At 39.3% G+C, this 144,179-nt stretch overlaps 3 protein-coding genes and 2 long non-coding RNA genes across 39 annotated transcripts in view; 2 read left to right on the top strand and 3 right to left on the bottom strand.

Moving 5' to 3' along the window:
• Positions 1-517: 517 nt before the first annotated feature.
• Positions 518-16,767, bottom strand: LOC138921386 (uncharacterized). The gene is made up of 3 exons (XR_011433921.1): positions 16,557-16,767; positions 15,826-15,884; positions 518-642 (listed from the first exon to the last, which is right to left on the bottom strand). It is a non-coding gene; the product is annotated as an uncharacterized lncRNA (long non-coding RNA).
• Positions 16,768-18,818: 2,051 nt separating this feature from the next.
• VIM (vimentin) lies at positions 18,819-26,786 on the bottom strand. The gene is given in 9 exon segments (NM_001243145.1): positions 18,819-19,180; positions 20,000-20,085; positions 20,669-20,712; positions 21,184-21,404; positions 21,966-22,091; positions 22,611-22,772; positions 22,860-22,955; positions 25,379-25,439; positions 26,079-26,786. Coding segments are annotated over 9 exon segments (1,401 nt in total). The 5' UTR covers positions 26,642-26,786; the 3' UTR covers positions 18,819-19,138.
• Positions 26,787-28,178: 1,392 nt separating this feature from the next.
• TRDMT1 (tRNA aspartic acid methyltransferase 1) lies at positions 28,179-104,700 on the top strand. Of its 34 annotated transcripts, none has more exons than XR_011433895.1 (13): positions 41,180-41,351; positions 69,596-69,722; positions 72,468-72,577; positions 86,810-86,886; positions 89,160-89,231; positions 89,825-89,890; positions 90,682-90,751; positions 91,835-91,918; positions 93,227-93,570; positions 95,893-95,950; positions 97,329-97,458; positions 97,988-98,314; positions 103,924-104,700. XR_011433895.1 is itself a non-coding variant. In XM_070254935.1 (13 exons), exons 1-12 carry the CDS (start codon positions 41,331-41,333, stop codon positions 98,286-98,288), a joined length of 1,269 nt encoding a protein of 422 aa, XP_070111036.1. In that variant the 5' UTR covers positions 41,180-41,330; the 3' UTR covers positions 98,289-98,314; positions 103,924-104,700. The 34 variants fall into 34 exon arrangements, 19 of the variants coding, with proteins under 19 accessions (XP_070111037.1, XP_070111036.1, XP_070111038.1 ...); XM_070254935.1 differs by having other exon boundaries at positions 98,179-98,314; XR_011433904.1 differs by lacking the exon at positions 41,180-41,351 and adding an exon at positions 51,543-51,673.
• On the bottom strand, positions 51,192-53,730 carry LOC138921379 (uncharacterized). The gene is made up of 2 exons (XR_011433912.1): positions 53,597-53,730; positions 51,192-52,306 (listed from the first exon to the last, which is right to left on the bottom strand). It is a non-coding gene; the product is annotated as an uncharacterized lncRNA (long non-coding RNA).
• Positions 104,701-124,399: 19,699 nt separating the features above from the next.
• Positions 124,400-144,179, top strand: part of CUBN (cubilin) — a 256,261-nt gene continuing 236,481 nt past the window's right edge. Inside the window, exons 1-10 of one of the 2 annotated variants that reach the window (XM_023632206.2) lie at positions 124,446-124,712; positions 125,110-125,239; positions 126,145-126,240; positions 126,800-126,838; positions 129,593-129,694; positions 130,577-130,680; positions 137,268-137,394; positions 138,347-138,509; positions 141,634-141,765; positions 142,638-142,733. In XM_023632206.2, the coding sequence (XP_023487974.2) occupies positions 124,603-124,712; positions 125,110-125,239; positions 126,145-126,240; positions 126,800-126,838; positions 129,593-129,694; positions 130,577-130,680; positions 137,268-137,394; positions 138,347-138,509; positions 141,634-141,765; positions 142,638-142,733 (1,099 nt within the window). In that variant the 5' untranslated portion in view covers positions 124,446-124,602. Of the gene's footprint in view, positions 124,713-125,109; positions 125,240-126,144; positions 126,241-126,799; positions 126,839-129,592; positions 129,695-130,576; positions 130,681-137,267; positions 137,395-138,346; positions 138,510-141,633; positions 141,766-142,637; positions 142,734-144,179 lie in introns of both variants that reach the window. The other variant, XM_070254934.1, reaches the window with a different exon arrangement.

Below are 144,179 nucleotides of genomic sequence, written 5' to 3' on the forward strand. Positions count from 1 at the left end.
TGATTCACAGAGAATGAAGTCACATTTAAATTAAAAATTTTAAAAGAAGGGTAACTACTTTTCAATTCCCTACCTTACCTTTCTTGCTGTCTCATTTACATTGCACAATTAGGAACTATGATTTGAATTGTGTTCATTCAGCTCATCATAAGAATGTTGGCAGTAGCTTTAGCAAAGAAGAAAATGCAAAGGGGATGCTAGTCTCTTGTATGGCTAGTCATGGTCTTAGTGGCAAGTGACAGAATTCGACTATGGTTATCTTAAACATAAAGGGAATGTATTGGAATTACAGGAGAGTTGGAGGACCAGACTTGGAAAACAGCCAAGAAACACAGAAGCGTGGGGGAACTAGACAGTAGGAACCATAGAAGAGGTCATACCATAGTCTAGTCCACAATCATCAATGATGGGGCCATGACTATGAACTCTATCCTTCTGTAGCCTAGTCCACAATCATCAATGATGGGGCCATGACTATGAGCTCTGGCCATCCCTCTGTAGCCTAGTCCACAATCATCAATGGTGAGGTGGTGACCTGAAGTCCAAGGAGAGTCTTGGCTCCCTGACTGCTTCATGGTAGAGAGAGGAATGATCTGGTCATGTAGTCTTCAGTAGAAAGATTTCCATAGTTTGGGATATTTCCTGAAAGAGAGGATAGGGTGCTATTAGGAGGGTAGTTTGGATGTTGGACAACCCCTTGGATGGCATATGTCCCCAACATTCAAGGACAAGCTGATCTAAAATGGAGAATATAATATAGTCTTACACTTCATCTTATCTCTTTCCACCCATATGGCTACTTAAAATGAAAAGAAGAATCTTGGATATTATCAAGTTCAAAGTCTTCGTTTGCCAGTTAAAGTGAGACTCTGAGAGGTTGTGTCTTGCCCAACGTCACCTCCAGAAGGGAACAGCGTCAGGACTTGAACCCACGTCTTCTGAGCCCACAAACAGTGCCCTTATCAGTCGGTCATGCTGATCAAGTCACAGTCACCCACTGTTAGGCTGCAATTTTAGTCGTGAATACATGGAGCATTTTCTCTGGCTCACCTAAATAGTACTCTTTGCTCTACAAAGCTCATAAATTCCCAGAGAGTGAGGACACCTGAGTTTTGTTTTTTGTCAACTCCATGGTCTTAAACAAGTTATTTAATCTTTCTAAACCTCTATTCCTTTATCTGTAAACAATGCAAATATATGCATCCTTCCTATTTTATGGCATTGTTGTATAAAATAATTGTGATAATACATAACAGAAATATTCTGTATACTTTAAAAACTTGCATGCAAGTAAAAATATTTTAAAATACAATTAAAGCGATTGTATTGACTGGTTACAATAATAATAATTTTTAAAATCCTGATTCACAGTTACCCTGTGACCTAGAGATAGGGCCATAATTCTTGTCTCTGTTTTGTAGTTTACTAGGCCAAGGATATTAATTGATTTGCCTCAAATGCCATGTGTCTAGTTAGAAAAGTCAGAAAAATGAGGAATTTTAGAACCCAAGCCTCCTGACTCAGACTATAGTCTTTTTCCCATTGATATTAATATTGCTGCACCAAATTGGTGTTCTCTTGCCCGATGCACATAAAAAGCCAATTAATTGTGGCATCAGCTTTTAAGAAAAGAAACTAGCTTTATTTTGTGAGATTGATCTGTAAGGAGACAGGGCATATGCCTTCAGAGCTGTCTCCCCAATCCAGGGCTTGGGGCACAATTTATGGGATGCAGGGCAGGGTCATCTGAAGTGTGGAGACAGATGATTGGTGGGAAGGAGAATGAAGTAACTGATGACCTGCACAATTGTAGTCAAGCTTCACGCCTCTTCACAGGCCGCATGTTCACAAAATGGCAGCGTTAGCATGATCTGACGGTGGAGTTTTTACCTGTTGATGTCAAAAAGTCACTTATTGAGCGTTTGCGCTGGCCCACTTGATGGGTTGGTGGTCTACACTGTCCTGAACTGGACAAGGGGTCTCAGTTCCTGAAAAAAATCACTCTTAGTTATTTTGTTGATAAGATGGGGTCAGTTGGACTGGTCCTGGAGGGCCTGCAGTTACATTAATAGCAACTGAGTTTGAGGGCTTATTGTGTATCAGCTCAACTAATATTTGTAATCCTCAAACCCCCCGAGTAAGTTATAATTTCCCTATTGAGCAGATGGACCCTTGGGCCCAGAGATATTATATAACTTTGCCCGAAATTATCCAGCTGGTGGTGGAACTAGAATTTAAACCTGCATCTTGCTTCCTCCAAAACCTCATTCTGTGATGTCCCACTGCCTGCTCCAACCACATCCCGCCCCAGAGTCGCAGCACTGTATTTAAGAAATGAGGGAAGTGACAGCTGTGCTATTTTGTCATGAAAACAATAATAATGCTATAATTTATTGAGAGTATTTGTGCTACGGTCTTATCTGTCTTACCTTGTTTAACTTTCGCAATATACTCTGAGGACTCTAAGGCCTAGTCAAGTTAAGGAACTTGCCCGAAACCTTGCAGATGGCAGGTTGCAAAGGCAGGATGCAAACTCACTTGCAAATCCAGCCCATGACCTTAATTGCTCACTGTAGCAGATTCTGCAGAAAGCCTAGAGTTATAACCAAACAAATTATCTGCTGAGCTTTAATGCACCAAACCGCTCTTACGAGGGTAATTTTGATTCAGAACCCAAACGCCTTCTCTCTCTTAGGAGGAGTAGAATCCATAAATTGGAAAGGCATGAAAATGAAGTTTTCAATTTTGCTACATCAATTTTTCTACATCAGCCAAGTTCATTTGCCCCTGGAGCTTTCTTATGCACTCTTCATCCATGTATTGGAATGACAAGTTTTCAGAACTGTTTTCTCTCATTTAAAAAGTTCCCTCAGAGAGGAAGGCAGGGCATAGAGGCCATCTCAACACTCTTGACCACCAGAGGGCGCTGGACCCCATAGATCCGTGCTACTCAGCGTGGTTTGGGACAAACCGCCCCATCACCTGGGAGCTTTCTAGAAATTCAGTGCCTCGGGCCCCGCCCCGATTGACTAAGAACCTTTGTTTTAACAAGACTCCCTGGTGACTCGTGTGCAAATTAAAGTTTGAGAAGCGCTCTCCTAAATCGTAACTTGGTCAGCCAAGAACCAATTGGTCCCAGAATGTTTCCTGTCCTTTAAATAGGATAATAACTCCATTTTTGAGTATTTAATGTAAGCAAGGCATTTTGTATTAATTGCCTCTAATTGGCATTCAGAGTAGGTGTTTTTAGGCCTCTTTTTCAGCTGACAAAACTGAGATTTAGAGAGATTAAGTAATTTGGTAGAAATTACAAAACCAAACGGGGCTTTCTGGATTTGAAGACAGATCTATCTTCTGACTAAGCTGTGTTAATTCCAGTTGTTCTCTCCGCTTTATGAAGTACTGTTTTTTAGGAGGTGTGTTTTAGGGTCCTAAAGAGTTAGAAAAGAATTTGGTTCATTTTCCTCCCGCCTTCTCTGTGCTTCTTGTTCGCTGAATGTTTCACACGTAAGGATTCAGTGAACGGTTATCTATCTGTAGTTAAAAAGAGTATAATAAATAGGAAAACTCCGAAATAGTCTTAAAGGTTATCGTAAATTCATTTTTTACTTAGAATAGTTCTGAGTTGTATCCATTGGATTTTAATCCCTCCAATTCCTAAACAGCTCAACTTGGCTCTTGGCAAAGCCCTGTAACTCTAGACCCACCAGTAGATGTCAGTATTTCTTTGAACACCACATGGCCTCAGGTTTTTGCCCTACCATTCTCTGTCAGTTGTCTTTGAAGAATGGGACGTGGTTTCTTCCACATTTTCACTTGGTTGGAGAACTCTTCTGAGAAAAATATCTTCAAGAGTTTAACGACCCAAAAGCAATTTTCTCTCTCTCTCTTTCTCTCTCTGACACACACACATTTTTTATGAGAAAGATTCAAATAAAGGATTTTCTCCCAAGGAGATCTTTCTGTGCAGAGGTTGAGAAAAGACATTTAAAGATACTAAAGCCAGATTTCATCAAGCCTTCTGGACGGTAAATAAAGCCGACCCAGCTCTCCAGGAGTGAAGCAACTACCGCCATGTTCAACACCAATCCAAAAAGAAGTGTCCTTGGAAGAAAGTGACTCAGAAGTCAGCAGGACAGACATCTTGCCTTGAGAACTTTTATCAGAGTTAGCTTGGGTAGGACTGTAGCTTCCTAGCAAGGCTTTATTTATTTCTCAAATTATGTTTTATATGCAAATATTTTCTGGGACCCGTTTCAGTGCTTTATTAAATGCATAAGAAGGTGAATAATTCATCAGGTTAACGGAAGACTAGAATTTAAGTTGACGTGCATTTGATTTTAGATGCTGGTGTCTGATTTGTGGGGCTTTTTCTTGCTCCTGCCAGCAGTGGATGTGCTAATAACAATTAGACTCTTCCCAGCTGAGTGCCTTTTCTTGTTTGCTTTCCAGAATGATTCTGTTCCTTTTTTTTTTTTACCTTTGAGATTAACCACCTAAAATCATTTGACAGGTATCTGAAGAGACTAACTTCCCTGACAAGGGAGGTTATTAGTAGCTTCTCAGTGAGGAAAAACATCCTGAGAAGGATTAAATAAGAGAAATACTTTCTGCATCATTAGCTGCTAGACAGGTTAAAATACCAGAAAAATATACCGTTGCGTTCAATTTGGCACTAGGTAATGACTTAATGGTTCTCTAGATTTCCGCTACTCTGTGTGGAACATTTAAGCTTTTCTGAGGCCCGATTAGCAAACAGTTTTTCTTCACTTTGCAAAAGAGGATGCAATCAGTCGTTATTTGGAAAACTTAGAAGTGCTTTGGGGTCATTCAAGAAGCCTGTTCTGTAATTTAGCAATTATGTAGGTTGATGGTGAGAGTCATTCTGTTCAAGAAGTTTGGAAAAGGAGCTGGTTTAGTATCTCTCAGAACTCATCTTTTACATGCTAGGTTTGGGGGGCTCTTGTGGTTGTTGTGGTTAGTATCCTATAGTGGTTGAGAACATATGCTTTGAATTTGGATTCAAATCCCATCTTCATAATTTACTAGCTGGTTGACTTTGTCAATATTACTCAACTTCTATAAACCTCAACTTGCTTATCTGAAAAGGGGTATTATAATGCTTGATTTATAGGATTATTGCGAGGTAGCCATCATGTAACTAGAAAAATATCTTTTCTCCATCCCATTCCCTATCCCAGGGACTAGTTTTCGATATGTGTGGGGGAGGCTAGCCTGCCTAAGATTTGATGTACTCATTCAATAATCATATGTTAAGCACATACTATGTGTCAGGCATGTGTGTGCTGAACAGTGAAGATATGGCAGTGAGCAAGACAAAGAAAGTCCCACCTGTTATGGAATTTACATTCAAATAGGGGACACAGAAAAATGATCAAGAAACACACAAATATATAATAACATTATAGACAGTAATAAGAGAAAGTGTTGGAGAAAAATAAGGTAGAGTAAAAGAAGAGAAAATAAAGACGAAAGTTAAAGAAAGTCTCTTTGAAGAGGTGAGATTAAAGGAACATGATCATTTAAAAACTTTAGCAAGGCATTCATGTAGCTAAAGAGAGGCTATCAGGAGATGGATGGATATCAAGGGATGAATGGATAAAGAAGATGTGGTATATTTATACAATGGAATATTACTCAGCCACAAAAAGATGAAATTGTTCCATTTGTGACAACATGGATAGACCTTAAGGGTATTATGTTAAGTGAAACAAGTCAGATGGAGAAAGACAATTACCACATGACTTCACTCATATGTGGAAGATAAACAAACAAACATATAAATATGGAGAACAGATTGGTGATTACCAGAGGGTGGGGGAGAACAAAAGGGGTAAAGGGACACATATGTACGGTGACAGATGGAAACTAGACTTTTGGTGGTGAACATGACGTGGTCTACACAGAAGTCAAAATACAATGATGTACACCTGAAAATTTATATAATGTTACAAACCAATATGACCCCAATAAAATTTTTTAAAAAAATGAAATGGTTGGGTAAGTAATGGATTTCTCTTCTCAAACACAGATAGAGCCAGGGCAGAGTCTGTAAAACAAGAGAATGGAAAAGGGGCAGACACCGCTCTGTCTACTAATGTAATATTTTCTCCTTACTGAAGGGCCAGAGGGATCTTTGCAGATTACGCCTCGTCTAAGGAAATATTCCTCTTTGATCAGAATTATTGTGTGGTCCTAGGAGAGGCAGCCATGGAGGTTCAGCACTCCCTTCAAGAGAACCTACTGGGGAACGTAGCTGATTGACAGTCTCAAACTGTCACACCTTGGAATCCACCTGGTATTCATTCTCAACCAATGCCACCCCTAGGCTGTTCCCAGCCAAAGACTGAGCATGGTGTGCGTGCTAGAACAGGACCATTTGCCAGATGCAAGATTGCTCTAATGGGCAACTTTTGTTCAAGACTCCCCATTGGTCCAGCCAAGACCTTTCTTAGAGCAGCACTGTAATCTGAGACTCTTCCTAACCAATTCTTCCTTCCTGCTCTCCTTTCACAGATGTCAGACCTGCATCGGGGTCTAAAGGTTCTCTCTCCCTACTTCTTCTCCAGTCCCTCTACCCTTCACAGGCATTTCACCCAATAAATTTTTGTATGTCTAATCCTGTCTTGGCTTCTACTTCTTGGAAGATCTGAACAGACAGAGTTAGGACCAGGAGTGATCAGAGAAAACCAGTGGTGAGATGAGGTCAGTAGCCCAGGGCTGATGGTAAGTGAGGCAGACACAGGGCTGGGCTTGTTAACAGGCCTAAGGATGGGGCCTCATGGGAGTCCTTCATCATCAGAAGCCAGGGAGCTACAATTACCACAATAACTGGCAAGGCTGGAAGAGCAATCAAAGGGTTTCACTCACAGAAAGTGGTGGAGATTGTTAATAGAACCTGGATTTTTTAGGGGCAAAAGAGACTGTCAGCCTACAAGGGTGCTTCTTGGCTGCTACAAGGCAAGAATGGAGGAGCTAAGGGCTGATGGCAATCACTTAATAAAAAAGGTTTCACCTCTTGCTCAGTTCTCAGACTTGAGCCAATTTTCAGATCTAGAACACAATGACTTGAGAGGTGGCTGGGGCCCTGGGAGAAAGCACCCTGAAATGTTGCAGCAATAATTTCTATAATTATTCCCAAGTCCTTCCTCCAAAGGGACCTGCAGTCATTTACTTGAGTGATTGAATGCTGGGGAAAAAGGAATAACCAAATAACCTTTTGAGGGCTTTCGGACACCAGTGTGAATTGACAATGGTATCCAGAGACATGAAGCAGTACAATGGCCCCCTGCTGGCGTGGAGGATTACGGGACCCAGGAAACATAAAGAGTCCTAGATAAAGTCCGGTTCACAGTGGATCCACTGGGTCCACAGACTCACCCACTGGCCATTTTCCCAGACCCTGACTGTATAATTGAAATGGACATACTTGACAGCTGGAGAATCCCCACGTTGGGACCATAGCCTTCGAGGTAAGAGCCATCTTCGGGAAGGACAAGTGGAAGTCTCTAAAGCTACCCCTCTCTGCCCTCCAAGCGAAGCCAGCAAATCATGAACAACATCACATCCCAGGGGTTTGGAAAAGATGAATGCCACCATTCAAAACCAAAAGAATGCAAGGATGGTGGTCTCTATCATAGCTCCACTCAATTTACCAGTCTGAGCGTTGTAGAAATTGGCCGGATCCAGGAAAATGACTGTGGACTACTGCAAGCTAAGCCAAGTCGTTGTTCCAATCTCAGGTGCTGTGCTGGGCGTGGCATTATTGCTAGAGCAGATTAAGGACACCTCAGATAAATGGTGTGCAGCCGTTGATTTGGCAAATGTACGTTGGGGGGTGGTTTTCTATTTTTATCAGAAACAGTTTGCATTCGTGTAGAATGGGCAGGAACATTTACTTACAGTTTTCCTCGAGGCTTCTATTAACTCTCCCACCCTCAGTCACAGTGAGATCCAAAGAGATCTAGATATCCCACAGACCATCCCATCCATCCACTCCATCGATGCCACCATGCTGATTGAGGAGGGCAAGGAAGAGGTAGCTAGTACACTGGAGGCCTGGCCTCGAAGCATGTGCTCCAGAGGGTGGGAGATAAACCCTGTGAGTCAGGGACCTGCCACCTCGGTAAAGTATTAGGGGTCCAGTGGTCAGGGGCGTGCCTGGATCTTCCCTCCAAAGTGAAAAGCAATGACTGCGTCTTGCATCCTTTTCCCTGAAGAAGAGAGCACCACACCTGTTAGACCTCTTTGAGTTATGGAAGCCTCATATTCCACACAGAAATGCTATTCTGGTCCATACACCAGGTAACACACAAGGCTGCCTACATCGTTGAGCCCCGGGACAGAAAAGGCTCTGCAGCAGGTCCAGACGGTGGTACAAGAGCCCTGATGCTTTGGCCATAAAATCCAGCCAGCTCTATAGTGCTGGAGGTGTTTGTGGTGAGCAGAGATGCAGGGTGTAGTTTATGGAAAACCCTAGTGGGAGAAATACTACACAGACCCCTGGTTCTAAAGGAAGGCCATGTCGTCTGCAATGGAGAATTATATGTCTTTCTAGGAACAGCTCTCTTTATGGGCCCTATTAAAAACAGAAATGGTGGGGCCAGCCAGGTGGCACAGCGGTTAAGTGCGCATCTTCCACTTGTGCCTGGAGTCGGCCACTTCAGATCCAGGGTGCAGACATGGCACCACTTGGCAAGCCATGCTGTGGTAGGCATCCCACATATAAAGTAGAGGAAGATGGGCACGGATGTGAGCTCAGAGCCAGTCTTCCTCAGCAAAAAGAGGAGGATTGGCAGCAGGTGTTAGCTCAGGGCTAATATTCCTCAAAAAAAAAACCAAAAAACCGGAAGTGGTACATCCAGAATGGACCCTGAGCAAGACCAGAGAGCACAGGCAAGCTGCAGGAGCAGACAGCCCAGATACTAGGTCACTGTCCATGGTTGCATTAGCACCCCTTCCCCAGCTGACGCTTGTGGTCATATGGGGGAGAGGTTCCATAAAAGCAGCAAAAATTTGCACTTGGGTTATAGATGGGTTGACTCAGTTTGTGGTTATAAGCTGAAATGCCTGGTGGCTTTACTGCAGCCATGGTCAGAGGTGGCCTTGAAAGAAAGTAGGGAGGGAAAAAAATCTTCCTGATGAGCAGGGTTCCAAGTGGTGCACTTGGCACAGAAGGAGACGTAGCCCGGGGTGAGACTATATAGAGATTCCTGGGCTGAGACCAATAGCTCAGCTGGCTGGCAAAGAGCCTGGAAAGAAAAGCACTGGACTATTAGACACAAGGAGTGCTGGAGTAGAGGCATATGGACGGGCATATGGGAGAGGCTCAAAGTGTGAGGATTTTTGTATCACATATTAATGCTCATCAGAAAGCTTCCTACCACAGAACAGACGTGGAACAACCAAGTAGACAAAATGAGTGAGCCAATTGACATTAGCCAGACATTGTTACTGATCTCCCTGGAACTGGAACAATGAGCATATGAATAGAGTGGCCATGGTGACAGACTCAGAGTCTACCGACTGGCCCAGTGGAATGGACTTCTACTTCCCAAGGGCATTCTCGCTACTGCTGACTCTGATTACTACGTTCAGAAAGCCTGCCCACTGCTGGGCCATGTTATAGCTTTGGGGGTCTTCTGCCCTTAAATTGCCTGTCTTTCTCCCCTGTGGGCAGCTGGTTGATGATACACTTCATCTTCTCAAGCTCTGGCCTACAGACAGTAGGCCATCCTTAGCAGGAGCATATTCACAATATATTTTCAGAACACACAAAAAAACAGTATTTGAAACTCAACTTTGTGTCATCCTGGTGGGCTCAAATAGTATGAATTCAAACGTTATTTACAGAGATCTATGAAAAAGAAGGTCTATTAGCCAAATTACGTGAATGAAGAGTTTCTTTGGACCAGGCCACCTCATAGTTTTTCTGATCAATTGCTTTTGGTCCCATCAAAAATCCCACTTGTTGTTGATTTTAGTGAAAACCATAAAATCTCATCACTACAGTAGTGTCAAGGGGGCTTTGTAGTCAAGCCAAGAAATATCATTACCCGATGGTACTGAAAGCCAAGCATAGGTCTGAGTATATCAAATCCTTGAATGGAACAGACTGGAACTTCATGGATGACATTCTGTTTCAGCTTTGCTCTGACAGATTGAAGCAAAAGAATTCAAACAGTAATTCCTGGGCTTGAAAGGTGACTACTCCAACAGCCAGAAGGATTTGCTGAAGCAGAAGACAATTGGAACAAAAATTGCCTGTTTCTGTCAAAGCCCATAGGGAGAAACATTTTGAAATGTATTCCACCTGGAACAGATTGCATTGTTTCATAGGTAGTTCATCCTGTCTACCACCTGGGGACAGCTTCAACCTAGCCATCTTTTCTTCTCACAGTAAACCAGTTTATGATCAGTGAATCACAGAGGGGAAGAGAGTTTTTCTGGAGGTGGTGGTGAGAACATTCAATTATCTGACTATATCCAGAACCCTACGCATGTTAGATTATACCAATGTAGTTTATATTATCTATATTTAATTGGAATTGAAAGATGGGACTTTTTGTGGGGGGGAGAAATAGGCAATAAATGGGAAGGAAAAGGCTTTTGAGATTGTCAAACATAAAGTAGGCTTCCTAGAGTTCACTTTAGACTGTATATTTGTATAAAATTAATTTTGTTCGTAGATGGTGAACAATTAGGTACGGAATTTGTGCATTGCCAAAGAAATCTTTGGCAAGTCGTAGGGGACATTAAAACACTCCAGTCATCATCTCTTTTCCTCAAGGAGGCACACATTGCTTCAAGTTCAGGAAGAAAACGGCTAGAAGGAGAATATTTCGTCCATATTACAGAAAGCCTTCAGAAAAAACTTGGGTATAAAATGGTGGCATTTTTCCTTTAAGGGTCCTTCTCAAAATGATTTTCCAATTAATATATGTTAGAACAATGCTCGCTGGATCATAAAGCAAATTTCCATATACTTGGTGTTATTGACTGAATGACTGTGTCCCTCAAAATTCATATGTTGAAAGCCGTAACCCCCAATGTGATGGTATTTGGAGAGGCCTGTGGTATTGTGGGGCCTCTGGAGGTAATTAGGGTTAGACCAGGTCACGAGAGTGGGTCCTCATGATGGAATTAGTGTCTTTCTCAGAAGATACCGGAGAGCTAGTGCCCTCTCTGCCATGTGAAGACACAGCAAGGTGGCTGCCTGCAAACCAGGAAGTGGGCCCTCGCCAGACACCACATCTGCCAGCACTTTGATCTTGGACCTCCCAACCTCCAGAACTGTGAGAAATAAACATTTGTTGTTTAAGCCACCCAGTCTATGGTGTTTTGCTATAGCAGCCTGAACAGACTAAGATACATGGGTTTATTTTGGGGTACACTGTTATATTCTCTCTCTCTCTTTTGTTTTTGAGGAAGATTAGCCCTGAGCTAACTGCTGCCAATCCTCCTCTTTTTGCTGAGGAAGACTGGCCCTGAGCTAACATCCGTGCCCATCTTCCTCTACTTTATATGTGGGATGCCCATCACAGCTTGGCTTGCCAAGTGGTGCCATGTCCTCACCCAGAATCTGTACCGGTGAACCCTGGGCCGCTGAAGAGGAATGTAGGCACTTAACTGCTATGCCACCAGGCGGGCCCCTGTTATATTCTCTTCATGTCTATCTCTATACCAATACTACACTATTACATTTTCCTATAGTCCTATCTGGTAAGACGTGTCTTCCTATCTTGATGTTTATTTCATCTTATCTCAAGAGTGTCTTTTCTCTTCTTGGCCTTTTGCTTTTCTTTGTACATAATTTGTCTGTAGATAGTTTTGAGTTTTTCAAACAAGAAACAATACCATTTGCAGTTAATGACAGTTTGTCTCTTCTTTCTTTTCCTATGCCTTTTCGTTCTTTATTTTTTCCTATAGCACAATGTTGGGTAGGAGCGGGGATAGTGGGCATCCTTGTTCTTCTTGAACTTAAAGGGAATAGTTATATTATTTCACTATTATTTTTTATGTTTACTCTTGGTTTCTTATAGCTACCTCATATCAAGTTGAGAAAGGTCCTTTATAGACCTATTTTCCTAAAAGTTTTTACAATGATTAGATGTTGAATTTTATGGAATATTTTTTCTGTATCAAGCTGATGACATAGTTTTCTCCTTTAATGTTAAAATATTATGTTCATCAATTTCTATATTAAAATAATCTTGTATTCCCGAGTTATACTTGACATTTATTATTTTTTATATATTTATAATACGTACATATGTTTTAAATGTATTGCTAGATTTGTGTAGTGGCAAGGAAAATATATCACTTACATCTCCTGTTTCAAGGAGCGTAATTGACTGACAGCCACAGCTCCCATCCCTCTGGATTCACCACCCAATTTGGGTCAAAGACACACTTCCCCTAGGCTGCTCCCAAGCCAGTGGCTGAACATGGTGAAGATAATAGTACTGACCCATTCCAGTGGGACATGGGACTCCTCTAACAGGTGACCGACTCAAGGAACCCCGTTGGCTTTGCCTACATCTTCTTCAGTCTACAGTGCAATCTGAGGCTACTCTTTCTATTACATACTTCTCTCTCTCCTGTCACTGGTGTCAGACCTATATTGCAGCCAAAAGGCCCACCTGTCTACTCCTGTGTCTTCCCATTTATCCTTTACAATAAAGCTCTTGTACATCTAAATCCACCTTTTGCTTTCCAAAGAACTTTAGCCAACACAACTTGGTTTGCTGATATTTTGTTAGGATATTTACATCTATATCCATGAATAAGGTGACCTGCAATTTTCATCTCCTATTGGTATTTGTCTAGTTTTGGGATTAAGGTTATGCCATCTTCACATAATGAATTAGAAAATATTTCCTCATTTTTATGATTTGGAAGTATTTGTGATGATTTGGAATTTGTACATTAAGTATTTGGTACAGCTCAACTGTTAGGATATCTGTTTTTGATATTTTCTTTTAACAAAGACTATTCAGCTTTTCTTTATCTTCTTGAGTCAGTTTTGATTGAGACTTGCAATTTCAGCCTTGACAGAGTAGCTTGTATCTATGGCAGATTATATTTTCCAAAGATGGCCACAACATTGTCTCTCATCTCACTCGCTCTTTTGTAATGTGACCTGGCCACTCCCAACATGGAGAGGCGGAGTCTATTTCCCCACCTCTGAATTTGGGTGGCCTCTGTGACTTATTTGACTTACAGGGTTATAGTGGAAATTGTGTGATTTACAGACATAGCCCTTATCGAACCTGGACATTTTGGCTTCCTGCCTCTTAGCAGTGAGTCACATTGTAAGAAGGAAACCATCCTGAGACGACGCTGTGAGATGCCGAAGCCCTGGATTATGAGACAATATGTAGAAAGTGAAAGAAGCCAAGGAACTCCGAGGCAAGAGGCATAAGAATGAAGAAGCTGTTTTGTATGTCCTGTCCAGGAGAGCCTTCAGATGACCCCACCTGCCTGCAATTGCATGAAAGATCCTAAGTAAACTCTCTCCTGCTGAGTCTGGTCAATGCACAGAACTATGAATCGTTATTCTAAGCCACTAAGTTTTGCAGCTGTACATTTCATCATGGTAATAACTGAATACCTCTCCACTCCATGGAAACACACAGAACTCTTTGAATGTTTTTTTGAGAGCAACCAACACAGTCCAGAATTGAAATTGAGGGCTCTACTCCTGGAGAGAAGGAAAGTATCTAAGATAAAATCCACATTCACCTGGTTTTTCCCACGCGGGTAATTTCCAGATGAGGGTGAGGGTGCAAACAGAAAATGATATTGTTACTGGGCCAAGTGGACAGCAATTTATTCAAATTGTTGGCTGTCTCTTAAGTTGTGTATGTTCAAGATGAGACCCCAAAAAACCCATCAGAAAACAGCAGCAGAGCAGCTAAAAACTGAACAGAAGCTAAAAACTTTGCAGAGAACCAGCACCTGCATAGTTCTGGAGAGACAGAGGCTAGAGTTTAAATTCTGCCACAGTGGAAGGGCTTTGATAAATGTACCCAGGCTAGAGCTGAGACCCAGAAATGTCCCACATTAGGGCTCAGGGAGGCACTTGAGAAGTAACTACCAGTACCGAGACAACGAAGTTAAATTAGACCAGGCCTAAAAAGGCTAAAATTACTCCTTAACAGGATCAAAGAGATCCACTGGTACTCATTTCCTGGTAAAAAGAAAACTTTTCTTCCTCTTTAGAGGATGAAAACATTGTCCAGAGCTTCAACAAGTACTCACTTAAAATGTTCAGCAGCCAGTATGAAATTATGAGGTGTACTAAAAATAGGACCAAATAATCAAAAACCAAAAGGAAGTAGACAATATAAACAAATTCACATGTGACTCATACCCTGACATTGGCAGACAAAGACCTTTAGATAAATATTTTTAAAAAATTAAATAATATAGGGGCTGGCCCCGTGGCCCAGTGGTTAAGCTCGCGCGCTCCGCTGCAGGCGGCCCAGGGTTTCGTTGGTTCGAATCCTGGGCGCGGACATGGCGCTGCTCATCAAACCATGCTGAGGCAGTGTCCCACATGCCACAACTAGAAGGACCCACAACAAAGAATATACAACTATGTACCAGGGGGCTCTGGGGAGAAAAAGGAAAAAAAAATTAAATATAATAAGAATATGATCAAGAAACCAAAGGAGAAGATAGGAAAATTTTCATATTCTGGAGAGACAGGGGACCACACTGAGCTATGATCAGCATTAGGATTGGAATCCAGTGTGCACTCCAAGGTTAGAACTTGACCCTTCCACTCGTTGGTTCTTGGTGAGGAGAACTGAATTGAAAGGAAGTGATTGGTACAGCTGCTTTGCAACACTTTTGAAGTAAAATACATCCAATGCCCTGTATACAACATTCCCTATTTGTCTTAGTCAATTCGGGCTGCTAGAACAGACTACCACAGATCCGGGGGCTTAAACAACAGAAATCTGTTTCTCACAGTTCTGGAGGCTGGCAAGTCCAAGATCAAGGTGCCAGCAGATCCAGTGCCTGGTAAGAGCCTTCTTCCTGGTTTGCAGATTTGCAGACAACTCTCATCTCATTGCATCCTCACATGGCAGAAAGCAGAGCGGAGGGAAAGCAAGCTCTCTTGTGTCTTTGTATAAGGGCACTAATCCCATTCACAAGGGCTCCACCTTATGAATTACCCCCCAAATTTAATTAATTAAGCACGTCCCAAAGGCCCCACCTTCTGATACTATCACAGTGAGGGTTAAGATTTCAACACATGAATTTCGGTGGGACACCAACATTCAGTCTCTAGCACCCTTCTTCCCCGCTAGCCTGGTAAACTGTGAAGTCGGTAAGGGAGCAGACTTTGTGGTCGTACAGCTGGCCTCGAGCACAGGGCCTGATACACACAGGGAACTTGAACTTTCTAAGAGAGCATAGCTTTATCCTGGTCTTCTTGGACTGAGGAAAATCCTCATCTGAGGGCAACCTGTTAAGTTCTGCTGACTCTTCTTTTCTTTTTTTTTTTGAGGAAGATTAGCCCTGAGCTAACTACTGCCAGTCCTCCTCTTTTTGCGGAGGAAGACTGGCCCTGAGCTCACATCCGTGCCCATCTTCCTCTACTTTCTATGTGGGACACCTACCACAGCATGGCGTGCCAAGCGGTGCCATGTCCGCACCCGGGATCCGAACCGGCGAACCCTGGGCCGCTGAGAAGCAGAACGTGCGAACTTAACCGCTGCGCCACTGGGCCTCGTCTAGGGCCTTCCACGGCTATCTGCTCACCTCCCACAGTGCCCCAAAAGAAATACTTACCTCATATGATAGCTGCTTGTAGAAAGTCTCCACAGGATTTATTTCAAACTGTTCTCATCCTAGAAAGGGGATTTTAAAAAATGGAGACCTTAGACAGTCACAGATGGCCACAAATCTTTAAGCAGTGTATTAACCATCAATGACTTTGCAAACTTACGGCTTTTTGAAAATCTCTATCGCAGACCTATTGCGAGTACCGACAAGGAAAGTGTCCTCCAAATGTTGAACTGTGAGCCTGTTATGGGCTGAATTGTGTCCCTTCCCCCATTCAATACTCATATATTGAAGTCCTAGCCCCCAGGACTTCAGAATGTGACTGCATTGGGATTGATAGGGTTTTCAAAGAGCTAACTAAGGTAAAATGAGGTCATGCGGGTGGTCCCTAATCCAATATAACCAGTTTCCTTATAAGAAGAGATTATATAAGAGAGAGAGAGAAACCTCAGAAGAAACCAACCCTGCCAACACCTTGACCTTAGACTTCAGCCTCCAGAACTGTGAGGCAATAAATTTCTGTTTTTGAGCCCCTCAGATTGCGGCATTTTGTTACGGCGGCCCTAGAAGATTAATAGAAACCCTTTATTTAGCTGAAGTCTGACAGGTTGGATAGACAGCCTTCTCTCAGGCATAGCATCTGCTTTATCCTTGTTTTCTTCAGGAAAACAGGAGTGGAAGCTGGTGTCTTCCCACCGACCCCTGGCCCCCTGCCCAGTCACCGCACCCACACTTACTCCCTTCCTCTCCCAACCTCAGACAGGAGGTTTCCTGTTCCTAGGCCTTTGTCAGAGGCTGGTCGTGGAAGGTGGAGCCTCCATCGGGCATGCTCGACCTAAATCAGACATGGGTCTCATTCACCAGCCACCTTTTCCATCTGCCTCTACTGTGAGAAAACTTAGCAGGACTTAACTTTCACATTATTTCCATGGAGTTCTCAGTCCCCTTGGTAACTTTTTTCAGACTTACACATTATGTGACATGAAGTGTGACATCACTTCCTCCTCCTGGTCCTTTTTTATCTCCTTTCATGTTGGATTGATATTATACATGAAAGAACCAAGCATTAATCTTTGCTTCACCATAGGTGGTGAGAACATAGTTTCTTTTTATTAGTTTTTTGAAGTGGAAGATAAGGAAAATGCTAATGATATAATTAAAGATAAAAATAAAAAAGACTTAAAGAGATTTGAATTCCCATGAGGTGAGCCCCTGGGAGCCTTTTCATGAAAGGCTAATTTCTGACAGTCACTGATAAGGGAGGCCAGCTCATCTTTTCCATTTCAGGGAGGTGATTTTTACAAAGAGCTGTAAGGGATTTTCAAGGACGGGGAGCCCACTAGTCTCAAGGTATATGAACAGAACTCCTTGTCATCCTGGAAAAAAACCACAGCTTGTTTTGTTTTGTTTTTAATAATCAAGAGTCCTACGCTTGAAGAAAAGTGCCATGGGGCTGGTGTCTGCCCTGGATGATCCTCATCAGCCAGAGGTAGGGTAGAAATGGAAGAGGAGACAGGGCTTAGGAGACTGAGAGAACACAGTGAGAATGGCTAAAGGACAGAAAACAAAACGAAAAATCAAATGGAAAAAGTTTCCTAAGGGTGCAAAGACCTGGATGTTTACTCTGATAATGCTGATTATGCCATTTAACATGTCAGTTGTTCAAACACTCAAGGTATCTCAGGACGAATACCCTTTCCTCTAAGATTATGCTAAGGGTAGGATGACCAGACATGACCTATGGTCCAAGCTGGTACAATCATGGTACACTATGAAAGAGGGCACTATTAACACGTAAGCATAAATCAAGACTGCCCTAGGCAAACTAGGATGTAAAGTCACCCTAGGGAGGGGTCCCTTCCACAGCCAATCCCTTCTTTACTCATGCAGTGCCCACAGTAACAAAAACGATGACCATCACAGCTAAGGTGACAGCTAAGGTCTCTTCACATGGTGCCTGGCACTTAGGTTGGCTTTGCGTGGACTATCTTACTATTCCCTTCAGCAACTTGAGAGAGAGGTGGATGTAAACACCTAAAAATGACTACAAATGCCCAGGACACCATTCCTGGAGAGGGGTAATGTAATCCAAGAAACTGGGACTCAGAGATGTCCAGGAATTTCCTCAAAGGTTTTCCTCCAGAACACACACACTACCAACAGTGACAACTCTCTTGCCTCCAGGCAATGCCCTCACTCTTCTATTTATCTAATCTCCATCTGTCCTCCTAAGGCTTTCTTGTGCTGCATGGCCTATGGGAAGCTTTCCATGACTGCACCGCTTCACTCATTGCTCCAGGCCTTGCAACCTAATTGCACTTGCATTTAGCATCATTTCACCCTGTGATTCACGGGAATTAATCTCATCTCCCAGAACAAAAAGTAGGGATTTTTCTTTGTGTCTAATATCATTCCCCCAGACACAAAGGTCTTTAAAAACATCTATAGCTATCACATATAGATATATACATACATAAACACAAGATAGTTTCATACGTTGAAACTTGATGAACTTGTCCCATTTCTCTGCATCTTGCTAATAGAAGATGCAGCCCCTCCTCTTGGCCATTGCCCTCTGCTTTAACTCCCAAGGTGGAATTTGTGCTACTCATATGCTGCACACACCAAAAAAACAGCTTTCATTTAGTCGAAGTTTTTAATTTTAGGAAGTCCATTTGTTAAAATTGAAATCACACATGGACGTGGACCCAGCTGAACTCATTTTATGAAAAGACTTATGATCTTTTTTGTACAAGTTATTATATATCACCTATTTGTAAACTCAAAAACTAACCTAATTGAAAAGAAGTGAAGTCTAGCTAAAATGACCAAGTTAAGAGCCATACCTCAAGCATAAACGAGTTGAATTTATCAAGTTAACCTAAACTTGATTTTTGTGGCAGATTAACCAATAGGACCAAAAAATATTTAACTAAAACATACATTCCCATAAAATTCAGACAATCATTTCGTTAGGATCAAATAAATAAGACACCAAAGAGTTTTCCAAAGATTTATTGAAGCAGAAACAAGTTGGTCAGATCCTTTTTGGAAAAAAAGCAGTTTTAATGGTATTCAAAAATACTTTTTAAAAAGTATTCTAGCACAAGGCTTCTTCGTAAACTAGATTATGTTGTAAACTTTTTTCTAAATCTTTTAGGAGTGTTGGTTCTTAAGGACTAGAGCTTATTCCTAATTCCAAATCTATCTTGCGCTCCTGAAAAACTGCAGAAAGGCACTTGAAAGCTGTTTCTTAAAGATATGGATTTCTTTTTTACTCTTGCTGGTAATATATTGCTGCACCAAGTGTGTGCAATTTTCACTCAAGATCATCATGATGCTGAGAAGTTTCGTTGATAACCTGTTAAAAAAATAAAACTCTAATCAAACACAATACTACATGCTAAAGATTAAATTACCCTATCAAGCATGACTAAGAAAAATCCTACTAAATATATTGTTTCCATTGGTTCTGAGTGGAAAGGGTTACAGCTAGGAAGGACATATGTATGTATGTAAGATGCTTTTCACTTATAGGCAAAATAAATATCCAATGTTATGACTCGAAAAAATAAAACTTTTTAAGAACTGTGTTTCTCAAGGATGCTTGACTAATCCTATGCAGAAAAGTCTAAAAGAAATTAAGACATATTAAAATGCACAATAAGTACATTTTAAGCTTATGTGCAAGGAAAGATTACAATAAATTTTGACCTTTTCTTTCCTGGCATAGAGAGGTAATGAGAAACTAATTGAACACACAGCATGTCCTTGTACCACGTAAAAGGGCCTAGGAGGGTTGGGTGATAGTCATTAGGGAAGGCCATATGTCAGGATCAAAGCATTCCTAATACTGAGGTAAACAAATGAAGCAGTTCATGAAGCCAGTCTAGGAAGTAACCTAAGGAAGCGGTACTCCCATTTTAAATTAAAGGGCATAGAAAAATCACTAATTTTCAACGTAGAAAGATTGTTCTCTGACCTTCACATGCAGAAGCCAAATAATTATTTGGCTGTGTGTAGTGCTGTGTGTGTGAAGGGGATTATTCTCTTTTTAGTAGTCACGAGTGAAGCCGAAACCTCCCAAATTAGCTAGGTGTATCTGAGATACAGACTCACGGATTTAACAGGACATCAGTGTCTGCCTGAGATTACTCCAGTTTGATTCAAAGATACCAACCTGTCCATCTCTAGTTTCAACCGTCTTAATCAGAAGGGTCCTTTTCGAGTGAGTGTCAACCAGAGGGAGTGATTCCAGATTGGTTTCTGAATAAAGAAACAGGCCCAAAGTGAGTAAAAATGAAATTCTAAAGGGTATCCACTATCTTAAAACCCAGTGCCTGACCCCACTGTAGCATCAGAAGGAGATGGGCTATACTTCATGTAGACTCCAAAGGAGGAACTGAGATGGAGTTTAAATTTAACTGGAAGCACAGATTGCAAGACACTACTTGACAGTGCTTGGTCTGAAAATTATGGAGGTTTTCTAGAATTTTCTCTTGTATGGCATTTCTCAGGTATCATAAAAAAAAAAAAAAATAGTGCTTTGGGGACAGCCCAGTGGCATGGTGGTTAAGTTAGCATGCTCTGCTTCAGCAGCCTGGGGTTTGTGGGTTTGGATCCTGCGTGCAGACCTATGCAGTGGTGGCGTCCCACACACAAAACAGAGGAAGACTGGCACAGATGTTAGCTCAGCAACAATCTTCCTCAAGCAAAAAGAGGAAGATTGGCAACAGATGTTAGCTCAGGGCCAATCTTCCTCCCCTCTGCCCCTCAAATTAGTGCTTTATCATAAACAGAATGGTTACAAGCTGCTGACATTTTTCATAAAGGGCAATCAAACACTTACCCCTCAGGTTCAGGGAAGAAAAGTTTGGAAGAGGCAGAGAAATCCTATAAAAAGATGAAGAAAAACAGTAAAATTTTTGGAAGACAGCTCGAACAACAAGGCATGAATTTATTCGCTCTTTTTTTCATCAAATAAGAAAATTAATTCTTGTAATTTATAAGTGTGAGATTTGCTTCAGAAGCATTTATCTAAGATTCGTCTCATTCGTACATTTAAACTACTTTACTCCAAGCATTGTCTCTGCAGGGGTGTGAACTGGAGGCATGAAAGAGTGCGAAGAGAGCTGACTTTCACAGAGTTGTGTGTTCAAATCCCAGCTCTGCGATCAATTAACTCTGACTGGAGCAAGCTACTAAATCTCTCTGAACTTATGGTTCCTTATCTATAAAAAGCAGTAAAGAGCTACCTTGAAGAAATGTTCTAAAGATGAAATGAGATAACGTATGTAAAGTGAGGGGCATAATATGTAGCAAGTGGCAGCTATTAATTCACGCACACAAGTCCTTGTTCCATACCTGCTCTCCTCGCCTTCCAGCAGCTTCCTATAGGTGGCAATCTCAATGTCAAGAGCCATCTTAACATTGAGCAGGTCTTGGTATTCCCGAAGGTGACGCGCCATTTCTTCCTTCATGTTCTGAATCTCATCCTGCAGGCGGCCAATAGTGTCTTGGTAGTTAGCAGCTTCAACAGCAAAGTTCTCTTCCATTTCACGCATCTGGCGTTCCAGAGACTCATTCTGCAGGAGGTGAGAAAGGCTTCCAATGTTATTTTCCAGAAAAACCCAGCTACTCCCAGAACCACTTACAGACCATTTGCAATCTTTTCCCTTGGTGGCAAATGGCCAACCCTCCAATTTTAGATGGAGAATACAAGCACCAAGTCCTTCTTCTTAGAAGCAACAACATATGTAAGCTTAAAACTTCAGATCTCAAAGTGCTTTTTCAACCTGTCTTAAGAATTCATTTTCTTTGGATTAAAACACAAATTTTGGGGCCAGCCCCAAAGGTCTAGAGGGTAAAGTTTGGCACACTCTGCTTCAGCGAGTGTTCAGTTTCCAGGTGCAGAACCACACCACTTGTCTGTCAATGGCTACGCTGTGGTGGTGGCCCACATGAAAAAAAAAGAAGATTGGCAACAGATGTTAGCTCAGGGCAAATCTTCCTCAACATAAATACATAAATAAATAAGAAGAAATTTTTCTTGATTTGAAGTTTTGTTCATATATCACCATTAGCTTAGTCAATTGAATGGATCCAAGTTGGTTCTCTTCCCTCTTTTATTGCAGTGTCATACTCACAGTTCCTTTAAGGGCATCCACTTCGCAGGTGAGGGACTGCACCTGTCTCCGGTACTCATTTGACTCCTGCTTCGCCTGACGCAGGGCATCATTGTTCCGGTTAGCAGCCTCAGAGAGGTCGGCAAACTGTCAGGAAGAAACGAGAAATGTAGATCACTCCAGTGGCTTGTTCACAAATCCCCCAAGAATCTACCTTACCTGGACACATGAGAAAGCTTAAAGATGGCAAACAAACAAATAAACAAGTATGAGATGACACAAACCAAATTTTATATTGTATGTTCAAATCTCCATGTCTTCCAGAACGTGTCTCAATTTCTGTTTTGAAAACCAGAGAAAGAGCAGTAGAATGCTGACGCTGGTATTTTCAAGCAGAAATTCTCTCTCTATCACCCTCATTTAAAAGTGTGGAGGTCAAGGGCATGATGTTGGGGTGGGCTTTGAAGCAGGGGAAAGAGGGTAGTGGAAAGGGAGTTTGCTATAATAGGGGAGGGGGCGTGAGTGGTGTGGAGGCTGCAGCAAAAAAAAAAAACTTGAACAAGAAGTTAAAGCCAGCTTTTCGACTGGAGCTAAACGGTATTTAAGAATCACATTTGCAGAACAAAATGCTTTTCTTTTGTTCTGGCCAGTGACTTGTTTCCCTACCTTGGACTTGTACCATTCCTCGGCCTCCTGAAGGTTCTTGGCAGCCACGCTTTCATACTGCTGACGAACGTCCCGCAGGGCAGCCGTGAGGTCAGGCTTGGAAACATCCACATCAATTTGGACATGCTGTTCCTGAATCTGAGCCTGCAGCTCCTGGATTTCCTGAAGAAAGAACAGTCAGAAGGTCAGCCACGCCAAGTATGGGAGCAGCTTCACCCACATTCATTCACGAAAAGTGGCTCCACTTACCTCTTCGTGCAGTTTCTTCAAAAAGGCAATCTCTTCTTGCAAGGATTCCACTTTACGCTCAAGGTCAAGACGTGCCAAAGAAGCATTGTCAACATCCTGTTTTGAAAAGAGAAAAGGTATGACGTGGAGGAGGATGCTAAAGTCAAGGGCTTCTCTCATTTACTCATTTTAAGTTAACCATATGGGCTAAGTCCCTGTACTATACAAGGGTATTGACAAATTTTATGACGTTTGAATAAGTTTGTAAATCACCCACTGCTATCACATACTAAGCTTTCTTCTCTTCACTAAGAAATCTGAGTTGTGACTCCTACATTGTAGTCCAGGTGGCTAATAGACCATTTCAAAATAAGTAAACGTACACCAGCATGGTAAACCACACTAAATCAATTATCATTGAACCTACGTTATACCAGTGAAGTTTTTTATTATTTTTTTAAATCTAGAAAATCTGTGTTCCAGCATTTTTAAGGTTTCTTTTTTTCTGGAACGTCATGGAATGAAGTGATTATGAGAGTTGACAAGATTTCACAACTCCATGTACACACGAGTACATGGAGAAAAGAAATTCAGCCTTCAGAAGTTGTACAGTATAGCTAAGCTCTTTTTTTCTCTACTCAGATCTTTTGAAATTTATCCTTAAGGATCCAAAGCAAGTGTGTAGTCATCTGGCATGCAGGTGACAGATTTATACTCCAATTCAGGATATGCTCTAGCAAAGATGCAATTCAGGCAAACAAGGAAAAGAAATGTAATTCTGAACTGTATTTGTTTTGCTTTCTCTCGTAGGTTTTTCTCCTGAAACTCCAGTCTTATTATGAAAGGGTGTGTCCATCCTATTTACTTAGCACTGTGTCAATTCAGTTAGTTACTCAGGTAGTTTCAGAATGACTTGGTCAAATGCATATAAGGAAACTTTATGTCGAATTCTTCCTGCTCTGGCACAGGTTGTGTGTTCCCATCATTTGTAAACTGCTACATCACAAAGATTTTATTTCCCCTCGAGAGAACGTCCTGAGGATTTTTATACCTCTTATCTTGGAAGCAATTAAATTGGACTACAGTTTATAGCCTTTCCGTCTTAAAATGGTGAGACACTTCTACCACCTTCATGGAAAAGCGAATGAGGAATGGGTGATAAAAAGATCAGGCTTGGGGGAAAAAACTCATTTTTGCTTGTTCTTAAGCCCTTAAAAGGATATAAAAGATAACTGACTAGCCTCTATAAAAATGTTCAATGTGACATTCTACTTCATTGAAGAGAACCAGGGATCTTACCTAATCTCTAAGGTAGAGATCTTTTATACTAATATTTTTTTATATTAACTCACTCCTACAAGAAACACTACAGATATGATGATCATAAATGCCCAATGACTAAAATGAACCACACAGCGCTGTGTTTAAATTAATTTGGCAAATGTATTTCTGCTTCAAAATGTTATTCTAGACTAAAATCTGAGAGTGGTTTCATGGTCAATCTCAGTAAGTGTTCAGGAGACTAAAAGTGTGCTGAGAACTCATCCCGCTTTTGAATTCCAATTTCAAGTTAAAAATCCTTAAGTCTATCTAACTTTGGAGCAAAAAATCCCTTTAATTAAAATTCCATTCTTCAGGGTTAGGGTTATTCTTTCTTTATCGGGAGAGTGCTAAAGGATACAAGAACCCAATGGAGAAAGGCCTTACCAAATGTGAGGTATGATTGTAGCTTTAAGAACTTTTCACATCACATACTTCACAAGTCCGGGCCAGATATTAGATAACGGATGTTAGCAAATACTTGTGTCCAATTAGAACTGTGCTTACATCATTACATATTCAATAAGAATGTAGCCTGTTGCAAAGCTTCTCTGGGAACACAAAGACTCCTATTATTTCTGTCCAGAGCCACCACACTTGCCAGAATGTCTGTATCTACATTCCATAGTGAAGCCCGTAGAAACCATTAATATCGTTCAGCCAAGGGGACAGATGGCTCCTTTTCACCCTTATTAGATCACAAAATAGTTGTTCACAGCGGAACTTCCATCTAACTTTAACGCCACAGTGGAACTTGCAGAGAAAAAAGGAAACTTGCTGGCTTCATTCCATTTAAACTAAGTTTCTGATCCGCCAACGCGTTTGATATTTTAAACTACAGCGCGTAATTGCGCTTTTTGCGGCCTTGTAAAAGTTAGCCAACTTGACTGTGGCAAACCGCAATCTCCATCAAGCTGTAACTGTTGGGAATCAGAAGGTCAACGTGTTGCAAAAAGGAAAAGGGAAAAAATATTTCTTTGGAAAAAATCTTGAAACAAAGTAAAAGGTTAAAAGGACTTTTTGTTCCAAGGGACGGCTTAAATCATTCAAGGGTTTTTATCCCGAGAAGCTCCAATCTGTAGTCTTTCTGCCACTAGGGGGCTTTGCGCACAGACGTGAAGTTTTGCACTATTTCGATGTAGGTTAAGTAACTTTTAGAATTGCCCTTGGGTCGGTGGGGTGGGGTCCGGTGGCCGCGCGTGGGAAGAGAATCTACAAACCTGTCTGAAGGATTGCAGGGTGCTCTCGGCTTCCTCTCTCTGAACCATCTCCTCCTGCAACCTGAAACATCGCACATTAACCAAACGGGAACTGTAAAACCGCCAAGGGCGGGGCGGCCCCACCCAACCACCACCCCGCCGCACCGCCGGACCAGAGTCGCTGCGCCACGTCCACGGGCAGCCAGTGACCGCGGCTTTTAGGACTGCTGCCCTCGGCAAGTTTTCGCGGGACCTCGGCCCTAGCGTGGAAAAGCAATCACGGTCGCCACAGTGACCTGCAAGGCGAACGCCGGCCCCCGCCCCCGAGGAGCCTCTGCAAGCCCTTTGTCTCGCTTCCTGCGCAGCCATCCTCTCCTCCCGCCCCATGGCTGGCAGCCCGCCAGACGGGGCCAGGAAACTTTCTAAAAGTTTAGGGAATTCGCGCTCATCGTTTCCAAGGACCTCTGACTACAGGCAAAGTAGCAGTTTTAAGAAATCTGCAACTTGAAAGGGAGCGTTCTTGGGCAATGCAGGGGGAGGGGAAATGCTAACTCGAGGTCTAGGTTCAGGGCGGGGCTGAGCCGCTGCAGCCACAGCCTCGTCCCCCGTTGTCCCCGAGGCAGCTGCCGCCCCGACACATCCCCAGGGGCGTGGCAGCTCCTCGCGGTGGCCCTGTTCTCCTCTCCCTTCCTCCCGCAGCCCCTCGTGGGCGCCCCCTTACTTCTCCCGGAGCCGCATGATGTCCTCCGCCAGGTTGTCGCGCTCCACCTCGACACGGGCCTTGTCGTTGGTGAGCTGGTCCACCTGCCGGCGCAGCTCTCGCATCTCCTCCTCGTAGAGGTCCCCCAGGCGCGACTTGCCCTGGCCCTTGAGCTGCTCGAGCTCGGCCAGCAGGATCTTGTTCTGCTGCTCCAGGAAGCGCACCTTGTCGATGTAGTTGGCGAAGCGGTCATTCAGCTCCTGCAGCTCCACCTTCTCGTTGGTGCGGGTGTTCTTGAACTCGGTGTTGATGGCGTCGGCCAGCGAGAAGTCCACCGAGTCCTGCAGCAGCCGCACGCCGGGCACACTGCTCCGCAGGCGCACGGCCGAGGAGCGCGTGGCGTACACGCCGCTCGGGGACGAGGAGTAGAGGGTGCGGCTGGAGCTGGGGCGCAGCGCGCTGCCCAGGCTGTAGGTGCGGGTGGACGTGGTCACGTAGCTCCGGCTGGAGCTCGGCCGACTCGCGGTGCCGGGGCCGCCGAACATCCTGCGGTAGGAGGACGAGGACACGGACCTGGTGGACATGGCTGCAGAGGGTGGCGGTGGGCTGGGCGGCTGCGGTGGTGCCAACTGGCTCCGGGAGGAGAGGCGAGCGAGGGCGCGGTGGGTGTGGGCGGTGGGAGCGCTGCTGCGTCTCTGGCGCGGGGACCCCGGAGCGAGAGTGGCAGAGGACGAGACCCCGCCGAGGGCGCAGTTTTTATAACCCGGGTAGGAAAGAGGGTCTCCTCCCACTGCCATCCCAGCCGCGGAGCGCGCCAGCCAATGGGGACCGGGCGAGAAGCGGGAAGGGTGGGCGGGGGGTTGGGGCAGGGGCCCCCTCGAGCTTTCCTCCTCCCCGCTTCTCCGTTGCTTGGGGCTGGGCACGGTCCCATTACTTCTTGGCTGGGCTGGGACTTAAGGGACTTTTCTGGTGATGGCCTGAGCTCTGCTTCTCTCTGGGTGCTAAAAAAGGCGGGGTCGCGAGGTGGTTGGGGAGCCCGCCCGGGACTGAACCAGAGGGGTCCTGGGCAGCGCGCCAAAGAGGCGTGGGAGGAGAGGCGCGGGTGGGAGGGGCGCGAGACCGCAGGGCTGTGGTCGGCCGGGAATGGGTGGGTGGGGAGACCCGCGGGCAAAGGAGCAGGAAGAGGGGGGAGTCAGGGATCCAGCCGATCGGAAGGCGCGGAGAAAGAAACAAAGAGCGCCTGAGGCTGGAGTGCGAGGTGGGGGCGCGCACAGCCCAGGACAGCCTCGCGCACCGGCCGCTTGGAAAAGGGGACCGCCCCGCTCCGCATCTCTCTTCATCCTCTTCTTTTGGGGGTTCCCGTTCAGGGACTTAACGGGCTCGGTCCGGCTTTGGACCGCGCGAGCTGCAAGGCAGCGGCCGAGGAAAGCCCCGGGAAGAGGGGTGGGGTCGCTGAGTCACAGGCACTGAGTCTCTGCGCCCTTCTGTCCGTCGAGATTGAGGGATCCTAGCGGATCGGGAAAACCGTTAGACGAGATTGACTGAAGTCTCCGCGGGCCCCGCGCACGCTACTTTTTGTCAGTTTTACCCAACTTTGAGTGAGGGCGCAGCTTTCTAGTGTGCGGTTTGCCTAGGGGGAGACTAGAGCCCTCCTAAGTTCTTAAGAACTCGCCAAAGTCTGACTTTCCTCCAGTGTGCGGACTTCTCGTTAGCAAGAAACTTCTGCGGACCCTCGATAGCCGCCCAGCATGGGTCTCTGGCATCATGAATGCACTCGGGGAAGGTTTTTTTTTTTTGCAAAATTTCCTTCCACCCTCCTCTCCGGTCTCCTCTCAGCCTCTCCCCTCCCCCAGTGAAACCACACCCGTCTTTTAGCACGATCTGAAAGTTCTGGGTGAAAGAGGAAACTCAGCGTTCGTAGTTTCAAAATCAACCTAAGGGATCACTGGTTTTTCTGCTGTAGTGGAAATCATTAAAGCTATAATCTGCGCCAATTATAGAATTAATTAGATGTTGCTTTAAAACCCGAATTTGATTAATGAAAGGCAATTATATAACTCAAACGACACAGTGTTTGTAGGAAATAGATTTACGTGTTCATTTTAGTTCAGCGAGGGACCCTGCAGGATTCTGGTGAGTTATCTGGAAAATGTCACAGGTCCTCTTGGCCTGCTTTTCAGAAGAATTCGTGCAGTCGGTCTTGGAGTGAGGGAAGTCAAGCCGTCTACAGAGCAGAGAACGTTTGGCCTAAGGCACCAAGGCAGTGTTCAGATTCCACCACCAAGACCTTTCTAGGTAAATCACTCAACTCAAGGGTTTTTGTTGCAATTTTAGTAATAAGCCGAGCGGAGTGGTTACCCTCAAAGGGGCATGATGGGAGCCAAGGCAAGCCAGTCTTTTTGGGATTAAGTAGCAATTTAAGAATCACAGGGGTTTTTTTTTTTTTTTTTTTTTTGAGTATTTAGAAGATTTAGGGAGTACTGAAAGGATTAACTCCAAACTCACCTTTGTAAAAATAAAAGCATCTTGATTCTATAGTGAAAAGATAGGGGGAAAAAAGTAAGATCTGGGTTTTGGGTGGGTTTTTTTTTTTGGAAGTAGGGTGTTGGAGGTTACTTAGCATTTAAGAAAAATAGTTTAGAACCAAATGAAGGGTTTCTTCTAGCTTCTTTGTACAAGCCTCTGGTAGGCAATATTTTGTTTACCTCATTTCAGTTAGTTCTGGCAAATGGCGCTGCCGAGGTTGAGCTGCAGGAACTTTTGCTGACCTGCTCACCTACTGTGGGTTCCTTTTATTCTCTGCCCCTGGGAGGCAGTGGGTCACTCACGAGAAGCATTCCTGGGGTGTGGCACCCTGGCCGACTCCCTCGTGCTCCATGTTAGTTACCGTCTTAATCTCTGAGAACCCTTTATTCAAGCCACTGCTCAGCAAATGTCACCATTGTGAGTTTGCCTGGAACCCTTAGGATGAGAAAAAGCCATCTCTCTATGGGGGAAGAGAGGGTGGACCTTTCTCCCGCCTAAAATGCTGATCCCAGGGCAATGCCGTGGTGCTGTCAGGGGATGCTTGCTGACTGACTCACTGCGGAAAATGAGGACACGGCTCTGGTGCGGTGTGGCAGTGTGCCTTGTTGGTGATCACAGCAGATTCCTCAGGGCTATGGTGACTTCCCCTGGGAAGGACTCTGGCACTCCTCATCATCTCAGGGGTATCCCTTCTGCTTTCTAGCCTGTCCGCAATCTGTATTCCCAGGACTGTGTGATGTTCACTTGCTGTCTGAGTTAGCTCAGGCTGCTCTGACAAAATACCATACACTGGGTGACTTAAGCAACAAACGTTTATTTCTCACCGTTCTGGAGGCAGGCAGTCCAAGATCAAGGCGCCAGCCAGTTCAGTGTCTGATGAGGTGTCCTGCTTCCTGGTTTGCAGATGGCCACCTTCTTGCTGTGTCCTCACATGGCAGAGAGAGCTCAGGCTCTGGTGTCTTCCTTTTCTTCTAAGAACACCAATCCCCTCGTGGGGGCCCCACCTTCATGACCTCATCTAAACCTAATCACCTCCCAAAGGCCCCACCTCCAATTCTCATGACATTGGAGAGTAGGGCTCCCACATATGGAGTTAGGGGAGGGGCAGGGCACAGTCTGCCATAGCACTTGCCATATAGCACGCGCGCGCGCGCACACACACACAGTATCAAGTGTGTCCTTCCTATTAGAAATCGCCGTAGCTTGGGGTGGACTGTTGAGTGTAGAGAAGTGAAGGTTACAAAAACACTCCTATTCATTCATGTAGAATGCATGAGACTAGGAAAGAAATAATTTCATTCTGAGATAAATTATGTACTACCTAGCACAGTGCCTCAACCAATGGGTGATAGTCATCAATGATGGAAATCAATGGGTGATAGTCATCAATGACGGAAGTCAGTGTGTCTGAACTAACATCCTTGACTATGATAACTAACCCTGCTATGTTTGCACCCCATCCTCTTAGTTAGCTTTTGGAACTAAACAGTACATAGACATTGGTTTTTGTATTTATTTTTTGATTGCTGTGAAAACCTATCTCAGGAGTATATTTAAATGCTATGAAGCTGCTTCAAACACAGTGTGATGCAATTTGTGTATAACTAAGGACACAGTGATACCATTTGTAGGCCAGGCGTAAACATTACCAAATCTAAAGTCCTCACAGTGATGTTGGAATTTGCAAGCTGTGGTGATGTCAGTGGAATTGGACAATTTGAGCTGACGGACCAGCCAGCCGTGCAGAGAGGAGCTTAGTGGCCTGTGGAGGGTTTAGGGAAGCTGTCTGGCAGAAGGCCATGCCGAGAGGACAGCTTCTAGCTGGATCGCCTGGATGGAATGTTAGAAATGAGCAGGTGGATAAAGTGAGATGGTGAAAAGCTTAGCAAAATCTAAAAGCCGTGGTAATAAAGATAATAATGATCAATAATATAAGAAGTGCTTCCATCTTTGTGCTTACTTGTTGACAGGCACTTTGCATGCATTTAATTTAACTTAATGCTCTCCTGGCATCCCGCAAGATACATTTGATCATCTATTTTACAGACAAGGCGTCTAAGCTGCAGGCTAACAAGCTGCTCATGGTCATATAACTAGTGGTGGAGGGAGGAAGGGGGCAAGTATTTGAATTGAGGCCTTTCTGACTCCAAATGCAGTTCTCTTTTCTCTTTGCCTTGGTGATGGCATTTTACTTGCTACTAACCAATTCAATTCACAAATACTATTTAGGTACCTACTGTGTTTCAGGAGCTGAAGAGAGAGAATAATTATCAGATTGTGTTGTGAAGGAGCAGATTCCTAGAGGAGTTTGTGGATAAATTAGAATATCATGTTTTATGTTATTCAAATGATGTCACGGTGATTCATAACAGGGAAGAAGGGAGTTTGGTTTCCACCTGTACCGTAAATCCTTACTTTGTGAGTTAAACATTTTCACCTAGATTCCTTTCTCTCTCTTCAGAAGCATCATATCCAAAATTGGACTAAAAACCCACTAACCACAGCAGCTTCCCATCCAAACTTCCCTATCTGTTCAAGGCAACATAGCAAATTAACAAGACTGGAAATGTCCATCATCTTTGCACTTCCTTACCCTTGACCACTCAGATCCCCTCACCCAGATCCAGATCTAACTGGATCATATCCCGTTCCGTTGCTTCTTGTATCCACTCCTCTGTTATGTTGCTCTCACTCACATCCAAGCCATTTTACACCTCCTCCCTGCAATACGGTAATTGGCTTCCCTTCTTCCAGACTCTCCTTACTCCCACCAATGTGTCTGTCTTTGAGCTGAAACCTCATTTTCTTAATAACTGCATTCTTAAGACTCCCTGAGGATCCAAAGTAGGTCACTCATTCCCTCATTAGAATGTAGCCTCCACGAAGGCAGGGGTTTCTCTCTCTTTTACTCACTATCCTGTCTCCAGTGCCTACAGAGAAGCCTGGACGTGTGTTGAATGTGTGAATTAATGCATGGGTAGCTCATAGAGGCAGAGAGGGAGGGAAGTAAGGAAGAAGGAAGGAGGGAAGGAAGAAGGGAAGGGAAGAAAGGAAGGAAGACGAGAAAGAGGAGACTAATACTTACTAGTGCTTTCTACATCCATGCATTGTGCCAGTTGCTTTACACATGACTGCCTTTAATCTTTATAGGGTATTATGATCCACAATTTTGACTCACTCGCTCACAATGTACTTATGGGATTTTACTGTGTTCCAGGCACTCTGCTAGACAGTGGGAAAGTGAATAGGCAGGTATAATCCATACACTCCTGGACTACAGAGTCGAGTCCACGTGTATGTATGTGTGGAGCAGAGAGACAATGCTCAAATAAAGGAACAAACAAAATAATTAAGTTTGTGATAAAGATGATAACGGAAGCAGAAATTTTGCCTCAGAAGAGATTGAGCCTCATAGCTCAACTGTGGCCTTTGAAGCCATGCTGCATATGCCCATCCATCCTCAGTTTCCACTGCTGCCCACCAGACACCAATTTCAGTGGGGCCCTAAGCTCCTCTCTGTTCCAAGAACACACCGCATTTTCCCCACCCTCAGGTCTTTCCTTCTATTCCATTCAGCACACAGGTGTCCTCATTCCCTTCACTGGCTGCAGTGCTTTTTAGTATATTCAGGTAAATAAAAAACTTTTCCTGCCTCTGTGCAGCTGCTCCCCTTGTAAAAGGGTTAGAAAGCACATAGAGAGCTGTAGGACGTGGCAGAACGTGGTGCGTGAGTGCTCTGATGGAGGTGTGCGTAAGATACTAAAGAGTTTAGATGGAGAAATGATCAGATGCATTTGGTGGAGATCAGAAATGGTATTTAGAAGAGGTGGGATTTGAGGAACGAGTATGATTTTTACAGTTTATCATGGTAGAGAAAGGATGTTCAAAACTGATGAAAGAGTGTAAGCAAAAATTACATAGATGACAGAGTTCTGGACACACGTAGGGGATAGCGAGACTCCCAGTGTGGCTGGATTATGGAGCGGTTGTGGGGGAGGAGAATTGAAAGCTAATATGGGACCATGCGTTGGAGGACTAAATGCCAGGGAGAGGAGTATATAATTAATGTAGTGGGCAGTGGGAATTCACTGCGATTTTGACCAAGAGAAAGACGTGCCGCACAAAGAGAGTGAGCATCTTTCCCCCGTCCATCAGTTTCACACCATCCCCCCAAGTTCTGATGTGGACAGCTCGATGCACAGCCACACACACTTTTCTCTCGCTCGTAACTGTGTTTTAGGATTGTTCTGGCATGTTGTGGGGGATGGACTGGGGAGACCAATTTGAGGGCTGTTTGCAGTCGATCAGGTGTAGGGTAAAAAGACCCTGACCTTGACCTTGGAGGGTATAGTGAGAATGAAGAGGGGTAATTGTTAGAGACTGTGCAGCTAGAGGACAAGCAAGTCGGGGGCTCTAAGCTTTTAGATAGAGTAACTAAGAGAATGGATGCGTTATAGACAGAAAAAATATTTAGGTGGGAAGCTAATCTGAGATGAAAGATAATCCATTCAGATCCCCTTAGTTGGAAGTATCTTCCCTTCTCTGCTCTTTACAAAGTAAAACCTCCTGATGAAGGTGAGTAGAAGCTGGATCTGCAGTTTTACCTCTTAGCACTTCTCGTCTGCTCACGTGAGTTGATGTTGATTGCTTATATTGTTCCTTATCTGATTTGAATGTGTTGGTCTGGTTTCCACAGTTTGTATAAAATCAGGGACTTCTGTGATATCCTCTAAACCAGTTTTTTTAAAGTTCAGAGAAAAAGAAGCTTAAAGACAAACTCCTAGAAATCTCTTTGAATCTTTTGGGGAGGAAGAAAGCAGATTATAGCTTCCCATAGAACTATATATAATTTATAATTTCGTCAAAGTCTAGTGTACGGTGTACGACTAAGGAAAGAGAAGGTGGTAAGTATGTAGGAGGGACAAAAGATGCTAATTAACATAAGGAGGGAAAACCTGGTGTGAAAAAAAAATTCAAGTCGATATTAGACAAAGACATAAGGCTAAATTCTCAGATTTGGTTCACTTGATCCAAAAAAACAAAACAAAACCAGCCCAGTTATAAAAACCAGACCTTATTTGAAGGAGACCTAAATGATGCTGTCACAGTTTAGATATTGGCCGAGGGAGGCTACCACAAGAAAATAAGCAGTTATTTGCCCCGTGGCCTATAGTGTTGTTTTTACCATTTTTTAAGATAGAGATGAAGGGCATGCTGCTACTAGACAAGTTGCCATGTGTTTTGGCTTCCTGGGAATTTACTCTGCTCTTTGGAGGAGGTTATCTAGTTCCCGAGTGGTAGAAGTTTTTTTCAGGAGATATTCAGGTAATGGGTCTAATGATAATAACTGTTTTTTTTTTTTTTTTTGAGGAAAATTAGCCCTGAGCTAACATCTGCTGCCAATTCTCCTCTTTTTGCTGAGGAAGACTGGCCCTGAGCTAACATCTGTGCCCATCGTCCTCCACTTTATATGTGGGACGCCTGCCACAGCATGGCTGGACAAGTGGTGCCATATCTGCACCTGGGATGCCAGCCGGCGAACCCTGGGCCACCGAGAAGCGGAACGTGCGAACTTACCTGCTGCCCCACTGGGCTGGCCCAATAATAAGTGTTTTATAGCGCAGTTTTCTTTTAAAAAACTGAATAAATTAAAAAAATAATTTCTGGTTTGCCCTTATGGTAACCTGTGAAGTTGGAAAGGGAATATTGATGATCTAAATAGCCGTAATCTCCTTCCCGTGTATTTGGGAAAAATAAAAGAACTCCATCCCACTGATCTCAAAACCCATCAACGAATTGCCCAATCTTTCCAAAAATTTGGAGATGATTTGCTGTGACATATCACATTCATTTAGCCATTGAAAAGATTTTCTTCAGAATCTTGAATATTCATTTTACTTTTGAATATGTTTGATAAACTCAGAGTTTAAAATATACGCCATCAAACTTCGCTCTGTGTGTGTGCTGACAAAGATCAGTATGATTTGTAGAAGTTAGAAGTGAATATCAAAAGACAAAGTAGTAGGAAAAAAATAAATGCATCCATTAAAGTAACCCTAAATGAAGGCACGTGGAAACTGGAAGGAAATATAAGATGGTATAATGGTAAAATTATGCAAGGCAAAGGATTAAGAAAACGCATTAAAATGACAAGAAATAAGGAAAGAAAAGACCATTCTGAGTTAACTGTGGTAGAATGAAAGTATTGGAAGCTCTGTTCCTAATTCTGCTGCAGTCGTTTCTAAAATATTGAGTAATATTATATTTCTAATTAGCTCCATGCTAGAAGTATGCCTCCTAACGTGACTCACATGGATGTGTGGGATGACTACAAAAAATATTCTGGAACTTGAGCTTAATATAGATTAAATACATTTTCTTCCTACCATAAATTATGAAAAATTGTTCTGATACAATATTGTAATTTATTCCTCTGTCATCTCTAGAACGTCAGGGGGTTACACATGTGTGAACAGAAACAGTGCAGAGATTTTTGCACGTCTAGATCAGGGTTTTTCTTTTGCTGACTCTGCACTGGTGTTCACAATCCTTGATTAGTGAACTCCAAACAATGATAATGATAACCAGGCATAACGTTGATGTCATTACTAGGGTTGGAGCCTGGCTGGGACAGGAATGCTAATGGTAATCATAATGATAGCTTGCATACATTGAGTGCCTACTATTTGCCAACTGTTAACTTATTTACCATGTGTTAACTTATTTAATCCTCACATAGTCTTGTTAGACATATGAAGAAACTGAGGCCCAGAGAAGTTAAGTAATTTACTAAGCTCATACAGCCAGGGAGTGGCAGACCTACGATTTGAATGCAGGACTTCTGGCTCCAGGCCCCACGCTCTCAACTTCACTGTACTTTGCTATCTCACAGGTTGTGGTATTTGTGTATTACTGTTGGTGACATCCCCAAGTCTTCTTTGGCATTCTTATCATGGTGCCCATCTATCTCTTTCTTTGGGCTTTTTTTTTCCTGTTCTGATGCAGCAAGAGCACCCCTCTGATTCCGAGAATATGGTGCCCTTAATGAATCACCGAGATGTCTCTAGACATTTCCAGGGGTTTTCTGTAGAGATTTTATTTCTTAATTCTGACTCAACGCACCAGCATGATTTGATAGTTATGGCTTATGACTCCTGCATACAATTAAATGAATAAAAATCCTTAACCACATTTGCTAGTGGAAGAGAAATAAGCTGACCGCATTTTTGGAAGACATTCCCCCTATAAGTAAGAACAACTTCTACTCACTCTCTACTAGTTTGAATTTTAGGGAGATTTATTAACATTTAGGTTACTAACATTGTACAGTCCAAGAATGATGGGGCAGTTGTGTGAAATGAGGGGAGATTCAGTGAATTATACCACAACCAGGATTCTCAAAGCCAAACGAAAGCAACATTACTGATAAAACATATTTGCTTACTACCCAGTTTAAAAACTTTCTTTAGCAATACTAATCTCCTTGCTTTTGCATATCAGAGTTTTCTAAGTAATGGTCATCAACACCTGCTCCATTTTAAAATAGAGCATCCTTAAAATACTTCGTGTGTACAAGAGCAAGAACAACAAATAAGTGTCAAGGTCCCATTGTAGATCCAGGAAAAAAGAATGCATGAAAGTGTTAAAAAGCCTGATGAAATCCTAACTCGGTAGCCGCACAATTACTTGATACAGTGGATTACTCTGAAGAGAACCAGTGACCTTCTTCGGGCAATGCGTTTTCAGTCCTACTGTGTGCCAGGCTGTCTGATGGGTGCTCAGGACCCCAAAATGAATAAAGCAGCTTCCGTGCACTCAGAGGGCACCTAAAGGACTTCTCTCTTCTCTGTTAAATCATTTTATCTCTAAGTCTTGCAAAATTGGGCAGCCACATTGAGATCTAGTTTCATAATGCCCCCAGTAAAGTCGAAATGCCTTGGTGAAATAACGTCGGCTTTTACTCTCAAATCCATGGAAATGTGAAGTTAACTGTTTTGTTCTCCTTGATAAAATATAGCATAATAACTAGTTGCTGGGTTACTACAGAAAACACAGGCCCCAAACTGCAGCCAGGAAGAGCAGTTAGCAATTAAGGAAAGGAAATGACTAGTGGGTTTGAAACCCAACACACTGCCCATGTATTTCTTAGCATATAAGGCATCTAGGTTACTTAGGCAACTTTTATCACTAAGGAAGTAGTTTTGGTGACTCATGCTCATACAGAATGACTTCTTTCAAAATCTGTGTTTTCAGTGACCTTACCATTATGCTTCTGTTTTCCTTTTTTCTTTGCCCTGAGACAGAAAAAACTACATTTGGATGGCATAGGTTTATTATTTAGTAGCATCTTATTCAGTGGCTGGCTCATATTTTGAAATTTAATGGACTTGTAGTGATCAGAGTAAAAGGTCAAGTGGTTCCTGCAATATATTACTATCTTTTTTTTCCTTTCTTTTTTTTTTTGGTGAAGAAGATTGGCCCTGAGCCAACATCTGTGCCAATCTTCCTCTATTTTATCTGGGATGCTGCCACAGTATGGCTTGACGAACAGTGCTAGTTCCACACCCAGAATCCAAACCTGCGACCCCTGGGCTGCCAAAGCGGAGCACGCAAACTTAACCACTATGCCACTGGGCTGGCCCCAGTATATTGCTATCTAAGAACTAACAGCTTATCTTCTCAGCAGAAATGTTGTATCTTATAATAACAACATTTCTTGTCCACTATTTTTTGTTATTTAATGCGACAGTGCTATTTACAATACTAGTCACACTTTTGATAAATAAACTAGAATACTGAAGTACTTTATGCCAAAACATAAAATGCCTTAGTCTTCTCCAAAGAAATGAAAAATGGAATTAAAGAAATGGTAATTGCAAAAATAAGGGAACTCGAGGGGAATTCCTTTCCAGCTTCTCTCTTCAGATTTTCCATCTACCTGCTTGACGTTCCAGCAATATTTGCTTGGCAATTGATATTTTTTTTCTGTATTAAAAAATAGCAGGAGTTGTAGAAAAAATTAGTTAATTCCAAGAGTTATAGGTCAATAATGTTTTTTGAGAACTATATGGAAGAACTCACAATGACAGATAAAACTGGAAGCCAAGTGTCTGAGCTGGCCTCTGGGGTTAGGACAGGAGCTCTAGGTTTTTCTGGTATCCTCAGTGGTGCCAACTTTTAGTGTGGCCAGCCTAGGGTTCACCTGAATCGTTATTATATCTTTTGTCCTAACTCCAGAAACAGTGCCGTAAGTCTCAAAATTTAGACAGTGTTGCTTTAGCTGTTGGCATTTTGCTTTCAATTTAGTCCTTTTCTGTTTTCAATTTTGTGGCTGGAAAAGCTTGAAAAAGACCATGAGTCATGACAACCGTTTCTCTTTCCTCCAGATAGAAGCCTTCCATGTGAGGCCAAGGCACAGAGCACCATTTGTGTGATTCATGAGGCTTAGCAGCTGAACGCTTTTCTGTGGGGACCCTTTAAGGGAAGACATGGGAGAAGGACTCGTCCAGTGGTTCGCAAAGCGTGGTACCCAGACCAGCAGCATCATCTTGGGAATTTGATAGAAATACCAACTCTCAGTCCCCACCCCAGACTGACTGAATCAGAAGTTCCGGGGGTAGGGACCAGCAATCTGTGTTTTAATAAGACTTCCAGATGATTCTGAGGAATGCTAAAGTCTGAGAACCACTGTGCTAGTGAACTGGTAGTATTTGGACTGTGGGGAATGTGAAAAATATACGAGCTGGAGAGTGGAGACGTTTATGAGTCTTTGCTTTTGAGGAGATGAAGAATAGATGGAAAAGAATACTTTAAGTTTTGGAATTCAAAAAATATATATAAAAAGCCCGGAATTTAATTAGCAGGGCTAATTGCTTACGTGAACCTTGGCTTTCTCAGAGAGGGGAGATCCAGATGACTAGGTTACTGTGAAATATATTGGCATGACTCTGAAATTCTAGAATAACCTCTCTAGTGAGAAAAGGCATGCCTTTCCATATTAGGACATAAATTCAAGTCAAGTTTGTAAAATCCTATAAGATTCTCATATTCCATTGACTTGGCCAACTCATTTGCCTTTTGAGGCCCCAGTTTCTACATCTGAAAACCATATGCATTATTACCTCCTACGAATTATCTCATCAGAATGAAGTGAGGGATTCAGTACATGTAAGAGGATTCATGAGGCATTTTGCTTACTGAAAAATGCGACATGTAATGATCAATATAAATATGGATGGTAAAGAGGAGTTTAGAAGTTGATACGAAATTGGTTGATATTTCAACTTCCCTTTGATTTGTGCCCCCTTTAGTCCTGGCTCTGTCGTGTATTTGTTTTGGAGGTTAAATAAATCACAATTTTTTTTAAAGCTTTTAATCTTAGTTTCCTCATCAAAAATATGGTATTGAAGATACCTACTCACAGAAAATTGTTGTGAGGATAAAATTAGATTAATATATGAAAATGCAGTTTTTAATGGTCAAACCTTACAAATTTTAGATATTGTTGTGATTATTGTTATTTTAGTTCTGGATTGACGAAGCCTTGTGATTATTGACATAATGATGTCATCCGGGAGTTTGGAATAAGTGTGTATGTCAGCAGATTTTATGATTACAAACAATAGCTATGTTTACTTCTCTACTAATGCTCCTTCAGTGGAATGTTTCCACTTTCTCATGAAATGGGGGAGATCCATATATGTTTTATTAAAGAAAGCAAGCCTGATTTTTTTATCCTTTGAACTGAGAGACCACATTTCATTCATTCTTTTGGAGAAAGATGACAGACTCTGCAGTCAGGCTACCTGGGTAAATTTCCAGATCCTCTACTTACTAATGGTACAACCATAGGCAAGCCTCAGTTTACTCATCTGTAAAATGGGGGTGATAATAATACCGGTTGTATGAAGAGGAAATGAGAGAGGTAGTATATAAAATACCTCACAGAGTGCCTGGCACAGGGTAAGCACTCAATAATGCGGGTGGTAATTGTTGTTATTATTATTAAACTATAGTGTGATAAGGGGGAAAAAAGCATGTGTCTGAAAGGCAAGGGCAGGAGAGAAGAAGAAGACAAGGGCAACTTCTAAAATGGTCTGGTCATTTTGCAAATGAAAATTCAAGCAGTTCCCATGACTTTTCTGGTCACTCTTGTTAAAATGAGACAATTCGCTGATTGCTTCTAATTGAGAAAATTAATCAAAGTGATTTATAATCTGCAGGTCCCTGTAATCATCAAAATTTCAATCCTGCTTTAAAGTTATGTTTCTTCCCTCTCCCAGCTTAAGTATGCTGGAGGCAAGGAGCCGGAGGAAATGGAAGTGCTGCATTTCTCTTTCTCTCTCTCTACTAAGTGTTTCTCCTCTTGCTTCCCCATCTTCCTAACTAAGGTTTCTTGCGGCTCCTGGGGTAGAGGTCATGGAGAAGAGGTGAGGAAGGTAAGAAAGTTCTTCCTTGGCTAGTACTGTTGAGGATCTAGAGTTTTCACCTTTCCATTTGGCGTGTGTTTAAAATTAGCCCTTTTTCTATCAGGTGCTTCTTTGGAAACTTCTCAGTGTTGGGAGTGTTTCTCAAAGCTCCCTTGACAAGCAGAAGTGTATCTTTATTTCGGCCTCCACAGCCCACAGAAGTTGCTCCAAAGTGCACTCTTGCTTCTTTTTGCTATGGTACCTTCTCTCTAGCCGGTGATCCTTGAGCAGGATCTAAGGCAGCCAGCTCTGTCTTGCATGCCTCAGATCTGGTCCAAGGGAAATCCTTTATCTTCTAAAACTCAGAGGATAATGAGCGTACAATTTAAAAATCCCTGGGTGGTCCTTTGAAGCTCTTTGCTTTAGGCAAATAGCCCCCATAGACCTCCGGGGGAGAAAGGTCAGTCCGCAGAGCGTGCTGGCAACTTTCTCCAAAAACCTTCATCCTCAATAAGCTCCAACTCTTTCTACCTTCAATGTGAGTAAGTGATTGTAAGAGTTATGTAACTCTTTCTGGAACCCTTCCCTTGAAAATGTTGTCTCATCCTGTTGTATTTCACTTTACAATGTGGTGTCTAGTGTTCGGTACTTTAGTCAAAACTTGCACTTGAACTCCTTTTAAAGATAAAAGGGGAGAGGTTCACCTTGGGGATGCTCTGACTTCACAAACGTTCACCCCAAAGTTGCTGGTGCTGCGGAGGAGCAGATGGTTTCTACATCACGTGTTGTTATTGGGACTCTCATGGGCGCCTACTCTAGTCACAAAGTAAATCTTTAAATGGGAGGGAGTGGTTTTAAATATTTATTAATCTTTTTTTGATGGGCAGCTTTTTTTTTTTTTTTTAAGCAACTGACATATCATTTGGGACTGATTTATGCTATTGTTTTGGGAACTGAGATGTGTTTAAAAATAGTGTTTACATGAAGTTAAAAAACTGATCAGTTGTAAGATAATCCTAGATTCCTATGTGTACTAAAATAAACTAGTCTTGACACAAGTTAAATAAAATATATTATGTATTGTGTGTAAATTATTATTTCTTTGCATTTCAGTCATAACTGTTTTTCTTTTGCTGAGGAACATTAGACCTGTTGCCAAGCTTTCTCTTTTTTTTTTGCTTGAGGAAGATTAGCCCTGAGCTAACATCAGTGCCAGTCTTCTTCCACTTTATATTTGGGACACCAGCCCAGCATGGCTGACCAGTGGTGTAGGTCTGCACCCAGGATCTGAACCCACGAACCCAGGCTGCCAAAGCAGAGCACGCTGAATGTAACCACTATGCCACAGGGCCGGCCCCAGGTATAACTTTTTTTTTAATGTGAAAACTAACACATAGACATATGTGTACAGATATACGCAACTCTGAGCTCATGCCAAAGATGTCTGTGACTGCCTTGTGATAGTTTTGGAGGAGGGTATCTAAGAATAATATGAATATAGACTTTTAATTGGAATGTCATGTAAGCCTCCTGTGTTGGTGTGCTTGTCCTTGAAGATCCCAGATACTATTATGAAAATTATATAGACATCAAAACTTGCTGGGAATTTGATAATTTGGTATGTTAGGTAAATTTCTCTCTTAATTCTTAATTCTTGACATCAATTTGGTTATTTTTTCTCAAATATGCCTGATTGGCATGGCAGATTTAAGGTAGTAAAACCCTCAGATATGCATCCATCCACCCAAGGGACTTCTGAAATACTAGAATTTAGTACTAAAATTGCCCATAATTAAAAATAAATAGTAACAATAATAAAACATTGGCACTATTTTGAATTAAAAAATAAGGCAAGGCCTGTATTTTGGTTCCTAATTATGAAAAACAAGAGAAAGATTTTATTTTTAAATCTTGAAATACTTTCTATTTTATTACCTTTTTTTTTTTTTTGAGGAAGAGTATCCCTGAGCTAACATCTGCCACCAATCCTCCTCTTTTTGCTGAGGAGGATTGGCCCTGAGCTAACATCCATGCCCATCTTTGTCTTCTATATATGCAGGACGCTTGTCACAGCATGGCTTGATAAGTGTGCGTAGGTCTGTGCCCGGGATCCAAACCAGTAAACCCCAGGCCACTGAAGGGGAGTGCGTGAACTTAACTGCTGCACCACTGAGCCGGCCCCAGTCTTATCTTATGACTTTTTTAATGAGTATATGAGGGCAATATTTGGGAGGCCAGGTGCCTTATACCTTAGTGCTCTTTTTTTCCTTCCCTCTCATTTTGTTTTCCCTCCCCTCCTCTTTTCTCGTTTCATTTTCTTTCCGGATAGCTAGTGATGTGTGCAGAAGAGATGACGATACCTGGAAAGATTATCTGGACCTGTCAACTTTGGGCCAATTTGAGGATATTGGGGCAAAAGTCAAAAAGGAAAAGAAAAAGAAATGGAGTCTTCTAAACTTTGTGTAGCACTGTAATTTAAACAGGATTCAGTGTGGGAACACATAGTATGGTGTAGCCTCGTTGGTGAAAAGATGGCCTACTGGTGGGTCTGAGAAGGAAGGAAATGAGCAATAAGCACCACGTTAGATAAAGCAAGGCTTAAAATGGAAGCATCAAAATGAACTTATGATGGGGCCAGCCTAGTGATGCAGTGGTTAAGTTTGTGTGCTCTGCTTCAGTGGCCTGGGGTTCACAGGTTTGGATCCTGGGCACAGACCTAGCACTGCTTGTCAAGCCACACTGTGGCGGTGTTCCACATAAAATAGAGGAAGATTGGCACAGATGTTAGCTCAGGGCTAATCTTCCACAAAAAAAAAAAAAAAAAAAAGGTTGACAGAGTTAAAAATGGCAGCACTAGTTCATGAGGATACAGCAAGTGAGCATTCTCAGCCACTGTTGACGGGAATTTGGGCCTTGTAGTCTTTTTGGAAATGAGTTTTGACCATATGCATGAAGAACTTATGTAATAATTATTATCTTTTACCCAGTAACCCCTCCTTTAGACTCTATTTGATGAAAATATCAGAGGGTTTGAATATTAATATGCAAGAAAGTTCACTATACTGTTCATATAATGAATAACTGAAATGTCTTAAACGTTTGATACTGAGAGAATAGAAAAACGAATTATTGTTGTTTAGGTACTATAGAAACAAGACAGGAAAGATATTCGGTAAACTGTTAAAAGTGGTTGGTTTTTAGGGGTAAGTATGGAATCAAGGTTTTATAGAAGGATGTATGTTTTTCTTTTTTATATTTTTGTAATTTGTTTTACCCCTCAAAATTAGCGTGTATTATTTCTAAAATTCAGAAAAAATAAAGATAATACTTAAAAAATTGTATATCTCTTTAATACACTTAATGAACTGCAGAACTGATAATGCTAAAAGGTTAGGTGAAAAAAACCCGGGGTAGAAAATATTAATGCAGTAAGATTGTGATTTTGGTAAAGTATAATAAGTGCAAAGACTAGAAGGTGAAACCTCAAAATGTTAGCCATAGTTCTCTCTTGTGGTTTTTTAACTTTCCTTTTTGTATATTTCCCTATTTTCCAAACTATGTGTAATGGGTGTGTTTTATTAGTAGTAAAAAAGAGAAAGAATCGGGGTGGCCCAGTGGTGTAGTGGTTAAGTTTGCTCACTTTGCTTTGGTGGCCCTGGGTTTGCAGGTTCAGATCCTGGGTGCAGACCTACACACCGCTCATCCAGCCATGCTGTGGCGGTGTCCCATATACAAAATAGAGGAAGATGCCACAGATGTTAGTTCAGGGACAATCTTCTTCAAGCAAAAAGAGGAAAATTGGCAACAGATGTTAGCTCAGGGCCAGTCTTCCTCACCAAAAAAAAAAAAAGAGAGAAAGAATGATCAGAAGAGAAGTTCTTACAGTTGGATTGGACTTTTGATACTCTGGGCATTTCTGATGGATGTTTGTTAGGTCTCTTTCACTTTTGGTGATGATTAAAAATTTCTTTTCCAAACAATAATGTCTCATCTCTATAGGGAACAAGTAATATGAAGAAGCTGCAGTCTTAAGCTTTTGGATTTTCAAACTGTGACCTCTACAAGGGTATATAAATACTGCTCTTTGTTGCATTCTTTTCCCACCCTATTCTAGGATTTAGTTCTAAAATGAAAGGAGTAAAAAAAGATACAACATGCAGATTCCTGACATTCTTTCCTAACCAGAATGATTTTTAACTCCTAATATGAATATTTTCCTCAAAATATATACCATCTCTCTTTTTTTGTTTACTATTTGATGCCTTCCAGACTCTTTTTTTTAAACTAGTGCCATCATCTCTCATTTCTCTTCTTTTAAAAATCTGATTCGGTGATTTGTAAATAAATCTGTTAACCTGGAAAACACTGATTTATGTGAGAATGAGCAAAACACATGAATTTTCTCCTTTTTATTCTTTGTAAAAAACCTGAATTATCAAAAAAGAAAAGCTGATGAGTGGAAAATAGATTAATAAGCATTTAAACATTCATAAACTTCATTGAAACTTACAGGCCTGTATTATCATTTATTATTGATATTATTCTATTATTAAAACATACTTTTGCTATCTACTGAGATATAGTCAATTTTAGTCATTGTGTCTTCTCTGAATGACTAAACACAGAACAAATCCCTGTGGGTCTGGTACTATATTTTAACTTAGCAATAATTACCTTAGATGGAAATGAAACGGATTCTTGATCTGCAGAAATAAGTTTAACTGTATATGACATCAGGGTTAATGGCCTCCAGGGCATTCCTGAGTAGAAAGACTAGGGATAAGTTGTGCTTGTGGTATCATGTTTACCTAAGTGACTTTGAAAGCTGATAAGGAAATACAAAGTTGACTTTTTCTTCTAATACAGTGAATAGATACAGTAAGGTCAGTACTATGGAACTGTTATTACGTTTCAGTTAGTTTTATCCCTGTTGGATCATATGAGAATGATCCTACGTGATATTGTTGTGTATCTAAACTAGTACCTAACTAGCAAAGGTAAAATGAAAAATCCTTATATATGGTTTTTCTCTGGATTTTAGTTTATTAGTACTGACAAGTGCAGCGATTAAGAAAAAGGACTATGAAGAAGAATAAGGGCTTTTATGGATGGTGTGTATGTGTGTGCATGTGTGTAGTGTGTGTCTGTATACATGGTGTATGTGTGCATATGTGTGTGTGTATGTGCGGTGTGTATGTGTGGTGTATGTGTGGTGTGTATGTGTGGTGTATGTGTGGTGTGTATGTGTGGTGTATGTGTGTGTGTGTGTGTGTGCTTTCCTTTTCCCGGTCTTGCTGGATCTGGTTTGTATGATTTCGTTAATTTGAACAGTTCTGGATGTTCAAGTGAATTACTAGAGAAAAGGAACAAAGTAATAACAGCCCTAAAAAGCATTTAATTTTTATTTCCTCTGTTCCCATCATGGGTCTTGCTTTACCTCCTGAAATGAATGAAGGCTGTAATAGAAAACAATAAGGAAAGACAGCTTGTTAGCTAATTTGCAAATTAGTCTCTTGGTAATATACCCTTTTTGAAAACATACTAGGAAAATAATTCTATGTAATTGTTAGAAAAATGGGGTTGCATCTTATATTATGACAAAGTTGTTTAGAAAGTGGAGGGAAACTGGCATTTACTGTCCTGGGCATCTTACTGAGTTACATGTATATACAATCTCAATTAATAATTGAATACAGACCACTGCCTTGTAAATATTGCCCGTGTTTCACAAATGAAGAATGTGAGCATTAGAGGCAGGACTCATATTACCCCATTCCTTCTAAGGACCATGTTTCTTGCACCGTATCAAGCTGTCTTTGTAGGAGTGACTGGGCAGAGACTATATTACAAATGTTAGTCATTAGTCTCTGAGATGGTTCCTCTTTTGCGAAGCAAAACTAACCTCTTTCTCTGACCTTTATAACACGCATTGCCCTAAGAGTTCAGGTGAGCTGCACTGATTTCTAAAGTTGCCCTCTTTCCTCAGGCCAACCTGTTGTCTGGAGTGATGTATTCTGCCGACTAGGGCTGCTTTAGTGTGGACCCCTGGCTTTGCCTCTGGGTACAGGGGCCCACAGGCATGGGACAGCAGAGCCTACTAAGGACCTTGTGTACTAAGTTACGGTATAGCCAGTCCTGGAAAGACCTCTGGAGGAAACTTGAGTTGGAATTCCCTGTTCCCCACCCAGCTGTGGGCTGGGGCACGTTACCTACACCTTCTGGATCTCTCTGCCCTCATCTCTCAAACTAGGTCAGGTGGAATCAGTGGTTTACAATTCATGTCCCACGCAGGCACTTAGAGGAAGCAATGGGGGTTGATGGGGGCGGGGGAGGTGATGTGGCCTTGTTCTTGGTCCCCTACTATCCACATTACAACAACAGAACAGCCGTGTGTGTTGTATGTTGTGTGCGTGCGTGTGGGTGCGAGGGTGCTCACTCCCCCTCTCCCTCTCTGCCCTGATTCTAAATGAGATTTTCTTTGAACAAAAGCTTCTACATCTAAAAACAGTTGGAAAAACACTGGACCAAACAGTCCTTAAGCTTCCTTCCAGCTTGAACTTTCCACGAGCAGTTTTAAAGATAGAGAAACTCACTATCTTTAACTAAAATAGAATCTTTAAAATTGGCTGCAAAACATTTTTAAGTTAGAGAGTTTAGAAACAGCCTCAAAGAGAAAAGGCAATGTCAAAAATCTACGACTCAGTGCTTTGAAATGGCAACGCGATGAGGCAAACTGCGTCGTTTCTATGCATTTCAGCAGAAAATCTGTAATTAAGTTTCCTCTCGATTCCAATTTTAGAAAACATTTATTCATTTACTTCTTCTGAGGTAAGTGTGAGATAGTATTCACAAACGGAAGTCACTAGAATATACTTCATAACAGAAAACTATGGTTCCTTCAGGATACCATGAAGCTCATTTTCCATCTGTTCTTTTTCTCTTGGAAGTTTATGACGTCATCTGATAGAACACATCTGCTGTTTCCCCTTTCTTTTCCTTTGTGACAGTCTGTGAATAAGGTGACGGGACACCAGAGAAAGAACAGGAATGTTTGGCTACAGGTTTGCTTTTATTTGAGTTCCTTTTACTCCATATTTTTGGGGCGCCTACTTTAAATCAGCATTCCATATGCACTAATTAAGCAGTTGCTACACATTTCAACACTGTTCATTTATTGATGGGCTACCCATAAAGTTATAACTTCAGGAGACTGTCACTCTTGAGCAACTCTGCCCGCTAGAACTTTCTGTGATGATGGAACGTTCTCTATCCTTGCTGAGCAGTACTGTAGCCACCAGCCACAGCTATCGAGTGGCTATCGAGCACTTGAAACATGCCTAGCGTAACTGATGGACTAAATATTTCATGTTAATTAAGTTAATTTAAACTGAAATCACTAGGTGTGTCCAGTAGCTACCCTATTGGACAGCGTAGCTCTGGAGAATCAATGAAATTGGTAAAATAGTTCTATGCTCAGGGAATAGAAGGTATTAAATTGGTTTTTTCATTATTGGAACTTTATGGTTAGAAATAGAGTACAGATTTCTATACTTTTAAAGTGTTTTTAAGTAAAAATTTTTTCAGTGCTTGGCGCATAAGAGTCAATAAATGATTGGATGGTATTAATGGGTCCCCCTTGCCTCCACCCCAGGTCTCACTAACTCATGCGTCCTGGGTAAAGTCACGTTGACAATTTTCCCCTAAGACTGCCAGACCTGTCCACCCACCTGTCACAGCTGTCTAGTGTTTCTGGGAGTTAAGAGCGAGGGAGTGTTTCTTTTCCTGCGTGTGCTGCTGTCTGTCTGCTGACTTCCTGTGCTTCTGTGCTCAGCAGCCGCTCGGTCACGCCTGTGGCCTCTGGCCTTCCCTCCTTCCTTTCACACTGCTCTAAGCCCAGGCTACTCCTTGACGCCTCCCACGAGCTCCCCCACAGCCCCCAGATGCCGTGCCTTCTGTACCACTTTACAATACGCTGACCTGTCCTTGCTTGGGTCCCAGTGTTCCGTTACGGTTCCTAAAACGAGCATCCCCAACCGGAGCATGATTGACTCTGGGGCTCAGAGTCCTGCCATATGACACACAGTTGAAGGAACTGAGAACCCCTCACTTACAAAATGTTATTATATAAATCCTTTTCATAAAACATACCTTTATATTGTGCTGGCCGCTAGGCTAAGTGCTTTTGTCATCTAACCCTCATAGCCACAGCACGTCCTATTTTTACACACTTTAGATGTGTGTTTAGGCTCAGAGAGGTTAAGTGACTTTCCCAAAGTCACATAGCTTGGAAGCAGCAGATCTGTGATTTCTATTTATACTCTCTGGCTCTGGAGCTTGCAGTGTTAACCACGACGACATTCATTACAGAAGAGGGAGAGTTCTACAGAATTAGTGCAGTGGGCAAATCTAAAAGGAAGTGGATTTTAGGGTACGCTAATTCAGGCTCTTCGCCAAGGCACACCGCACTCTCGGAAGTATGCTATGCCACTCACGCTCATGAGCAGCTCATAAGCAGAGGCCTAATGCTGGCGGACCAGGACTTTTGGCGGATGAGCCTCAGGGCCTCCTCAGTTCAGATTTCTTTGGAAGATAATCTCCTCTTGAGGATGCATATTGCCAATTTGCTTCCATATGACTACTTTTTAATTTTCCATGCAATTCATATAGACCATTCTGTGTAAAACCAGAATGTAATTTATTCATTACTCAAATTGGCATGAGCAGGGTATTCTCTCCCTGTAGCATGTTTGAGTGTGGAGTAAAGTATGGCCTGGATCATGGAATCTCAAAGATGATGGCAAAAAGTATTTTAAGCGTTTGGCAGACTTCGTTTAATTTTGTTAGATATTAATGTTCAGTGAAATGACAGGCAGGAGAGGAAGAATAAAACATTAGATTTCAATAGAAGGTATACGATGAGCCCTTAAATAATTGAGAGTACGCTATTATTATTTTAATATTCTCCTTAGTATTAGATGTGCCCCTTAATTATTTTTGATATGATTCACATGTGCCAGGCGTTGACTAGCATATTGGTTTTTTTGACAAGTGTATTTTCTCTGTTTTGAGGAAAAATGCACTGAATATCCTGAAGTCCAAGTTTTGGTGTTTTTATTTACAAAAAGCATGCTGAGTTTCTCTGATTAGAATATAAGCTCTAGTGGACATATCCTTGAGGATGCCATAGGATTAGAAAGCATTTTTCTCCTGTAAGAATATTTGGGATTCGCTTTGGGAAACAGCAGTCCTACCTTTTTTTCTTTATATGCCCATCCTACATTCCTCCTTAACTACTCCCAGTTGTGGCACTCCCCACCCCTCGCCCTCCTCACGCAACTTGTGCAAGTGATTAGAGGAAAAGGCATGCATAACGGGGGGAGGGGGGTCTAACATCTACAGATGCCTCCATGGAGACATAAATTATAATTATGGAGAAAGCTTTCATTCTGGAAACGATTATCACACGTGATAAGGTTTAGAGAAATACCATGTAAAGAGATGACATGGTCTCTATGAAGTAAAAATTGGGCTCGAAAGAACGGAAAGGATTTAGTGAGAGGAACTGGTGGAATCTGTATTTCAAAAGACTGGGATGAGGGTGGATTGAGGAACTGGAATAAGTTAGGTTTCTAGCCTGGGAGGCTACACAGAAGGTGCCACTTGAAGTATAGGTCTTGAAGAAGGCTAGGATTTTCAGCAGGGTACAGAACATAAGCAAGGATCTTTAAGCAGGGAAGTGGAGACACAAAGGGTGTTTGGGGAATGCTGAGCAGTCTAGTTTGCAAGAGTTCAAGAAGGGAGAAAGCAAAGTTAACAGGGCTACATTGTGTAAACAGTTTGTAATCAGCCTGTGTGGGGATGCAGTTCTACCTCCCTTCTTCTCAGTATTTGGGTAAATTTTTTTTTTTTTTTTTTGCTGAGGAGGATTGGCCCTGAGCTAACATCTGTGCCAGTCATCCTCTATTTCGTTTGTGGGTCACCACCACAGCATGGCCACTGACCAATGGTGTAGGTCCATGCCTGGGATTCAAGTGGGAAGCAGAGCACACTGAACTTCACTACTAGGCTACAGGCCAGCCCCATGAGTTTGGTATTTTTCATGAACTCTTCCACTTACTTCTGTCCTGTCTCTTCCCTACAGAGTAAGATCCTTGGTCATATTTATTTTGATTTATAGCACTAAAGTTAAACAGATTCTAGATGTATTTATTATATTGGTTGTTGACCGTATATAAATCACTGTGACTAACAGCTCCCTTTATATGTACTGATATACATTTATGGTATAATATTATGTAATAAATATTAGAAAACTGCTTCATGCATTATATATATGATGTTAGTGTGTACATGATTTCTATAAGTTGACTTGGTTTAAGAGCACATTTGCTTAAAGCAGGTTTTTAAAATGTCTCCTTTCTAGATATTTCAGTTTGAGCAGATAACTAACGCGAGGCCAAATCAGGCCTCACTTTTTCAAATTGTATCTCAGCCACAGAATCGCAAGTGCAGGGCCCTCAGCTGATCCTTGCCCTCTCTTCCTTCCCCTTTACAGATGAGGAAACCAGCCTCAGCGTGGTCACACAACTAGGCACTGGCAATGCCGGGGCTGGGACTCAGTTCTGCGGTATCTTAACACACACCCCATCTCATCTGAAATAAGTGACCAATAAAAACAAAACGTTTAAAGGCCAATACACATTTACAATTTAAAAATTTCATAGGACACATCGGAATGGATCTGTTTCATAATTCAGATACGGAAGTCTTTTCTCTGTTATATTAGCACACATGCGGAGTTCCTAACAAATCAGTTATTAACTCGTTATTGCAAATGGTACTCCACGATTTTTCGTAAGAAAAGTTAACACGTGACAGTAGCAGGAACAAGAGAAGGACGCTTCACAATGAGAACGCTTCCTCTCCCGCATTGGGAAGCAAGGTCCTCGCACCTGGAGGCCCATGAACAGTTCAACATTACATTAACAGCAGATCCTACGTTGTGGGTATTTTCCAAGCTAAACTATAACTAACACCGCTAACAGTTACTCTGTATTTGCACGCACCGGGCTCTGTGGCACGCTTGCTGCTTTCTGTACTTGACATTCTGGGACCTTCTCTGCGGAAGCAGCTGATCTATTTCCACAACCCGCGCAGGCACACCACCAGCCACGTGGGACGTGCTGAAGCTTAATGGCAGGAAGGTTTGGGCACTTCGGGCTTCCAAGGCACGGAAAAGCGGCATGCCTGAAAAATGAGTGTTTCTGGATTCTAACCTGTATTCATTCATTTTAAAGCAAAGGTAGATTCGCCCCTCTACGAGCTCCGCATTTTTTTTCCTTCTAAGGGCCCTGAATATATCTGAAAAGGAAGCTGGGCCACAGCGTGGCTGCTAGGCACTTGGGAGACCTTACTGTTTCCTGCCTTTTGTCGCCCTGGGACCCCCCGCCAGCCCCGCGCCCCGCGCTGCCCCGTGAAGCCCAGAGCCTAAGCGGTAGGAGAGGGGGGAACCGAAAAGCCGCGGAACCAGAGGCGAGGGAGAGGCGCGGACGGAGGGAAGAGGAGCAGGCGGACCGGCAGGCCTAGCTCTGAGGCGGAGGCGGCGGCGGCGACGGGGGATGGAGCCCCTGCGGGTGCTGGAGCTGTACAGCGGCATCGGCGGCATGCACCAGGCGCTACGAGGTGACAGGGCGCCGACGGCCTCTCTCTTTCCCCGCGCGCCGCCGCTGGGCAGAGCTGCCGCGCCAGGACTGCTGGGGCGCCGAGGCGCTGGAGGCGGAGCCCGGGGGGGGGGGGTGGGGGCGCTGGTTGTCATGGAAACCGCTGTGGGGCTGCGGCCCCGCCCGCCGCTCGGGCCGGGACTCCCCGCCCCGCCTTCAGCGGTGTCCGAAGCGGGGACTGGGCTCCTCGGAGGACTCTGCTTGTGAGTCCTGTGCCGTGAACTCAACGAGAATGGGGGATAAGGCGGGAGCGGGCCTCGGCCGAGTGCTAGTGCCCAGTTCTAAGTGGGGGGTATTTAGAGGCGTGGGGACTCGGTCCTTGGCCCCCTGGGAGGTCACAGCGCGGGAGGGGAGGTCGCTGGGCCCGGCTGGGCCGCTGAGGGCTGGCGCTTCACAGGCGTCCCTGTAGTTCAAGGTAGAAGTTAGTGGAACCGTCGGGGAAGCATCGAGAAAAAGCCTGGTCCATTCTGATCATTGCAAAGAAGCAGCAAATCTCGATACGTCATGTGCACATACGTTTAGGCGCCAGAAGTGACTTCAAACTTAGTTGCAGTGTGACTTTGGGCGAGTTCCTTCACGTTTTTGAACCCATTTCCTGGTTATAAAATGTGAAACGTAATTCTTTCAGAGGAGTATGAGGATTAAAGAGAAGGCGTGTACAGTGTTTAATAAGGCCTGCTACATTGTAGCCACTCAAAATATTATGAATTATTATTATCCCTATCACTTTTAGGGACCTCTTCCATTTTGAGGTTTTAAATTTCTTTGCTGATAAGTTGGAACTGAAAGCTTTATTTTCTGTGATATTCACCCAGAAATATTTGCTGAGCTCCTATTCCGTGCCAGGCACTGGAGATAGAGAGTGACAATAGACTTTGAAGATGCATGTTTATTCTTAAGTTACTAAGGGAACCATAAAACGAAACTTCCCTGCTTCCTTTTTTAGGACCAAGGGTAACAGAGACCGATACTGTAAGATGCAGACAATTCGTAATGAGTTGAGCATATCAGTTTTCTGAGCGTATGTATTGAGTTTTGATGCTAGACTAGGTTAGTGATTAATAAATTTTTCTTACCAATTATTTGCTTGGCTCTCTATGTTCAGATCTCATATCAAAACTTACTAGCCTGAAAACAAAACTCTACTACTGTTTGCTCTCTTAGTTGATTTTGTAAGGTATAATATCAGTATTTTTTCCCATGTCTTGAAACCCCTTAAAGAACATGATTTTTAAATATTGCTTCGTACTTTATCATAAGCTGTAATCCAGCCACTCCTTAAATGTTGAACATTAGATTGTTCTTCAATTTTTTGCAAGTATAAATGTGCTAAAATTACATCTTTGAGTATAAATCCTGATTTTCTCTTTAAGCATGTTTTTTAAAAGTTGAGTTAATTCATGCAACAATAAAAGACTTACTATTGCTAATTACTAAGTAGAAAATTAGGAAAATTTTTAAGGCTTTTGATAGATAATATAGCACATTGCTTTTTAGATGTTTATGAGTGCCTTCTGCAACTACATTTTCATCAGGATTTATATTATCCCTTATTAACCTTTGCTAATTTGACAGGAGAAATTGTATAATTTTAATTTGCATAATTTTGGTTAATGAAACAGTTACATATTTTCTCTCCTATCAGCCAATGCAACCAGATTTGTACACATTTTTCTATTGCCACTGCTACCGTCTTGAATCTAAGCTATATCAGGTCTTACTTAAATTACAGAGATGGTTTCCACCTCCTCCCCTGCTTCCCCTCTGCCTCCCTACTCCATCCTCTCTCCACACAGCAGGCAGAATGACCATTTGCACAGTAAACTGGACCGTGTAGCTTCCCTGCTTAAATGGCTTCCCTTTGAGGTTAGAATCACAGTCCCACCTTCTTACTAGGCTGTGAGGTTTGCCTTCCGTCTGCCTCTTCAGCCTTATCTGCCGCTCTCCCCTGGGTCTCTCTCCAGGCTCACAGGTCTTCTTGGCTGTGTTCCTCAAAGCCTCCATTTCCTGCTACTTTCTGGCCCTTGCTTTTGCTGTTGTCTCCACCCAGAGCTCTGACCCCAGACTTTTCCACTGCCCTGCATTGCATCGCTCCTGTCTTCGTTCGGGTGCGGCCTCTTCAGAGCAGCCTTCCTGCTGCCTCTCTGCCCTGGTGCTCGCACACCTTTTGGGTTTGAGTCTACATATCAGAGATTTTGACTCCTAATCATCTCTGATGCGAATATTTTCCCTGCATCTTTGTCTTCCAATGTTCATTTGTTTGATGTACCAAAGTTTAAAATTTTTCTGTAATAAAATGCATTGATGTTTTCCATGTGGTTTTTATATAATAATAAAGACTAGTAACAATGGCAGCTAACAGTAACTTTTTTAAGGACCTTTTATGTGTCAGGCCGTGTTTTAAGTATGTGACAAGCTATCTAGTTGTAGAGCCAGTCTTGTAACCTAGGTCTCTCCCCCCAATGTCTTAACTATGCTATGCTCCCATTTTTCTGGTTAGATCCACTACTTGAATCTTTACCTTAAATAATAGTGAGAAGCAGTACAACAGAAATAATGTTGGACTTAAATTTTGACAGATTTCTAGATAAGGTTTATGATTGAATTTTTGTGTGTGTGTGTGAGGAAGATTGGCCCTGAGCGAACATCTGTTGCCAATCCTCCTCGTTTTGCTTGAGGAAGACTGTCCCTGAACTAACACCTGTGCCAGTCTTCCTCCACTTTGTATGTGGGATGCCACCACAGCATGGCTTGACAAGCAGTGCTAGGTCCACACCTTGGATCTGCATCGGCAGATCCCGGGCCACCAAAGTGGAGTGTGCGAACTTAACTGCCACACCACTGGGCCGGCCCAGGATTGAATTTTTTTTAATTATGGTAAAATACACACAAGGTAAAATGTGCCATTTTAACCGTGTTTAAGTGTACAGCTCAGTAGCATTAGGTACATTTGCAATGTTGTGCAACCATAACTACTATCCGTTTCCAGAACTTTTTCCTCATCCCAAACGGAAACTCTGTGCCCACTAAACAATAACTCCCCATCTCCACTTCCCCCAGCCCCTAGTAGCCACTATTCTACTTTGCCTCTACTAATTTGTCTCTTCTAGGTACCTCATATCAATGAAATTATATAGTTTTTGGGTCTGGCTTATTTCACTTAGTATAATGTTTTCAAAGTTCATCCATGTTGCAGCATGTGTCAGTATGTCACTCTTTTTCATGGCTGAATTATATTCTGTTATGTGCACATACCACATTTTGTTTATCCTTTCATCTGTTGATGAACTTGGGTTGTTTCCAGCTATTGGCTATTATTAATAATACTGCTATGAATACTGGTATATACGTTATCTATTTGAGTGCCTGCTTTTAATTCTTTTGACTGTATGCCCAGGAGTGGAATTGCTGGATCGTATGGTAATTTTTTGTTTAAGTTTTTGAGGAACCACCATACTGTTCCACACTGGCTGCACAATTTTGCATCCCCACCAGCAATGTATGAGGGTTCCAGTTCTTTCATCTCTACCTCTTTGACTTGTTATTCCACTTTTCTGATAATAGTTATCCTAATGGGTATGAAATGATTTTTTTTGTGTGTGTGGTTTTGATTTACATCTCCCTAATAACTAAAGAAGCTGAGTATCTCTTCCATGTTTTTATTGGCCATTAGTGTGTCTTCTTTGGAGGAATGTCTGTTTAAGTCCTTTGCCCATTTTGGAATTGGGCTTATTTTTATTATCCTGTTGGAGGAGTTCTTTATATATTCTGGATAGTAATCCCTTATGAGTTATATGATTTACACATATTTTCTCCCACATAGCTGAATTTTAATGGTTATAAAAGATAAATTTAATTTCTTAAGCAGCGTGATAGATCTTCCCTAAACCCAATGGACATTTTAATACCTCAATAAAAGTTTTTCATCCTCAGCAGTGTATGCAATATGCTATTGTATTGTTGCAGTCGCTACATAGATGATTCTGTATCTTCTAAGTTTCATCTAACTTTATTTTATATCTGCATGTCCATGTATTTACATAATCTACATGCTATGGTATTCCTATTTGTTCCTGTACAGCTTCTAGCACAGCACCACACTTGTGACAGGTTGTCTGTAGATGACTGTTGAGTTTGTTATTGATTTGATAATCATTCTACCATTATGTTGATAAAACCATAGTTTACTTAGCCCAAAGTTTTGTATGATACAAAATTCTTGGTTGCAAACCACAGAATCTACTCTCCAGCTAGCAGAAGCAGAAAAAGTAAAGGGCATTTGGAAGCTCACAGAGTCTGCAGGACACCCAGGAAAAACAGGTCAGGGGAACAGGAACACTACTCAAACCACACTCCAGGCGTTGGTGCTGCAAAGTTTCAAACTGACCTGACAGCTTGGACTGGATGTGAGAAGTGCCCTTACCGTTTTCCCCTGAAAGATGGGTGCTTCTACCACTTCTCTCACAAAATAGATAGATTTCTCATTTGCTTCCTCATATCGCTACTTCTGAATTGAAGTTGTACATGGGTGCAGTTGGTTGGTGGACGTTAGATCTCCTTGCCAGACAAAGGAAGCCGGGAGAGTGAGTTCTGGCTTCTGTTTTGGGAAGAAGGTACTCATAATGTGGCAAGATTTTCAAACAGGAACCATAGGCAAAGATTCTAGATGGCCGCAAGCGTAACAAATATCTGTTACATTCTTTAATACATGTTGCCCCTGTCAAGGGGCCACTTATGGCTGCTTCGATATTATTTGTGCCTGCGTAGTCTGTAAAAGTTTTGGCTAATGAGAATCTTACAAGCGAAAATAACTCCTTTCAGAAAACAGTACACGAAGTAGTTTCATGAATATATATTGGTGGAGCCTGCCAGGGCACCTGCAAATATAAATGCTGAGCAAATAAGATTCTGTTTTTCTCATAAAATATAATATCAGGGAAAGAGCAAAGTGTGTTTGAAGGTGGTGAATACAGGAAAACTCTAGCTGATTACTCCTGTATACGTAGTCAACTATTGAGACAGCCTTACAAGCAAAACAGCCTGCCCTACCAGGTAATTTCCAGAGGTCTTTCAAGGTGTTGGTTTTGAGTTTTAACCCCGTAGTACTTAATAATTTTTAGTAAGAATCATTCAGCCTTAATATTTTCTGTTAAAATGTTAGGCATCTCATTTGTCCCTCATTAGTTTTTATTTTCTGGATCTCTTTTGTTTTTATTTCTCAATGGCTTACATGCCAACTTGGGAGTCTACCAAACCGCTTTGTAATTAAGCGTGCTTATAACTGAATGAGGCAAGTATATTATGATGGAATGTACATCTGAATGTCACCTAGGGGTATTTTTGGAACATCAGTTGTGAGGGGCTGGAATTTGAACTGCTTGATTTTTTTTTCTTTTATATTTGTCTTTGAGATTGTAAAAGTGTCCTCTTTATGCCTATTTTCCCATAGGTATTCTTATGTGACTTGTTGCTAGATTTAAAGTGAAGCAAGGTAAAATTTATCCCATTTGAAAATATGTATCATTTGTTCTCTGTTATCTGTGGAAGTTATCAGATTGTTTTTTCCAAACTTGAAATACAAAGAAGAAATAGGAGGGATGAATTTTGTGTATTCAGTAAAGGAGAACCCTAACTTCCAATCGGCTGATGGAATTACCTGTCCTTTAAGTGATGAAAAATGAATGCTTACTTCACTGCAGGTTATTTATTACTCTATTTCACAGACCAAATTGCTTCTCCCGTGTTAATGAATAGATGACCAATTTAATTTGTGTCGGGCCCTATCTTTTGGGTTTTTTTAGGGAGCTCAATAAATACTACGCCTTTTCCTAATTCTGAACAAATGACAAATAAAACAGAAGAGTAAGGCAAATAGGAAATCAAAATCTGTGTGATTTTTCTTACTAACAAAGGCTGAGTTGGAGGATGTAGCTTAGAGAGAGGGCCAATGGGTCAGCTGATATTCAACCAGAGAATTAGGAAGCGAACCTTGTGGGCACAGCTGGAGAAGCAGGCAGAACACACGTGCCCTGTGGGTAGCTTAGTCCCAAAAGGAGCACTGGTGGAGCTGAGCAAGCATGCCCTGTTTATTCGCCCCGAATAAGCCAACTAGAGAAGTCACTCTTCCTTCCAGGGGAGAAGAAGTAGAGAGAGAGGATCGGGGAGGAGTTTAAAATGGACAGACACCACTCACTTGGAAGAAACAGCGGTAGTGGGAAGATACACACCTCACATTTTACGTTACTTTTGCCAAATGCTTTTAGGAATTCTTCAGGTGGTCTAGTTTTTCTGTTTGGCTTCTATTTTGCAAATTCTATCGTTCTTTTAGTATTTGATACTTAAACTATCTCTGACAACCATTTGGTAGTGTCAAATAATTTGAACTATGATGGTTTGTTTTTAGAGCAGCTGGGTCTTAAATCATTCTGTTATTCGGTGCTGTGAGATAGTGACAGTAGGCGGTGTGTATGTGGGACAATTTCAGGGAGAGGCCATTTCATTTCCTGGGGAAGAGCATAGTTCTATTGTCTGAAGGCCTTGGTACTTCCTAGTATGTGACCTTGGGGAAAAATGAAACTTTCTGTGCCTCAGTTTCCTCTTCTATAAAGTAGGGACAATAATTGTACCTACCTCAAAGGGGAATTGTGAATTAATAAAAATAAAGCATGTAAATGGTGCTTGGATGTGGGAGTGCTCAGTAAATATGGGCAACTATTATCAAAAATCTTAAAGTTATAGAAAGTTATTACATCTTAAAAATGGCCTTTAGAAGAAATTAAATATTTGAAGTTGTCAAAGAGCTTTCAGACTAGATTTGAATTATGCCGGAATAAATTGGTGGAGGAAGGAATTATTTATAGCCACAAAAGATGATACAGAATGGAAATTAAGACGTAAAAGAGAAGGGCAATGAAGAGAGTGGAATATTCTATTTTGCCCTCTAAATTTTCTGGAAAGCTTACTTACCGTCTCCACTAGGGAACAGATTTCTTAATCTGGATCCACTTCATGATCATTTCCCTGGCCTCCTTCCCAGTGTTTTCTGAACTACTCCGTATGTTCCTCTGAGTGATAAAATTAATGCCGTTATTTAGGAATAAGACTGATTAGCCACATAATAGTACTTTCTCACAGGGTATTGTGAATGTTAAATGAAACAGTTGATGTATGAAAAATAATGTAGACACTCAGTAAATCTTAGTTCCCTTTCTTTTTCCCACATAGTTTTGTAACTAGCTTTCCTCTGTTAATTGTGTTGGCTTTCCTCATTGATAAAATCAGGATACTAATACTGCTAAGCTTATAGGCTCGCTAGGAGGATTTAAAGAAACAGTGCATACACGGAGTTAGTAAATAGTATATAAGTAATACTGCTGATGTTACTTGGGAAGTTGAACATTTTCATATGCTTGTTATTTGTAATTATTCTGTGGCTTGTTGATGTTTCCGGTTATATATTCTTTTTCATAATTGGTGTTTGCCGTTCAATTATGTTTTGATATTTTTTCCAAGCAGGATTTTGAAAGATACTTGGGAGTTTTCCAGATAGTCAACAAGGGAAAGGGTACACCGGACAGAAGGAAGATCCTGTATAGATACACAGACGTGAGATAGCATAGTCTCTGTGGATACATACAAGTATTAAGGTATTTTTACAGTGTAAGTGCTACATGAAAGAAGAAGAAGTTTACAAGTTACCAAATCATGAAATGCCATGTGTAACCTGATAAGGTGCTTGGATTTTTATCTCCTAGGTCTGGGTAGCAAATAAAACTTAATGAATCTATTGGAGTCACGTTCTAGAAATTTTACCCTATGACCGCAAAGGAGGAGTATGGATTAGAGGCAAGGTGGCCAGTTAGGAGATTTATGTTGAGAGGTGATGAAGTTAGGCAAAACCAGTAAATGGGGAAGAGAATTTTACTCGGGCTAAAGAGGATCTAAAAGTCAGTAAAACTGGGTAGTTTTTTGGGTGTGAGGTACCTACACTTCTGACTTGGGTGATTTATCGGATGGTATAGTCGCTAGTCAAGGTGGGGGAGAAATAATAGGTTTCATTTTAGACTTACAGAATTTGTGTTGTCCGTGGACCCATGGAAATGTCAAATAGGCAGCTGCTTGTGCATTTTGGACTGGAGGAGAGACAGACGAGATAGAGATTTGTTTCTATGTATATGTTGAATGTATAGAGAAGGGAACCAACAAGATGGAACTGAGGGCAATGATATTTTGTGGCTAGATAGAGAAATAGTATTCACGGAGGGAGACTGAGCGGGAAAAATTAGATAGCAAGAAGGACAACCCCAAGAACACTGGGCTATCAAAATAAGGCGAGGAGAGGATTTCAAGGAGTGATTAGATAACACAAACCAAGTGAAATAGGATTAAAATAAATTATTGCACTAGTGGCCATTTCCTGGCTGGTATCCTATGTAACAGTCTTCTGAGAGGGATTCATCAGTGTGCCTTGATCGTCAAATAAGTTTAGGAAATTCTTCACATGATATTGTCCCTTGAGACATTCTCAGGAGACATTGATGTATCAAGAGTTGAGAAGCCCTGCAAAAAAGATGCTGTTTGGTTTAAAATAGCACTTCCTATATGTATTTGAGCAAGGGACACTTTGTTTTAGTGGGGGAGCAGAGTCCACTTACTGGCATCCTGTAAAAGAATGTTCCTTAGAGCCTGTCTTGGGAGATGCCCGACTGGCAACAAGAGGGCACTGATGGAGCCGTGGGAGGAGATATCGGAAAGCAGTGGGTGGGTGAGTGAGAAGAAGTGTCGGGGCCACACAGATTGACTGATATGCATTAGGCCTGATCATGTTGACAACTTTGACCAGCTCTAAAGTAAACTTCTCGGTAATTTTTCTGTAAGGCAGGATTTCTTAATGTTCCCATAATCTCTGTTTTTTCTAAAGATGGACAAAACTTAACTCCTGGTTCTCCTTACGCCTCCCAGACTTGCTGCTCTTGCAGGCTTCCTCATCCCAGTAATGGGCGTCTCCGTTCTTCCAGGGGCCCAGACCCAAGTCTTGGAGTCATCCTTGTTCTTCCCTTTCACTCACATGAGCAAATTCCGTAGGCTCTACCTTCAAACTATATGTATAATTCTTTCATTTCTCTCCATCCTCACCGTTACCACTTTGTCCACAATCTCTCTCCCATTTTATCAAACTTAATTTATGTGCCATTCCATTTTTGCTTGGCCCCACCTGTCTCCTGGGCCCTGAGCTGCTTGTTCAGCATAGCCCCCAATTCTGCTGCTGTTGCCTCATCCCGCAACACTGCCAGTGGGTGGGGCCTTGGCAGTGCCTGCCTTCAGTGTCTGGACTCAGATGAAGCATCAGGCTGTGAACGTGGGATCCAGCTGCTCCAGCAGCTGTCTGGAGGGGTTGGATAACAAAGCCCTAAATGGAGAGGAGGGAGAGAGTGATGCCTGTGAAATAATACAAAACATGTATTTTGGTCTCTGCCCCCAGTTCCTAGCTCAGAGCTCCTGAAGCCCTTGTAATTTCAAGGGTGATAGAAGTATCTTTTGTTCTAATGAGGCAACTCTTGGTCGGCTCCTGGATAGCTTGAGGATGGGGCTGGTCACCAGAAAGACCAAGGCATGCTTAACTGGAGATTAAGTTAATGATTGATCATGCCTACGTGATGAAGCGTCCATAAAAATCCTAAAAGTATGGGGTCTGTAGAGCTTCTGGGTTGGTGAACACATCCACATGCCAGGAGGATGGAGCGCCCCAACTCCATGGGACAGAAGCTCCTGCACTGGGGACCCTTCCAGAACTTGTCCTATGTTTCTCCTCATCTGGCTGTTTATCCTCTGTATCCTTTATAATATCCTTTATTACATAATAAACTGGTAGATGTAAGTAAGTGTTTCCCTGAGGTCTGTGAGATGTTCTAGCAAATGATCAAATCCAAGGAGGGAATCATGGGAATCTCTGATTTGTTACCAAGTTGTCAGAAGTTGGGGGTAACCTGGGGATTTATGACTTGGGCTTGGCGTCTGAAGTGGGGGAAGTCTTGTGAGAATGACCCCTTAATCTGTGGGGTCTGTGCTAACTCCAGTTAGTGTCAGAATGAATTGAATTGTGGACATCGAGCTGATATCTCAGAGAATTGCTTAAGGTGGGGAAAAAATTCACACATCTGGTGTCAGGAGTTTTGTGAGTGTGGTAGTAGTGTGAGTAAAGGAGAAACGCAGGAGTATTTTTCCTATACATGCCTCATGGGTGACTTCTGACCACTAAGAGAAAGGATGAGGAAGGAGTCAGCAGACACATTCCTCTCCTTTCCTCCGCCTCCCAGTGTTCTTTGCTCAGGTACATATGGACCGTGGATGGTGTTTTGAAGGGTGTTAATAGGTATTATGCAGGACACAAAACAAATGTGTGTGTGTGTGTGTGTTGGAGAGTGGTCAGATCGGTAGAATCATGGAGGGTTTTTGTATGTATAATTATATGTGAAATTTTAATGGAAAATAGAGATTTTTCTGTACCACATGAGAAAACATTTGAAATTTTCTCAAAATAATCTAGTCTATTAAGAATAAATTGGTTTTAACCCAATGCAGAATTTTAATTGTATGTTGATAATGAGCTATGGTGAAAATAATGAAGTTCAAGTGTTTTATTTTTGGCCATATGCTAGTTATTTGTTGATCTCTGAAAAACTACGCCAGTATAGTTTAATTCTTATTGTTTTTGATTCTTTTGACTATTGTTGACTTGGTGGGATGAAATAATGACTTGAGTTACAGCTGTTTACTGGTGTGTGTGTGTGTGTGGTCACAGTCCACTGAGCCTATTTTGAGACTGTATCCAAACCGTTCTTGTCTGTCCTTGATGCTTACTTTCCTTTTGTGATTCGTCAGGGTCATAACCAAGAGAAGTACTGAATTCTTTTGTTCTAATATAAAAACAGTTTTTTGTCTGCTTTTTACTGATTATAAAAGTAGTACACTCATTATTAAAAAGAAGACCAAATTATCCAAAAATGCTTAACAGAAGAAGAATTACCGTCAAATTCTGCCTCTACCACCAAAAAATAGCACCTGTTGACATTTGCTGAGTTTTTTTTTTCTTAATGTGCATATACACACATACACATACACTTTACAAAACTTGGGTCATTACTCAACAGGATATTTAGTAACTTGCTTTTTGTACTTAAAATATGTATATCAGTTAATGTCAGTATATATGGGTATCATTTTTAATGTATCTATTCTCATACATGTATGTTGTCTTAAACATCTTTACTTGTCCAAATATTTCCTTAGCATATATTGCTGGAAGTGGAGTAGCTGGGTCTAACAGTCTGAATCAATGTATACTACAGCCAACATGAGGAAGGACACATTTCCTCAAATACTTGCTGGCGCTAGACAGCGTTTATCTTATAAAATCTTTGCTAATCTGATAGGTAAAACTGACGAATGTGGATTTCTGTCACTATTGGTGAGGTTCAGCATCCTTTTTTGTTAATTGGTCATCGGAAAGTCTTTGTTTTTGAATTGTCCGTAATTGAAATTTCTATTTTAACTGTTTTTACTTTCAGAACTTGGGTTTTATAATTGGTGAGATCATACAACTGAGAATGTTATGCACTCTTTAAAGACAGCGGAGATACAGTTTACAAATGGTTCTCTACATATTTGTTGTATTTAGAATACATATGTAGGATTAGGTTGTTGGGTGGCCCCATAATGAAGTTCTTGTTCCCGAAATTGGGACTCCTGCCATTGTTGCCTCACTTTAGGACACTTGGGGAGTATTTGACCAAGAGAAGAGCTTTTGTTTTGTAGATATATAGTTAATTAATCACTCATTCACAAGGCTTTTGGCATTCCTGTTGCTCTGCTTGCCAAGTCGGAATTTGAAATGCATTTCCTCATAGTGACAAGTGATGTTTAAGTGTATTTTCTCTTGAATACCTATTAGAACTGCTATTTTCAAGTTATAGAAAACTCAAACTGGTTTGTATAAAAGTTGTACATACAGACTCGTATAATGACCAAGCCCAGAGGAACGTTTGGTTTGGGGTAGAGCTTGAAGAAGGGGCTCAAATCATGTCACTAGGAACCAGTTTCTTTCTCTTTGTCTCTCAACTTTGTTCCTTCTGGATTGGGTGCATTTTTATATACCCTCTTTTCTTATTGCATCAACATGGCTATAGTAGCCTCTGAACTTACATCCTTCCATGCTTGAAGTCAGCAGGAAAGATCAGGCATCTCTTCCTAGTTGCCCAAGAAAGAGCCAGGGGTCCCCTCTTATTGTGCTTTGTTGGCTTATTTTGAGTTGCATGCCCATCCTGAAACCACTTTGGCAGGTCTTGTTGACTCAGGCACTGACACATGCTCATCTGTGACCCCCCCCCAGCCCGAGGCAACACACCTGCCACCCTGCGGCGCTCACTCAGACAGCAGACCTATCTGCCATCAAGCGCTGTGCTGACAGAGCAGCCTCGTGACTATTGTAAAAGGGACTTTTCAATCACATGTGAAACACCCTGTTTGGGGGTATATAACCACTATGTGCACCCCACTTCTTCGGTGCCCTTTCTTCCTTCGGGAAGAAAGGCCCCGGGCCATGGTTCCTCATAAAGCTTTGTTTAATTTTCTCTTGCTGTTCTGTCTCATGTGAATTTAATTCGTTCTCCGGCCAGACGAACCCACACTTGGGGAGAGGAAATGTCCTCATCCCCTACACCATGCATCTGTTCAGTCAAGAGCTGTTTGTTGAGAACCTGTTGGATGCCAGTTACAGCAGTATCTAGGTGCTGCAAGTACCCAGATACACAAGACATGGCAGGGCTCTGTCAGATTGTTTGGTCTAGTGAGAGAAGCAGTGTCCTGGCATAAATGTGATGATAGTGTTAACCACAGAGTGTGATAAGGGCAGGAAGAATGGCCCATTTCAAACCACCAGTGGGCTCCCTGAAGGCCTCCTGGAGGAGTCGTGCCTGAGCTGAGTGAGGCCAGAAAGATCTATAGGAATGATCTAGGACAAGAGAGATGGTGTCAGAGGCTGGGCAGGGTAGGGTAGGTCTTTTAACTATGTGCAGAGGCACTAGGATTGAGTAATTATGGCCCATTTGGGGCATGATCAGTAGTTTGGTATTACCCGAGGGAACAGTGTGTGTGTATGAGTGTGGCAGGTGTGAACTGGAAGAAAATGGGGTTGGTCAAGGGGCAATGCCAGGAGAGGAGGCTGGACAGGTACACAGGGTCCAGGTCATGCTAAGAAGTGTGGGTTTTATCAGGAAGACAGTGGTGAACTACTTTTAAGCAGTAGAATTATTTGATTAGGACCCAGAAAGAACCCGGGGAACCCCGTAAGTGCAAATTTGCTGATGTAAATTCAGAAAAAAAAGAGCATTTGATACCATTATGTTTTTTTCTTAATTGATATTGTTATATATATTGATATGTGTAGTTTGTAAATAACATATCCATTGAACACTGACCATCTCCCTTTATAAGTTTCTAAACTACAGAGTTTCTATAAGAAACATAAATAAATGAACGTTTATTTTTCCTTTAAACAAAATTTAATTTTAAAACAAACAATCTCATATCACTTTGCAAGTGATTTTGTCTTCAATGTTCTCAAAACTTAGTGGAAGGATGCGGGGCTGGCCCTGAGGCCGAGTGGTTAAACTTCCTCACATTCCAGTTTGTCGTCCAGGTTCACAGGTTTGGATCCTGGGCGTGGACCCACTCCACTCATCAGCCATGCTGTGGAGGCATCCCACATACAAAGTAGAGAAAGACTGGCAGAGTTGTGAGCTCGGGGCTAATCTTCCTCAAGCAAAGAAAGAGGATTGGCAATGAATGTTAATTTAGAGCGAATCTTCCTCACCAAAAAAACAAACAAAAAAAACCTTAATGGAAGGAGGCATTTCTTAATTTTAGGACAGTAAATTATTTTAAAACACCAAAAACCTCTTGTAAAAAGGGCTTATGAATTAGTAATCATTCAGAGATCTGTTGAATGAAAGTCTGAGAACATAAAGAAATTAAGGTTTATATTCTCACTTTAGTAATCATGGTCAATAGTTACGGTTTGACCTTTGTTTTATGTCAGGAACCACTGAGGTTTGCTGCTTGTTTTTATCCTTTGATTGTTAGGTGACAAAGAAGCCATCAATCCAAAGGGAAAACAGAGCTTCCTTAGGGATAGCTGTTGTGTCTCTTTCTAATAATCATATTATGATAAAAATCATCTGAGGAAGTCTTGCCATGCAAAATTATTTAGCAAGAGATTACTGAAGTTCGAAAATCTGTGAGGTTGAATATCATTGTGCTGGAGTTTCAGCAGTTTTGCTTTTGAGATTTTGAGTATAACATGGTATTGTTCGTAATATTGCTATTGCTATTAATATTCTTCATGTGTCATCTTTGAATCGTTTATTTAATAAAAGGTTTTGGTAAGTTTCCTAAGTTCTTTCTGTTTTCTTAAATCAAGAGTCCAAAGTTTTTCTCCTAGGAGAATACAGATGTGACTTTAAAAATATAGTGAAAATAGTAGTTGCTTGGCAGAAATTCACTCTACAAGGAAAATTTGAGGGGAAAATCACCTTTTTTATTAAGGGAGGGATTCCTGTACTTCAGGGAAAAACAGTATTCTTCTACTTTTAAGACTCCCCTGACCTCCATAAATATAAACTTCGTATCTCCACCCCTGTAGGGTCTAGTAAGTTGCTTTGCACATGATAGTCAATAAATGTTTATTGAATTAAATTGATATAGTCTAAATAGGAAGTGAACCTGAAATTCTCTTCTCATCACACACATACACACACACACACCATCTAAACAACTGAGGTATCTGTTAGGATTAGGTTTGTGCGTCCGTTAGGATTAGTTTTGACTGGCAATAATAGAAACATCCAAAATAATAGTGGCTAAAAGAAGGTAGAAATATATCTCTTTCTCACATATAGTAAGTCTAGATGTGGTCATCTGGGGCTGCTATGGTGGCTCCGTGAAACCCTTTAGGACCTCAACTCCTGCCAGTTTTCGCTCTGCCAGCTCTGTAGAGTGGCCCTCCTCGTCATGGTCCAGTGTGACGACTAGAGCTGCAGCCATTACCTTTATTTTCCAAACCAACAGTGGAAAGGTCAGAAGGCACAAACAGCTATCACCGCCTTCCTTTTTCAGAGACTTCCTGAGAGTGTGGTAGACTTCTTCTATCTCATTGGTCAGAACTTAGCCCCATGGCCTCATCTGGCTGCAGAAGGGTGGGATACAGTCCTTTACTTGGTGCATTGCCGCAGTGAATAAATTTGATGTTGGGTTATTGAAGAGGAGGGGAAATAAATTTTGGGATAGGCAAATAATTTCTGCAGAGGTAGTAAGGCTAGAAATCACATTTTTTAATTATTACAGGAATGAAGTGAAATTTCCTTCAGAGAGACTGGGCGTTAATGAGAAATTTAGAAGTTCTTTGAGTTCTATAATACTAAGAAGATGATGTTTGCTATCTACTTCCCATACTGATTTTTAAATACTTATTTGTTTAGTGTTGAGTTTGGCTAATAGGTGAGTATTGCTCAGGTAGTTTGAAATGAAAAGAGGGACAAGGGAATTGAAGATTGCTATCAAAAAAGAAGGGGCAGTATTTAACCTAAGGTCTAGCTTTGTCTGTGAAGTGGGGTTAGTTTCTCTCCTGATCGATAATTAGAAGGAAACAAGCATTTATGCATTATTCTTGCAGTTTGATACCCACAAATCAATTTATCTCTGCATCATCACTGAATATGGAAACAGAAAGTTTATTTTGTTTGTCATAATGTAATTATGGACTTACTATTTTTGTAGTACCTAGAGAAGGCAAATCGATAGACAAACTTAACCACAGGAGAGCATTTCTCTTGCGTCAGTTCTCTAGTTTCTGAGCAGTGAATCAGGAAGCAAAGACCAAGACTTGTGTTAAATAATGGTAGGTAGTGAAAGATGGTCTGAAGACCTACCTCCTTTCCCACATACTCACAGAGGTTTAGGGATAGAAAGTGTCTTTAGAAGTTTGTTTAGTTGAACTGTCTTCCTCCATATTGGACAAGCAATAAATATTGTGGAAATAGAAGATTCTGCCCTGGTTTGAAAAATATTTCGCCCTAAACCTGTTTCCCTCTTTCATGCCAGGGTTTGATAATAAGGTCAAGAAAGTTTTTCCTTTTAGCGATGTTAATCTCTTGTTTTTTTATAGTAGAAATTGAAACCATGCAGGTATTATCATTTGTGAAGATCCCTTCTTATGTCACTCTAAAATCTTTCAAAAGTATTTATCCTGAAATTTGTCTCTCAGATGAACAGTTACAATTCTTAAACTTTTCACACTGGTACAATTTCCTAACCTTAATAATAAGAACAACAATTAAAATAATAATCTATTTATACTGTACTATTCCAGATAGATGTCAGGCAGTGAATAGGAATCTTAATCATTATTGAGCATCTACTGTATACTGAGTGTTCCATGTACTTTATTTCATTTACTTTTTTACAGCAGCCCTTTATGGGAACTGCTATTATGTCCATTTCATTTATTAGAAAACTGAGGCTTAGAGAGATAAGTAGATTTTCCAAGGCTACATAACTAATAAGTGTCAAATCTAGAATTTGAACACAAATTTCTCTAACTCCGTAGGCTATGCTTTCCCCTCTTATGCATGGTCCCCTTCCTCCAGGAATTTTGCTGATGGTGATCCCAATGATTATAGAAGTGGGCTGCCCAACATGGTAGCTACTGTCCATATGTAGTATTTAAATTTAAATTAATTAAATTAAAATTCAGTTCCTCAGTTGCACTGCCCTCATTTTAAGTGCTCAGTAACCACATGTGCCTATTGACTACTGCCATATTGGACAGCACAGAGATAGAACATTTCCATCATCATAGAAAGTTCTATTAGAGTACGCTGCTGTAGAGTTTCAGGTTAACTCTCATTTCAATGACCTACATTTAGAAATAACCTTTCTTAATAGAGACCAGCCTATCTCCCTGGAATTGAGGCTCCCTTCCTCTCCGGGGCTAAGGGTTAATGTGCTGCCTCATCATACCAATACCATTTTAAGTGGACTTTCCTGGAGACTTACTGGAAAGAGTTTTTACACGTTTCCTTGTAAATTCCCTCAGTGTGCTTTTTTTTGCTAACATTAATTTGGCGTCTTTCTCTCCTGTCGCGTTTTCCCAGCTCTGGTCTATACTCAGATTTCAAACGCTTCCTATCCACTTTCTGGTTTATAGGCTCTCATATTTATTCACATCAGAGTAACGAAGATCTAAAGTATGTCTTGACCCAAAGTAAAATTTTTGGTTGACTGTTAGCTAAACTTCTAAGGAGATTTTCTAAGGAAATTGAATGGACTTAAAAAAATGTTTTTAACTTATTTTTTATGTTTAGTCCACAGGAAGAATTTATTTACAATTTTTGAAATGCCGGAATTTTAAAAATGAAACAAGAAATATACTTTGCTAGTAGTCATAAAACATTTGGCAATGATTTTAAATTCAAAATCCTTACAGGTCTGTTTTATTCCTAATTAAGTTCTCACTTTGAATGGAAGGAAATAGACAGTGGATGTATTCAACTGATCTTTCATTTCACAACTAGATGTCAGTGTTAACATACCTGATTAGATGTCTCAGGTGTGATTATAATGAGGTAATTCAAATAATTACTCACCTATATGAGATACAGACCAGAAAACAAATGATCAAGAAGGAAAAAAAGAAAAAATAGGCTGCTTTTCTTATTTCAAAGTGGGCTGGTTAATTCCGTATTTACAGTTTTTAAATATTGATTTTTCCCCACCTTAATAACTATGCAACTATGCAACAATTAAACTTTTTGATTTATTTGGTTCTAAGAGGCAGAGAGAGTGTGAACTTGTACCTTTTCACTACTGCCAACCAGAGATTCTTCCGTACAACTTGTCGAGAGAGAGTGACCAGAAAAAGAAGGAAAATTATTGCTATTCAACTGTGGGGTGTGTAGGTGTGTGTGTTTCTTACTTACTTTAATAAGAAACGTATTTGACAGCATGAATTATGCATGTATTGTCAGTGACATTTCTAATGTCTCACCAAAAGTCTCTCTTGATATAACTAAATGTGTGTTTTTTAGTTCGGTCTTCATAAAAATGGGAGCATGATACCCCTTAGCCTTCCCTTGTAGATCCAATCTGACAGCTGTTGAACATCATTTACATAGCGTTTCTCTCACTAGTGTCTCACCTTTTATACCCATGCTTCATGTAAATATGCACTCCAGAATAATAAGCAAAATGTCGTGAATACACTCCAGGTAAAGCAATAGACCAAAGGACTGAAGACGCGTCCGCTCCCTCCACCTCCACCTCCACTGCCACCAAAAGATCCTAATGGGTCCCTTTTCCCCAATTCTCCCTCCCCTTTGAGAATTACCTCTCCTGGATCACTTAAGTGATGGAGGTCACTTAGGCAAAATTCTGTTGAATCATATTCACTTTGATATTTTAGTTAAACATTTTCAAAATCTGCGTATGCAGCTTAACGAAGATTTTTGGAGGCTACAGATTTAAACTGAACAGTAGGGAATATCAAGACAACCTGTCTTTGGAGCTCAATTTAAGATTTTGATGGAATTGACAGGACTTCTTTTTAAAATTTTTATTTATGAGTTTAGCTTTTTCTTTGGGAACATATCCATACCCCAAAACAATTGTGTTTTGAAAAGGCAAGTTGAATTAGTATCAGTGATATCTTAGTACCTCCATTTCTCATCATAGAAATAACATTGTAGGTCATGCAGTAGATCCTGAATAACAATCTAAAATATGTGCAAGCAGTGCATTTGTTTATTGACTTTAAAAATCTATTGCTTGCTAAGAAAGAATTTTTGGTTCATCACTTCTTGGATTGCCACATAAAACACTCATTTAGCAGTTGCTCTTTGCCAGTTTGTATATCTTCAGGCACAAAATACAAGAACATAAAATTAATTATTGATTATGGTACAGATTCAGCACATCACTGCGGATTTTCAATCAGCCTGACAAAGGAGAAAAGTCATATCAGTCAACTCCGGGCAACCCCGGTTTGCTGTGTATATAGTAGAAATGCAAGCAACTTGCATCATGCTCTTAAACAACAGATCTTACTTAGCAAAACAACAAAATAGTTCAATGACGCTCATGTAATCCTGAGCTCTCTTACAATGGTTAGTAGTTGATTAGTTCTTGACCTGGATTATAACAGGTTTGTGATTGTGCAAAAACGATCCTTATATTCTAATTTGTTGTTGTTGTTGTTTAAAAGCCTTCTAGATTTATGTTTCAAGATTTCTGATGCCATTGACAAAGACATTTATTTTATACTAAGGCAAATAACTAGTTATTGAATTTAAACTGAATTGGAGGCAGCTACCTATAATATTACTAACTGGACCTCAAAGTTTCTAGTGACCTGTGTAGAAGGCAGCAGGGTACATGGGCGATAACTGGTCTTAGCTGAGTGTCTTGAACCCAGTAGGCACTTAGCATATGTTTCCTTAGAGACATCTGTGCCCTTGTTTTCTCTCTGGCGTCATCTCTCCTAGGTCTCTGTATGGTTGTGAGTGTTTTCTGAGTGTGTGCGAGCCTTCCTCCTTGCCCCATCTTCTGTGATCTGCTAAGGTACCTGCTGCACGAACCCTAGCTTCTCACATCCTAATTGTTTTTTTCCCTTCTCTTTTTGATATTTGGGCTAAGCTAAGCTAACTATTAACAGTGAATGGTTATTAAAGGAATATTGATTTGGAGCTACTATGTAATTTGTAATATTTTCTCTGATGATTTTCTTAAGAAGTCTCAAATACTTTTATTTTTAAAGCTCTTCACGTTTTCTCCTGTTTTGGGACAGGGCATATACATGTATGTGTTTGAGGGAAGAAGTACAAGGAAGGTGGTAATTGGAAAATGTAACAGCAGCTACGCTGCCATACTTCAAACTTTGACTGCCATTTAAAGACTGTGGCAAAATTCTCTGAATCTGAAAGCATTTTGAAAATGCTTTTCTTTAGCAGCAAGACGGAAGGGCAGTGAAGACACGCCCTTGTAATTATTTCCCTCACTCTTCTCATGTTCTCTCCTGGTCTGTCAAAATTTTTAAGGTTTGGTCTGTGAACTTTTTACATTTGGATACCAATTAATTACTTGCCTCATTTAAAAACTTTCCTAAAGTTTAAATGTGTGAATTTTGTGGTATGTGAATTATATGTCACTAAAGCTGCTATTAAAAAAAAAAAAAACTTACCAAAAAGCATTTTCAGTGGTATTGGGAAGCAGCTTTGTAATAACATTAGAAGATGAGGAACAAAGGGTAGTTATTTGTTTATAAAGAGTTCCAAGTGATATGGCTTTTTAGAATATATGTCACTTTCCTATTTTTGATTTGTTTTAACTTAGGAAAACTTTCCATTTAACTCATAAGCATATATCTTAATGGAAAGAGGAAAGCAAATTTAAGAGATAATGACTAAAACATTTAAATCTTATTTTTAGCCTTGGAATGCTGTTAGAGAGATGAACCAGAAGTACATAAATCTTCCACTTCACACCTAGCCCCTCCTGGCCTGGTCATCCATTGACAGTCTGAGATCTGGCTAGATAATTGAGAGAGTGAGGACGTGTACCAGGAAATTCTGTTGTTTTTCATTCTCTCTACAATGACCAAACTGCTGTTAAGGCCTTTTCTTTTTAAGATATTCCATTTATCGTTACAGAAAGCTGCATACCTGCACAAGTGGTGGCTGCCATTGATGTAAACACTGTCGCTAATGAAGTCTACAAGTATAATTTTCCTCACACGCAGTTACTGGCCAAGACAATTGAAGTGAGTAACGATTACTATTGTTTAATAAGTGTATAGAAAAGAAAATGTGATTGAGAAACACTGTAAGATACTGGTTTTCAGTATCTTAATTGGAAGATAAATCATATATAAATGAAAAAGTTTAGGAAAAGGGAATTAACATTTTATATTCTATCTGAAGATAGCGTGCTTTTTTGTTTTAATTTTCAGCTTAGAGGGAGATCATTGTTTTGGTGTCTGAGAGAAAGGATTGAAATGTAAGAATATGCTTGATTTCTAAATGCTTGGTTCTGTAGTGATATTAAACTTTAATTCTTTACTTTTAAGCGATACTCATGTACAATAGGTATAGCAGGAATGAAAAGAAGAGAGGCAGTCATTGGCTATTACTTATTGACTGCTTCTTCTTTTAGCAAGCCTGTCAAAGTTAAAGGTAATATTTCATCTGTAATTAACTCAAGTAGAAGTATTTAACATTGATGTACATTGACTTATTTTAAGAATAATATGAAATTGTGTTTTTTTCTCCCAATTTCTTGTCATGAAAAATTCTACACATGCATTTCTCATGAAGCCATAATTTGTATACAATAAGCTGCACCCATTTTAAGTGTACAGTTTGAGTTTTGAACAATGTATATAACTGTGTAACCACCACCACATTAAAAAATTAGAACATCCATCCCCTTAAAATGTTCCTTAGTGCCCCATTTTAGTCAGTCTCTGACCCCAGCCCCAGGCAACTCCTGATCTGCCTTTTGTCATGATAGGTTACATTTTCCATTTTTAGTATATCATGAATAAAATCAGGGGTGTAATTTTTTTAGTGTAACTTCTTTTGTTTACTGTGATGTTTTTTGAGTTTCCCCATGTTGTTACATATATCAGTAGTCTGCTCTTTTTTATTATTGCTAAGTAATATTCCGTACATTGAAATATTATCTACTACAATATGTATATCCATTCATGTGATGTTAGACATTTAGGTTGTTTCCAGTTTTTGACTATTACAAAAAGGTTGCTATGAACGTTCATGTACAAAGTTTGCATGGAACTTTGTTTCTATTTCTTGTGGATAAATACCTATGAGTGGAATTGCTGGGTCATGTGGTAAGTTTCTTTATGAAAAAAATGCCAGTTGTTTTCCATAGTGTATGCACCATTTGCATTCCCATATTCAGTGTTTAAGTGTTTCAGTTGCTTCACATCCTTGTCAACACTTGCTATTGTCAGTCTTTTAAATTTTAGCCACTCTAGTGAGCATATAATGGTATAGTGATTTTTTGTGTGTGGTATTATAATTTTAATATGCATTTCTTTGATGACCAGTAATGTTGAATATCTTTTCATGTGCTTATTGACCATTTCTGTGTCTTCTTCTGTGATGAAATTTCTTGCCCAGTTTTTATTATTTGGGATGTTTGTATTATCATTTAGTTGTAAGCATTGTTAATGTTTTCTGGGTTCAGGTTGTTTGTCAGAAATATGTATAACAAATATTTTCTCTAATTCTGTAGCTTGCCTTTTCATTTCCTTAATTGTGTTTATCAAAGTGCAGAAGTTATTTATCTCTTTTTTTCTTTTTTGGGACACATTTCTTGTGTCCTAAGAAATCTTTGTTTACCCCATTTTCTCCTAAACGTTTTATAATTTTGGCTTTTACATTTAGGTTTTTGACCCATTTAAAGTTACTTTTTGTAACTTATAGTATCAGATAGGGGTCATTTAGGTTTTTCCAAGTGCATATAAAATGGTTCCAGCACCATTTTCTGAAAATATTATCTTTTTCCCAAGTTCCTTGACACTTTTACCAAAAAAATAGATCATATATGTGTGGGTTCATTTCTGATCTCTGTCTTCAGTATGTTTATCCTTACACCAACAACATGCTAATTATTGTAGCTTTGTAGTGTATATTGAATTCAAAAGTGTAAGTTCTTAAACTTCTATTTCTTTTTCAAGATTATTTTGGCTACACTTGTCCTTTACATTTCTGTGGTAGGTTTCAGAATCAGCCTGCCAATTTCTACCAAAAAAAAAAAAGATATTTTGATTAGAATTGCACTAATTTGTTTTGGAAGAACCAATATCTTACTAAAATTGAGTCTTCTAATCCATGAACATAGTATCTCTCTTCATTTATTTAGGTCTCCTTTAATTTCTATCAGCAATATTTTGTAATATTTAGTGTACAAGTCTTGCACATATGTTGATTAATTTATCCCTAAATATTTGTGGATTTTGATGCTATTGTAAGTGGTATATTTTTAAATTCATTTTCCAATTGTTAGTTAGTTGCATGTAGAGATAGACCTATTTTTGTCTGTTGACCTTATATCCTGTGACTCTGCTATATTGACCTATTAGTTCTAGTAGCTTTAATATTGACTTAAGAGTTTTTACATACACAATCATATTGTCTGAGAATAGTTTTACTTTTCCCTTCCAATCAACGTGACTTTATTTTCCTGCCTTGTTGCATTGTCTAGGACCTTCTGTACAGTGTTGGATAAAAAGAGTTACAGTAGACATACTTGCCTTCTTCCAGATCTTAGGGGCAGAACATTCAGTTACTTACCATTTTTAGTATGATATTAGTTGTAGATTTTTCATAGTTGCCTTTCATCAAGTTGAGGAAGTTTGTTTTTATTCTATTTTCTGAGAATTTTTATTATGAATGGGTCTTGAGTTTTGTCAAAAATTTTTTGAATCTTTTAACATGACTATATTGTTTTTCCCTTTTATTTTGTTAATATGGTGATTATATAAATTACTTTTTTAATTGTTGTGGCAATATTTCATTCCTGTGATAAATCCTCCTTGGTCATGATGTATCACTATTGGATTCAATTTGCTAATATTTTAAGTATTTTTGCATTTATCTTCATAGGTGGTTTTGCAGCTTCCTCACAATGTTTTTGTATGGATTTAGTATTAGGGTAATACTAGCCTTCTATTTTCTAGAAGAATTTGTAAAGAACAAGTATTAGTTCCTCTAAAAATGTTTGCTAGAATTTCATTAATGAAGCCATCTAGCCTAGTGTTTTCTTTCTGGGAAGGTTTTTAACTATGAATTTAATTTCTTTACTTGCTATAAGACTATTGAGGCTGTCTATTTATTTCTGATTCAGATTTTGGAAATTTGTATCCTTGAAGAAATGTATCCGTTTTATCTAATTTGTCAAATGTATTGGTGTAACAGTTTTCAGAATATTTCCTTATATCCTTTTTCTATCTGTATGATCTACAATGATGTCCTATATGTCATTCCTGATGTTAGTAATTTATATCTTTTCTGTTTTTTCTTCTATTAGTGAAGCTGGAGGTTTACCAATTTTATTGGTCTTGTCAAGTAAACAGCTTTGGATGTAATTAAATTTATCTACTGTTCACTTACTATTTCACTAATTTCTGCTCATATTTATTATTTCTTTCTACTTTGTTTTTAATTTACTCTTTTTATACTTCTTACAGTGGGACTTTAGATGATTGACTTGAGTTTGTTTTCCTTTTTAAATATAAATATTTAATACTATAAATTTTCCTCTGCATTTTAGTTACATTCCACAGATTTTCGTATATTGTATGTTCATTTTCATTCAATTCAAAATATTTTCTAATTTCCTTTCTGATTTATTCTTTGCTCTATGTGTTATTTTTAAGAATGTTTTTTAAATTTCCAAATATTTAGGAATTTTCCAGTTATCGTTCTGTTATTGACTTATTGTTTCTGTTTTATTGTGGTCATACTGTGTATGGTTTCAGTTATTTTACATTTGTTGAGATGTGTTATGGCTCAGCATTCAGCTTGTCTACTGAATGCTCTGTGCTGTTGAAAAGAATGTCTATTCTGTTTTTGTTGGGTGTAATGTTCTATAAATTTCAATTAGGTCAAGTCCGTTGATAATGTTGTTCAATTCTTTTGTATCCTAAATGATCTTTTTCCTCTCAGTTGCTGAGAGAAGGGTGTTGTGATCTCCAACTACAACTGTGAATGTCTCTCTCTCTCCTTTCAGTGTTGTCAGTTTTTGCTTCATTTTATCCTGAAGCTCTGTTATTAACTGTATATACTTTATGATCGATTTTTTTTTTGGTCGATTGACTCCTTTGTCATTATGAAATGTCCCTCTTTACCCCCAAGAAATATTTTTTGTTCTGAAGTCTGTTTTTCCTGATGTTTTTATAGCCACTTCTGTTGTGTTATGATTAGTGTTTTTATGTATTTATCTTCCATCCTTTAAATTTTATCCTGTCTTTATATTTAAATTAGATTTATTGTAGATATAGTTGGGTCTTGCTTTTTTATTCAGGTTGACAATCTCTGCTTTTTAATTGGAGTGTTTGTGCCATTTACATTTAACTTGTTAGCAATATTGTTAGATTTAATTTTTCTATGTTATTTGCTTTCTATTTTTCTACTCTGTTTTTGTTCATTTTCCCCTCTTTTCCTGCCTTCTTTTTGATTTTTAAATATTTCATTATTCTCCACTAATGGTTTATTAGGTATATCTTCTTAGATATATCTGCTTTATTTTCTTAGTGGATGCTCTAGGGTTTACAATATGCATCTTTAATTTAAGGGAGCCCACTTTCAAATAACATTATAGCACTTCATGTATAAATTACAACAGTATACTTCCATTTGTCCCCCCTGCCTGTTTTGCAATTATTGTCATGCATATTACCGCTACATGCGTTATAACCCCCCAAATATATTGTTTTTAGATTAAGTAGTCAAATGTCTATTAAAGAGTTTTAAAAAGAGCATGGAAGTATTTCATATTTACCTACATATCTGCTATATTCGGCACTCTCCACTCTTTTTTTTTTCAAATCAAAATTTGCATGTGATATAATTTTCTTTCTTCCTGAAAAACCTCTTTTAGCATCTTTTGTCATGTACACATTGGCAGGTTACAAATTGTCTGAGCTCTTTTTGAGTGAAAAAATATTTTGTCTTCATTGTGAAATATAATTTTCATTGAATCCTTGGTTGCATTCATCTTTGAAAGATATTTTCATTTCATAGCATAATATGAATTTTAAAAAATTTCCATTATTATCTGATTTGCTTAATTTCTGACTGGAAGTGTATAATTCTTATTTTTATTGCTCTTAATCTATTTTTGTCTTTCTCTTGCTACAGTTAAATTTTGTCTTTAGGGGCCGGCCCAGTGGCTTAATGGTTAGGTTCGTGCACTCCACTTCGATGGTCCAGGGTTCACAGCTTCAGATCCCAGGCATGGACCTAGCACCACTTCTCAAGCCATGCTGTGGTAGCATCCCACATAAAATAGAGGAAGACTGGCACAGATGTGAGTTCAGGGGCAATTTTCCTCAAGCAAAAAGAGGAAGATTGGCAACAGATAATAGCTCAGGGCCAATCTTCATCACCAAAATAAATAAATAATAATAATTTTGTCTTTATCACTTATTTTCAAGAATTTTATTTTAATGTGCTTTTGTGTATTTTTCTTTATTCATACTGCTTGGGCCTTATTTTTCTTTTCTTGTTTATTGTTTTCCTCAAATTTATGAAGGTTTTGGCCATTATTGCTTAAAATATTTTCTCTGTTCTCCATCTTCTCTTCACCTCCAATTATGCATAATTAGATCCCTTCATGTTATTCTATTGGTCACTGAGAGTATTCATTTTTAGTTTGTTTTCCTCTGTGTGCTTCATTTCAGAAGCACACTATATTATTGTATTTTCAGGTTTTTTTTTTTCAGTGTGTAAATCTTTTATTTCAGATATTTTGTTTTTCATTTCTAGACTTTTGAACTCATTCTTTTTTATTTCTTCTATTGGTCTCATCATGTTTTTGTTTCCTTCAGGTCTTTGAGCACATTGATATTTCTGATGACTGTTTTAAAATCTTTGCCAGTTCCATCATCTCTCCCATGGCTGGGTTTGTTTCTATGGATGGTTTTCCACCCCACCCCACCCCTCAGTTATGGGTCACATTATCCTGTTTCTTAGCATTCTGGTAATTTTTTATTAGGAGCGTGACATTGTAGGTTTTACATTTCTGAGTGTTGGAGTTTATTGTAATCTCTTAAATAATGTTGGATTTTGTTCTCACAGACAGTTAATTATAGATCAGCTTGATTTTTTCGAGGTTTGTTTCTAAGCATTTTACAAGTGGGTCTTAAGTAGCCTTTGCTGTAAGGTAGTCTAATCCCACTACTAAGCTAGGACCTTTCTTAGACATCTGTTAAATGCCCCATGTACTCAACTAGGTCTCACTACTCTGAGTGGTAATTCAAATGATTGCCCTGAGACCTGGGAATTTTTTGGCTTGCAGATTCCTAGTAATTGTCCTTTTCTCAACAGTTGTTCTTTTTCCTACCTCATGGCATTTTACCTGATGCATGCACAGACTGATATTCAACAAGACACTCAAAGGGAATGCTATGTGGACTCCTGCATTCCTTTCTCTGTGTAGCTTCCTTCTGTCTAGTAGTCTGCCTTGCAAATTCTAGCCACCTTGACCTTCCTGAACTCCATTCTCTCTTTAACTCATCTACATTACCAGGGACTGTTGGATTTCCTTTTCTTCCACTGCCTGTGGTCCAATACATGAAAATAGTTATTACATTTCATACAGTTTTCTTTTTTGAGAAGGAAGGTAAGTCCTATAGAACATACTCCCTCACAGGCAGAAGAAAACATCTTACAAATCTGGTTTTTTAAATTTAGATATGCTTTACATGCTATGAACTTCACCATTTTAAAGTGTATAATTCAGTGGTTTTTTGTATATTTACTAAGATGTGCAACCATTACCACTTTCTAATTCCATAACATTTTCATCACCCTAAAAAGTAATCCTGCAGTCACTCCCCATTTCTCCTCATCCCCAGCCTCTGGAAACTACTAATCTACTTTCTGTCTCTATAGACTATTCTGGACATTTCATATAATTATATGGAATCATATAATCTGTGGCCTTTTGGTCTGAATTCTTTTCTCTTTTTTTTCTGCTGAGGAAGATTAGCCCTGAGCTACTGTCTATTGCCAGTCTTCCTCTTTGCTTGAGGAAGATTCACCCTGAACTAACACCTGTGGCAGTCTTCCTCTATTTTGTATGTAGGTTGCTGCCACAGCATGGCTGACGAGTGGTGTAGGTCCATGCACAGGATCCGAACCTGCGAACCTGGGCTCCTGAAGCATAGTGCACAGAACTTAACCACTACACCATGGGGCTGGCCCCTGGATTCTTGCTCTTAGCATAATGCTTTCAAGGTTCATCCATTGTAGCATGTGTCCATACTTCATTTCTTTTTTTTTTTTTGAGGAAGATTAGCCCTGAGCTAACTGCTGCCAATCCTCCTCTTTTGCTGAGGAAGACTGGCCCTGAGCTAACATCCATGCCCATCTTCCTCTGCTTTACATGTGGGACGCCTACCACAGCATGGCTTGCCAAGCAGTGCCATGTCCGCACCCGGGATCCAAACTGGCAAACCCTGGGCCGCCGAAGCAGAACATGCGAACTTAACTGCTGCGCCACTGGGCTGGCCCCTTCATTTCTTTTATGGCTAAATAACATTCCGTTGTGTGGATATGTCACATTTTATTTATATAACAGATTGGTTTTAAGGTTTCTTTGAGCCAGTATAAAATGATAACATTTTTGAGCAATATGATTGGGTATCCAAAAGTTAGAAGTAATTTATTTATATATTGAAGAACCTTTATCCCTGGTATTGAGAACAGAATTCTTTTCCCATGGGCATCATAGAGAGAAGTATTATGGATACAACATCATCTTTACAGTAAGTAACAGCAGTGCATTTCATGAAAATTATTGCAAATGACAGTCTACCCATTTCATCATGGGGGGTAGGGCAAAAAGAAATACATGGTCAGAAGAAAGATACCTACTAATAAGTAATTTTGAATTGACTCTAAAATGCAGACATATGCATTTAGGTTCCAGAATTTCTGTAATATAGAGTATGGCAGCAAGTTACTTTATTTTTAAAAGTTTAATCTACATTTAAATTAAGTGTAAATACTTAAAAGTAGGTACAGCCAAAAGCCCAATTCAGCCAGAGCTTCCCCTCACTACACAAATATAAAATAAAAATAAACTCTCCATAAAGCACCCATTGAAAGTCTGCTTCCAGCAATTTGACCTCCCTTTCTGTTTCACCTGCTAAGAGAAACTGTGCGATACTTTATGTATTTGGGGACTGATTAGGGTTCCCAAGTACGTGCCAACAGAAATTTGGGGGGTTTAGAATAATGTGTCTGTATCTGTTTTTCTGGTAGTAATTATATTTCAGTCTGAGTTTTAATAGATGATAAGAAATCCTATTATCTGCATATGCTATAAGAAGGCTAGGGACAGGGAAGAACAGAGGTGGTGCCTCTAGCTCAGTGGAAAGGAGATCAGTTCATTAAAGTGGCGTCTATAAGAAACGGCAGTCTGCTTCCTACGGCTTTTCATCTCTCCTTTGATATTCCCTTCAGCCCCGTTCTCATGTGGGAGGAGTGTATTATGTCTCGGTCAGATGTGTAGGAACTACGTTGAAGGTCATGTTTCAAAAAGGAATAGAAGGTTAACGGAGGACATAGGCGTAATGAGAGGCTTTAGGGATTTTAAGTTTTATGAAACAACGTGTACTGATCTTTTGAACATTTTCTTCACGCAAGCTATTTGAACCCTTAGCAGGAACACAAATGTGAGGAAGATATAGTCTTTGCCTTCAAAAACTTACTATTTAGTGCAGAAGTTGGACTTGTAGGCAGTTGTCTTTGGGACTTCTGATTGAATATGGCATAAAAAAGATATTTCTGTTCCAAAACTTTGTTTCTTTTCCTAATAGAAATAAGAAAAGAAGGGAAAAGAGTGGATGGAAAACCATTATTAATGAAAATCAGATTTAGCCATAAGCCAAAACAGAAAAGAAAATGAGGAAGAATAGTGTCAAATGCAGTGGAAATGGAACAGAATTGAATGAGAATGGCAAAATTGCATGCAAACCTCTACTTTTCTTGTGAAGAATCAAGAAGGAATGAATGCCAAGGGAGAAGACAAAATATACCCAGAAATTGTTTGTTCAAAGTCAGGAGAAGAAACGTTTAAAAAGTCTAGATCTCTAGGCTAAAAGTGTTGCTGCAGCCTCTGCAGACCTCCTGCTCGCCCTGAGTGCGAGCACGTGGATGAGGGACAGACGGGCTCTTAGGACACTGTCTCTTTTTCTCAGAGGCAGTGTGGGGCAAAGCACCACGTGGAGCTGCCACTGTTCCACCTTCTCTCTTAGCAAACTCCTAGGTCAAGTAGCCACCATTAAAAAATGACATAATTAGAAAGGAACCAGTTCGAGGCTAGACTAATACAGTTTTTTTAAAAGGAGGTAAGAAACATAAATTAAAAAACAACATACAACAGAAAAATTATGTTAGGAAGTAGAAGAAAATTTCTGACAAATACATCTCCATGAACTTGAAGCGTTAAATACAACATGTTATCTTCAAAAGAAGAGCTTCAATAAATATATACAACAGCTCAAAAAGCAATAAGACAATAATAGGACTTGAAAAATATCAGGAATCTGAAAAAAAGCAACAGGAGAAAAACAAAGCCATTATAGAAATGAAAGAAATATCAGAGTAGCAAAAAGTAAAATGGACAGAACTGCAGAGTCATGAAGGATGGGACTTGAGATAAATAAAGCAAAATAAAATGGAAAAAACACGGATCAAAATGTTGCAGAATAAATGATGAGTGACTACTGAAGCAAACGTGATCCATAATAAACATAATTAGTGCCTCCAAAGAAGAGAATAAAATAAATGGAACAAAAATATTAGCAGAAATCAATAAAAATTTTCCTAAAATAAAACCTGCAGTAAGTCATGAGCTATAGCACCCATGAGCTCTTATTGAAAAAATAACTCAACCACTTACTCTAACTAAGCAAGAGATGAATTGACATAGAGAACCCAGGAATGAAGCTGCCATGTTAGGAAAGAAATTATGATTGGAAAACAAGGTGAAAGCGTAAATCTTTGCAGGGTAAAAATAATGTAATTGGAGTAGGAAGGGAAAGTGAGACTCAAAAACTATGTCTATTCTTTGAAAGATAAATGAAGCTATGGATTTTTAGGGCATTGTTTAATGTTACTGTCAGTAGCTCGGCTGAGCTGGGAAAGGGAGCTGAGCCGTCAGGGCTCAGAGTAGGTGATTAAAGCAACAAGGCGAAAATGAAAGAGTGAAGCATTGAATCACTTACTGTGGTGGTGTGTGCAAGTCTTTAAAAAGCAGAGAAAATGCCGACACCCCCTGTTCCATTTCCCTATGGAACAGCACACGGGTGGAGAGTCAGGTGGGCCAACACAGTTGTGAGGGTTGACTTACTGTTGAGGGAGCCTCTGGCATTGGGGGAAGGGCAAGGCGGGGGAAGGCTAGGAGTGGAAAGTGCTGGGTGCTAGTTAGAGTGGGCCGAAGTATCTTCAAGGTCTCCTCTCCATCCCCAAGCAGGCCTTGGCAGAGACTCCTGAAGAGGACCTCTGCCAAGGGCTCAGATAAAGAGACATAGGAATGAAGGCTTTGCGACTAGGAATGCAGATATGTGAAGATGTGAAGAACAGGGCCTGCCAGGGAGCCTGAGACCTTGACTGCAGTGCTCCTCAGAGACTGCCGTGCACTGGTGTGCCCCAAGCCTGGAGTAGGGAGGACCGCTTCCCCAGTGAGGCCTGCCGTAAGGCTGTGTAATTGCCTGTAGTCGAGCCTGAAAATCGCATGTAAGTTTTTCACAGGAGCAGGACTCCTCACTTATGAAGATAGCTAGTAATAAACTAAAATCTTCAATTAATCTAAGTAGAAAATGAGAAATTAGTGCTATAAACTTCATGTGAGCAGTTTGTTCATCGTTGTGTTTCCACCCTTAGCACAATCCCTGGCATAGAGTAAATAGTCTGAAATATTGGTGGATTAATTTATGAACATTGTTTAATGAGCAGCATACTGTGCCTAAAACAATGGACAAATACCAGGCAAATGGTAACAAAAGATAACAAGAGTTTCAGAATTGATATGAGATAAGATAGGGATAAGATAAGATAGATTTCAAAGCAAAAACTATTTAAGAGTCGTAGAAATTTACTTATTAGGATGATTGGTACATCCTCAAGAAAGATGTAACTGTCATGAGCATTCACGCACAACGTAAATCAGGGCTCATAGGGCAGGAAATGGTAGGAAATATCTACTCAATAAATTTTTACTGAATACCTACATATGCCACAAAATAGAAAAACCATTGTGTTACGAATATAAACTCAGGAATTCTAAGTACAGTCATGTGCCACATAATGACATTTCAGTCAATGACACCATGTATACAACAGCGGTCCCATTAGATTAGTACTGTAGGGCCTAGGTGTGTAGTAGCCTATACCATCTAGGTTTGTGTAAGTGCACTCTATGATGTTTGTAGAAGGGTCAAACACCTGACAACACATTTCTCAGAATGTATCCCTGTCGTCACTCGATGCATAACTGTAAAATATGAACAAATAGATCACAAGCACATTAAAAGAATAATATAGCGTGACCAAAATGAATTCTGTTTTGGAAATACAAATGTAGTTTACTATTAGGAATTCTATTAATATTATTCAGCATGTTAATAATTGGAAACAATGAAACTATATGTCTGAAAACATTTGACAAAATACAGTGTCTTTCTGATTGTTTTTAATCTCTCTTAATAAAATTAGAACATATGAATACTACCACAAGATATATATGTTACTCACTGGCTTTGTATGTGCAAGTTTGTGTACGGGTATTTACATTTGTTTAAACACACGTATACATATACATATCTCCCAATTCAGTAACATGCTAAACATAAAATTTTTAAAGCATTCTATAATTAAAATAATGACTAAGACAAAAATGTCCACTATTATTTAATATTGTTGTAGATATTAGCTAATTCATTCACACAAGAGAAATAGTATATAAATATTAAGGAAGATTCAAAAGAATAATTGAATATACCTGGAAAACGCAAAAGCATTAACTAAAAATAGTATAAGGAACAATGTGTGCATTTAATAAGGAGGCTGGTTACAAAAATGTAATCCCAGTAGCTTACTAAACAAATAAAACTTGTTACTTACTTACAAACAAAAACTTGTTAGAAAATATAACTGAAGAAAGTTTCTATTTATAGTAATAACACGAAACTTCTAAACACTGAGAAATAAACCTAACAAGAAATCTTCATGACCCACATGGGAATAAAAGAGACTTGAAAAGTGGAAGTATGTTGTGGTATTGGATAGGAGACTGAATATTTTGCAAACTTTAGTTCTCCTTAGATTAACTATAAATTCACTAAAATAGTCAAAAGTTGTTGTTTTCTAATCTACCAAGTTCTTTGTGAAGTTTAGATGACAATTAAGTATAAAAATAGCCAGGAAAGTTTCTGAGAAAAGAAAAATAAAGCAAGTAGGGCGACAAATAAAACTGCTAATCAACGTGCGATAAACAGTGTTACCACAGTGAGTTTATCTAATGTTCTCTGAAAGCCAAGATGTTTTTATTAACTTGTGTTGCCAGGTTATGGAAGAATGGATTCACATTAGCTTTAAAATAGCAAGTTTTTAAAGTTAATTTGTGTATCTCCATAACTACTTTCTTGAATTCCAGTACAGTCATTGACCTAGAATGCCAGGTTAAATAAATTGTGAATAGTTTGAGTGATTATTTTTTGCATGACTGGTCTATCATTTGGATTGTACTATAAAAAAAATCACTATTTTGGGGGCCGGCCTGGTGGGGCAGCGGTTAAGTGCGCACGTTCAGCTTTGGCGGCCCGGGGTTCACTGGTTTGGATCCCACATATAAAGTAGAGGAAGATGTTAGCTCAGGGCCAGCCTTCCTCAGCAAAAAGAGGAGAATTGGCAGCAGATGTTAGCTCAGGGCTAATCTTCCTCAAAGAAAAAAAAAATTCACTATTTTCAACAATCGTTTAAAATGTAATTTTTTATGTCTAGTTGTATCGGAGGGATTAACTCTGTTTACTTCCTTTATAGGATGCTCCTGATGTAAATGACTATTGTTTTATTTTTACCCTACTTTTAGGAATTTAGCTGTAATCAATCCACATTCAGTTGTGAAACCAATAAGTTGCTTCTCATCATGGCCCTGTGTTGATGGGCTATTTAACTTGAATATAATGTGCTGTCTCATTGTACTTCCTGCCCTAGGTTTTCTGGCAGACTGTTCTGTGTATGATTTTCGGATTGTTTTCTTTAGAACCCACAGTTCTAGAGGTGCTTTAGGAATTATTCAAAACATTTAATTTTTATTTCATTTTGTGTATTTATCTTAAATGCCTGTGATTTAGAAATGACAGACGTGTGCATTCAAACTTCTAATATAATAGAGGCAACTGCTGTGTTCCCCAGATTAACTCACTCTTTACAGAACTCAAAATAAAGCTTTCCATGCCTTATTCGTGTACTTAAACTTCTTAGAAATGTATCATAATTAGGAAGATTGTGATTCTCGCTTGTCACTTTAAATGTCCAGCTAAGCCTGTACACTCAGTGCTTAATGAGAATTGGCAAGCTCTGGTATATAAAATGAGAGCAAAATAGAACATTTTTCAACTACTTAGTCAAGTAGGGATTATTTTGATTAATATTATCTTCACTGCCAACTGTGTACTGAAGTTCTTTCACAACATACAACTGTAAAACAATCTAATAATTGTGGATGTATGAAAACTGGATCTTTTTCCATTTGGTGGTATATTAAGAGACATAAACATGAAAGAGATGCCAACTGGTCAGTATATCACATTTTCTAAGTAAAATATATTATTGATAGGGGTTAAAAATTTCCTAGACCCTATACTGAAAATCATTAATTGTAAAATAAAGTTTTCCATGTTTGATTCTAGAAAACAGAAGAGGGTTAGACTTGAGGCATCTAAAGGCATGAAGTGTTTCAGATCCTGGAAACCAGTGTTCCAGCTCTGCTGTGGCTGGCTCTGGGGCTTAGGGGAAGTCACTTAATTTTTCATAGCTTCCCTTTACTGCTCCACTTTCTTCACAAGATTGCTTTGGAAAGTCAGTTTAACTGAAGTTGATTTGAAAAATATTGTGTTATAGAAACTGTTATAATTTCTGATATATTCAGTTATAATTAGGTAGCATTTTTGCTTCTTCCCGATTCTATGCATGTTTTTATATTCTTTTCTTTTTTCAAAATGTTCATTCCTTAGGGCATTACGCTAGAAGAGTTTGACAGATTATCTTTCAATATGATTTTAATGAGCCCGCCCTGTCAGCCATTCACAAGGTAGGTATGATAAATATTGCTCTGTGAGGAAGAGGGCTCTCGAAGGGCTCGCTAATCAGACTGTGCCATCGTTTCATAGATACTGCGAGGTTCATCAGCTGCGTCTTCATAGTTTTGAAATTTTTTATAAATAATTCTTTTTATCTACTTATGTTTATAATTCATCATTAACCATAAAGGAAACAGCAATTACTGCCAAATGAACAATGTCTTTTGGTCAGTAGTAGATTTACAGAGACTGTCTAGGATCTGTCTTGTACCTGCCTAAGATACAATGTTTATTTCTGACCCCAATTACCTGAAATTATTTAAACTAATGAGCATTCAGGAATATCTAACACTGATTAATCAAAGTAAATTTCCATAATAAATATTCAAGTTTTAGATCATTTAACTGTAAAATTTAAAAGGTAGTGAAGATTGAATACATTTCTCAAAATTCATAGGTACATTTAATAATTCTGACCTCTTATGGCTATGTTGCAATTCATTTTTTTATTATATATATTATTTATTTGGCTTTTTCAGGAAATTGTATCTTAGATGAAAATCTTGACTAATCCATCTTCATTTAGATAGTTTTCATAATAATATTTTTATTATTTTAAATAATAATAATAGTAACAATCCTCTAAGCATCTTACATGGGATATGCCATTTAATTTAACAAGCTTATGGGATAGGCATTAGTATTATCATCATTGTACAGGTGAGAAACTGAGGCATAGAAGGGTTCAGTAACTTTCCCATGGCCATACAATTAGAAAATGTCAGAGCCAGGGTTTATCAATTATTTCATGTGTTCCTGTTTAAATATATAATATGAATTTAAGTGGGATATCACTTGTAATAAATATTCTAATTTAAATGAAAATTCTCATGCTTAATTTCCACCTAAGTTTTGATTTACTTAAACAGCTCTTAAGGAAATTAATTCCCCAGGGGTTTATTGTACACCTATATGCCAGGCATTCCTTTTGATGCTATAGTTCCCATCCATAAGGAACTTGTCGTCTAAGGGGAATGACTGACAAATAATTATAATGTGATATAAGCTGTATGATAAATTAATGCTGAAAGTGCCATGAGAGCACAGAAGAGAAAATGGCTTGCTACATACCAGGAGAGAGGAATTCTTTCAGAGATATCTGAACTGTGTCTCAAAAAGCAAACTGGGAATTTATCAGAGAAGGCAGAGGGCATTCCACGTAAAGATGGCTCCAAGCGTATGAAAGCATGTGACCTGTTTAACTACAATAGGCAGGAGGCACAGAACAGAATGCAGCCCCAGCAGTGTGAAGACACATGTGTCACTGCAGTGGGCCCTGTATCTTCCCTGCTGCTATTCCCACTCTGTATTAGCCTCACTCCAGCTGCTGAGTAGATTCCTCAGAAATCTTGGATTCTTCTCATTCTGTCCTTTTCTAATCAAATCTATTCTCTAATCTCCCATCTGAGCCTCAGAGCCACCAATGATTTTGACCTTGCTGTCAGCTATGAGGAAACTGACAAGTGATATCAAGTAACTTATTTAGGACCATGACGCTAATAAGTAGTAAGGTCTTAGAACTTGGTCCTCTGCTACTGGCCCAATCCAAGTCTTCCTTTCTGCTTGATTCTTGATTATGTGGAATGCTTCTTATAAGATCTAGTTGCTGGTCCAAATACTACTTGTTTATATGAGCTGTTTTGACCTAGTTAGTGTAACCAAGTTGCAACTCCTGCTTGTAGAATCAAGCCTTCAGCTTAAGTCTTTCCCATTTACATTGGATGAGACTGTCTTAGTTTTACCTACTGCTTTGATCATCTTAGATGGTGGTTAGTCTTCAATGCCATCATCTGTCCGTTGCCACCCTACCCAACTGGCTCATTCACCGGAACTTTTGTTGTTTCATCTGGATCAGAGCAAAAGGTGTCATCAGCCAATTGGGTGTGTGTTTGTGTGTGTGTGTGTGTATCTTTCCTTAACCAGGGGGTTTTAAGAGGGTAATTGATTTTATTCTTCATTGACTTCTTGTTCTTCTTTACCTCATATAAGTCATTTGGAGTATTATTTTGTAGAAATAAATAGTGTGTATTTATTAGATAGGCAAGGCTTTTTTCTTTTTAATTAAATGAATAAATGCATTTTGTTCTCTATAGCAACAAAGATGATCATATTTTTTTAAGGACCAACTAATTTTAATTCTCTGGGTTTTAACTTTTTAAAAGTGGCTTGCTATCTTTATGTAAGGTTCTCGATGAACTCATTTGTTCCTTCTTTATCCCTTTAGAATTGGCCTGCAAGGTGATGTGACTGACCCAAGGACGAATAGCTTCTTATATATTCTAAATATTCTCCCAAGGTGAAAACTTAGATTCCTGTACAAGCTTACCTAAAATTTAAAACTTTGGATCTGGAAGAGTATGATGTTTGTCATTTTATAGAGATTAGCGGGTTATGCATGCTGCTGTCAGGTACTGTGCATGTCCTTGATCATATTCTGTCATGACTAACAGAGTAACTGCAAATTTGCCAGTTTCACTGGTTGCCACTACAGTGAGTGAATTACTTCTGCTCACAGTGTTAATGTAAATGATGCTAATGATGGTGGGTGCTGTGCCCATGGCCTGGAAATTTGTGCCCACCCTGGAAGCTGCCATTCTGTGTAAATAGCAGCCCTTTGAGCTGTGCAGTTCAGAGGCTCTGTGTGAACCCTTGTTTTGAAATAAACTTCAATAGAAATGAACATTTCAAATGTTGACTTTATCAGGTGTGCCATGTTTATGGGGGAAAATGAATAAAATATAAATTGTCTCCATCCCTTATAAAATTCTTTTATAAAAAGTGTTTGGAAAATGACTTACCTCATATTTCCTGTGAGTAAGGATTTTCTCTACTTCTTCCTTCTTAGTAATGAGATGTTTGGAATTCCATTTGTTTTTTTCTTTTTTTTAGATTGCAGAAATTACCGAAGTATATTCTTTTAGAAAATGTTAAAGGTTTTGAAGTGTCTTCTACAAGGTAGAAAAATGTATTTGTCTTGTGTTCATCCTAGACTTGGTATATTTTATAGTAGGAGCTGTTGTGGAATAAAGTTTTTACAAATAAACATGTACATTCTGACATTATATATGTTATATATTTTATTAATATTTATTTTGACCAATTCATAATGTAAAGAATCACAAAGTTAGGTTCAACTGATTCTCTCGCATTTTGATATGTTTGAATTTTTCCAGAAAGAGCACACATTTTAATGAGAATGATACTTCTCAATTGTAGCTGCTTATACTATTCTATTCTTTATATTATTCTATTTCTTTAGAAGCAGGCATGTTTTCAGTAAGAATTGGCCACGTTTACAGGCATTTTCTGTCCTACAATTAGATGGGAGAAGCAGGCCCCATGTCAGGGCCCTTCTCTCTTACCCGGACAGAAAACTTCTGTCTGAGTCCTTGATTCAGCTGCAGGCTGTAACAGTGCTCCCTAATCTGATTTGCTGCAGATATAGCTCCATTCCCATGCAAATTTATCACCAGTAGATTCGAGAGTCTGACTCTCACCAGTTTGGATAAATTATCCGGCAGCTTTGTTTATTTATAGTAGAAATTATCTCTTTTTTTGAGAAATGTAATTTCTCAAGTACTGGACTTAGTAAGACCTACGATCATTCTCTTTCTAAACAACTGGAGCAGAGGTACATTTTTCACTTTAAATGAAGTTTTTTGTGCAATATTTTATATAAGAACCCTATTTCCAACTTCAGGTTGAAAGCTTTTCTTTTTTCTTTCCTTTCACTTTTGTCTTTTCAGAGACCTGTTAATACAAACAATAGAAAATTGCGGCTTTCAGTACCAAGAATTTCTATTGTCTCCAACTTCTGTAGGTACCACAATTATAAACTCTTAAATAAATTTTCCCAAAGAGAATTTGTTTCAATAAAAAGAATGGGTTTATTTAGGTTAATATTATAGTTAAATCTTGAATTAGTTCAGACATGGATCTTACTTTCTAAAGAATGTAGTACAGGCATATAAATTCATTTATACATATTTTGTGAAAAATATTATATAGCTTGAAGCTCATAGAGAATTTACTTTCCTTTCCATACAGAAAATAAAGGATAGTGTTTAAAACTATGTGACATCTGGTATTTCCAAACTAGATGTGCTATAGTTTAGTAATGCTTCAAAATAATCCAAAATAGAAAGTAAATGAACATATGATAATTTTCTAATTACTTTTCTTGGTAAAAAATGCAAACATTAAATTGCCGTTTAATTAAACATTAAAATGCCGTTAAAATGCAAACATTACTTCTATTTCATGGGTAAGAAATTGGAGTAATTGGTTATGATAAGATATTTGGTAGATCTTTGATATTACTAGTATCACTATCTATTTTTTCTTTGGCCATTGTGTTTCTTAGTCTCTTATCATCTTTAGCTTATTATACAGTTCCTTGCCCTGAAATTAAAGGAAAACTCGTTTTGAAAATTAGATGTACAGCTGTGGACATGGACAGTATATCTCGTCTCTTTAAGTTTATTTCATATTTATTGCCTTTTAACTTTTAAAATTTAGTGAATCCTCCTTTTTTAATAAAATGAGATAATCATAGCTAAGAATAGTTATATTTGAATTTTATTTTTTAAGATGACTATATTGTCAATAATGAAAGTAAAAATGTCTATATAACTTCTTACCCGAGAAATATAAAATGATAGTGGCTCATAGACATATAATTCATCAGGTTCGATCTTTATTTCATTCAAGTAAGGGTATAAAGCAGCAGTTTAAAAAGTTTAAGAATTTGCTACAGAGAAATCTTCCACAAATCAATAAGAGAATTTTTTCCAGCAGAAGCTAAGTGCATACCTGTGTGAGTGTTTTGACTAGGTGCTAACAGTTGATAGAGATCTCTTCAATTTCCTATAGTAACTGACTTCTCTGCTTTCCTCACAGCTGGGCATTCCAAATTCAAGGCTGCGGTATTTCCTTATTGCAAAGCTTCAGTCAGAGCCACTACCTTTTCAAGCCCCTGGTCAGGTACTATCGTTATTGTTATTGTCTTCATGATTATCATTATTTATCTATTGTAAATACATCGCCGTTTGCTAATTTGTTTCAAGCACTACTCTGTGGAGGTTTATCTGTGTCCTATGGTGCCCATCATGTAGACCCTGCCCCAGGTCTGTCTCCGAGGCCCTTTTCATCTCCTGATGCCACTTTTATTGCTTTAAACAAAACAAAAACTTTTCTTTCATCATTAGAAAAAGAAATAAGTTAATAGTAAACAAAATTTACATTAGTGCTGTTACATTCCTTTTCCTCCTATTATTTCCCTTCTGACCATTGACTGTTTTGTAGCTATCATTTTTCCCCCCAATAGAAGTTTTTGATTACTTTTGATAAAATTCAATTGTACTATCTTAAAAATGGCTTACGTGTATTTTAACACGTTGTTTGCATGGTCTTTGAAGTCAATGCTATTTAGCCTTAATTGATTAAAATACAGTAATGATTAGTACAAGCTAGATAAAATGCTCAATTGCTTAGATAGGATCTCTGATGATGAAAACAGTTGTATATGCTTCTGTCAAAAACTGGTGTGGCTAACAGAGAGTTTTAGTGGTTCAGCAAAGCGCTCCGTAACTATCACAGGTAAGAGCTCAAAAGGCACATCCTACTAACAGGGGGTCAGTAGTGTCATTTGAAAACCCCACAGTACAATACTAATATGTCTTCCTTTCCATAGTGGGCCGTTCCAAAAACAACCTGTCAAGTGTATGAGCAAAGACTTCATCGTTAAAAATTCCTGGAACTATTTTTCTTTTGCAAAATAAGGCTTTACACGTGGTTACATGTTTGCAGGAAAAAATTTTTCCATTGGGGCTCAGGAGTAGAAATAACCTTCAAGGTGAAAAGTACTTTTTTTAAATTAGTTTTTCTTTAGATCATGGGTATGTTTCAGTTTTTCTTTTTTAATGAGGGGATATGACAAACTTTGATCCAAAACACATTTTCTGGAAATGTTAATGTTGCTTTCTAAACTTTTTTCCAAGTATGATGCTGTGTCTATATTCAGCAAACTTCCTATTACATTGTTGAATGTTTTTATTAATAAATAGAGAAAGCAGTAACTCCATGAAATAAATCATCTGTAGCCTGATGACACTATAGCTATATGATGAATAAATTGTATAAATACAAGTAAACGACAATTTCTGTCTTTTTGCTGACAACCCCATAAAGGCTAGAGAGATTTTTTTGCAAAATCTTGACTAGATGTTATTAATTTGTCTTATATTTTTAATAAAGCTTTATGACAATTTGTGCATTTTTACTTAATGTCAGGTACTGATGGAGTTCCCCAAAATTGAATCTGAACATCCAGAAAAACATGCAATAGATGCAGAAAATCAAATTGAAGGAAAGAAAATTGAACCAAATATTTGGTCTGATAGCAGCAGACCATGTTCTGGAAAAGCAGCCATTCTTTTTAAGCTTGAAACTGCAGAAGAAATTGACCGGAAACATCAACAGGACAGTGATCTCTCTGTGCAAATGCTAAAAGATTTTCTTGAAGATAATGTTGACGTGAATCAGTACTTTTTACCACCAAAGTCACTGTTGCGATATGCTCTTTTGTTAGACATCGTTAAGCCCACTTGCCGAAGGTCCATGTGCTTTACGAAAGGGTAGGTTTTAAAGAGACTCTATTCCTGGTATATCCAAAATAACCAGGTTTTTTATACTACTGTTTCTTTTAGTAGCTAAACAAGGAGGATTTTATAAAACGTTTCTGCTAGAATGATTTTTTTGCCCTTAATTGCATGCTTTCGTGTTTCAAAAGAATGCACGAGTGAAAATTCCTTCTGGCGGAACATTATGTGCACAACCCACAAAAGTGCTCATGAAAGACAATGCCATTTGTTTGGTGACCTTCATAGGAGCTTAGTTACCCATGTTGGAAACCTGGTTGCTCTAGATGCTGAATTGCTATAATTTTTTCACACCTTTCTTGTTGTGGCACATCAGACGTCAAAAATTGATATCCACTCTCATGATAAATGTATAAGAAGAAATTAAATTTTAATATCAAGAAATAAAATTGAATCATCTGGTGCATGTTAAAGCACATTTAAATTTTATTTAGCTTTTCAAATAATATATTATCATGGTTCAAAATTCAAAAGGTACTAAGATTGTAAGACTCTCTTCCACTTCTGTCTCTTGGACGTCGTTTCCCTCCCTGCATGCAACCAATGATTTCAGTTTGCTGTCTAATTACACGGAGTGTTATGTGTGAAGGTGTGTTTAAATGTACACATATGTTTTTACCCCCTCCTTTTAAGTAAATGGCCTCACACTATATCCATTATTATGTGCCCTTTATTTCACTGCACAATATAAATTGGATATTATTGCATATGAGTACATGAAGAACTTTTCTATTCTCATTGTATAGGTATGTCAGTTTCTTTTATGGTCTACCTTTGGATTATTTCTTGAATGTTAATATAGTTTTCATCAATATTTTGAAGCCTAAAAGGGGAAAATTAGGCCTTTCCAGAAAATTTTGTAAAAGATCACTATTTCTTCTTTGTTAATGCCACTCAACTTTGTTTGATAAGTAGTTGCATGATTTGAAAGTTCAAGCCTTCTCTTTTTACCTGTTAGCTAGCTGTCTTGCACAAACACTATGTCCCTGATATAAGCATAGCAGACTCATTCTGATTTTATCTTACTCTGCCCTTGCACTTCCAAGAGAATGGATTTATTTCTTTCCATTACCTTAAAAGACTTCACTTAGCTGTTGTCTATTTCCAAGTCCAATAGGTTCTGTTTAGGACTCTCATAAAAAAGACATCAATTTTATAATAAAAAACAACCTTGAGGGCCCAGCCCCATGGCCAAGTGGTTAAGTTCATGTGCTCCTCTTCAGCGGCCCAGGGTTTTGCTGGTTTGGATCCTTGGCGCAGACATGGCACCTCTCATCAGGCCATGCGGAGGTGGCATCCCACATAGCACAACCAGAGGGACCCACAACTAGAATACACAACTATGTACTGGAAGGCTTTGGGGAGAAGAAGAAGGGAAAAAAAAGAAGATTGGCAACAGATGTTAGCTCAGGTGCCAATCTTTGAAAAAGATTTTTTAAAAATCCTTGAAACTCTTTTGTAATTATAAAGACAGTATAAAAGAAGCCTTACTCTAAAAGTCTATTTTAGTGTAGATAATATAAACACACACACACACACACACACACACACATATATATATGATATATGAGGAAACAATTTGAAAAAATTTTTCCCTGGTATGACTTTCTCTAATTTATATTTTAAATTGATCTGTTAGGAAAAAAGTAATGCTAATATGTTAAACAGCCAGCTTGGCAATGATCTAAGGGGATGAAATATTACTAATACCTTGCATTTCTCTAGTGTTTTATACTTTCAATACGATTTTTTATACAATGGTCTCGTATGAGGAAGATTAAAAACACACTGCTTTATAGTGAGAGGCGAGGCATGGTCCATGGACCCTGTTGGTCATGGGGCTGGGGAGTAGGGTCTTGGGTTCATGAAAAGAAATGATGTTCAGGCATGATTAAAAAATAGCAGCAGTTTACTTTCATCTACATCACATTTGGTTTAATGTGGCAAGAGTGCTAATGTTGAATAGTATTTGGATATAAAGTTGTAACAAATGCATACTTTATAGTGATGCACATTAAAAAAATGACAGTTAATACAAAGAAATAATAATACATAATTCAAAATGATATTTACACAACTCAAAAATTTATGCCATTGTTAGTGTCTGAGAAGTTTAAATAGAATAATCTTATGTTTTTGGCCCAGTGATTTTTCAACTGCAGAGCATATTTATGTGATATTATTCAGAATATTTCAGGAGGCTGTCACTATGTAGATTGATTAATCATTCAAGAAATATTTAAGAAACTTATCGTTAACAGATACATTAGATGCATAATATTTGTGTTAATTTTTCAGTTATGGAAGCTACATAGAAGGGACAGGATCTGTGTTACAGACTGCAGAGGATGTGCAGGTACTATGCATCCTTTAGAACTAAAATATTTGAAAATTACTTTAAGTAAAATTCTGTTTAGTACTTAAAATTTGAGAATGTTAAAATAATTTTACATGTTCAACTGGGAATGAATATATATATGATCCATTCATATATATACATATTCATATGTATTCCTATATATAATAATTCTTTACTATAGAATAAATCTTTTCTTTTTCTTGTTGCTAGATATGAGTTTATGCACAAAATTTTTTTGTGTGTGTGTGGAAGATTAGCCCTGAGCTAACTACTGCCAATCCTCCTCTTTTTGCTGAGGAAGACTGGCCCTGAGCTAACATCCATGCCCATCTTCCTCTACTTTATACATGGGACGCCTACCACAGCATGGCTTTTGCCTGGCGGTGCCATGTCCACACCCGGGATCCGAAGTGGCGAACCCCAGGCCCCCGAGAAGCAGAACATGTGCACTTAAGTGCTGTGCCACCTGGCTGGCCCTTATATGAAATATTTTTTACTTTCTTTTTTCTTATTCTTACCTTTGTATTTCTTTTTATTCCATAAACAGTAAGTTGAAATACAGCATACAATAGTTAATGTTCTCTAAAATTATGCACAAATATCTTAGTATTGGAGACTTCCTTTGGAGCACATACTATAAAACTGCCTTTTAGGGAATGAAATCTACATTTTGGCAAGGTTCCTTATTGATACTTTAGCTGTCGTTGTTGAATGCAAGCTTGGTATATTACAAGTTTTATAGTTTTGAATAATGTTGAAGTGAAACTACATTATCTTCTCTTATACTGATTTAAGCTCTTACTATAAATAAAATTTGCCCATGGTAAAAATCCCATCAGAGGCAAATGAATATCTGGATTTGAGAAATTATATTTACTAAATATATTTTATCATTTTAGGAAAATATCTTAATTTGATGAAATTGATCATAAACAGTAAACATTTTAATGATCTACTTGTTAACACTGTAAAATTGACTTCATTGGTTATGTTTCTTTTTTGTATCTTTCACTATATTTCTTATGTTATATTGTCATTTATTATTTATATTCTTATGATTTTGAGGGACCAAAAATGACAGATACACTGAAAGTATCCTGATCTGTTCAACATTAAGCTTTTTGTTTTCAAAGTTTACATTGCCATTGATGAGCCAATTATATAGTTTTTTGCACAGAAACATTTTGCCCTCTGCATTTTGCTAGCTACCATGTGTTGCAACAGACTATATGTCCGTCGTTTTTAAATTGCCCTAATTTAATACTTTTCTTAATAACAATAGATAATTTATAATAAAATAATTTAATAACAATAGATGACCTTATCTTATCTAGTTGCACTCTACTTTATTAATTATCTTGAATTTTTTCTACAGATTGAGTATATCTACAATTCCCTTACCAATTTGTCACAAGAAGAAAAGTTAACAAAACTGTTAATGCTTAAACTTCGATATTTCACTCCTAGAGAAATAGCAAATCTCCTTGGATTTCCTCCAGACTTCGGTATGTAAGATACATCCAGACCCCAGCTTTCATATTTTAAAGGTCTCAAAATTCCTTAGGGATTTACATGCATTTTATGAATCAACCCTTGCCCAGACAGATGGATATAAGAAAGCTTCTTCCTTTCTTGACTGCCATTTTTGACATTTTCCTTCCACTTTGCTCTTTCCACTTTCATTCATAACCTGCCTCAGTCCATTCCCTTCAGACGCAGTCTCCATTACTGTAGTAATGGTCCCGAGTGGTTTTCAGGGACAGAGAGGCCAAATCAGCAATCCTCACCTCCCCTACGGAGGGTTGTTAACAGCATCTCTTTCTCCAGCTTATTTTCTTTCTTCCAGAGGTCTTATTCTAATAACCCCACACTAAATCTTGTGAGAGAATACAGCCTAGGATGGTCTTTTTTAATGAAGAAATTAAAAGGCGGTTGAGGAATTTATTTATTTTTTGGTATATGGGGTGTGTTTGTGTTTACTCTCCTCGAAGATAACATTCTTTTCAATCGTGTGCTTTTGTCCTTTCCTATAAGGTGTAAGTGGAGAAAGGAGAAGGTGGAGAGGTGGTCTAGACAGGAGCTTTCCTAAGGGAAAGGAAAGGGTCACTCGGGAGCACAGATCCCAGAACTGGCAAAAGATTAGGGATCTGAAGCAGGGAATCTCAAGAACAAAATGAAGACACAGTTGAGGAGTGAGAACAACAAAATCGTAACTCCTTTGGCAGCCCAGGAAATCCAGGGACTGTTGCTGCGAAGAGATTGGACACGTTGCCTTTGCTTCTTAGAGCAGCTGGCCCCTCCTGACCCGCTTCCTGGGCGCCAGTGCTCCATGTGAGGGAGCCAGCAGTTTCTTAGGCTGGGGTGAGTGTGTTCCCAGCACCTGGCTTGTGGGAAGGGGCAAAGACAGACCTCTCTAACACGCTTCCAAGGCTACACAGGAGGAAATATGTTTTTGATAACTCTGATTGGGAGTTTGAAGGCAGAAAAGCCAAACATTGCTAAGTTCACTGTTGTGGTAATATTAATACAGTACTATCCTTGAAGCACGTAATGGGTTAAATAGCTCATGTTTTAAAATTCTAAGTAATAGATTTGCAGATGAAGTTTTGGAACACATCCTTTTGTACATTGGGATCAAATTGCCAATATAATTTGACTACCCTCTTGGTAGTTGATTCTCTGAGTGTAGTCATGGCAACCAGGTTTATTTTGTCCTCTCTGCCTTTTTCTTGGTGATCTCATTCAGTCCCAAATATCCCGGGCTGTGTTATTTAAGAAAAACACAGACTTTCCTTGTCTTAGTTTATGTCACAAAGTGAGTGAGAACATCATAAAACAAACAAAGAGCTGAGAATTGGACTCAATTTAATTCCCGGTCTGCTTTCCTGATTATTATTATTTTTTCTTTTTTAGGATGAGAAATCAAAGGTACTTTCCATACTACTAATGAGAGGAAAGAGGTTTTGTGTCTAATAACAACTATTTCCTAAGTTTTATTTGAGTGCTTGTTTTTTCAAGTAATAGCAGTCCCTTTGGTAATACTGAAACTTAGCATGGACCCCAGAGTCAGACTGACTGAGTTTGATTCCTCTCTCTGCCTTAGCCACTCTGCTTAGTTTATGCATATGTGAAATGGGGACAATGACAACTTCATAGAGTGGTTGTGACAGTAAAGTGAGTGAACGTAAGTAAAATGTTTACACACTCTCTGACGCATAATATAAAATTGTGTCAGCTTTTATTTTTTAAATGATAGGCGTTTATTTGCTTTTCTAGCATTTACTTCATAAGTATTTTTTCTCATTATTTTAAAATTTTAGATGGGTAAAATAGGATTTTTCAAAGCTCTCTGAAAATATATGTCTGAGACATACAAGAAAGGCTTTTTAATTGCTTAACATTCTTCTAAAATGTGTGTCATATTTGTATAGTGTCCTAAGCAGCACTGTGACAGAGCTGTCCCTCATGTGTGCTTCTGGTGTTATTTACTCTGGGTCCCGAACGGGCGTTGTTTGCGCTGCTGGTCCACTGGCGATGATGGCTTTGCGTTGATCCTTCCGTCTGTTTCGTCTTGGTTTCCTCTGTGATGAGTGGCATGCATTCTTGAGAGAGCAGGCTTTGGAAGAGAGAGGCACTAACTTACACTTCCTGAGTGAAAGCTGCTGTCTTGACCTCGTTAATTCTGTTTCTTTGTTCTTGAGGATTATTATTTTTAATGTACCTAAGTTTTTAAAAAGTCACTTTTTAACTTAAAACTATATATTTTTTTCATAAGCTAGTTGAGATTTTAGGATCTATATCTATATATAAAATACACACACATATATAAAATTTTTACAGATCTGACTTGTTTGTTTTCAGACCTTTCTTCCCCTCTGATGTAGTCTACAGAAGATCATCCCTGGGGTGTTCTAAACTGTTTATAGATATATTTGTACCTCTGGCTACTTTGAGCTAAATAGTTTTTGAGATGACTATAGTGCTTGCCTAAGACATGTTCTATTTATAATAGCAATTTTATGATGATTCTCAACTGCAAATATAGTTTTATTATGCTAATCACTGTTATGTTATTGCAGTAAGTGTAATATCAAGTGTTGATGAAGAAACTTTATCATGGTCAGCTCTACCTTGTGGTCCTCACAAGTACATGAAATTTTGCTATGTGTAATGCTCTTTAATTATTTCCTTCATTTTATTATCTAAGTTGCTTTTTCTTTAGTTAATTGCTATGCCAAAGGAAACCGAATGTGGAATTCTAATGTTGTAACTAACATTAGTACACTCTTATGCATGGACAGTCTTTTATGTTGAGGTTTGCAAGACTTTGTTCCAGCAAATGTAGTATCTGTGGGCTATTTTGTTTTGAAACAGCAAATAGAAGCCCAACATGAGAAAGTCAATTTGTGGAAGCAGAATATAAAAAACAACTGTGAGAGACTTGTATCCAGAAAATATAAAGAACTTTTACAATTCAACAATAAAAAGAATAATAATCCAATTTAAAAATGGGCAAAAGATTTGAATAGACGTTTCTCTGAAGAATACAGACAATGTCCAAAGAGCACATGAAGACGTGTTCAGCCTCATGTGTTATTAGTGAATCGCAAATCAAAACCACGGTAAGATACCACTGCACCAAAAGAGAACAAATAACAGTGTTGACAAAGATGTGGAGAAATCAGATGCCTTGTACACTGCTGGTGGGAATATAAAATGGTGCAGCTGCTCTGGAAAACAGTCTGGTAATTCCTCAAATGTTAGACATAGAGTTACTATATGACACAGCAGTTTCTCCACTGGGTATATCTCCAAGAGAATCAAACACATACATCCACCCAAAAACTTATACATAATGTTTGTGAGAGCATTGTTCATAATAACCAACAAGTAGCAACAACCCGCACATCTGTCAATGAATGAATGGGTAAACAAAATGTGCTATATCCATACAAGAGAATATTATTCAGCCGTGAAGACGAATGAAGTATTGGTACATGCTATAACATGAATGAACCTTGAAAACATTATCCTAAGTGGAAGAAGCCAGAAATAAAAGACAGCATACTGAGTGGTTCCATCTATATGAAATGTTCAGAATAGGCAAATCTATAGAAACAAAAAGTAGGTTAGTGTTTGAGGGATAGAGAGGGGAAATGAGGAGTGACTACTAACAGATACCAGCTTGGTTTTTTTTTTTTATTGAGGCGTAATTGACATACAACATTAGTTTTAGGTGTACAACATAATGATTCCATATTTGTATACATTGTGAAATGATCACTGCAGTAAGTCTGGTTAACATCTGTCACGTTATAATTTTTTTTTCCTTTTTTTCTTGTGATGAGGACTTTTAAGATCTAAACTCTTGGCTACTTTCAAGTATGCACTACAATATTATTAACTATAGTCACCATGCTGTACATTACATCCCATTACTTATTTATTTTATGGCTGGAGGTTTGTACCTTTTGACGTCCCTTCACCCGTTTTGTCTACCCCCACCCATCCTCTGGCAACCACCAATCTGTTCTCAGTGTCTATGAGCTTGGGTTTTTTATTTGTTTGTTTGCTTTGTTTTTTAGATTCCACATATAAGTGAGTTCATATGGTATTTGTCTTCCTCTGTCTGACTTACTTCACTTAGCTTAATGCCCTCAAGGTTCATCCATGTTGTTGCAAATGGCAAGATTTCATTCTTTTTTATGGCCAAATAGTGTTCCATTGTGTGTGTGTGTATGTGTATATATATATATATATATATATATATATGTAGATACCATATTTTCTTTATTCACCCATCGATGGACACTTAGGTTGTTTCCATATCTTGGCTATTGTAAATAATACTGCAGTGAACATGGGGATGCGTATATCTTTTCAAATTATTATTTTTATTTTCATCAGATAGTTACCCAGAAGTGGAATTGCTGGATTATATGGTAGTTCTATTTTTAATATTTTGAGGAACCTCTATACTGTTTTCCATAAGTGGCTGAATCAGTTTACATTCTCACCAACAGTGCACAAGGGTTCCCTTGTCTCCACATCCTTGCCAACGCTTATTTCTTATCTTTTTGATAATAGCTGTTCTAACAGGCAGGGGGTGATAGCTATCGTGGTTTTGATTGCATTCCCTGATGATTAATGATGTTGAGCATCTTGTCATGTGCCTCTTGGCCATCTCTATGTCTTCTTTGGAAAAATGGCTATTCAGATCCTTTACCCATTTTTTAATCAAACTGTTTGTTTTTTACTATTGAGTTGTATGAGTTCTTTATATGTTTTGTATAATTAACCCTTTATCAGAGATATAAGATTTGCAAATGTTTTCTCCCATTAAGTAGGTTGTCTTTTCATTTTGTTGATGATTTCCTTTGCTGTGCAGAAGCTTTTTAGTTTGATGTAGTCCCACTTGTTGATTTTTGCTTTTGTTGTCTTCTCTTTTGGTGTTATATCCAAAAAATCTTTGCCAAGACTGATGTCAAGGTGCTTACCGCCTATATTTTCTTCTAGGAGTTTTATGGTTTCAGGTCTTACGTTCAAGTTTTTAATCCATTTTGAGTTAATTTTTGTGTCCAGTTTCATTCTTTTGTGTGTGGCTGTCCAGTTTTCCCCGCACCATTTGTTGAGGAGACTATCCTTTCCCCATTGTATATTCTTGGCTCCTTTGTCACAAATTAATTGACCGTATATGTATGGATTTATTTCTGGGCTTTGTTCTGTTCTGTTGATCTATGACTCTTTTTATCCCAATACTATACTGTTTTGATTACTATAGCTTTGTAATATAATTTGAAATCAGGGAGCATGACACCTCCAGCTTTGTTCTTCTTCGTCAAGATTGCTTTCATGATTCAGATCTTTTTTGGTTCTATATAAATTTTAGGATATGAGTTCTATTTCTGTGAAAAATATCATTGGAATTTTGATAGGTATTGTATTGAATCTGCAGATTACTTTGGATAGTATTGACATTTTAACAATGTTGATTCTTCCAATCCATGAGCATGGAATATCTTTCCACTTATTTGTATCTTCTTCAATTTCTTTCATCAGTGTCTTGTAGTTTTTGATTTACAGGTCTTTTACCTCCTTGGTTAAATTTATTCCTAGATATTTTATTCCTTTTGTTGCAATTGTAAATAGGACTATTTTTTTAATTTCTCTTCTTGATAGTTCATTGTTAGTGTATAGAAACACAATAGATTTTTGTATATTGATTTTGTATCTTGCAACTTTATTGAATTCATTTGTAAGTTCTAACATTTTTTTGGTGGAATCTTTAGAGTTTTCTATATAATATCATATCACCTGCAAATAGTAATAGTTTTACTTCTTCCTTTCCAATTTGGGTGCCTTTTATTTTTTTCTCTTGCCTAATTGCTCTGGCTAGGACTTCCAATAGTATGTTGAATAGAAGTAGTGAGAGTGGGCATCCTTGTCTTATTCCTGTTCTTATTCACCATTGAATATGATGCTAGCTGTGGGCTGGCTTTCTTTTTTGAGATGATGAAAATGTTCTGGAATTAGTGGAAAAGTGTGCAAAACTCTGTGACTATACTAAAAACCACTGAATTGTTCACTTTAAAAGAGTGAATTTTATAGTATGTGCTATCTCCATAAAGCTATTATTATATAAAACAACTGAGAAATAATGGTAGCCACTGCTTTTCCTAAAGTGCACTAATACACAGATTTCTATTAGTTCTGTGAATGTCACGTGTGTACATGTCTGTGCACTGAGCATAATATAATATGTAATGTGGTATGATAACATATTGTGTAAGCAAAGTAGTGTTATATAATATTTTTGGCTCCAAATTCTCATTTGTTAATTGACTTCATGGAGACCTTAGGGACTTATTTGTGTAAATGACCACTGTGCTCTTCTAAAGGATGCGTCCTTTTATCTCTGGAAGTTATTATTACAAATTATTGTGTTATAAATTGTTGTCTCTCTTTTCTAGGATTTCCTGAGAAGATAACGGTGAAACAGCGTTATCGTCTACTTGGAAATAGTCTCAACGTGCATGTAGTAGCTAAACTAATCAAAATCCTATATGAATAGTTTAAAAATAACTCTGGGGGCCAGCCTGGTGGCGCAGCAGTTAAGTTTGCACATTCCGCATCTTGGCGGGCAGCCCAGGGTTCACTGGTTTGAATCCTGGGTGCGGACAAGGCACCACTTGGCAACAGCCATGCTGTGGTAGGCATCCCACACATAAACTAGAGGAAGATGGGCATGGATGTTAGCTCAGGGCCAGTCTTCCTCAGCAAAAAGAGGAGGATTGGCAGTAGTTAGCTCAGGGCTAATCTTCCTCAAAAAAAAAATAAATAAATAAACTCTGAAAGATGCTCACAGTATTCCTTCATATCCATGTAGTAATTCTGAAATTCTATCTTGAACTAATTTTGACAAAATTCAACTAAATTTCTTAATCTGCCTTTAATAAGAAATTTGGATTTATCACAAAAATGCCAATTTGTTTCCTTAAATTTATATTACTGTGTTTTGTAAAGTTAAAATTATTGTTATGATTTAGGAGAATATGTTTTCATATGAAATTATTAAATATATATGTAAAATATTCTCTTTATAATATTATGGTATAGACAAATTTAGGAACATTAGAATTTTAACGTCTACATGAAGATTTTATAAAAGTGTCATAACTGGCATTGTTTAATGAACCTGATAAACTGTACATTTTTATATGTTAATTAAAGTTGCTTTATGAATCCTATCATTTTACTTTTTTGTTAGGTGATTATTCTTATTTCTGAAAGGATGATTCTAATTCTATCCTGTTTCAAATATTGAAGATTTTACTTCCAGTCCTTTAAATATTCCTTCATTTATCTAAACAAATGCATGTGATATTTTAAACCAAATTATCAACATCATTAGCTTTATATAACAGTCTGAAGAAAATGTCAGAAAAAATAATCCTAAATTCTTGATGACCTCTCCATGAGAAAGCCACAGAAAATATAGGTGCCCACTATTTCATTGTCTAGAATTCTGCCTCCATCATTGTCCCTTCTTCATTTGTACATACTTCCCTTTAGTTTGCTCTCATCAGAGCTTGCTTCTGTCTTCCTTCTGAGCTTCTGGTTCTAAGTTGAATTTGCCATCACATTCTAAGGAATCTAGTATGGTGTTAAGATTTTAAGGAGGGAACTCTGCCCTCTGCCCTCATTCCATATGAGTATTCTGTGAATTAACTTTTATAGCTTTTAACTTTCTCTGTCTCTCCCTCTCAGTAGATTTCTTGGAATTAGGGTTTCTAATCAGACTAAGTCTTGCATCATATCCTGTGGTTTTGATTTCAGTAATAAAAGCAAATGACAAATAGAAATGAAAAGAAATAAGACCAGAAATTGTATCACAAAATTTTAATTCATATTTTTATTCTTAAAAAGCAATCATTCCAACGTGGGGAAATTGGAACCCTGTGCATTCCTGGTGGGAATGTAAAATGGGGCAGCCACTGTAGAAGATGGATGATGATTCCTTAAAGAAAGAATTATACATGGAATTACCATATGATCCAGCAATTCTACTTCTGGGTATATACCCAAAAGAACTGAAAGTAGGGACTCAAACAAGATATTTGTACATATGAACATTTGTACATTCTCATAGAAAAATTATTCACAATATGCAAAAACTGGAAACAACCAAAATGTCCATCAGTGGATGAATGGATAAAGAAAATATGGTGTATACATACAGTAGAATACTAGTCAGCCATAAAAAGAAAGGAAATTCTGACACATGCTACAAGATGGATGAACCTTGAAGACATTATGCTCAGTGAAATAAGGCAGACACAAAAGGACAAATTTTGTATAATTCCACTCATATGAGGTACGTAAAAGAATCAAGTTCATAGAGACAGAAAGTAGACTAGTGGTTCCCTGGGCTCAGGGGACCTGGGGACTGGGAGGTAGTGTTTAATGGGTATGGAGTTTCTGTTTAGGGTGGTGAAAAGTTCTGGAGATGGGTAATGGGGATGGTTGCACAACAATGTAAATGTACTTAATGCCACTGAATGTATACTTCAAAATTGTTAAAATGGCAAATTTAGTGTTATGTACATTTTACCACAAATTTAAAAAAAAAATCATTCTCCACCACGATTTTTTCAGAAAAACTCATAGATAAATATGGATATAGGGAAGCTGTAGGCCAATACATGTATGTATCAACTATCACTATCTACATTTTGTTATGTGTTTAAAGACAAACCTTATTACAAGTCTCATAAATTTTAGTATATACAACAATCTGGAATGACTTCGGCACACTTTCACTGCTGAAAGATTCTCACCAATAAAAAGGTTCATAGTTTTACTGTGATTATGCTGTAATTATGGTGTCCTCTGCCCATAGAGCAATGGAACACAAAATAAGTGTCGAGTGACAGTGCACCAACTATAAACACATGGCAGCTCTGTGGAGACACTTGTTTACAAACTGGAAGGCAGAATATAGCTCTGTAGAATTTTTTAAATTATTGAAGTATATTCATAGGCAGATGGTGATTCTTGTTCCTTAATTCATAATTGAAAATATACAGTAGCAAGTATAAAACTGACACCTTAGTAAAGATGTATTTACCAGAGTGCCATTTAATTAGCATTTATATACATCCATAATTAATTTAGAAACTGTCATTTTGTCAAATGCCCACCATATGTTATTGGTAATAAATAAGCATAAAATTTGCCCTGGAAATTCTGTTTTCTGATATCTGGACTTATTATAAATTTATTCAATATTTTGGAAAATGTGGCTTTTCCTTTTTTAAAAGAACTATATGTAATTAAATCTGCCGTTTCTAACAGTTAACTGATTTTTCGTTCTGCTTTTGGCATCACTGTGCTCTTTCATGGCTTGCCAAATAATTTTAAGTTATTTATTTACTCTGCCTCATATTTTTGTTAGTTTTCCAGACTGAAAAATTACGAATAAGAGATGATCAAATGAATTAATACAAACAAAATGAATCACGTTGGGAAATGATTTTGAAGAGGAGATGGGTCATGATGACAGAAGCAGCAGCCAGTGCCTGGTAAATTTAATCCCTAGTGGCAGGCAAGAGAGCCGAACGAGAGAGGAGGGCGTGAGTCACCCTGTTCCTGAGGGGTCAGCTGACCCTCTTCCAAGGACCTTAATAGTGTTCCGGCTATTAAATCAGACCTGCGCAGCGGGCACTGCCCTGTGCCTTAAAAAGTGAGAAAATGCCTCTGACTACCAGCCAACTTGCCACAAGACAGCCTTTAAAGAGACAAAATCAGTAACTGCAATGGTGGAAGTTAAGGGACTACCCAAACCTTTTTTAAAAAAATGTGAGTGTAGAGGGTAGAATTCCTTAACAAAAGTCACAATCTATTCTGTGCTCCAATCTCAACCAAGTTTGAGTCAGAAGTTATTAAATTAGAGGCTTCTCAGGATAGAGAAATGAAGCTAAACACACGTGAAACCGGTTTAATTCTAGCTATAGCAGTACAGAAGAAAGAAGCAACCACAGAGTAAGCCAACCGCAAGCAGACACTGAAGGATGCATTCTGCCAGCCAGCTGTAGTGTCTGCATCCAAACTAAAGTGGCTCTGTTTGCTCTTTTTGTCGTGATAACTTTAAAATCAAACTGTAGAATCAAGAAGCTCCCAAATAAGCCAAGATAATACAATAAGGATCTAATTTTAAGCCTATATAGGCAAAGTAGTAGAAGTGTATTTTCTTGAGTTGGTTGTTATTGAAAAGAAGGTGAACTTTTCATAATTTGGTCTTTACTTGGAACTATGACTGTTTCAGACCCCCAGTTATAAACTGACTTACTAATAGCTTTGGACTTTGAAGTTGAGTGAGGATTATATGGTCTCAGCAGTTTTCTCATAGCTTGTAATTGAACTCATTATGTAACTTTTCAGGACAGCCTTTGAACGTCCCTGTGCTAGAACTCTGTTTCTCTCGCTTCCAATGTCACAGTGTGCTGCATACAACTCTCGTGTCCACTTCTTAACATGCATCTTTTTTGATCCACCTCCAGTGCAGCCTCTTCCTTCTTCATTCATCATACTCATGAAATGTCTAGTTACACCTATAATATTTCATTTGGGAATGTCCCTTTGCACATTTTATTACAAAGCAGTAAGAATCCTACATGTGTTCTTCAACTTTAGTTTATAGCAGTCAACCTGTCTGCACCATTTTTTCCTCTCTTGTCTTTCCTTCACTTTGCTACTAAAATTTTAAAACTTCACTTTTAAAAAACTCCATTTTCCTGGCCTCTCTGTCTCTGTTCCTCCCTTTAGGACTTCTAAGAACATTTTACACTAGATACTCATGTGCTCTGCAAAAGCTTATGCAACCATGACCTGAACGACATTACTATTTTTGTCTTGATTTGTGAGTTTATTCCTTTTTAAATGTATCTGTTGAATAAATAAGAGCATGAGCAAAGACCTTTTTGGCCTCTTACTCCCCAAGTTCTCAAATAACTTTGTTTTATATTTATCATAGTTCTGAGTCTTTATTTTCAACTACATCCAACACTTAGAACTCTCCCTCAAGTACAGTGTGCTTGTTCCTAAAGCTTCCAAAATCTTATTTTTCCTACAAATATGAATGTGGACAGAAATTTTCACAAAAAGTAGACAATAAGAAGTTAATTTTCCAATAGAACTCTTCTTCATAGCCCTCGGATGTTCTCATTTCTTTGCTTGTACATACTATAGTTTCACTGTTTATTTCAAATATTTGCTCTGTATTTTATTTTGTTTGTATCTTTATGTTTATTCATATCAGGGCAGATTTAAATTACAAGAGTGTAAATAGGGAACATGTTTATTTAGCCAAGTTGGCTCTATAATCAGATGAGATCACCTAAAGAGAGAGAGGAGAGCAGAGGTTTGGAGCTGAAATCTTATCTGTTCCTGAAGATTCAGTCCTCAGGAGTCTCTGCCCTTCACTACCCAAGACATTTTTCTCAGAAGTTGCACCCTCTCCTACAACTTCTGCCTTTTAGCCTGTGACACCCAGATGACACCAGCTCTGATATTTTTCCTAAGCTTTATTCTGGAATTTTCATTCTGGGACATTTTTAACTTGAATATCTTCCTGTCACAACAAATTTAGCGTATTTGAAAACAAATTAATCATCCTCCATTCTAAAGTCAATTCCACGCATACTGACTTTAGCATTTCTCTTTATGGTACTGCTCCCAGTCTCCAGGGGTCACACCCCATCACCCCAGATCATCATCAGCGTTTTCTCACTCTATTTCCATTTATCAGCTTCTGTTAATAAAGTCCCTTCCCAAGAAGGCCTTCCCTGAGCTGTGAGTCATTTTAGGAAAACTGGGAAAAAGTCACTTTAAAATCTCAAAACATACTTGCATATTTGCAACCAGATTTGTATGCTTGGCTAAACATGTAGACATTCAACAGATTTCAGCCTTCAAATTTAATTTAACATGAATATCAGTTTTACTAAAATAGTTGTTATTTTGCTCACTTAGCTAGTTTCTCACACAAGTACAGTCGAATTTCACACACACACACACAAAAATGAATGAAAATCTGATACTCCTCGTGCAGTATGTGTAAGTTGTGTTTGCTATTGGAAAGCTCATCCTGTGGATGAAGAAACAGTAAGCTGGTTGCTATGATTTAGTTACTATGATTTGAGTTGGTTTTAAATGAAAAATATTCCATGTTTTATAGAATGTAAACTTCCTGGAGGGCAAGGATGTTTTTTTTTCACTACTACCTTGCAAGCGACTAAAATAGTAGTTGGCACATAGTAAGCACTGAATAAATTTGTTAAATGAGCAAATAGTTGCCATACTGGATTGATAGAGAAGCTACATAAAGGCCATCACACTGTGGAGTTTAAACAGTGACTTTAAGTCACTCTCCTGAGAACTGTTTCATTTGTGTTTCTACCACTTCCTCTGTACACAGAGGAGTAGCCAAACCTACTCAGGTTTGGAACACATGATTTGAAAAATAATTCTAGGATAGGGTTTGGTCTTTTGGCTTTGGGGGAAGTTGTGCAGATAGAAATTTTTTAATCATACTTATCCAGAATTGATAATTATACTTTCCAGGGAGGAGCAAGGAGAAATGAGTCTGCTCTCTTGGCCAGATGTGATTATAAAATAATGCAAGCGACATCAGAAAGAGAACTCTGGAAGTAGGAAGAGGAAAACAAACCATCTAGGTACACCCAAGACTGGAGGGGGAACATAGTTGCAGGATGTCTTACAACCTCCCACCCAGCAGAAGAAGGTGACCCAGGCATGGTGTTTCCTGACCCTCAACCTAGCAACATAAGGGAGCCCAGGATGGCTCATTCCTACCCCAGATGGAACTGGAGTCCTGCTGATAATGCCAGTTGACTCTGATACCATCGGCAAGGGCAATATATAGGGATTCCCCCACTGACAAGTATCCAGGGGGGACACTCTACTTCCCTGCCAAGCCTGAGACTCCCCTCACTTGCTGAGAGACCCTGGGCAGCTAAAGGGCACTGGCAAGGGTGATCCCACCGCAAAAGGGCCTGACCTAGGAAGTCTTTGCGTCACCATGGGCAAGATGCTCCCTTCCCCCAACCTAGAGGCACCATGTGACCTGGCCTTGGGAAAACTTTTTCCCCCTGGAGTAGCACCATCAAGGACCACTGGGACCCCTAGCAGCATCAGATAAACCAAACAGACCAAAAGGACACTGCAAAGGCTCTGAAAATTAAACTGCCACTGAATCATAGACCAAAATATAGGCTAGGACCTACATGCTAAACATAAAAAGGGTGACGTCCTGCTAAAATAAAACATTAAAATAGGACGCAGAATCTCCTAACATAATAGACAAAAATATCCAGAATACAATGTAAAGTCACCCATCATACCAAGAACCAAGAAAATCACAACTTGAATGAGAAAAGACAGTCAGGGGCTGGCCCCGTGGCTGAGTGTTTAAGTTTGCACACTCTGCTTCAGCAGCCCAGGATTTTGCTGGTTTGGACCCTGGGTGTGGACATGGCATCACTCATCAGGCCATGGTGGGTGGTGTCCCACATGCCACAACTAGAAGGACCCACAACTAAAATATACAACTATATACTGACCCCCCATATACTGGGGAGGAAAAAAGCAGGAAAAAAAAAAAAGATTGGCAACAGTTGTTAGCTCAGGTGCCAATCTTTAAAATAAAAAAGAAAAGACAGTCAGCTGATGACACCACCAAGATGAATCAGATGTTGAAATTATCTGACAAGGATTTTAAAACACTCATCATAAAAATGCCTCAACAAGTAATTACAAATTGTCTCGAAACAAAAAATAGAAAGGCTCAGCAAAGAAATAGTTAACAGAAAGAGTTTTTAAAAAGTAACAAAATAAGCATTATGGAATGTGCATTACATCTCAATTTTTTAAAAAAGAAATAATGGCAATTGTATAACTGAAAAATACAATAACCAAAATAAAAACTCATTAGATAGGTCCAGTAGTAGAGTGGAAATGACAGAAGATAGGATCAGTGAACTTGAAAATAAATCAATAGAATGTACTCAATGTGAATAACAGAGAAGAAAGACTGGGAAAAAAATGAACCTCAGCCACCTGAAAGACAATAACAAAAAAGCCAGCATTTATATAATTGGAGTTCCAGAAGCAGAGGAGAAAAAAGAATAGAGCTGAAAGAATATGCAAAGAAATAATGGATGAAAACGTCTCAAATTTAGCAAAAGATAAAGGTTCAAGGAGCTGAGTGAACCCCAAACAGGATAAGCTGAAGGAAATCCATACCAAAACAAATCACAATTAAACCTGTGAAAACTAAAAACAAAAAAAAGTCAAAAGCAGCCAGAGAGAAGTGACATTACCATAGAGGAACACAATTTGAATGATGACAGATTTTTCATCAGAAACCATGGGGACCAGAAGCAGGTGACACAACATTTTTCAATTCTGAAAGGAAAGAACTCTTTTTTTTTTACTTTTTTTTTAATTGAGTTATTGATAGGTTACAATCTTGTGAAATTTCAGTTGTACATTAATGTTTGTCAGTCATGTTGTAGGTGCACCATTTCACCCTTTGTGCCCACCCCCCACCCCACCTTTCCCCTGGTATCCACTAAACTGTTCTTAGTCCATAATTTTAAATTCCTCATATGAGTGGAGTCATACACAGATTGTCCTTCTCTCGCTGGCTTATTTCACTTAACATAATTCTCTCAAGGTCCATCCATGTTATTGCAAATGGAATGATTTTGTTCTGTTTTGCAGCTGAGTAGTATTCCATTGTATATATGTACCACATCTTCTTTATCCATTCGTCTGTTGCTGGACACTTAGGTTGCTTCCACGTCTTGGCTATTGTAAACAGTGCTGCAATAAACATTGGGGTGCATAGGACTTTTGGGATTGCTGACTTCAAGCTCTTTGGATAAATACCCAGTAGTGGGATGGCTGGATCGTATGGTAGTTCTATTTTTAATTTTTTGAGGAATCTCCATACTGCTTTCCATAGTGGCTGCACCAATTTGCATTCCCACCAGCAGTGTATGAGGGTTCCTTTTTCTCGGCAACCTCTCCAACATTTGTTGCTATTAGTTTTAGATATTTTTGTCATTCTAACGGGTGTAAGGTGATATCTTAGTGTAGTTTTGATTTGCATTTCCCTGATGATCAGCGATGATGAGCATCTTTTCATGTGCCTATTGCCCATCAGTGTATCTTCTTTGGAGAAATGTCTGTTCATGTCTCCAGCCCACTTTTTGATTGGGTTGTTTGATGTTTTGTTGTTGAGTTGCGAGAGTTCTTTATATATTAAGGATATTAAGCCTTTGTCAGATATATGACTTGCAAATATTTTTCCCCAGTTAGTGGGTTGTTTTTTTGTTTCAATCTGAAAGGAAAGAACTCTTAACTGCAAATTCTATATTCATCCAAATGACCCTTCAGGAATGAAGAGGAGATAACGATATTCTCAAATACAGCAAAACTAAAAGTATTTGTTGCTAGCAAACCTACCCATAAAGAATGGCTAATGAAAGTTCTTCACACAGAAATGAAATGATGAAAGAAAGCATCATGGAGCATCAGGAAGGAAGAAAGTACAGTGAAAAGAGCAGAAATATGTATATATACAATGAACTATGCTTCTCTTCATGAATTTTATAAATCACATTTGATGATTGAAGCAAAAATTATAATACCAACTGATGCTCAAGACAAAGATATTTAAACTTGGGGAAGGTAAAGGGACCTAGATAGAAGTGAGACTTCATTTTGCTTAAAGTGGTAAAATGCTGATACCAGTAGACTGTGATAAGTCGTGTATGTATGCTGTAATACCCAGAGCTACCCTTACAAAAAGTATATGAAGAAATGCTCTTAAAACCACTATAAATCAAGATGGAATCCTAAAAAATATTTGAGTAACCTACAGGAAAGCAAGAAAGGGAAACAGAGGAATGAGAAGCAGAGGAGACAGAAAACAAATGATTAAATGGCACACAAGCTCTACCATATCAATAATTATCTTAAATATAATTGGTCAAAATACTAATTAAAATGAGGAGACTGGCAGAGACTCACAAAGAGAATGTACCTTAATGATATAATTCAAAAGGACAAAAGGTTGTAGGAATGAAGATATTAAAAATAACAAAATTGGAAGCAGAATAAATGTCCAACCATAAGACTGGTGAGGTAAGTGATTGTGAAACCAATCAATAAAACATTATGTAATTATGCAGCCACTTTGAAAAACAGTTTGGCAGTTCCTCAAAATTTGAGTGACCATGTGACCCAACAATTCTGCTCCTACGTATATACCCAAGAGAACTGAAAACATATGTCCACACACACTGGTACATGAGTGTTCACAACACATTATTCACAATAGCCAAAAAGTGGAAATGACTGTGTTCATCAATTGATAAATGGGTAAACAAAATGTGTATATTAGTACGATGGATTCAGCCATAAAAAGGAACAAAGTACTGATACATACTACAACGTAGATGAACCTTGAAAACATTATGCTAAGTGAAAGAAGCCAGATGCAAAACAGCACATACTGTGCGATTTCTTTTCATATGAAATGTCTAGAATAGGCAAGGTAGATTAGTGATACCCAGGGAAAGGGGAAAGAGGAGAATTGAGAGGTACAGGATTTCTTTTTGGGGTGATGAAAAAATTCTGGAATTAGACAGTGGTGTTGGTGGTACAACTCTGTGAATATACTAAAAAGCATTTAATTGTACACTTAAATAGGGTGAACTTTATGGTATATGAATTGTATCTCTCTGTCTCTGTTTCTCTTTGTCTCTATGTCTCTCCATATTTATATAAAACTTTATGTAGCTTTTTACAGTTATAGTTAGGGAGACCAGGTAGTGACAGTGAATTAGGCTTGTGTGAAATAAAACAAAGAGAGGAAGAGGCACATTTTTATACATTATATCCTATGATTATAACTATGTGAAATTATTCATCTAAAAATAAATTGGAATAAAATAATAGATGAGTTACATTAGAGTAATTAAATTCTAGTTTTTCTTGTTTATACTTTGCAAATAGAATGTAATATTGTTATATTACCTTTATAATTAAAAATACTCTTTCATTCAAAACCAATACTTTATTCCAAGTCTCTATCATAGAGACTGATCATTGTAAACTAGCTTTCAAGTCACTACTTCGTTTGCGTTCCGGTGGCATGTAATACAGTCTCCTCCCCAGACTTTTTTCCTCCAGGACAGAGGCTGTATCTTACCCACTTCTGTCTCCTCGGCACCTCTCTCAGATGCTGACAAATAGTGAGTACCTAATAAAGAATTGTCCAATTAATCTGACTTGAATATGAGTATGCTGAGTATTATAGCGGTATCATCATGGGCTTTCATGACTTGGGGAATTGCTGGATTAATTCTATCAGTCAACCTAAACAAGAAAAGCACCATAGCTGTTACAGGAAAAGTATTTCATACCAGAATTGTGTAAATAACCCCAAGGGGATTGTTTATGCCTCCTCTAAACAGGGTCTAGGAATTGTTGACAAAGCCTGATTTAGCAATACTTCTGTAATAAATATAGCCCAAGCCTATAAAAGAAAACAGACAAAGAGACAAAGGCTTTGGTTTTTATAGATCTTAGAATAATGGCCCTGAAAAAGACTGAGAGGTGAGGTCATCTCATCCTTCTTCCTGCCCTTGATGACAACACCTTATATCTTCCCACAGATCTCTGTGGCACTTCAATTAAGGAATCTCCTGGGAGTGATTGCCCTTTGTAAGGCATCAGCCTTGTTAAAACACTCCTCCCATCGTAAATCACATCGGTGAAGCAGAGCCTCTCGTCCCCAGATAAGGTACCTCTCTGTACCGCTTCTATTCATATCTTTCCAATTAAAAGCACAAGAGGCAGAGGTCCGGAGCACACCAAGTACCCTAAACTCTTCTTTCCTTTCCCCTCAATGGCGACAGGCTCACCTCACTTGCTCTTTTCCTCTCATCAAACACAACCTATTGTTAGAAAAATGCATTTCCCTCTTTCCAAAGATCAAATCCAATACAAGTTGCAATTGTTTACCACCCACATCTCTACAGTCACTCAAAATGAAGTGTTGGTGCCATCTGGCATTTTCCTTTGTTTATAGTACAAATAGTGTCTAAATCGTTCACTTCATTGCCTTGTTCAGGGAATTTTAGGAGTCACCCAGTAGAACACTTATTTTGTTTTTCTTAGCTTACCTTGGAAAGGGATGTCAGGAGGGTTTACCCATGGTCTTCACCAAAGATCACCTCCACTTCACTGCTTCAGGCCTGCGTGGAAATCAAGTTTGGATTAATCCAGGGGAAGTGCTAAACTCCTGGTGTCAAGAGCTGTTGGAGGTCGAGAAAACTGTATTGTATTTCCTCACTGGCTTTTGGAGCCATTAATCGTAGCAATTTGTGTTTCCTCTGCTATGTGCGATATCCTTAACCAGTTCTTGTCTCACAATGACACGAGACCCCCCAGTACATATTTTATGTTTTCTAGAACATATGACCTTATCTTGAGTTAATATGTAGATTGTGTGTGTGTGTGTGTGTGTGTGTGTGTACATGTGCCATTAGCACCCATGTGCTCCTTACCTGAAACCCTATTCTTCTATTACATCCCTGCCTCTGGATATGAATTTTCTGATTATATTCTCTTTGTTTATATAGGGATTATTTTACTTTTGAAAAACATTCTGAGAAAAGCAGAAAAGTCCTCCAAACTCTCAATAAAAAACAATGTACCTTTTCAGGAAAATCTCTGCCAAACCTGAATTATTCAAATGGTAATGATTAACTCATAATTCTTTTTCATTCTGCTCAAGGATAATTGCAATCACTGTAGTAATGAGCATGGAGAAGAAATGCCTGGATTATGCTCCCTGAGTCAAGACCACACTGCATTCAAAAAGATCAATTCATCGCAGTAGTGGATTTGGTAATTTCCTAGGAGGTAACACATTTCCCATAAAAGGAGCAAATGAATAGTTTTAAACCTACATTAATTTGCATAATTATTTTATGTAATCCTTCATGGAAAATGAATAGACAATTGGAGCAATATTGTATTACTCAGAAATTTTGTAGAAAATCATGAAAGTCATATGTTAATGTACCTCTTAGGCAATGTTATGTCCCTGAAGAAGAGAATGTGTTAAGTGTCATAAAGGTTAAAAGAGATCATTATATTCACAAATGTTTCCATTAACATTAAAAACACAGATTAATTCTACAGTGTTCTGTTTTAAACCGATATGAAAATGAAAAAGGACTAAAGAAAGTAACAAAACCAGACTGAAGCTATAAAATGAGATGGGAGCTAGAATATAGGGTATGAGAATGTTGCCATTCTTCCTCCAAAGCGCTTCTCCATTTCAACCTTCTCTCCTCATTCTCAGGACTCTCTCACTGAGCCAGCCCTCTAGATAGGTTCAGCTGGCCTGCCAGAAATATCACGTAAGGATTATTTCTCTCAAAATACAAGAGCAGCTCCCTATTAAATCAAAAAAGGTTAAATTGAAATTCTTTAACCTGCCACTTAAGGCCCTTAATCAATGCCCCCATGTTTACCCAAACACTTTCTCCAAAATGACCCTCCTGGACTTACACAGCCACTGTGTCTATAGTCTGCCCAGCCTGGGTTTAGGACCTCATTCTCAGTTTGGTACAGGCTGTTTTCCTAACAGCATACTAGTATATATTTTGTCCCATGTTGTCACACCCATCTTTATGATGTTGCTTTATTACAGCTGTCTAGATTTGCAGATATGCCTTTATTGCAAACCGGAGAAGGTCATGACCTTTACTTCTTTTGAATTTCCCTCGTTGCTGAGGATGTCATAGGTCTGCAATAAATTCTTATTAAGACCATAAAACAATGGAATTTGGATGAAGCTAGTAAGAATGAACAATGGACCCTATAAAATAACAGTTATAGGAATTTTATTAATATAGCATTGAGGGCTCTTCAAGAATTTGGAGAAAAGATGGAAAACAAGGGGCTACATAAAGTCTACACACTTAGCAGTAAAATTTCTAGCCAAGTTTCCTCATCCGGACAGAAAACTGTGATGCAGGGTCGGTGAGCTGAAGAGTCAAAAGAAAGAGTTCTTGGACTCTCAAGGTCTGGCAGTAGTGCTCTTTTATTTAGAGAATAGTGTGGAATAGCATGGGGACAGTACCCATTGGCAGTAAAGAGCTGCTGCCATGGGGACAGGACCCGTGGGCAATCGAGCTGCTGCTGCCATGGGGTCAGGACCCATGGGCAGTAAAGAGCTGCAGGAGGCATGGGGACAGGACCCATGGGCAGTCAGAGCTGCTGCTGCAAACATGGGTTGAGGGTAGGGCTAAATTTAGGGCATAGGTATGTGAGTTATCTCTTTACAAAACAAAGAAAAGAATATGTAAAAAAAGTTGTTAAAATGGTATCAGTGCAGGCGGGGTCTGGTTATTGAGTGGTCCTATAATTTTTAGATAAGAATCAAACCGGATTAAGTAAATGGCTGAAGCAACCACCTTAAATATTATTTTTAGCTACAGACAAAGGAGGATGTTAGGGGTGGAGGAGAGGTCGATCATGGTAGATTACCACACAAGTACAGTAAACAAGATGCAGATTTAAGTCCTTGCCTTTGGCATTGATTAAGAGTTTCTAGAGATAGGGTCATCCCCCCTACTTCCTGGTACAGAGAGGGAGACACCTTTACAAATGGAGATTTCCTTTACAATGTAAATGTCTCTTAACAAAGGGTAAGTAAATTCTACTCCTCAGAGCCTCCTTCCCGTCTGCAATTTTTAAAAGTAACCAGTCTAAAATACTCCTCATCAACTGGAGGATTTTTTTCTGAAAAGAGTGAATGTCCCCAGGGTAAAAATACCTTCAAAAATTGACATTTGTGGTTCCCCAGTGAAATTGCCAGCTTGCCATTCTATCACCTTGTGATAAACCCTACTAGTTACGAACACTATCCATGCACACAGCTTATCATCCACTCTTCAGTGTCTTCGTCTTAAAGGAACCCATAAGGATCCATAGGTATTTGAAGAAAGACTCCAACATGGAATAGAAGAGAAAAAGGACTTAGGGAAATCAGAGGCTATGCACTAAACAGAAGAAAACTTCAAAAAGCAACTCTAATATTTTGAGAGTAAAATATGTTATAACTATGAAACAAGAACAAGGCAGTTTATGAAATTAAAAATGACATAGCAAAATGTTTTTTAAATCAATGTAAATTTTAAAAGATAAATGCAAAGAATTTCTCAGAAAGTAGAACAAAAGAAGAGGTAGAAAATAGAAAGTTATGGAAATCAAATCAATTTAAGAAAAATAGAGAAATAGAAATACAGGTGCAGTGGTGGAGACCATGTGACTCTCTTCTTGAGTGAAGATGCTTCACCCCCTGGGTCAGGGAGGGAGGGTCTTTGTAAAATGCAGATTTGGATTCAGCAGGTCTGAGGTCAAACTTGAGATTTTGCATTTCTGATGAGCGCCTACATGATGCCTGTGCTGGATCCATGGACCACACTTTTGACTATCAAGGCTGTGGTCTAGGCCTTCCAGAGAAGGGAAGAATGAGAGAAGGGTAGAATACACCCATCACTGATGACTAACACTCATGTAGAGTGAGGCTGTGAGACCCCAGGGGATGGTGGATGTTCCTCAGATCTCTGTGCATCCACTCACTATCTTTTCTCCAAAACCTCCCTCCCCCGATTATTGTCTCTTATTTAATTATTGACAACTCTCTGTTTCCAATTTCTCAAGCAAGAAACCTGAGCATCAACTCCCCCCTCTCTCTTAATGGCCCAAATATTTTTTTTGGTAGATCCTGTTTCCTGAATGTCTCCTGCTCTCTCTGCCCACTGCCTTAACTGGGACCTCCCCAAGTCACATCTCTTTAATTGTATCCAACCTACTCACAAACTCTGGGTCTGAGACTTGGCTCCACAAGGATGCTTGTACAATGCAAACATGACCACGTTAATCCTCTGCCTTAAATACTCTCATACATCTCCATTATTTAAAAGCAAAATAAAATCTAAGCTCATTACAATGGCATTTCAAGGTCTTTCTTGATCTGACTTCCTGTTTATTTAAAAAATTTCATCTCCCACAAATCCATGCTTTTCTACCCATGCTGAACTCTTTCCTAACTGGAAAGCTTTGGATGTACCATTTTCTCTGTCTGAAACTCCCAGTCCCACCACATTGCCAGGAGAACACATTCATCCTATAAGACTCAGCTGGGCTCCTGGGAAGCCTGCATTGCCCTTTCTGTTCTTTATTGGCTTTTTTCAGTTTGTTTTGTGGTCCTTATCAGTGTTCTGATTACAGTGATCCCTTCTTCACCAGCAATTCCCCTCATGTGAAATTCTAATATATTGGAATTTACTTTCATGTACCTTTTTGATTTGTGAGTCATTTGTGCATTTCATTTGTGTATTGTGTTGATGATTACTAAAAGTGGGGGAACTGAGGATTCAAAATATAAAAGGCAGGTGAAGTGGATGGTGCAGAAGGCGCAAAGATTGCACAAAGATGTCTTGGAGAAGTTAAGGGAAGAAGAAAGGAGAAGATAATTCTGATGTTCATCATTGCATTCTGCTGGTTTTATAAGGAGGGAGGGAGGAAGAGAAGGACACTGAGAATTCTGTAAGAAGAATTGTGGGGCCAGGAGGAAGAAGAGGTAGGAAGGTGAGACCAGGAGGCAGGATTGGGATCAGAAGTCAAGAGGCCACGAATTATTTTTATTTGTTTATTTATCTTTTGAGAAAGATTAGCCCTGAGCTAATATCTGCCACCAATCCTCGTCTTTTTGCTGATGAAGACTGGCCCTGGGCTAATATCCATGCTCATCTTCCTCTACTTTGTTTTTTTTTTTTTAAATATGTGGGATGCCTGCCACAGCATGGCTTGACAAGTGGTGCATATGTTCTCACCTGGGATCCTAACCAGTGAACCCTGGGCTGCCGAAGCGGAATGTGCAAACTTAACTGCTGCAACACTAGGCTGGCCCCAGGCCATGAATTATTGATTAGCAATACAATGAACATACTTATGGAGAAACAGTTATAACCCTAATTCCATTTACCACGTGTAATATCTGCAACAAAGCAAAACACATTTGCAGGCAACTTGTTGAAGATATGAGACAGTGAAGGCTGGTAAGTAGAAATCAAGAGTACAACGGACGCCTTTACAAACTCAAGATGTGTAAATGTCATTGATATTATCAGTGTTCAGAATTAATAATTTTATTTCAATGAATGCAAAAAAAGCATGTAAGGGCTTTCTTCGGTGTACTTTCACACTTGGTCCCCTCCCCGAGACCGACAGCTCCCGGAACAAACCCTGTCCTCGTTTCCTCAGCTCCACCTCAAGGAAGAGATTGTTCCCTTTGGAGGAGCAAGCCCCTGCTCTCTCAAAGACTCTTGGGTTTAAATCTAATCTTGCTCTCCACCCACCCATGTGGGGTTCTTCCTTGCTCCCTGGAGCCGCCTTGTCTGGTTCTCAGACATCATTTACCTTTGCCTCACTCCCGTAGCTGCCGGTCAGCTATCTGTCTTCCTCCCTTAAAGTCCCCAATGCATGTCTCTGTTCTGGAATCCCCTTCTATAAGAGGGAGGATTAGACGTCCCTGATTTTCCTTGTACCCAAGATTTTAAACTCAACTGTGAATTCTTCTATCATTTCTTGCTTGAAGGGACCCAAACCCAAGAGGTGGAAGAGGAAGGAGAGGTATTATTATGTTTATTTACATGATAGTAACAGTTTATATTTAGTGGACATTTATTACGTGCCAGAGACCAAATGTGCTAAACCTTTTACACACCTTCAATACTGTTATTTTAATCTTTCTGTTGATGAAGAGACAGGGTCATGTGGTAGGAAGTGATGGAGCTAGACTTCAAAACCAGATGAGTGAGCTTCAGAGCCCATGTTCTTACCCCTTCAACTGTATGGTCTCCCCTGGTCACGACCTTGGAGGGAAAAATCTGCAATATTCTACTTTGTATTCCTATCATTTTGTAGCATGTTGAATACATAACGGGCACGTACAGAATATTTGTGGAATGCATTCTGGATCGGGGGGAAACAGGAGCTTTGCTAGTCAATGAAAGGATTTGAGGTCTATAGAACAGTTAGCTTGGGCGGGGAGGGGGTGGATTACTTACCTTCCAAGTCTGAAAGTCACGGATTCTAAAACTATTTCAATTTGTCTTTGCTGAAGAAATTCCAAATAAGGCAGGTAAACAGAATGACTGATAATGCTGTGGAAACAGCAATTGATTTTTATACTGCTTCCACCAAGTCATCGCAGGCAGACGGTCTGACTTGTCTATTGATCTCAGCTAGAGCTGAGTCAGTGAGCTGCTTGTATAAAGTTCCCTAACTCACCACCGAGTCAGTCAGACCTTGAAATAATATTTCTTTCTTTTCTTTCTAACACGAGGGCCAGTTAGGAATTGTATGCCTAGATCAGGAGCAGAGAAATTATCTTTACTTTGTTTAATAATACACACATTAGTAAAACAGGAAAATCCTGTAGAGGAGGAAGGAAGTTCTTACCCAGATTGTGCTGGAGACCTTCTCTATTGCACTAAAAGATTTGTTGAGTGCAGTCGTCTCCAGCAAGCTATAATGATGCAAAGTTTATCTTCAGAGCTCAGAGAGTTAGAATTGTCCTTTGTGGGGCTGGCCCCTTGGCCGAGTGGTTAAGTTCGCGTGCTCCGCTGCAGGCGGCCCAGTGTTTCGTTAGTTCGAATCCTGGGCGCGGACATGGCACTGCGCGTCAGACCACGCTGAGGCAGCGTCCCACATGCCACAACTAGAAGAACCCACAACGAAGAATACACAACTATGTACCGGGGGGCTTTGGGGAGAAAAAGGAAAAAATAAAAAAAAAAATCTTTAAAAAAAAAAAAAAAAAAAAGAATTGTCCTCTGTGTTGGAGGATTCTAACCCAGCCTACTTTATGGTATTCTAAAGTTGACAAATATTTCAATGTCAAGCTTTTCCTCCCCTCCCACCCCAAGGTGTTAAGCTTTTAAACAGACCTCTGACTAATGTAACTTTAAAGAAATGTATTCAGCTCAAAATACCATTTATTGTATTATACTCATTTCTTAGGATAAACAAACAACAAAATAACAAAAAACTCATCACTTGACCTCAGTATCACCTCAAGTAAACAGCAACTTGCCAGCTACTTTTGCTACTTTTGTTGTCGTGGTTGAACGGGTGTAAAAGAGCGTTATTACATTTCTCCATTATATCAAACTGTACCACCTTATTTAAGATTTTATTTTACATAGATACTATCTAAAATTTTAAAGGCACTTCGAAGTTTTTCATAGACTATTTTTCTAAATTTTTTAAACCAATGAGTCTACGTGCCAAACCATCCTTTTATTTCTTAAGGTGGTTTCTATAGCAATCAATTCCCACCTCATCTTCCTAACTCTGGTTTTGATATTTTTTGAAAATTGTAAAATATACATAACATAAAATTTATCATTTTAATCACTTTTAAAGTTTAGTGGCATTACATACATTCATATTGTTGTGTGACCATCACCACTATCCATTTCCACAACTTTTTTTCATCTTTCCAAAGTGAAACTCTGTACCCATTAAACAATACCTCCCCACTCTCCCTTCCCCCTGCCCATTCTACTTTTTGCCTCTATGAATTTGACCACTTCCATTTCTTCATATAAGTGAAATCATACAGTATTTGTCCTTTTGTCTCTGGCTTATTTCAGTTAGTATAATATCTTTAAGGTTCATCTATGTTGTAGCATGTGTCAGAATTTCCTTCCTTTTCAACGTTGAATAGTATTCCATTGTGTGTATATAACACATTTTATTTATCCATTCATATCTGTTGATGGATACTTGGGTTGCTTCCACCTTTTGGCTATTGTGAACAAAGCTGGTATGAATATGGTTGTACAAATACCTCTTTGAGTCCCTGTTTTCAATTCCTTTGGGTACATTCCCAGAAGTGAAATTGCTGGGTCATGTGGTAATTCTATGGTTAATTTTCTGAGGAACCGTCATACTGTTTTATAGTGACTGCACCGTTTTACCTTCTTCCCAACAGTGCACAAGGGTTCCAATTTCTCCACATCCTCACCAACACTTGTTATTTTCTGGGTGTGTTTTTTTTTGTTTTTTTTTTTGATAGCAGCCGTCCTAATGGGCGTAAAGTAGTAGCTCATTGTGGTTTTGATTTGCATTCCTCTAATGACTAGTGATGTTGAGTGTCTTTTCATGTGCTTTTTGACCATTTTTATGTCTTCTTTGGAGAAATGTCTATTTTCTTTGCCCATCTTTTAATTGGGTTATTTGATTTTTGTTGTTGAGTTGTGGGAGTTCTTCATAAAATATTCTGGATATCAACCTCTTATCATATATATGATTTGCAAATATTTTTTTCTATTCTGTGAGTTGTCTTTTCAGTCTGTTGATAGTGTCTTTGATATATGAAAGTTTTTCATTTTGAAGTAGTCCGATTTGTCTATTTTTTTTTTTCTTTTGTTGCCTGTGCTCGGTGTCATATCCAGGAAATCATCACCAAATCCAACATCATGAAGCTTTCTCTCTCTGTTTTCTTCTAAGAGTGCTATAGTTTTAGCTCCTGTATTTATGTATTTGTTTTATTTTGAGTTAATTTTTGTATATGATGCAAAGTCAGGGCCCAACTTCGTCCAGTTTTCCCAGCACCATTTGTTGAAAGGTGGCTACTTTCTTAAGCAAGGATTGTTTGAGTGGATATTTTCAAAGCAGATTGTTACCATTTCAAAGGTCAAACAGATAATGATTAAATTGTGCATCACTTAAAGGTAGATTTTGACCTCTCAGAAGTTGAAGAGTACTGAAGAGCTAAGATCATTTACATCCCTCAGGAAGGAAAAAATAAGGTAGCCTGCTAGGGCAAAGAAGAAAGAACTGAAAAGTTGCAGGATGTTCCACAGGTCAAAGTACATCTGCCTGGTTTGCTTTCTTCAACCACCCAGACTCGGTTGGTTGGAGTGTCCTCTCTCTTACCTGACAACCCAGGAGGGTTGGTGAGGAACATGTCCTCACCTTTTCTTTGGAGCTTGATTCTTTTATTGACATTTGCTGAATTAGATGGTGAAGCTGGAGGACTTGAGCTGCAGAGACAAAAAAGTTCTGACCTCCAACAGTAAGTAGACACATGGATTATTTCTGATAGACTAGAGTAGCTCTTCATCAGTTTTCACAGAATGCCAGAGAAGCAAAGGTGTTAAAGTTTTCTGGAGGAAAACAGTGATGTTAAAAACAAAGAGGGGAAAACATTTGGACTGTTGTATGGAGTTATCTTCTTATACACAAATTATTGATTTATCATTTTGCAATTAAACCAAGTATGCAGTGACTAGGAGATATCTCCAGGAAATGTGCAGACAAAGAAATGGCAGATGAGCAGGGAGAATTTGGTTGAGTGGACCACAAAGCAAAGGTATATGTGGTCTATAGTTATTCGGTGAGAAAACTTATTCTTTAAGTTTAAAAACTATATGTGCTAATTGCTGATGCGTTCTCTGGTTTGAATTATATAGGCCTCGAATGACTACAGAGAGGGGAAATTTAGTGTTTCTTACTGGGTCTGCTCAAAACATTGAATTTAGAAGTGGATCCCTGGGAAAAATTAAATTAAATGATGAAGACCTTGATGAATGTTTACATCAGGTAATACACTGGAAAAGATATTGAAGCAATTTTGTATATCCATATAAGGTCGCTAATTGAACAGGTCTATATTAATCTGTACCTTGAATCTTTAGCAGAAGGGGAACATAATTGGAAGTGAGACAAGTCCTTGTAAAGAACAATGCCCTAGGGCTATTGCGTAGAGGGAGTAATGCTAGCAGGAAGTGGCTCATTGTGGAGGCTTATGTACTCTAGTCCAGAGAATGTACAGAGGCTGGTACTGGGACTCCTCCACAAGGGGAGCAGGAAGGAGGGGGACTGGAGAAGTTTCCTTTTGCCATAGAACAGAATTGGCCAATTATTCTCCTGTTGAGTGTTTTCTGTGCTCATTATTTAATACAACACGCTGGTATATCAGTCATAATATTAGAAACTCGCATTATTTAGAGCTTACCATGGGCTGTCCCCTGTGCTTGATCCTTTGTGTGCATCACCTCATGTGACCCTCACACTCCCCTGTAAGGTTGGCTGTATTACCACCCCAGTCATAAGGGAGGTAAAGGAACCCTGCAGCAGTTCAGTAACTTGCATAAGGACACACAATAAATGGCTGAGCCAAGATTTAAAACCCGAACATTCTGATTCCAAGCCAGACCTCTTAAGGAGCACTTTAAACTGTTCTTATGGCCAAAAATGCAAACAGCAAAAAGCTTGATACATTGTTATGGAAAAGGGTAAATGGAATTACGCCATGGCTATTTTAGTCTTATGTTTATTATACATGGCATTGTTTTGGTTTTTATAATAATGGACAAGATCTTAGTGCTTAAAATAGAATACGACTCAAAATTTTAAATTTTATTTTTATAACATCTACATGACTTTTTCACTAACGTTCTCTTCCTACTCCTTTTTCTTCTTCTTCTTCTTCTTTTTCAAATTAGATCCAGAAAAACAAAGATGATATTACGGATTTAAAAAGGAGTGCAATTGGTCTACCACAAAATATTTCTAGTCAAATCTATCAGCTTAATTCCAAGGTAAATCTGACTGCCACATCATTAGACCAAATGGGTTCGTTCTCCTTAATTCAACTTTGTAAGTAACCATTTTGCGCAAGATGTACCAACTTTGTGTTCTCTTTAGAAATTTGATATTGTAGTTATTCACTTTTTGGCTAAGTGACATGCTCTAACAGGACGTAGAGGTGGTGATGGGCAGAAGGTTGGAAACGCTGTGATGAGGGCTTATTGTATAAGCAGGCCTTGCAGATGTTCTGATAGCAACCTTCTTATTGGTGAGATGCGTGAATCTCTGTCATCTATGAAAATTCCCAGACTCACTGTGTACAGAGAAGCAACGAATCACCTTATCTATGTGTTGTACCTCCTTTTAAAAAATCTATGCGATGGAAGAGAGTGGGGAGGAAGGGAAGCCTGTAGCAGAGAGGAATGAGGAGGGAAAAGGCATTGAAAGAAGGAACCAACAGATAAAGTGAGTCCCAAGGAGAGGGTATTAGGAAAAGACATGAAGGGGATAACGCGTTTTGTGAAGCGCCTTTGAACAAGCTAACTGATGCTTTTTCCTCCCCCTTACTAGCTTGTGGATCTTGAGAGAAAACTTCAAAGCTTACAGCAGGTAAGTCCCATAACTACTAGATCTCTAACATCTTTCACTGAAAATACACTAGAACCATAGACCGAGCTGGTATTCTTAAGATAGATAGATGATCAGTATCAAGGACTTGGGTTTTTCCCATAACTTAATTCTCATCACAGTTGATGCTTCCCAGGGTAGAGATGAGCAACCTGAGTCTCAGGGAGATGAAGTGACCAGGCCAGGGTCACTGGGCGCGTGACGCCTTCTGTCTCTGAGTTCAGCAGTCCACATGCTCTTCCTCCTGCGTTGTCACTCTTTCACCATGTTATGGCAAGCTTCAGTGTGCTACATCCGGTCAGCTAGTGACCACCTAACTTGCTGATTCTGGCATCAAGGACTGAATTTTGAAAGGCCGTGCACCCTCTCTAACATCAAACTCAGAAGTCTGGGGTACATCAAAAATATTCCAGGGGCCGGCTCCATGGCTGAGTGGTTAAGTTCGTGCGCTCCGCTGCAGCGGCCCAGGGTTCGGATCCTGGGCGCGGACATGGCACCGCTCGTCAGGCCACGTTGAGGCGGCGTCCCACATCCCACAACTAGAAGGACGTGCAGCTAAGATATACAACTGTGTACAAGGCGGGGTTTGGGGAGATAAAGCAGAAAAAAAAAAAAAAAGATTGGCAATAGTGGTTGGCCCAGGTGCCAATCCTTAAAAAAAAAAAAAATTCCAAATTCCACTAAAAGTACATTTGCTGGTAGTTAGATCGGAACAATTTCTTAGAGCAAATCTTCCATAAGTTTACTACATGCTTATAAATGAGTCCTTGTAATTTTAGACATTTTACCCCTTTTGTAGGTAGGTGGCATTTCTAAGACTTCATGGAAGCCATAAACGTCTACCCAGAGAAATGCACAGAATGTCCCCATATTTAAAAATCTGAATAAAAGTCAGGGGATTCCAGGTTAAGACTCCCTGCCCTAAAATTCTTGATCTGTTTTAATTAGGTTTCAAGCATTGTCCTCTTCTTTGGTGTTTTAAATTTGAAAATCGAGTTCATGTATTCCTTCTCCCAACTTTCACAATAAATTGCCCCCTTAGCCTTGATCTTTTAAGGGAGTAGGTGAGTGAATGAAAACGAGCAAGGAATCGTCCCTGTGGAGCAAGACGCAGCACTAGAGAGCTCACTTTCCTAGAGGGCTTCGCTGTTCCCACCAAACGTCAAGAGCTGAAGGCCATGGCCAAAATTAGCTCAGAACGTCCTCCCTCTCCTCTTCCCCCGGGAAGAGTTTTTGATCATTTTGAATGTAAGTGCCTTTATGCCTTTGGCTAGGGCAAGAGCTCTCTGGACACCACAGTCCCTGTCATTCCCTATTGTTTTCCTCCTGACCGCCTTCTGATTCCGTTTCCTGCTGCCCCCCCGCCCAACTCGCCCCCCCCATAGGCTTTTGAATTTTTAATCCTCTGGCAGCATTGATTTTGTTTGCCAGAAAAACTTCTAATGAGTTTGTGGTTAGCTTTCTTAGTAGTGTCCTTTGATGAACAGGGCTAATTGTGGTACTGGCACAAAGACAGACCGAATAATCTTTGGAAGAAAACAGAGTCCAGAAAGAGACCTCCACATGTATGGTCACCTGACTTATGACAAAGGTGGGGAGAGAATGGGCTCTGCAACAAATGGTGCTGAGTCAGTGGACTATCCTCTGGCTCTCAGTTTCATTTGTAGAGCGAAGGGATCAGACTTGATTTTCTGTGTGAGTCACTGAGTATAAAAAATATGTAGTTGGGGCTAGCCCGGTGGCATATTGGTTAAGTTCATGTGCTCCACTTTGGCAGCCTGGGGTTCATGAGTTCAAATCCTGGGCACAGACCCATGCACCACTCATCAAGCCATGCTGTGGCAGCATCTTACATACAAAATAGAGGAAGATTGGCACAGATGTTAGCTCAGGGCCAATCTTCATCACCAAAAATAAAAAAATAAAACAACAATTAAAAAAGAATAAAAGAAATAAAAAATACTTAGTGAATAATTTGTCCCTAGTTTAATTTTTAAAACAGAGAATTAGACTATGATTAGGTGAAATTAATAGAATAGCTTTCCTTGCCCCCAAAGGCATTACAAACCTTATAAGAAAGGAACTGATAGCTGACATATGGTCAGATTCCCCGGGCTGGGTAGACAAAGACAGGTCTGTTTGTGACCGTGGCCTGAAAGTGGTCATGTGAGCAGGCGAGTGCAGTGTGTCTAAGCCAGCCACACTTCAAACAAAGGGACTTAGAGTGGAAAGAGTTCGGTCATCTTAACCCATGGGAGGAGGGGTGGCAGCAAAAGATGATCAGATTTCAAATGCTTATCTGGAGGTAACAAAGATAAGAAAAACAGCCAAAGAACTGGAATTTCCATTTTATTTTCTTAGTACAACAGGAATGTCCACTATTATTCCTACACTTGAAATCTTTACTCTTGTCCACCAACGTATATTTTTCCAGCGAACAATGCTTTTCCAAATAGAGTGAGAATCTTCTCTCTCCTACCTCATCCCATCCCTGGCTAAATGTATGTAAATAGTAAAGAAATATGAATAAGACCGATAATAAGAAACACTTTTTATTTTTCCACAAGAGCGTTGATTTGAAGAAGAACTTAAGTAATTGATTTGAAGTCCAGAGAAAGAGCCCAGTTGACTAGGAGTAAAATGTAATCCTACAGCCCCACCTGCACTGAAACATGCCTTTCATTGCTGCCAACTGAAAGTATGATGTCCTCGCTGACCATCCTGTCTTTGTTTCAGACAGTTGACAGAAAGGTCTGCAGCAGCAATCCCTGCCAAAACAGTGGAACCTGCCTCAATCTTCATGATTCCTTTTTCTGTATCTGTCCCTCACAGTGGAAGGTGAGTCACTGGGTCTTTGGTCAAAAATGATGGTGAGTCAGCCTTTGCGGTTTCCTTGGAATCGTTCAGACATATTTAATTCTCCATGCAAAGTTTCTAGGATTCCGTGGTCTCCCAAATCAGAATGAATTACACCACATATGCCAAACTCCAAACAATGGTGGGCATGATTGTATAACCCACCGAATGCTAAGCCGTCTTAAGGAGGGGTTCACTTGATTGGGTAACTACATGGAAGGGTATGATATTTCGGCTAGCATTAGCTTAAATTGTTCAGTATGGAGAGTACCAAACGAATCTTGACACAGCCATGTAAATTTTCTTGCCGTTTTCTATTAATGGTGAAAATGTTCCTGACACACATATTAAAAACATTGTTGGGGGGGGCTGGCCCCGTGGCCGAGTGGTTGGGTTCTCGCGCTCTGCTGTGTTTCGTTGGTTTGAATCCTGGGCGCAGACATGGCACCGATCATCCAGCCACAATGAGGCAGCGCCCCACATGCCACAACTAGAAGGACCCACAACTAAGAATACACAACTATGTGCTGGGGGGCTTTGGGGAGGAAAAAGGAAAAAAATAAAATCTTTAAAAAAAAAAAATTGTTAAGTGAGTATTCCCAGGCATAGCTCCATAGTGCAATGAACGTTAGCTTGTATAAGGATGGTGTCCCTGGTGTGATCTTACCAAGAGCTCTTTGGTTCTATTAGGCCAAATCTGAGTTCCAAAGGAAGGGTAACCAGAGATTAGGGTTAATATTGTATTTGGCTTGACTGAGGATTTCTTTACTGTCCATGTATAACCCTTAAACATATCATATGAGTATTGGCCCCAGATGCCTCTGTGACCTGTGGCCCCTGACTTTGTTCTTTCCACGAGCGCAGGGTCCTCTGTGCTCAGTCGATGTTAACGAATGTGAGATTTACTCTGGAACACCCTTGGCCTGCCAGAATGGAGCCACGTGTGTAAATACAGCAGGGAGTTACAGGTAACTTTTCTCTTTTCTTCCTTTCTTTTTTTAAACAGCAAAGATTTATCTTTCATATCACGCGTTGGCATAGTGGCCCCGGTGGCTCTGCTTCACTTTAGGTTCGGTCTGCGTGCTCATTCTTAGGCCTCCGCTAAAGGAGCAGCAGCTACTTGGGGAATGTCCTTCTCATGGCTCTTGTCAAACGCCCCCATAGGGTTGGGCAGAAACATGTAAAGTCTTTTAAAGCTTTGGCTCAAAACTGACTGTCGCTTTTGCCATTTAAAAAAACATATATATTAGGGTATGTTTTTGCAGGACTTAAATAACCCAAAGTTAAGAGCATCCAAGATTAACTATCTGTATTACCGGCAAAATTAGGTACTCCATGGGGAAATATGTGGCTCTTGTTTAATGTACACATAACTATTTATTTAGATGAGGAAAAACTTGTGCCTCCTCAATATTCACCCCATGAAGAAATGCTTTTTCTAGAGTCCGTGAGAACTGGATGAAGGCCACTGTGGCTGGCGTAGAGAGTAGGGGTGACATGGTGCAAGATGAGGCTGAAGAGTTAGTAAGAGTCAGAGCAGTGAAGGGGCAGCCACTGAAGAGCTTTAAGTAGAAGAGGGGTACCCCACCATACCAGCAGGCCTCTGCTGTAGTCATCCAATAAATTAGTGAGCTAATAGATTTAGGAAGGGTATCTTCCTTTGAAGCGCTAATGAAAATGTTGATCATAACAACATTAGAGACTGAACTGAGGCTTTCTTCAAAATGAGTTAACTCTCATTGCCTTTTTTTCAATTAGCCATAAGGCCCCTTACCACAGTCATCATGCAGCTCCTATCTTGTCCTCTGATGTACTCTGCCAAATGGCTTATCTACAGCACTCTCCCACCCAGCTCAGCCACCGCCCTCTCCAGGAAAACTTCCCTTCCCTTACTAAGCTGACTTAGGCATCACGACACCGCCATGTTCGCATCAAACTCTAGGAATATTGGTTGTTAAAACTATACTGGCTGACAGATTATCTTTTCTAATAATCAAGTCTAAAAATTTATGGCAGAGCAACATCAAACTTAACTTTTGTATAGTTTCTTAAAATCACTTAAAAAAAAATCTAGACATTATCTTTCCCCATATTTTGGTTGGTCTCCTGTATTCTGTGACTATAAAGGTAAAGAAATTGATTGTGCTGTGGCATGAACAAATTCTTTCAGTACTCTAGGGTGTCATCTCACTGGAGTCAAGAGCAATTATTTGCTCTTGTACTAGTGTGTCTGCTGTCTCATTCTTCAATTCCCTTGTAACAATATCCATTCTGTTCTTTCCAGCAAAAACGAGTGCAGTAATTTTGTTTTTTCCCTTGTCATCTGTTAACACACTGTTTTCTCAAAAAGCAGTCACAATCCTTCTCTTTTTCATTTAATTGATCTTTTTGTTCTTTTGATCTGATCTTAAAAATTTTTGCTCATGGGCTGGCCTGGTGGCCCCGTGGTTAAGTCGCACGTTCTGCTTTGGCGGCCTGGGGTTCGCCCATTCAGATCCTGGGTGTGGACATGGCCCCGCTTGGCAAGCCATGCTGTGGTAGGTGTCCCACATATAGAGTAGAGGAAGATGGGCATGGATGTTAGCTCAGGGCTAGTCTTCCTCAGCAAAAAGAGGAGGATTGGCAGCAGTTAGCTCAGGGTTAATCTTCCTTAAAAAAAATTTTAAAAGAAAAGATACCTTAAAAAATGTTATGTTGCTCATTCCAAGTTACCAGCTTAACTTATTCAAACTTCTGGTAGATACATCCAGGGGTTCAATCAGTATGCAAAACCAAAATTAACCACCTCTGGGTTAAATTAAGTATTATGTTATTAAAGAGCCTTTTGCTTTCAGGACTTCATTTCTTATTTAAATGAATCCCCTAATCCCTGCCTTTGTAAACATTCAAGTTTGGGCTAGATCCAACATGCAGGTTTAATCTTCCATTCTCTTGAAAGCATTATCTCCTGTTCTGTTTATGGGCTTTTATCAATGAGAATTGCTGCTTGGAGAGATTGGTGACAAATAACTCCCAGCACGAATGCTTTCCTGACTTGCTGATATCAAGGAATGTCCTGCAGATTGGATCTCACTCCTGCTCTTCCTTTGTCATCCCTGTCTTTGCGGGGCTTGAAAGCCAACAGAGTAACAAAGATGTGTAGCAAGTGGGATGAGACCCACAGACCAAGCCAAAGCTGTTTTTCCCCTCAGCACATTATTTTCACCCCCGCAAAATGGAAAAGAAAAACATCTTTTTTCAACACAACTATTTGCTGCATGTCAGGGGTTAGAGTTCTTTGTCCAGATGCAAACATGAGAGAGAGAGAGGGAGAAAGACAGAGAGAGGACCATGTTATTTACTGAGAACTGCTTTAATGGCCGATTTAACTTTAGAAGAGCAATGCTGAATTCTCTCTTGTATATTCCCGTAAAAGAAAGCCCCAGGACTCATTGTGCTGACTCTGGTTTTGGTTTCTAGTCTCTGCCCTTCACAGATGTGCTGGAGGACACGAGAGAGCAGAATATTTAAATTTGGTTTCTTCCTCTTAATATGGGATAGTTTACGACGCCTCATGAGTTCTAGTTGATTATCTAGACCTAAATGTTCTAATTCAGGCATATGATGGAGGCTTTTTGAAGGAATCAAAGAAAATAGAAAGATGTGCATAAGCCTAAGATTACATGCTTGCTTTGTGGAATCTGTGTGTAGTGAAACAGAGAACACTAAGATACTTTCTTGAGTTCTGTTAATTATGGAAGATTAAATCCTGTTAATCAGTAGCTTCCCTGAGACTAGAAACCCCTTCAACAGACAAAAGGAAAACTTGAGCTGCTGTTGAATAATCTGGACCGGCAGAAATACGGCCGCGATGGGCAGAATTTGCTCTAGATTTGGGGCCTCCTTCAGTCTCTAAATCTTGGAGCCCATTTACTTGGGGAGACAAAGGTGTCTTTATTTAAAGGGATTAATAATTCCTAATTATAAAGGCTTTTGAAAGATAAACATGGTGAAAATATAATCAATTGGAAGTCCTATTTCACAGGAAAATTCCTGGTAAAAAATTTCTTTTTTAGGGTAAGGAAGGGAGAACGAGGAAAACCATTGTCTCTCTCCACAGATATGTGGTTCGAGCGAGGTCTTGCCCCCAACTGCTTCAGACAGCTAACAGACAATGGTTTGCCAGTTCTCAATGCTGTTATTGCCTCTTTGTTCTGAAGAATCGATTCTTATTGTTCCCCTGTTTACTTTGAACTTAAGACAGCCTTGGGATCCAAATTTGCCATGCTTGGAAGGTGTACGTCATCTACTTCGGGCTCAGGTCTAGATGGCTTTCTAGAAAAAATAAGTTGAGTTTGTTGGTTTGTTTTTTTCCTCCAGGAACACAGTGATGATTAGCCTATTTTATTTTATTTATTTCCATTCTCATCACTGCTGGATTTTAAAACATGCAGAGCAGATGAAGATAATCTAGTTTTAGCTCAGATGGCAGTTAGGTATTAAACTTATTAACTCTTTCAGTTAGTCAGTTATATTAATCTTGCACCATGGACTCGAACGCAAGTTAAACTATGACTATGAAAGTATATTTGACCTCTTCGTACTTGGCAAATGCACTTACAGTGTTTTTGAAGACTGAAAAGCCCAGTTTTGTTCTGCTGGAGCCAAATCAGCAATAGAAGGTCATTACAAATGTGACTTCTGCAGGGAGGCATCTAACTCATTACTCTTTCTTTAAAGGGCATACGTTATACAGGCAAACGCTGTTATGTGTGGAAATGGAGAGTCTTTACCTAACTCTGCCTTTCAACACACAGGACTGTGACACGGGAAAACAATGATGCAGAAGTAACACAGACTTAGGTTTTAATTCATCTTCTGCCAATTACGAATTCTGGGGCCTTGGGCAACATGAGGCTTGCCAGTAAAATGGGATTAACAATGCTTGTCTGAGGATCATAGCAAGGAAGCTGATAGTGTGCTCGGCTCCCTTCTGCCCTCGCTCCCTCTTTCTTCTTCTCACATTACTTAAACTTAAGTGAAAGAGGTACACTTTGTAGCTGTTTAGAGAAGAGTATAGGATTAAAATTTACACATCTCCAAGTAACAATACCAAGGAGAAGGAAGAGAGACGTACATACAGAGAGGATTTAACTGGGGGTTGGGAACCAGAATCTCCTCTCCAATCTTTTTTTTTCTTTTTTCAAGTATGCTTTTTGGGGAGGAAGATTGGTCCTGAGCTAACATCTGTTACCAATCTTCCTCTTTTTTTTTTCCCTCTCCAAAGCCCCAGTGCATAGTTGTATATCCTAGTTGTAGGTCATTCTAGCTCTTCCACGTGGGATGCCTCCACAGCATGGCCTGATGAGCAGTGTGGAGGTCTGTGCCGAGGATCCAAACCGGTGAATGCTGGGCTGCTGAAGTGGAACACTAGAGAGCTTAACCACTTGGCCATGGGTCCGGCCCCTCCTCTCCAATCTCAATGGTTCCCTTCCAATGATGGTGGGAGGGGGAGTCATTTTACAAAAGCAAAGCACTTAGTGATAAGATAAACACAGTTTCCTGAGCACTTCCTTCAGGAAAATACCTTTAGACCCCAAGGTGAAAGTAGTGTTCATAGGTTGGCCCTTTCATTTTATAAGAAACAAAGGTGAACAATAGATAGGGGTGAGGTCAGGATTTAAACCTGAGCAGTTTTGTCCCATGGGGTCATGAACACTCAGGCCTCTCAAACACGATAGACTCAGACAGCTAGTAATAGTTGGTTTGAAGATTTAAAAAAGTTTCTTTGGGGGAGTGGAAGTGGTGGTAAAATAAACTTTTAGTAGGGAAGTCTCCTGGATCACATGCTCAAATATGTATATGAAGTGGTCGAAGGTTCTATAATCTCCAAGAGTCCTATTAAATTCTCTGAAAGAATATTCTGTGTAAGGATGGGAGAGTGAAGAGGAAAGGGAAGAGAATATGAGCAGGAGAGTATGGAAAGAGAGAGATGAGAGGAAGATAAGTGGTTATGGATAGGGAATGAATAATTGAATTTCTTTTTGAGTTTAATCATCTCTTGCTGTTAATCTATGACCTTGCCTTAATGAGAAAGGCAACCTTGGAATGCTCAGAAATGTAATTTATTAATGGAACAACTTTTACACAATTATATAGTGATGTTGCAAATTGCATGGGACATACTAGGACAAAAAAAGTATTCATTTGTTTGCAATTCAAGTTTAGCTGGACATCCTGTATCTTTATTTGCTAGATCTGGCAACCCTACATGTGAGTGCCTGAATGGTATTCGTCATATTCATATTCTCCGTCTATGGCCACGTTCACTGATCTCTTCTTTCTTAGCACCTACTTGAAGGTGCCACCCCAGCAATTGTTTCTGGGGCCCTCCATGGGTACACCCCAGCAAGTTCTGTGCCCAGAGTCTGGCTGTTTTGCTTCTCTAAAAGCCAAACCCTCATTTCCCACACTGTCAATCACATGTTTGTTTTCATCCACGCACATCAGCTGAGCATTTTGTGCCTCCACATGTATTGTTGAAAGAGCTTCTTCACCTTGTAGAATGGCCCCTTTTCCAGAACACTCAGAAACTAGTTCACGGTTCATGGCCCTGCCGGTCCTCGCCATCCTTGTCTCTGACCCTTGGCCCCGATAGTTTGTTTCTCCCGAGAGGGCCTCTGCTGCTCAAGTCAGGCCGACACGACCTCTGAACCTGGCTCTCCACTCCACTGGATGTGCTCAGACATGTGTAAATAAGCTTAGGCTCTGTGCCTTCTCTATCCCTTCCTATTCCCCCAACTGTGTTCTCACACCTTCCACATTCCCTGTGAAGCCACAGTACACGTACACAATTAACTCAACAATTTTAAGAATTACATTAGTTTAAAATGACTTTGCTTGTTCATTATTATTGAACTGAAATCTTCTCTTAACAAAACACCCACTGCTAGCTTAGGTATTGTGTAATAATTATATTTTCTTATGAATTAAAATGTGACTGAAAGAAATGTTGCTATGTTAACTACACCTTTTATGGATAGAAGAAGAATTGCCCTTAGTAATATAATAATTATCATAGACTCTGAGATGCAGATGTACCCTTGCTTGTGGGGTTGTACGATCCTAGAGAACATTCAGGAATTTGTCAGTTCATTCAAGGACACCTATGCTTACTGGTGGAAGCAGTTGGACAGACAATGAATGGACTTATTGATCTCTCCCTTTACGCTCCTGAAGGAACTCCATTCCCCTTAGTTTATAGACGTCTGACCTTTGAAAGTGCTGTTTGATGATATGATACCCAAAGAATTTACAGTGGTGCTCTTAGCCCAGATAGTAAGTCATGGCCCTCTAACACTGTATTTGAGACGATAATACATTTACTCAATCCACCACTTGAAGCAGAGCCGTGATTTTCTTTTAAGACTCCAGCCAGTAAATCTGGTTTGCTGGTTTATGATTTTACATGAAGATCATTGAACTCCAGTTGGAATTTGTTCTTTTAATTGCTGCTAAGAAACAGGCACTTGTCCTGAAGCATAGCCCTGATGTTGTGCTCTTGTGTTACCAACAGCTGTCTCTGCTCACCTGAGACATATGGCCCCCAGTGTGCATCCAAATACGATGACTGTGAAAGGGGCTCCACGGTGCTCTGCGTCCACGGCATCTGTGAGGATCTAGTCCGAGTGCAGGCTGGACAGGTGGGTCCCCTCCGGAAAGTGACTCCTTGGAGGGAGTCGCAGTTATTAGTCCTCATCCTGCATGACTGTATACAAGCACGATCGTGCAGGGCTGCAGAGAGGAAGTCACTTCCTGCCCCTAAGCCAGGCACAGGCAAAGAAGGAGAGGAGAATTGTCAGTAAATAAGCAGAAAAGTGGACCCAGAGGTGGATTTTGTTATATAAATTACTAACATTTTTATCATACCTTCATGAATCTCTCTGTGGGACCTGACCTTCTCTTGGCCTTGTGAGTTTTAACTGTGACAAGACATGGAAACACAAAAGGCCCACTCTTGTCGACAACATGCAGTTTTAAGGAGTCTGGATTTTTCTGGCCCTGAGCCCCTGCAGATTCTGTGGACCCACTTCCCTGAGTGCCCCCTGTGCTCTGGGTCCTGACAACCTTGACCCCTGACCCTCAAGATTGCCCGGCTCCAGCTCTCTTGGCCCTGCATGAGACCTTCAGCTCTTTATTTTCAGTTCTATTTTTTTTCTACCCATGTGATGGAAAATGGTTCCTGTCCAGTGATGGTGGGAGGGGGAGCGTGGGTGGGAGGGCAAGGAGAGGCTTTCAAAAAGGAAACAAACAGAATTGATTTTCCAAGATCTGTGCCTCCATGGGTATTTTTCTCTCTAAAAACATAGCAGGCTGGGTTGACTGACTTTAATTATATTGACGTGCAGTTCTTGATCGTTGTTGCTCTTTCCCTGGCATCTTTGGGGCAAATTATAGGTTTCCCTTACCCTGAAATAAAGATGTTTCTCTTTTTGCATGGTCTGGTCTAAATGCTTAATCATATGGGAGGAAAAAGAGAAGCCACTCAATTGGCCTTATGGAAACGAATGTTAGAGGATAAACAGTTGGGGGCTTGGTGAGATTTTCAAAGGTTTTTCTGGATTGCCTTTATTCACACTTTTGTCATCCCGCCAGCCCAAGTACAGCTGCATCTGCGATGCTGGGTGGATGTCCCCGTCGAACAGCTCGGCCTGCACGCTGGACAGAGACGAGTGCAGCCTCCATCCTGGGCCTTGTTCAACACTTGTGCAGTGTTTCAACACTCCAGGCTCTTTCTACTGTGGGCCCTGTCCGACAGGTATGTGGGCAGGTCCATACCCAGCCAGAGGTGCCGTGCTGTGCTCTGCATGCCAGCCAGACATGGTGCCAGAACCAATTTCCTTCCACCACCAAAGGGTAGGAAGACCGTTCTCAGGAGGCGTTCCAATCTAGTTTCATGTCCTCTTTCACTAACTCCCCCACAAGACCATCTTACTGGTGGAACAATTCAACAACAGAAGTGGGAGGTTTGTCCCAAATTGTGCGAGAGTCAAACGTTTGGGGCAGGGTTAGCCATAGAGTTTGTGAGATCAAACATTTTATTGCTATGGCCATTGATTGACTAGACTGAGATCAAAAGACATGTGCTCTGGTCCCACCTTTCATACTAGCCAGATGTTGGTCGACTTGGGCACATTATTTGACCTCTTAGTATCTCCACCAGAGTCTGGTAGTTCTCTCCTGGGTGTCTCCTTAGAAGACCCTGTGGCCTTGCTGTAAATAGGGATGTCTAACTCCATCACAAACCTACAGAAACCAAATCTCCAGGGGAAGTCATGCTGAGTTTCTGAAAACATGGACTCTGGACTCAGAGACTACCTGGGTTTGAGTCCAAGCTTCATATCATACTATATGAGATCATCATCATCCATTCAACACGTATTTGTAGAGCGCCTACCATGAGCAAAGCATTGTGCTGGGTGCACTGGTGAGCAATTAACCAGACCTCAGAGAGTTTACAAGGCCCATCTGCACTCCGTGGGTGTTCTCAGAAAGTGGAGCACAAGGAGAATATAAGGATAGTGACTGTTTTTCTAATGAAAACATTATTAAGACACTGTGATATTTTTAATTCTTGCAACTACAACAAAAACAAGAAAAGGTAGGAATTAGTATGATTCCCATTTTAAAATATAAGAATTTGAGGCTTAGAGAAGGTAAAAAACTTGCTTAAGATCACTTAGCTTATAAGCAGTCAGGACTCAAACCCAGGTCTGCCCGACTCTGGATCTGGGCTGAGCAGCTAAATACTCTGGTATTCTGTCTTGCCAAGGAATCCCACACACCTGTTGCTTCATTTTGTGACTTTTGGTTTAGAGACTTTCTTCATGTTATGTTTAGACTAGAAAGAAATTGGGGGCCAGCCCCGTGGCTGAGTGGTTGAGCTCACTCGCTCCACTTTGGTGGCCCAGGGTTTCGCCAGTTCGGATCCTGGGCACGGACATGGCACTGCTCATTGGGCCATGCTGAGGCGGTGTCCCACATGCCACAACCAGAAGGACCCAAGACTGGAATATACAACTATGTACTGGGGGATTTGGGGAGAAAAAGCAATAAAAAAAAGAAATTGAAAGAACACATAAAGACTTTTTTCCCTCTTAGTTTACAGGCGCAAGCAAATTTTGCAAATAACCATATTCTTGAAGATAATTTGCCAGTGATGACCTTTAAAAACTAGAAATAAAAAAAGTAAATTATTTAGATTATAGGATGGGCAACATGTTCTTACATTCTTCTTTTTATTGTTGAAGAAGAAAGAGAGAAATAAAAGCTTTTGGTTTTTCTGTTGTCTTATTTTTTCCTGAATATCAAGGTAATATATGCTTGTTATGAAATATAAAGAAACTACAAAAATATGCAAAAAGCAAAAAAAAAAAAAAACCCAGAAACAAATACCCATAGAGTAGTTCTCTCTTATCCGTGGGGGATATGTTCTAAGATCCTCAGTGGATGGCCCAAACCACGGATAGTACCAAATCCTATATATACTGTGTTTTTTCCTATACATACATACCTATGATAAAGTTTAATTTTTAAATTAAGCACAGTAAAAGATTAACAACAATAACTAGTAATAAAGTTGGCTTTGGGGCCATTATTAAGTAAAATGAGGGTTATTTGCACGAGCACTGTGGTACCTCAACAGTAAATTTGATGACTGAGAGGGGAACTGACTAATGGCTGGGGAGCATATACAGTTTTGATAAGCTGGACAAAGGGATGATTTGTGTCCCAGATGGAACAGAGCGGGATGGTGGAGATTTCATCCTGCTACTCAGAATGGTGTGCAATTTAAAACTTAAGAATTGTTTATTTCTGGAATTTTCTGTTTAATATTTTTGGACCCAGGTTGACCACAGATAACTGAAACTTCGTAAAATGAAACCGCGGATAAGGGGGTCTATGGTAGTCTTATCACTCAGAGGACCACCATAAACATTTGGGCATATTTCCCTCCAGCTTTTTTTCTGTGCACTCATTTCTTCACCCACAAAGATGATAATCTTCTTAGGTAGCTTTTTAGTAGAGGACTCTACTTAGATCACAGAAAATAAATATTTTAAAGGACTTAAAGGGTTTTAAACATTCTTATCAGAATTTTAATCATTTGAATTATGAGTAATAAAACTTGTAACAATTGAACAGCACAGAAATGTCCTAAGTAAGATGGTATTCTTTCTTCCCTTTCAATCTCATTCTCCTAATGAGATCATTGTTAGCAATTTGTTCTCTCTCCTCTGCCACCTTTTCCTTCGCTCATTCAAACACATAGACACCTATGCAGGTTTTTAAAAAATTCTCTCCCAAAGTTGAGAACATACTCTGCATATTATTCTGAAATTTGGCATTTTTGATTAAAATATATTTGAAAAAATTCTTTCAATATGTGTGTGTGCATGTTGTTAAAAATAATTTTTAGTATTCGATGAGGTAGATGAGTCATAATACATCCCGCTATGCCCCTGCTGACCCTTGAGAGTTTTTCCCCCGTTTTGAACAACCCTGAAATAGATACTCTGCTTACCTACAGCTTTATACAGCAGCAGTTTTATCACTGTGGAATAAATAAGTTTTAAGATGTAAAATCATTAGTCAAAAGGTATGTATTTTTAAAATTTTAATGAATACTGCTAGATCTCTTTCCAAATAGGTTTTATGAATTTAAATTCTAACAGCACATAAAAGTACCCCATTTGCCCACCTCTTTGCCAAAATTTGATTGTAAGAATTTAAAACAATTTCTGCCAATCTGATAGGTAGTATCTATGTCATTTTAATCTATAGTTCCTTATTGTTAAGCAGGTCTTCATATGTTTTTGACTAGTTACGTTTCTTCTTTGTTGACATTGATAGAGCTAACTTTTCAAATCTTATTTTTCTAGGCTGGCAAGGAAATGGATACAACTGCCAAGATATTAATGAATGTGAGATAAATAATGGCGGTTGTTCTGTGGCTCCACCTGTTGACTGTGTGAATACACCTGGATCTTACCACTGTGAGGCCTGTCCACCAGGTGCTGCAGCAAATTTCTTGATACCATTACAGGCAGAACGTACATGTGAAAGCAGATCCTGTGCCCCATTTTAAATATGACTTCTGTCTCAGGAGATAGACTGAAAAGTGCAGAAAGTTTCACTTAGCTTATGGATTCAGGGCACGTTACTACAGCTATATTATAAGAAAGAAAGAAAGAAAAAATATTTTGAATATCAATGGAGAAAAACAAGCCTTTACAAACTGTGAAACAGCGTGCTGAGATGATGCAGAGTTTGAGAAATTTTCTCTGTGAATCACAGACCTATAGCTCCATTGTTCCCACAAATAATTTATTAATATAAGGCACTCATGAGATATTTTACATATAAAGTTTACTAAATATCAGGCATAATAGTGGGCATGTAATACATGTTAGTTTCCCTTTTCTTCTGGAAAGAAGTCATTACTGCTATTCTCTAATCTAACATGAGTTACTCTCTAAGAAGTTCAAGGAGAACTGAAATCCTTTATGTTTTATTAACACGAAACAACAGTACTTTGGACTTCTACAATAATTTAACTCTAAGATCATCCAAGTCATTGTAACTGAAAAATGTCAACTTCCTTGGTGTCAGCACTTTCTAAGTCTACCAGTAGTATCATTTATCTTTTTATTTTTGTCATTAGAAACAGCCCAGAACCTTGTTTCTGAAATCAGTTTCCTGATTCTTGCTATCTTTTTTCTTAATTATGGAGTTTTGTTTACGGCCCTTTATATTGGCGTTTTCTGTTTGGATGATAGAGGATCTCTGGTTGGTCTGGTGTACGATATTTGATTCTCAGGTTGGGATTCACCTTCTTGCATGTTCTTAACATTGTCTGTCCTGTCTCTGCTCCTGCTGTGATCAGGGTACCAAGGCAATGGGAGAGTGTGCACACTCATCGACATCTGCTCCGTTGATCATGGAGGCTGCCACTCACATGCGACGTGCTCCTCAGTTCTAGGTAATGACTCATCTCTCCCTCTGGGTTGGAGTATTTAATACGACCTTCTAAAACAAGTCAACATTTTAAAAACAAATTCCTCTGTCTTCAAAATTCTTATTTTGATCTTCAAGCCAAAAATTAATCCGTGTTATGAAACTATACATTTGGATTTTTTAATGCCATAGGCTATGCTCTTTTATGATTTGCTTGAATTTAGCAATTATTTCTTAAGATAATTAAGCCAACTAATTAATTCATGACTGTATTCCAGCAAGCAGAAAGGAGAAAAGGAGGAAGGAGGACACGTCCACTCCCTTCAAGGACTCTTCCATTTTGATGCTATTGGCCAGGACTGAGCCTGGCCGCTAACCCTGGCCGCAAGGGAGGCTGGGAAATGTAGTCTTTATTTCAGGCACCCATGCCCCCATTTAAAATGAGGAGTTCACTACTAATACTAAGGAAGGGAAAAATGGATCTAGGGTGATAATCGACAGCATCTGCAATGCTGCGTAAAAGTAGCTTCACCTCCCATGATTTTTAAAATATATACATTGCTAAATTTTCTCCCAGAAACGTTGTATGAGTTTATATACCCAACAACAGTATACGAAAATATACATTTACCCCACTCTTGACAATAATAGACACTATTGTTATTTTTCCTATAGGCAAAACTTGCCTTCCCATTATTTTAATTTTGCCTAAGTCAAAATTAACTTTTTTGATTACTAACAATTAATAATTAATACTTTTTACCTATTTACTGACCATTTTTTTTTCTATTTGTTCATGTTCTTTGTTTACCTGCTTTCTCATTGATTGTAAAATTTCAGTCTGTACTAAGGACGTTATCTCATTATCTGTCTTACATTTCACATGTATTTTTTCTAGCATATTTTTATTTTAATTTTGTGGTGGTATTTTCTGTTTGGAAGCTTAAAATTTTTATGCATTCATAAAGGTAAATCTTTTCTTTTAGGATTTCTCCCTTTAGAATTAGGCCTTCCCTACTGAACTCTTTAAAAATAGTCAAGTGCGTGTTCTTTGATACTTTTATTTATTTTTAACATTAAGATCTTTGATCTTTTTAGGATTTATTTTTGTCTATAGCATCAATAGACATCTAGCTTGATATTTTTGTCCAAATGGGTGGTCCCAACACCATTTACTGAATAACGTATCATATCTCTTGCTATTTCAAAATATCACTTTTATTTCTATTAACTTACCGTATGCATATATATGCACATATATAAAATAGTGTGTATATATGTGTTTATATCTAGAAAACATGTATATATATATACTGGCGACTATTTAAATGTTTATTAAATGATTAACAGCATACTGTTAGATTAGGAGCAAGGATTCTAGAAAAAGGCAACTTGGATTTTTATTTTTCCCTTGGCATTCTAACTGTCTGTCCTTGGTCAAGGCACTTAATCTCTCTGTGCTTTGTCTTCA

Source organism: Equus caballus, chromosome 29 (assembly GCF_041296265.1).
Source record: "Equus caballus isolate H_3958 breed thoroughbred chromosome 29, TB-T2T, whole genome shotgun sequence".
Lineage (NCBI taxonomy): Eukaryota > Metazoa > Chordata > Mammalia > Perissodactyla > Equidae > Equus > Equus caballus.

Coding starts and splice junctions, on each gene's coding strand:
- TRDMT1 (XM_070254935.1), top strand. CDS start 41,331: ATGCCACAGGGCCGGCCCCAG. Junction 69,723..72,467: donor TTCAACTGTGGGGTGTGTAG/GTGTGTGTGTTT, acceptor TTATCGTTACAG/AAAGCTGCATACCTGCACAA. Junction 89,232..89,824: donor ATTCTAAATATTCTCCCAAG/GTGAAAACTTAG, acceptor TCTTTTTTTTAG/ATTGCAGAAATTACCGAAGT.